At 32.9% G+C, this 128,071-nt stretch overlaps 15 protein-coding genes and 1 non-coding gene across 23 annotated transcripts in view; 8 read left to right on the forward strand and 8 right to left on the reverse strand.

The window, feature by feature from the left end:
• LOC107001838 (YTH domain-containing protein ECT1) overlaps nt 1–2,755 on the forward strand; it is a 6,621-nt gene extending 3,866 nt beyond the window's left edge. For all 5 annotated transcript variants that reach the window (XM_015199801.2, XM_015199819.2, XM_027918060.1 and 2 more), the window contains exons 5-10: nt 285–334; nt 420–821; nt 1,037–1,546; nt 1,690–1,902; nt 2,010–2,180; nt 2,335–2,755. In XM_015199801.2, the coding sequence (XP_015055287.1) occupies nt 285–334; nt 420–821; nt 1,037–1,546; nt 1,690–1,902; nt 2,010–2,180; nt 2,335–2,466 (1,478 nt within the window). In that variant the 3' untranslated portion in view covers nt 2,467–2,755. The remainder of the gene's footprint in view (nt 1–284; nt 335–419; nt 822–1,036; nt 1,547–1,689; nt 1,903–2,009; nt 2,181–2,334) is intronic.
• Nucleotides 2,756–3,321: 566 nt separating this feature from the next.
• Nucleotides 3,322–4,263, reverse strand: LOC107031774 (floral homeotic protein AGAMOUS-like). Its single transcript, XM_027913940.1, has one exon. It carries the CDS (start codon nt 4,261–4,263, stop codon nt 3,322–3,324), a length of 942 nt encoding a protein of 313 aa, XP_027769741.1.
• Nucleotides 4,264–5,428: 1,165 nt separating this feature from the next.
• Nucleotides 5,429–10,950, forward strand: LOC107008014 (tRNA pseudouridine synthase A). Its single transcript, XM_015206901.2, has 10 exons — nt 5,429–5,782; nt 5,955–6,011; nt 6,938–7,015; nt 7,351–7,404; nt 8,043–8,125; nt 8,522–8,621; nt 8,697–8,759; nt 9,320–9,598; nt 10,199–10,259; nt 10,352–10,950. The coding sequence occupies exons 1-10, from the start codon at nt 5,504–5,506 to the stop codon at nt 10,465–10,467; spliced, it is 1,170 nt and encodes a 389-aa protein (XP_015062387.1). The 5' UTR covers nt 5,429–5,503; the 3' UTR covers nt 10,468–10,950.
• A 163-nt stretch (nt 10,951–11,113) lies between these two features.
• On the reverse strand, nt 11,114–19,492 carry LOC107008013 (bromodomain-containing factor 1). 2 transcript variants are annotated; one of them, XM_015206900.2, is made up of 9 exons: nt 19,272–19,492; nt 19,089–19,171; nt 17,807–18,557; nt 17,300–17,377; nt 16,580–16,814; nt 16,284–16,386; nt 13,845–13,983; nt 11,882–12,235; nt 11,272–11,481 (listed from the first exon to the last, which is right to left on the reverse strand). In XM_015206900.2, exons 3-9 carry the CDS (start codon nt 18,422–18,424, stop codon nt 11,272–11,274), a joined length of 1,737 nt encoding a protein of 578 aa, XP_015062386.1. In that variant the 5' UTR covers nt 18,425–18,557; nt 19,089–19,171; nt 19,272–19,492. The 2 variants fall into 2 exon arrangements, with proteins under 2 accessions (XP_015062385.1, XP_015062386.1); XM_015206899.2 differs by lacking the exon at nt 19,089–19,171 and having other exon boundaries at nt 11,114–11,481.
• A 1,535-nt stretch (nt 19,493–21,027) lies between these two features.
• LOC114075774 lies at nt 21,028–21,130 on the forward strand. Its single transcript, XR_003576163.1, has one exon. It is a non-coding gene; the product is annotated as a U6 spliceosomal RNA (small nuclear RNA).
• Nucleotides 21,131–23,075: 1,945 nt separating this feature from the next.
• On the forward strand, nt 23,076–24,062 carry LOC107027665 (protein DMP3). The gene has a single exon (XM_015228768.1). The coding sequence runs from the start codon at nt 23,286–23,288 to the stop codon at nt 23,958–23,960; it is 675 nt and encodes a 224-aa protein (XP_015084254.1). The 5' UTR covers nt 23,076–23,285; the 3' UTR covers nt 23,961–24,062.
• Nucleotides 24,063–45,875: 21,813 nt separating this feature from the next.
• LOC107009920 lies at nt 45,876–47,105 on the forward strand. Its single transcript, XM_015209222.2, has 3 exons — nt 45,876–46,214; nt 46,310–46,644; nt 46,728–47,105. The coding sequence occupies exons 1-3, from the start codon at nt 45,973–45,975 to the stop codon at nt 46,823–46,825; spliced, it is 675 nt and encodes a 224-aa protein (XP_015064708.1). The 5' UTR covers nt 45,876–45,972; the 3' UTR covers nt 46,826–47,105.
• Nucleotides 47,106–53,615: 6,510 nt separating this feature from the next.
• LOC107008141 (protein TIFY 3-like) lies at nt 53,616–56,756 on the reverse strand. Its single transcript, XM_027913941.1, has 7 exons — nt 56,594–56,756; nt 55,857–55,877; nt 54,857–54,965; nt 54,616–54,727; nt 54,234–54,336; nt 54,056–54,113; nt 53,616–53,964 (listed from the first exon to the last, which is right to left on the reverse strand). Exons 1-7 carry the CDS (start codon nt 56,754–56,756, stop codon nt 53,862–53,864), a joined length of 669 nt encoding a protein of 222 aa, XP_027769742.1. The 3' UTR covers nt 53,616–53,861.
• On the reverse strand, nt 55,652–74,152 carry LOC107008140 (probable sodium/metabolite cotransporter BASS1, chloroplastic). Of its 2 annotated transcripts, XM_027918069.1 has the most exons (10): nt 73,662–74,152; nt 63,153–63,293; nt 62,316–62,471; nt 62,081–62,202; nt 61,816–61,977; nt 61,677–61,737; nt 59,859–61,216; nt 59,633–59,782; nt 56,251–59,089; nt 55,652–56,131 (listed from the first exon to the last, which is right to left on the reverse strand). In XM_027918069.1, the coding sequence occupies exons 1-7, from the start codon at nt 74,055–74,057 to the stop codon at nt 61,028–61,030; spliced, it is 1,227 nt and encodes a 408-aa protein (XP_027773870.1). In that variant the 5' UTR covers nt 74,058–74,152; the 3' UTR covers nt 55,652–56,131; nt 56,251–59,089; nt 59,633–59,782; nt 59,859–61,027. The 2 variants fall into 2 exon arrangements, with proteins under 2 accessions (XP_027773870.1, XP_015062554.1); XM_015207068.2 differs by lacking the exon at nt 59,633–59,782 and having other exon boundaries at nt 56,251–57,231.
• Nucleotides 74,153–76,621: 2,469 nt separating this feature from the next.
• Nucleotides 76,622–77,616, reverse strand: LOC107029753 (metallothiol transferase FosB-like). The gene is made up of 3 exons (XM_015231205.2): nt 77,392–77,616; nt 76,967–77,307; nt 76,622–76,858 (listed from the first exon to the last, which is right to left on the reverse strand). The coding sequence occupies exons 1-3, from the start codon at nt 77,556–77,558 to the stop codon at nt 76,764–76,766; spliced, it is 603 nt and encodes a 200-aa protein (XP_015086691.1). The 5' UTR covers nt 77,559–77,616; the 3' UTR covers nt 76,622–76,763.
• A 6,720-nt stretch (nt 77,617–84,336) lies between these two features.
• LOC107010014 (protein WHAT'S THIS FACTOR 9, mitochondrial) lies at nt 84,337–86,182 on the reverse strand. Its single transcript, XM_015209296.2, has 2 exons — nt 84,852–86,182; nt 84,337–84,752 (listed from the first exon to the last, which is right to left on the reverse strand). The coding sequence occupies exon 1, from the start codon at nt 86,065–86,067 to the stop codon at nt 84,856–84,858; it is 1,212 nt and encodes a 403-aa protein (XP_015064782.1). The 5' UTR covers nt 86,068–86,182; the 3' UTR covers nt 84,337–84,752; nt 84,852–84,855.
• Nucleotides 86,183–87,174: 992 nt separating this feature from the next.
• On the forward strand, nt 87,175–93,683 carry LOC107010005 (embryogenesis-associated protein EMB8-like). Its single transcript, XM_015209288.2, has 14 exons — nt 87,175–87,595; nt 87,698–87,787; nt 87,924–87,985; nt 88,661–88,761; nt 89,042–89,131; nt 90,087–90,209; nt 90,742–90,819; nt 91,187–91,272; nt 91,411–91,459; nt 91,917–91,973; nt 92,061–92,191; nt 92,608–92,691; nt 93,043–93,109; nt 93,244–93,683. The coding sequence occupies exons 1-14, from the start codon at nt 87,345–87,347 to the stop codon at nt 93,301–93,303; spliced, it is 1,329 nt and encodes a 442-aa protein (XP_015064774.1). The 5' UTR covers nt 87,175–87,344; the 3' UTR covers nt 93,304–93,683.
• A 6,109-nt stretch (nt 93,684–99,792) lies between these two features.
• Nucleotides 99,793–106,703, forward strand: LOC107012805 (protein ABHD1-like). The gene is made up of 14 exons (XM_015212740.2): nt 99,793–100,118; nt 100,190–100,279; nt 100,359–100,420; nt 100,651–100,751; nt 101,008–101,097; nt 102,040–102,162; nt 102,693–102,770; nt 103,127–103,212; nt 103,346–103,394; nt 104,303–104,359; nt 104,446–104,576; nt 105,459–105,542; nt 105,889–105,955; nt 106,040–106,703. The coding sequence occupies exons 1-14, from the start codon at nt 99,868–99,870 to the stop codon at nt 106,439–106,441; spliced, it is 1,671 nt and encodes a 556-aa protein (XP_015068226.1). The 5' UTR covers nt 99,793–99,867; the 3' UTR covers nt 106,442–106,703.
• Nucleotides 106,704–107,972: 1,269 nt separating this feature from the next.
• LOC107030063 (embryogenesis-associated protein EMB8-like) lies at nt 107,973–116,930 on the forward strand. Of its 2 annotated transcripts, none has more exons than XM_027918079.1 (14): nt 107,973–108,317; nt 108,961–109,050; nt 109,298–109,359; nt 110,560–110,660; nt 110,980–111,069; nt 111,453–111,575; nt 112,585–112,662; nt 113,078–113,163; nt 113,346–113,394; nt 114,358–114,414; nt 114,497–114,627; nt 115,012–115,095; nt 115,991–116,057; nt 116,252–116,930. In XM_027918079.1, the coding sequence occupies exons 1-14, from the start codon at nt 108,067–108,069 to the stop codon at nt 116,729–116,731; spliced, it is 1,749 nt and encodes a 582-aa protein (XP_027773880.1). In that variant the 5' UTR covers nt 107,973–108,066; the 3' UTR covers nt 116,732–116,930. The 2 variants fall into 2 exon arrangements, with proteins under 2 accessions (XP_027773880.1, XP_015086957.1); XM_015231471.2 differs by having other exon boundaries at nt 107,974–108,317; nt 116,258–116,930.
• Nucleotides 116,931–117,261: 331 nt separating this feature from the next.
• Nucleotides 117,262–122,455, reverse strand: LOC107030072 (uncharacterized protein At5g49945). The gene is made up of 3 exons (XM_015231477.2): nt 121,258–122,455; nt 117,930–118,133; nt 117,262–117,844 (listed from the first exon to the last, which is right to left on the reverse strand). Exons 1-3 carry the CDS (start codon nt 122,323–122,325, stop codon nt 117,614–117,616), a joined length of 1,503 nt encoding a protein of 500 aa, XP_015086963.1. The 5' UTR covers nt 122,326–122,455; the 3' UTR covers nt 117,262–117,613.
• A 627-nt stretch (nt 122,456–123,082) lies between these two features.
• Nucleotides 123,083–128,071, reverse strand: part of LOC107030054 (DExH-box ATP-dependent RNA helicase DExH7, chloroplastic) — a 28,422-nt gene continuing 23,433 nt past the window's right edge. Inside the window, exons 31-34 of the mRNA XM_015231461.2 lie at nt 126,315–126,527; nt 125,542–125,634; nt 124,514–124,636; nt 123,083–123,608 (exon numbers count right to left, since the gene is read on the reverse strand). Of these exons, the coding sequence (XP_015086947.1) occupies nt 123,531–123,608; nt 124,514–124,636; nt 125,542–125,634; nt 126,315–126,527 (507 nt within the window). The 3' untranslated portion in view covers nt 123,083–123,530. The remainder of the gene's footprint in view (nt 123,609–124,513; nt 124,637–125,541; nt 125,635–126,314; nt 126,528–128,071) is intronic.

Below are 128,071 nucleotides of genomic sequence, written 5' to 3' on the forward strand. Positions count from 1 at the left end.
GGGCTTTTGAGCTCTTTTTACTGGGTAGTGAATTAGGTAGTTCTCAATGCTACTAGGAGGGTTCGGCAGAAATATATGGAGCCATTACTGGTAGAAAGAATGCAATCCGGGACAGTAGAGGTGTGGTTTGATATAGTTTAGGATGCTTAACTATTTTATTATATCTTCAGGTCTTTTCTCCTCTCCATTGAAGTTTGATCTGTGGACTTGTATGTGTTTGCCTTTTGCAATTAAATATAATAACCCGTTGGATGATAGTGTAATTTGAATTTGCTTTTTTGCAGGATATAATGGGACTTATAATCAGTTAGATGAGCAGGCTTACTTTAATGCGGTAGGTTTTACTTCAATAAGGGTTGTGTCATCTTAATTTGCTTTGTTGTCTTATATAAGCTTAAACACAATCTGGTGATTGTCAGGGTGTTCAATCAGACAATGGTTCCCTTCTCTACTATATGCCTGGCTATAATCCTTACAGTGCTGGATTTGTGGGAGGCGATGGGAAGCAGCCCTATCCTTCGTCCGGATATCTTCAGCAACCTGTCTCATATGGTTCAGATTCCATGCCATGTTATACATGGGGCTCGCCATACTGTGCTGATATCACCAATAGTGCTGCTCCAAAACCCGGGAACGTTAAATCAACTTTTGGACGAAATGGTTCAGTCAAGTCGAATGGTTTTAATTCCACAAAAACAAATAGTTCTTTCTCAAGCAAAAACTCGACCGTACTCTTTAACCCAAAGAGTCGACCAGCTACTGCCATGTCAAATCCGCCAAAGTCTTTCCATCAAGCTCAGCCTTTTAATCCAGTGAACAAGGTCTGTTTAAATTTCCTCTGATTAACTATATAACTATATGATGGCTTTCTTTGCTAATGTTGAATGGGAAAATCTATGCTGAAATGTCTCTTTCATTCCTTTCAGAGGGAAAATGTCTCTTTAAGTTTTTATTTTCTATTGTTTTTTCTTGTGTTTGAAAGTATATGTTTTCCTCTTGTTTTCTTTTGACAAGTTTTATACCCCTGTCTTTGCAGTTTCAGTCCGATGTCCAGTCCGGAGGCCTGATGAAGGGGTTTCATCTGGTTGGAGACTACCCATCATACACCAGTCAAAATCAAGGTTTTTTCATGCCTTATGATCCCATCAACTGTCAAACAAACAGTAGAATGTGGAATGGAAACTACAGAGCTAAACCACGGGGAAATTTCACCAGAAATGGTGTGTTTGAGGCAACTAATGAGTTACCTCGTGGTCCTCGTGCCAACGGTAGAAGCGTCCCTTCAAAACCATCTGCTGAGGAGGATCAGCTTGTGCCAACTGTTCAGAGGGAGAAGTATAACAAAGAGGATTTTAAGACTCAGTATGACAATGCAAAATTTTACATTATCAAGTCATACAGTGAAGATGATATCCACAAGTGTGTCAAATATGATGTGTGGTCAAGTACTCCAAACGGAAACAAGAAATTGGACACTGCCTTTGTTGAATCTGCGGCTAAAGCAAGTGGAACTGGTTCAAGCTGTCCAGTGTTCCTATTCTTTTCTGTAAGTTATCATGTTTCTGTTTTTTTCTATTTGATGAGAATTAATTACATCTGAACGTGATTTTTTTCCATTTGTGTGCATGGACATGTCTTTGAGTGGATGGTCAGTTTAAAGATATGAGTGTTTTTCTCTTGAATTTTTAGGTAAATGGAAGTGGACAGTTTTTAGGTGTAGCTGAGATGGTTGGGCAGGTTGACTTCAACAGAAACATGGACTTTTGGCAGCTTGACAAGTGGAGCGGGTTCTTCCCACTGAAGTGGCACATAGTTAAAGATGTACCAAATACACAGTTTAGGCACATCATCCTTGAAAACAATGATAATAGACCTGTAACCTATAGCAGAGATACCCAGGAGGTATATTTCAGTTTTTGCTTCACCAGATGTTCAATTTTTAGTTCAGTCTGCATGTGTCAATTCTTAATTTTAAAATTAGAGATCTAACGAGTATTCTGTCATTCCAGATTGGATTGAAGGAAGGTTTGGAAATGCTTAACATACTTAAGAATTACTCAGAGAAGACATCTATATTGGATGATTTCAATTTCTATGAGAAGCGTGAGAAAGTGCTCAAGGCTAAAAGGAGTTCAAAACCAGTTATTCGAGCTGATGCATACGAGAAAGCTGATTCTCTTGTGAGTTCCTACTCCTTGTGCATTTATATAACCTTCAACAAGTAGTGCCGCTCTGCATTTTAGCTATAAGATACCTCACGTTTCTCTTTAAACTGTGGACACTTGTGTATGTTTGTAACACTTTGTATAAATTCATGTGTTCCCTGTGGTGCAGAAGCAATTCAAAGGAGGAGACAAGGTACTTGAGGAGGAGCTGAAGACCAACTCTGCTGATCCAACAGCACCTCTGGTTTCTCTCACCAAAAACCTATCGATTAATTCAAGGCCATTCAAAAGTAGTGTCTGAATCATAGGTTGCCTCCAAGAGGCATTTTATGACTAGGTAGACCTGAAGCTTCAAAAGGGGTCCTTGTTTCTTCTTCTTGTGTTTAATTAGCTTTATAGGCATACACTCGTCCCGCTGCCCGGGTTTTGGGATGGCATTTACTTACTAGTCTCTATTAGTTTTGCTTCATCTTTAAAGGGTTCTGTTTCTTTTCTTTTGACTTTGCAATGTTTGTTTACTTTCAAAAGATCTCTACTATTGTTTTAGATTATTGCAGTATTGATAATGTTAAAGAAAAAGTTGCCCCCCATCTCCCTGTCTAGCTCTACTTTATTTTGATGTCGTTCTAGTATTATCATATTCTAGTTTGTCACTATATTACTTTGACTGCTATTGAGGTCCATACAAGGGACTTTAGAAATTTTGCAACCAATTTTATCGAAATGTGTGTTTGGAGGTTGTTTGATGAAGTTACGTTTCCAGCAAAACCAAGAATCAAATTGTTAAAGGTTTTCTCCCAATACATTGCTTGATAAAAGCAAATTAGGTTAGTCATTAAAAATTGTACATACAGATATGAAGAAATTATTAGCTCATAATAATAATAATTGGAGGATTGAAGTTATTATTAACAAGCAATTTCTGGCACTTGAGCCGCAACTTCAGCAGCAAATGCTAATGAAAGAAGAACAAGTCAAACTTGATTTTCCATTAAAGATGGACGGATTTCTTGATGATCTGACATCACTAAATATGAAATGAAAACATACTCCCTACTCCAAAACACTAAAACAAATACTATTATCCTATATATAAAAAGAAATGGCTCCATTCTCGACTTTTAAAGTGATCAAATTCATAAAGAAACCAACAAAATTACTTGCTCATATAAGGTGAAAATTTAGCTTTGTCATCTCTGTCGTTCTCTCTCCAAGAATGCTGTTGCATTTGGGGGGGCATCATCAGGCATGGAGTTGGCTGCAGAATTGTTGGAGCTACATAGGGTGAGTATGCCAAGTGATTATTATTACTTGGCATCATAGTTTCATATTTCATCAATGCACACATCATATTATTGCTCCCATTCCCCGCGGAGGACGACGACGATGCACCATTATTATACTGCCAATCATTCTCATTCATCATCAACATCCTCATTTCTTGATGATATATTGGAGCTTGCAATTGATTATAATCTCCATATTCCATCCCCCCTCCTTGGACCATAACATTGTCATTGTAATGACTCCATTGGTTTCCTCCCAAATCAATCATTTCTCCTCCCATCAAACCACTAAAATTCCCTTTAAGCAAATGAATCCTATTCTTGACATTTTCAACTTTGTCATCCAACAAAGTTAAAAAATCCCTCAACTTAAACTCAGATAACTGATCCATAAACTCTAGCCAACATGGATATTTTTTCTCCATATTCATCTTTCTCAACTTGATATACTCTTCCTCAACCCTCTTGTTTCGATCAACGAAATAATCAGACAATCCAAAGGTTTTACTACTACCAGATTGCAAACTATTCTCCTTTTTATACTCGTCGATTAAATTATCAATCTCTTCTTGTTCTTGTAAGCTTTTACTATTTGTACTACTACTAGTTCCACTACTATTTGTCCAAATCTCAGCCCTACACTCTGATCCATTCCCTTGTTTTGGTCCATACATTATCATAAGCCCATTCACATTGCAAAGTGTAGTGAATTCATACAACTTTTTCAATAAACCTTCTTTCCTTTTCTTAAACGTTGCATTCCTTGATTTCTCCTTGCTTATTAATTCCATCTTCAATTTCGCACGACCCATCTTCTTGATCTACAATAAATTAAACAAAAAAAAATATAACGTATTGTTTCAAAAGGCAAATTCAAAATTTAAAACTACCAATTCCTACGAAAAAACTTTTGATATAGGAACAAAACTTCGAAAACAAGAACAATAATATAACCATGAAAAGCAAATCATATAAATTAACTATTATTGGAAGAGAAACAAGTACCTTTTTGAGTTTGTTTTCTCAAAAGTATGACTTCAACTTACCAAGCAAAAAAAATAAATACGTGACTTCTTTTTATAATACAAATAGGGAGAAAAGGGGTTTGTTTAAATAAATCAATTAATTCTATTAGTTTTAAAAGGAAAGAACATGTAAAACTTTAATTTAGTATCCCATTAATTGATTTTCTTAGATCCTTACTTCGTCATAAATATTTTTAGTCAAAAATATATTAAAATTACCATATTTATATATAATTTTCCTAAATAAAAAAAGGTACCAATTAATGTATAAGCAGTGTAAATAGATTTATGAATCTCCGTGGTTATTAAATGATCTATTTTTTTAAAATAATAAGTACGTAAATACTAAGAGCCATATGAGTAAAAAAAAAACTGCATAATATATTTTTTTTTGTAGTAAATCAGTTTCATTATCAATAATCAATCTCCATAAGCATCTGATTAATTGATTTTGGTTGATTATAGTTTCCTTCTAGTGGGATTAGCTAATTTTGTTTGGATTAGTTCTATCATCTTTTCACCCTCACCCCCTAACATAAAATCTTCTCATTATTTATTACTATTATGGTATAGGATATTTTGTTTTTCAAACTATGGATTACGTTTATTTATAACAATAATATATATTCAATGTAATTTAATAAGTGAGTTTGAAGAAAGTAAAGTGTGTGTAAATTTTATGTTAATTTTAAGAGGCAGAAAAATTCCTAGAAAAAGTAATTGAATGTGAAAATGTGAGTCATGATAAAGTATGTGTATGTTGATGATATGAAATGAAAATTTGATTCAATTAAATCGATAAAAAATTGAATATTGGTTTAAAGATCATTATCAAAATTGATATTGCATAGACATCGAATCGAACCAATCAGAACAAATTTGATAAAAGTTAATATATTAATTTGATTTTTTCCCTCAAAATATTTAATTTTTTTTTTTTTAAAAAAGGAGAAGTACACAGCCATAATTCCCTTAAACCCTCGTTGCATTTTTAACGCTCAGAACTACACAGCTCTACTACTCTGCAATGTCAAACGATCAATTACAGCCGTTGATCTCGGAGACTAATAAACACTCGCTCGATCAACGGCCGGAATCTCCCCAACGGCCGTCGAAATTGCCCAAGGTAAACGACGACGGCGGCAACGACGTTGTTGAAGGAGAAGAGCAGAAAGAGTCAGTTATTAGAACAATGAATCCTAATCCTAGACTACAGCGGTACCTGATAGCAATTGAGTACATAGGAACTCGCTTCGCCGGTGCTCAGCAACAACCTAATTGCAGAACTGTAGTCGGTGTTCTTCAGGTATATTTATCATTTATATGTCAATGAGTGATACTTTTGGTTGTTGGAGAAAAAGGTTTTCTTAACTGTTGATTGATCAGCTACCTGCTACACAAAGGTGTACTTAGTTCAGTGTTTGGTGTAAAAATGGCGATGACAAATTACATTTTTTTCTTTCTTTTTGATTTTGCAGGAAGCCTTCCAGAAGTTTGTTGGACAGCCAGTATCAGTATTTTGCTCGAGTCGAACTGTAAGTGTTACTTTCTAGTTGTAATGAGCTATGCTTAAAACGAGTGAGTTAATTCAATTGTCTAACCTGTTTCATGTCTAGCTTCAGAAACGTTATGTGAATTCTCTGGAGCTCAGATTTATTTATGATTTATCTTCAAAATTCAACCTTTAATGAGTTTAAATGTACTTAATATGGAAGTCCTTATCAAATTAGAAAAAGAAGAGATTATACTAAGAAAAAGAAAAAGAATCTACTTAATATGGAAGATCAATAAATATGATTTTAACACTTCCTCTATATTTCTAACAACATTATGTACCATTTACCTTTTGCCGTTTGAGGACTAGGTACACCGAAGCAGGTTCTTACACATTTCATCTATTCTCTTCCCCTCCCTCCTTCTAGATTCAGTTCCTCTCATTGTCAGGGTGAAAACATTAATATCAAGGAAAAGAAGGGGAAACCTATAAAAGAGCGTAATAAACAAAGGTCTGAAAAATGATTTTTGGAAAAGAAGGGGAAACCCAAACCCCACTTTGTGGGATTACATTGGGTATGTTGTTGTTTGCCTAAAAGATGAATTTTGGAAGTAGACAAAATAGGATATGGTAACTGCTAGTTTGCTATAATTGAGGTGGAAATCATCTTTGCTCCAATTGGTATAGTGCATCGAGTAGAGGGTAGAGGGGCGGGCCAATTATCCATCGAGTTTCAAACAGTGACCCTAACACTCCGGGATTATGCACTGCGGGAATGTGTGACTTCAAAATGGAAAAATGATTGTCACTTTCAAAGAACATCTTTCTACTAGTTGTTTTCTTTCCGTTTTTGTGGGTCTATATCATGCGAAAGCTGGTTATCTATGTCTTCTTTTTAGCTCTTTAGAAGTTACTAAAATGTTCAATATTATTAACACACTTACAGCTCACTTTGGTTTATCTTAGGATGCTGGAGTACATGCTTTATCAAATGTTTGCCATGTAGATGTTGAAAGGATAAGCAAAAGGAAACCTGGTGATGTGGTACTTTTCTGTCTGTTATGGATGTTTCACAATATCTGCACTACACAAGCATTTTCAATCTTTTGAGTAATGCAGAGAAATTTGTTATCATCCTGCTTCTGTTAGGTTGAGTTATTTCCTTCTCATTATATTCTATACTCATGATTGAGTGACCAATTTTCATCTATTCCTTGCAATTTTCTTTAATTTTCAGTATGTGAATCCCCTATAATTTTTCCATTCCATTCATGCCTACTTCTTCCAATACTAAATAATTGTCTTTTAAAGTTGTTTCTACCTCTTAACCTATTATGTCACTTCGCTAAATCCTTACCACATGTATTTTTCTCGTGCAGTTACCTCCTCATGGACCTCTGGTGGTAAAAAGAGCTGTGAACCACTTTTTACAGGTTTAGTTGTCTAACAAGTTCTGATTCATGATATTTAATTTTGTACAATCCTCCAAAGTCTTGATTCTAAACTTTGCTGATCTTCCATCTACCCATGATATTTGCTAAGGAAGTATCTTTCTGTTTCTTTTTATTTGGAATTTTTTCATCTTTTTATGTGCATACTGAGGCTCATCAAAGTTCCAATCCTTAAGTTCCGTTATTTTCTTAGAATGAGTCTTGCAGAGAATTTAAAGTGTTCTAGTAATCTCATCATTTTGAGAATTCTCCAAGGATAACATGATTAAAATGTACAGGTGTAACTGTTGACAGTTTAACAGGATAACATTGGTACCAAACAACTAGAACTCTAGAAGTAATCATTGATTCTTTAACAAAAGTAAACATGTCATTTCTCTCTCCTTTTATATTCCCCTCATGTTTCCTGCAATAAAACCCAATACCAATCAAGCTGGTATTTTTAATTTGTTAAATCACATTAAGAATGAAATTTGAAGCTGGTATTTAAGTTTGTTAAGTTACATTAAGAATGAAATTTAGGCAAAATGACATAAATAACATAATGCTTATCAAGCTGATATTTAATTTTCTATATGCGGAGGTACTGACCATTTCTATTCATTATTGTTTGATTGCAGAAGAACGCGGGTGATATAATGGTTATTGACGTTCGGTGTGTTCCAGCCGATTTTCATGCCAGATATAAAGCTCAAGAACGCACGTAGGCATCAATATCTTCTTGATCACGTAGAATAATACTAAATATGTACATGCATATGTGATCCAAGTAACATGCCATCTCTCAAAATTGATTTTTTCAATGTCTATGGGAAAGGTTAGCTGCTGGGAATAGGCTTCTGTCCGGCTAGGACGGTGTTATTTACGTGTATGTCACTGCTCCTGATTGTTCTCTAATCCATTCTGAGAGTCGATGTTTAACAGGATAGCAGTGGTTATATTTAAAGTAACTGTTTATTTGGATAAGGGGTTGACACACTCGATATTTAATTCATATATGAACTAGTATATGCTAAATTTAGGTTTTCCCGTCTTTCCGTGTGACACATGCTTATGAGATCAATGACCGAGTGCTGGTCATTGGGAATCTTCTTTTTAGGTACTTCTACCGATTGTTATCTGGACCGGAGCCAGTATCTAGCTTTGAGAGGGACCGGGCTTGGCATGTGCCTGAGAATCTGGATCTTCTTGCCATGCAGGTTGACTAGCTGCACATATATGTTTAAGCTTAGTATTATTATCCCATATAACGATCTTGTTTGTGTATTTTCCAGAAAGCATGCAACATTCTTATTGGACGTCATGATTTCAGTTCTTTCAGAGCAGCTGCTTGTCAGGTTTCCTATCCTTTGGACACACAATAAAAATCTAATTATGATTTTCAAAAAAAAAATAATCTCTAACTGATACACTATATTTCTTCTCTACTTTCAATCTGTTCACAGTTAATCTTGACTTTTTCCCTCAGGGATTTCTAGGTTATGAAAAAAAAAACTTAAACGTTTTACAATGAAATTGGAGTAATGAATAATTCAACAAGCTAGCTTGCCAGTATGCCTCTTCTTCTCCATCTTTTTATTTTTTTTATCATCAAAAGAATTTGGAGTAGAGGAGGTATACTGGAAAACTAGCCTGTTGAACTATTCATTACTATTGCGTGAAAACCAAGTGCTGACATAAGTTAAGATGAGGATGTGGTATAGTTTTATTGGATATGTAGGAAAGTTTCACTTATGCTCTAGGTTAAAGGAAGCAACTTCACGACTCTTTATTGCCATTGGTTGAGATTTTACATCTCATTACTTTACTTCATTTCCCCTCTTGCTATTTTCCTATATAGAAAATTGGATGAACTTAAAATTTAAGGTTTGTCTCTTAACACTTCAAACATTAACAGGCCAACTCACCCATCAGAACTCTGGATGAACTTAATGTTATTGAGGTCGTTTCAACTCCTTTTTTTCCGTCAATCTCAGAGAGACTAAAGAGCAGTAGTGTCATGGAGGATCCAACTGTATACTTGGGTTCAGACACCAACCACTCCCAAATCTCTTTTAACACCAATGAAGAAAAGTTGGAAGGTTCAAACGGTGAGGCTTGTCAAGAATTTGGCCTTAGAAGAAGACACTGTTGCTTCGTGGTAACCGCAAGGGCACGATCTTTTCTTTACCATCAGGTTGGTATTTGTTTCTTCCAACTGTTATTATCTTTCCTTTTAACTGTTTTTTATTGCTGCCCTCCCCCCACCCCAACCTATGAATATACTAATGAATAAGTAATACAGTGTGTCAAAATTGGACATGGGAAAAGAAGTTCTTTATCTAGTCTTATTATACCCCAAATCCAACAATGATAAACAGAGTATGGAAATTGGACATGGGAAAGGAGAACTTTCAATATCAGATTAATTAATCTTATTTTTAGGTGAAACTCTTTCTTATTCTAGATTTCTGAAATTTTTGAAATGTTTCAGAATAATAACGTCAGTAGGTCTCCTTGCCGAGTTAATCGTGTTGCATGAGATGAGTTTCAGAAATTTTTGGCTTCTGGTTCTGTTTTTTGATGTTTGTTATTAGTTTTTGAGCAGGTATATGTTTTGTTCTGAATTGAAACAATAGAAGTGGAGTAATCTTGATACAATTACAGAAAGACTTGAGACATGGGAATAATATGTCATCAAATTTGTCTCTCTTTTTTAACTGATTATCTTATCCGATTTGTCAATCTTTATACAAATAAGTTTCACATTCAACTCCTAAAAATAAGTCTCATGCAGGTTAGGCTGCTTGTTGGAGTCCTTAAGTCAGTTGGGGCTGGTGATCTGACAGATCCAGATGGTATGTTCTTATGCAAAACGTTTAATGTCTGTCAGCAGATAATAGCGGATTTTTAGTCTGGCCACTAATTGCTCTTTGATGCATCATTTCAGTAAAACGCATCCTTGAAGCAAAATCCATTGCTGCAGCACCCCCGATGGCTCCTGCTTGTGGTCTTTATCTTGGACATGTCAAATATGATTTGCCTCCCGAGAATAATCAAAGCTAATAAGTAGTATTTATTAGCAGACTTGTTTGATATTCTCTGAGCGTATTTCTTGATCGAGCGAATTGAACAGCTTCTTATTAACAACTAGCATTGTTTGCAATGAGGTGGATGCAAGTAGTTGGTATCAATTAGATATTTTGATTCGTTATGTTATGGTCAACCTTCTGGAACATCTAATGTAGGGAATTGAAACATATTGTGGATTGTAAAACTGATGATTATATTGTCATATTAAGTTTCAACTCTCCACGTGAGATGTTTCTTGAAGGTTGATACCACCATACCCTAACAAATCAAGATGCCTGTTTGTCTGTTTCCAGAAAAAAATTGATTTTGCTGTATTAGGTTGGAGAGAAAACAAAAGGCACTACTAGTCTAGGATGTAGTTGTACACCAACTTTCGTTGTTACAGTTCATGTAATCTGGTTGTACATGTATCAAACATGCTGGTTTCATTTATGCACTTATTTCCTGTTAATTTTACCTTTGCTTCCGATGTTATGCTATATTAGTTGTTATATCAATGACCTTTGGTTCTGCAAATGGCTTGGCAATTTCAAATTTGTCTCCTTGATACAAAGATAATTGCAGTAGCCATTAAGGTTACAAACGCTCAACTGAAGAGGGTTGTATCATTATTCTTGAATAGTAAATGCCAGACAATCTAGTCCTGATTCTTGTGTTTACAATCTAATGGGAGAGTTTATTACCCTCAAAATACATTATACAACTCGACCTACCGTACACCTCCACAACCGAAAAAAAAGAACTTTGGATTCACATATTCATTAGTCAATAAAAAACCTACTTCATCAGCATGGAAATAGCTGAACGAATGGAGCTCTTGCGAGTGGTGGAAGTGGAACCCCCACGCTTAACCAGTGAATGTGGTCCATTCCAGACAGATCTTTGATCATCAGCAAACAGAACTCGAGATAAATCCATAGCTGTTGTATTTTCAAGATAACGCAAGTTCTCCCACATCTTGGCCTTCTTGTACTTGTCTTGCAATTCCTGCTCAAAATTTCACCACCCAAAACAGAGTTACAACACAATGGAAGTTGAAAGATACTGAATTTGTTTACTGTAAAACCTGGTATAATAGACTGATGAAAAACATTATTTCCAGCTCAGTTTTCTCCCAAAAAACAAAAAAAAAAAAATGTTTCAGATTTCACTGGATTGGTTCAAGTGGCAGTAGCTCAGATAGTATTATGCACTTGACATGGACTTCTACTCCAGAAATTCATTCATGCAAATTTTCAATTTTAGCATATGTTTTTCTTCAGTTTGTTTCAATAGCTGTAAATTAGTGGCTGCCATTCAAGTAGGAATATGCAATTTCACGAATAATAAGGTATTGAAGAATGTATAAACAATACTTATTGCAGAGTATTTGCTTTCAATTGCTTACCTTTGGCCTCTGCAGCCCAGTTAGAGCATTTTCATTCCCATGCTGCAGATTTTCTTTTCCACTGTCATTCAGCAATTCTCGACCTGGCTCCCCATTTTGCTTCTGATCATGTGCTTTGTGCTCATCTAAAGATGTATAACCTGACTGCAAATGCTCAGAAGTGACCCCCGTTCTTTTACTTTGGATTCCCATTTCACTCCTCATCCCTTCCCCTAGCTTCTCACATAAAGCGTCCTGATTTTCAGACAACTTTCTCTCTGCTCCTTTTTCTTGCATAATGGTGTCAACATCTGTCTCTGGTGAATTCTCCACATTTGATGAGGTGTACTCTCGACTTTCTACAGGTGAAGTTTCCTTTTCAGAAAGAAAATGGAGAAACAACAGTTAGAAAGGAAATTGTATCAACACTATCAGAATGGTCACAAAAAAATTGGAAACAGAATAACATCTCTATGCTCAAGTCATTAAACAAATATGTAATGCGGAGATCCATTTAAACCAACATTCTTACATACTCCCTCCATCCCATATTAGTTGATCACTTTTCATTTGCACAGTGCTAAAGAAATCATAAATAAGAAAATAATTTTACTAATTCACCCCTTGAAAACTTCTTGGGAATTTACAAATAAATGTGATCACTTTCAAAAAAAAATTAATTGCAAGGCTAATATAGAAAAAAATTTTAATTAATGCATTCTTGATTTAGTAAAGTGGACGACTAACATGGGATAACTATTTTTAGTATAATGATCAACTAATGTGGGATGCAAGGGAGTATATCAAAGCAAGTCTTAACCAGCAAGATATCCAGAAAGCAATCATTTCAACAAAGAAGCACAAACCTATTGATACTCCAATGGATTCTAATGTTAATTGGTGGAGAGAGCCTTTGATAGACACATAACCAGCATCAGAGACTTGTAAGCAAGCTTTATTACAATCTCAGAATTACACGACTCAATATCTGATTTGATGAGTGGATACTCAGTTCCTTCAAGGTCTTTGTGAGAGTCATTAAAATGTACTAACCTGATTCCTAAGGAATATCAAGGGCTCTCTCCAAGCAAGGTTTGTTATATGAGGACAGGGGAATTCACATATTGGTGGGAATTCTGATGCAGATTGTGCAAGTTCTCCTACTGACTTATGGTTAACTAGCGGATATTGTATCTTCAATCCAAGAGATCTTATATCTTAGAAAATCAAAAAGTAAATCTGATGAGCAGTTGAGCACGTCAGGTACAGATGCAGCGTCTTGAGCCATGTACTCAGCTACTTGTGAGCTAATATGGTTAAAGCAGTTTCTTCAACAATTAAAAATTAAAGGAAAAGATGAACTGATCACTAATTTGAGAGAAGATGCACTACATAAGGCTTCAAATCCCGTATTTAATGGGAAAAACAAAGCACGCAAAGACACTGTTAGGCAAAATACTGAATTAGGACGTATTCGACGAGCTTCGTCAATTTCGACTGACTGGTTATTACTCCCTCTGTCCAATTTATGTGACACTCTTCTTTTTTAGTTAATCCCGAAAAGAATGACACATTTTTATATTCAATAATAATTTTACCTTAAACTTCTAAAAATTGTAATGGAGGGAGTAGATATTACAAAGTACTTTTAAATCCTGTATCCAAAACAATTGTAATAAATAAAGAGTATACAATATGTATGTCCCACCATGAATGGAGTGTTAACAATTTTGTAAATATTATGCATAGTCTAGGATCAGATAAGATCATTTAGGATCAATTAAGAAGATTCTTTGTCTGTAATTATGTATTCTTGCATTCTGTTCTAAAATGTGAATGTTACAATTTGAGCCCACAGTAGGTTCTCTTCTTTATCTACAGATTCTAATCGACTACCTAATCTAAACCCTCAACTATAAAATATTCCAAGCATTTTACAAAAAAATATATAAAATCAGAGGTAAAAGGAAAAGGTTTTAAGTACCTCGGGCTTCATGCCATCTGGATAATCATCACTAGCCTCGCCTTGGTCATCCAAGGACCGAGTGATCTCCTCCCGCTCCTGCCTGCGCCGTATCATCACACATATAGCACAAAGGCAGCCTTCTTTGTGCTTCTTGAGCCTGAACAAAGTCCAATAAAATCAAGGGAAAAATTTACACTTCGAGTGAGTATTAACAGTAAATTGGTACCAGAGTACCCTCTTTGTAATTTTTCCAGTTTCACCAGTTTATAGCACATACCGGAACATATCGAAAAGTCTGGGTGAGTAGGTTTTAGTACTTTTTAAAACAGAGAGAATGTAAGGCAGAGAAGTGTGATACAGTTCCTAATTGGTTGACCTAATGAGTCAAAAACCACTAAATAAGATTCTGCATCATTTACATTACCAAATATTTGTATCTCTTAATTGTTATTTTTACCAGGCCAACAAATAAAATGGTAACTCTGCCCGTATCAGCTATCTTTGGCATTAAAAATTATCAGGCAAATATATTATCAGCAAATTCCAACTTTTATGAAATAAAATTTACTTCTTTGACTGCTTTTAGAATTTTTAGATCCTTTATTTAGTTCTAAAATTAAATACTCCAAACTCTCCTAAGCTATGTAAAAGAGAATCTCAACCTTGGTTAAAGAGTCCATTGCAGTGTTCTTAATGGTGCTCGCCATTCACCAAAGGCGCTATGGCGAGGCGAGGCGACCACGCAACGCCATTTCTCAGTGAGGCGTGGCGAGATCAATCAGGCGATGAGAGGCGACGTGAGGCAACGTAAGGTCGACCTGAATGGCGGCGCCATCTGATTTACAAATTTTAAAAAGGTCTTGAATTAATAAGATAAGTCAAAATTAGGGTTTTTTCCATATTTCCAGTCAGTCGTGACTCATGTTTCTTCTCCTCAACCTCGCGATCTCTTCTTCTCCTTCAGCGACTCGCGCAAAAGGTATGGCCCCTTTTCTTTCTTCTTCTCTTCTTTTCTTCGTTTCTTCTCTTCAGTCCTCTACTTTTCTTCTTTTCTTCTGTTCAATTTCTTGTGAAGTGAATCTTAAATTCTGAAATCTGAAGTTCTGAACTGATTGCTGTCTTCACTCTTCACTGCTCTTTTTTTTCCTGTGTTTTCTTCACTGCTCTGTTTTTTTCCTCTGTTTACTTTGTTCACTGTAAAATGCTGCTGAATGCTACTGCTTTAACAGTGCTGTCTGTTATTTTTTTTAAAAAAAAATTAATTCTATAGTAATTAATATAGTATTTGATGGCGAAGCAGGCCCTAGTCGCATTTTGTCGCCTCTCGCCGTCCAAAACACTGGTCCATCGGGATATTGAAGCTAGGCTAACTACAGATATTAAGCTAAGTTCTCTTATTTTTCATTCCATTATCTGGTTCTCTCCCATTTCGTACGCCCTAGCAGTGACCTCCCATGAGTGCTTCTCTCTGAAGTGCTTCTCTCTGAAGAGTGACCTCCTTATGAGAACCTCCTTCAAGATATCTCATGCTCTGTGCATCTAGTTCACCAAGTCCTGTCCTGCCAATGCCCAATGGAGCATCACCCTTCCCTGATATCCCTTTCTCTTGCACTTATAACCAGCCATTTAACTCCCTTAGCCAGCTCACCTAATCCTTGACTTCGTCCTTCTATGAAAAACACTCCCCACTCACCTAGCCAATTCCATAAGTATCGACTCTCCACCACTGAATGGCTTACTAATTGTGTCAGCAGGAAGAATGCATTTTCCCAACAGAGGGAAAAGATATGTACCATCCAAAAAAATTTTAATAAAAGAAAGTACTTTCATTGGATATGTAAGATCCGCCTAAAACTATGGGAAGAAAAAAGAGTCAGCCAATTATGAGAGGAATACCATTTGGTAGGGATGGTAAAATGCAGCAGAATAAGAGTAGTTGTAGCACATAGTTCCTTCATAAAGGCGGACATCTCCTGAGACTTCATCACTTCACAATATAGCAATTAACATGCCTAGTTTGAAAAGGAGTATAAATGTCCATTTTCTGTTTTAGACTAAAGATATAATTATCAGTGATTTATCATCTTCCATCTCCAACCCTTATCAATAAAAATGTAGAATTAACATATAAAGATTTTCATCTCTATAAACTTTTTTTCTGGTTGTATAATTCTTAACTGATATGGTAAGCTCCCTCTCCGGGAGCCCAGCAGGGTCCTTCCCACTTAGCTCTGTTGGTGGCTAGAACACCAACCTTATGGTTCGAAGTGGAGGTGCAGGTGTCTTTACCACTAGGGTAACTCTCTTGTTCTTTTTCTGGTTAAAGAAACGTTTTTTTTCTTATCTGATAATAAGTGTCCAATTTTTCCACATTTATATCATAAAAACATATCTAGACCCCGCAAACAAGTGATGGCCAATGAGGAAAAAACATAAACAGAACATAGATCAACATACCCTTGAAGCCTTTTGTTGTGTTTGTGAGTTAAAGAACCACTTTTTGTAACTTCCTTTCCATGACTTGAAGGTGTAGTCTCCTTAATTTGACTGCTTTCAGCACCTAATAAGGTAAGAAGACGTGTATTAAATGCTGATTAACTATTTTAAGACTGAAGCAAGGTACATCTGTTAATATGCGACATTGATGAAAAAAGTCTAATTGAAAGACTTGCAGAAAAAAGAAGAAAAACATATAAGCAAATTCAGCAGAGTGATAATGATATGAAAATATATTAGGTACAAGAGAGATTTACTTTGCAGATGATCACTATATAAGCCAGCTGCTGTCCAGTACTTTGCGAAGTTCTTTTTCACCCGCTTCATGAGCTCCATAACATAATCACCTTTATTATTATACTTGTAGCAGTTTTCCCATATATACTGCACATCCTTATAGACGTCCTCGGAATTCATGTATTTGCCACCACTTTCCAGATTACTGCATATTGTCCCGAAATCCATAGGTGTAGTTATGACATCAAAATAATCCTGTTCCACACACCAGTTGAATAAGAATTTATTAATGTACTAGATGAAGGGGAAAAGGGACTAGGTAAAGCATCCAAGAGATTTTGTGACAATATTCAAAAGACCAAGACTACAATCTCTACATACTTCTGTGCATCACTATTCACTTCAGAAGGGTTTTCTTCATATTCCTAGGTAAAACCAGTTTCCTGCTATTTAGAGGTGTAATATTTTGAACTTCAGTAATGCCACAAGCAACTTGTTTCAATGAAGGTTGGAGTGATGTTGACCCAAAAAGATACGGACTTTTTCAGTCTACATGAAAACTATTTACAATAGTATTAGTCAATCAAATAAATTTTCAACGGTTCTCTGTTACTTTAACAAAACCCTCCTACATGGACATGGGATTCCTAATTGTTGAATTTAAACCTCCAAAGCCAACTCTAGATGACATTACATATTATGGAATAAAAGAAATATAAGAAAAAAAATCATTTACTTACAGGAATTCCAAGAGCAATAGGATCGACTGGAGTATTGAAGGGCTCTGCAGCATCCATTTTCATAATTTTTCTTATAACCTAATTAACAAGAAGTTACATAAATCAGTATAAAAGCGATAATGTGAAGATGTCTTTTAAGATTATGAATCCCCTTAGCATGGTAACCTATGTTTAAACTGTGTTTGGTCCATGAAAGAGATGGGAGGTGGGGAGGAGGAAAACAAAAGAGAAGTTCATTGATGTTTTCAGTATTTACTATCACTACAGTGAAGGCAAGGGTGAAAGGAAAGTAAAAGGTACATAAATTCTCATATTCGCCCAATCTTGGAGGGGCTAAAATAGTTAGTATGGAGGGGTAACTTCCCATTATACTTGTGCTCAACTTTAGCTTCCCTGCCAACTAACAGGCAACAGCTATACCAAACCACACATGGCATACGGAATATGTTTGTTTAAATGTACATCTTGTGAACATGCCAGGATAAATAGGTTCTTTGCCATGCTTACCTCCAAAGCAGTGTCTAGTTCTTGCTTATTTAATCTCAAATCACGGTGAAGTAACTCAGGCTCTTGTTTTTTTGACTTCTCTTCCTTCACTATTTCAACATTACTACAAGGGCTCATGCTTGAAGAAAAGCCCTTTGAAGACTTGATCTTTATGCCTCCAGGTTTTTTTAGCACAATTCCTGGGGTAGTTACATTAGCCTCAGGCAATGAGTTTGCACTGTCTTCCATTTTCTCATTTGAGACAACCTGTTTTTCTGGACCAGCTTGCTGGCTACTTTTATCAGTATCACTATGAGCAGCTACTTCTGAAGAATTGAGCTGAGTGTCTAGTGTTTTTTTTGTTTTGAGTTTTACTTTCATACGTCCATAAACTGCTAAACCTGGAGGTTTGTCCCTTGGCACACCAGAATAAACAATCACAGGTTTCTCCGGTTGAGCAGTTCCGGTAGAGGATGGTGTCTCAGCCTCAACGCCAGAGTTAACTCCATCATTGTCGATGTCTTCAGTACCAGAACTAGTTTCTGAATTCATGCTACCATTATTAGATGCTCCCTCACTTGTACCTGTTGTCCGAAGCTTCTTTGATTTACCTTTTTTGCTTCCACGACGGCGTTTCATCTTTCCTTAAAAACAGATACAGGTGAGCTATAGCCTTTATCAGTTGAAAATTGACACTCTTAGAACGATGAGAAAGGATCGGCTAAGTTGTATATTTTGGCACAATGCTACTGCAAGCACGGAACTGATCAGCCTACAGAAAACGCAATAAACACGGCCCAGTTAGAAAAGATTAAAGAACAACATCCACTTCAGCTGCAAACTACACAATGAAATCCATCACAAAACAAATTCAAGAGCCCTGACTTGGGCATAAAGCACCAATGTCTTAATGTGTCATATACGCTTACTTTTCAATGATCTACAAAACCTCAAAATAAGAAAATTGATTAAAATGAATAGAATTTGCAATACATTCTTTCTATGCTAGTCTTCCATAAAGAGAAGTTAACTAAAGATGCAAGTAATCTTCAAAAACACAAAACTATAATGCATCACTCCAATGTTAAATCTCTTCTCAAAAAAAACAACAATAAGAGGAAACAAAACCAAACCAAACCCTAGAATTCACCCACAACCAAGATTTATAAGAGAACATAAAAGAAATAAACCAATCTAATTTAAACCCTCAACATATCATCAAAAGAATAACTACATCGATAAACCAACATATAACCCAAGAATCAAAAAGACAATTAGCAAAAGTAAAAGAAAATTAACGAACTCAAAATCTGTCAAAGGATCAAGAATCAAGATTCAAGAAGTTCAAAGACACAGTCTTGGACAAACCAACAGAACCCCATTTACCTAAAACAAGAAAACAAAGATAAAACACCCATTAATAAAAGAAAACATAAATCACTAGAAGAACCAAACACTTTAAGGTACTTGGGGCCAAGAATCTCACCTTTTCTTCTGCAATTTAGCCTTCAGTTGGGAAAAACTTGCACTCTATTTTCTTTTGCTTCGATATTCGTTGGCGGTTGAATTCAAATATCCAAAAATATTTGAAAATTTTAAGGTTCGGAAGGAAAAACTATGTCGGAATTACAAGAAACCAAGACCCATAAAAAACCCTTTTTTTTTTTCCTTATTTTCTTTTGTTTTCACTTTTCGCCTTCCCCTTCCACGTTGGAGATAATACTATTTATAAATGTAATTTTTTAATATTGTTAAAATACTAACCCACCGTTTTTATAAATATGTCACTTTAACTCCCCTCGAATTTTGCTTTGTGCAAATTACGCTTTTAATACTCGATTTAATTTTAAAGAGGTCCTTTTGCAAGTTATATTGTTTCGCGGGTTTTTTCTTTTTGCTTTCTTGGTAACTATTCGTTATTGTTTTGAGGTGTGATTTTTTAAAATTGAATTTAAATTGTATAATGTAATAAATACTTATTATGTTTATAAACTTCAACACATCATTTACATTTCTTACTGAATCAAAAATTGATATCAACCAATTTATATAATTACTCAATCAGTTACTTGGTTGTGTAGGTATATTTATACTGTCACTGTACATATTTATTATTATTTTACTGTGTATTCAAAAAGTAATTAAACAATAAATAATAATATTTTTGATATAACTCAATAAAGTGATTTTTTCGCTCCAATCTTATTCGTTCACCGTTGCCTCAATTTATGAGGGTTTCTGTTGATCCTTAGAGAATGATATTACTTTTATCAAATATTGTCATATGTGTAATATGTACATTCACATACAATTGATCTCCCACGTAATTTGTAGTCACACATACATCTGATCCCTTCACATATGTAGTTATGTACACATACAACTAATTTATGCTTTAAAATACACACATATACATATTACGCTCAATATTCATCCTATTTGACTTGAATAAATTTTTCTCCACACGATTTTTGCTTTCGTATCACGAGTTTTCACTTAGTTCAGTTGCATTATGTCTCTATACAACTCTACCTCAATAATTAAGTTTTTCTTTAGTTGGTATGAAATGGATAAATCCTAAAATAGGAGGTCTTGTCGATATGTAACCTAGGATTGTCATCAGTTAGTTTCAGTAAGGAAAAATTACTTGGGTGAGTGTTTTTTAATGAATAATCATTAATTTTAGCGGTATTTTTTATTCATTACCATTTATAGCAATACTATGTTAAATATGCGACATTATTAGAAGTGAATTAAGTATGCAATAGATATGTGTTATAAATATTTTTAAAAATATATTATGCTTGTTTGATAAGAAGTTGATGCATTATAATATAAGTATATTAGAATGTGCGATAAATATATTATTAATCATTAAAACTTGAATTATATGTGAATAATAAATTATTTTTTGTAATATGAATTAAGAGTGTATTAAACATGTATAAAGGCGATCAATTGGTGGAAAAAATTATTACTATAAATGATAAATATTTTTAATTTATAGTATATTTATGTAAGTTTTCCTTTTAAGTAAATACCGAAGAAGTTGGGCCCAACCAAGTAAAATAAGAAGGCCGGGCCACTTCAATTAAGTCGTCACACAACTGGGCTTCATTGAAAAAAGCGCAAAACCGATTCCAGGCCCGTGTTAGCACTCAACTCAACCAGAGATTTCTCCCTCATCGCTTACAGAGAAAAGCTATGTGCTGTTTATATTGCGAAACCTAACAGTGTAGTTTGTCCCTTCGGGGACATCCGATAAAATTGGAACGATACAGAGAAGATTAGCATGGCCCCTGCGCAAGGATGACACGCACAAATCGAGAAATGGTCCAAATTTTTTTTTTTCCATTTTCAATTTTTTGGGGGTTTTCAAGTCAAGTTTTAGATGCTGAGCTTATTCATTGTTCTGCAATTTTAGATGCTGAGCTTATTCTTTGTTCTGCAATTCTGGACTTGAAAGATTAGATCAAAATGATTAGGTTTTTATCTTTTCAGATTATATAGTATCAATTTACATGTCTAATACATTTTGAAATTGGTGAAATGAATGTTTTAATATTTTTGTTTGGCATTAAGTACTAGAAGGAGATTTGTGTTAAATGGTGTGATTACATTCCGAAATGACTGTCTGGAGTTATTTTTTGGGGTTAATCTTAATCTCTTCTGGTGGACTTGTGGTGGCTTATATTGGAGGTTAAGTTTAATTAGACTATTAAGCAAAGAAAGTAAAGTTAGAAGTCTCCGAGGGCTCTTTTGGTTTGGGAGCAAATTATCATGTGATTAGTCATCCAATGATTGTTATATCCCATATAAATAACACTACAATTCCGACAATCAAATATGTGATAAGTTCATCAAAACACTAATCTCGCAATCCCTCGTAGAAATGAGCAAGGGAGAAAAATTTTCTCTGCCAAAAAGTTGAATTATGTTTACCAACAAGAAGGTTTTCTGTGGTTTTAGTTTGTGCTAACCTTTGTAAACTCATAATAGGTGTTGGATATCAAAAATTGGTTGACAATGCAATGCAACCGAGTCTAACTGGTTTATGTTCCAGAAGGAATCAAAACATAGCTGATTTGATACAATTTAGGAAGTTCTTAACCACTAGCTAAATAGTTTGTCGTTTTGACTTGACAATTCCAATTTGAAATCACAAAAATTGGTTCTTGGGGAATGAAAGCAAAACCTGTTTGTGCTTGCAATAAAAGGGAAGAACAGATACTGAATGAATGAAGATCTAGAATCTATAATTCTCTTTTTAAAAGGAACTTCTAATATTTATGTACATAAATTCTTGTAGTTAAGTTGAGTGTCTAAATGTGACATTTATAAATGTGTAATCGTTTGCAGTTTTTTGCTATTGTGGAGAAAACCAACTTTGCTTATTGGTGGTCTTCATCTTCTGCAGAACCACTTTTGCAGCATCATATGTTGTTGTTGTACAGATTTATGTATACTCGGAAAAATGCAGCTTATGATGCATGTATGGTCTTCGCGTGGATAGGGAAATTTTGCACTTGAACATTATTAAGAGCCTAAGGCAACATGTGGTTTCTTAGTTCCAGAGAAATTTGAGTTCAACGTCAGCAGCTCAATTTTGAATTCAAACTAGTCGTACACGCCATATCTACACACATAACATTTTACGTGTCACTTCTGCAAAATTGAATTCTCATGTGCCCATAATTAGGTAGAAAAAGAACGAACCGTTAGAATTTTAAAGACTAGCCTTGTCATTGATCCAGATTTTGTACCAATTGATAGATCCATAACTTTTTTGCAACAAATTTGGTCTAGATCAAATTCAAATAAATCTAAAATTGATATCCCACATTCTAATGTCAATCTCAACAATTCTTAATTGTTAAATTCAATCCATACTTTAAAATATAATAGACCACGCTATCTTCTTCCATAATCCAGCTCAACAAAGATTCAATAATAGTGTTCTTCAACTTGCTTAAAAAAATCAATCAAAACTAAGTTCTAATAAATAACTAATCTTCAATTTTCTACAACATAAGAAGGTAACAAAAAAAAAAAAAGTTGTGCCAAGTCACACCTCACCAACTTCCCTTCCACTAGTTTGTTTTGACTTCAGTCTAAAACATTGCATTATATATATTTTTTTAAAAATGAATGATTCAATTCTTAGAAGCAAACATGTATTGAAAGCTAATATTAACGTGTATTGCCAGCACATGAAGGAAGACATGAGAGTCATTTTGGACAAGCAAGAAGTTTCCTCATAGTATACTATAGGTAACTACTACTTTTTATTAGGTAAATATAATACCAAACTAAACGTATATCCCTCTTTTCCTTACACGCATAAAAGTCTCATTGTGATCAATTTCATTTATATTATCATCATACCTACCTAGCTCATCCTCATCTCCTCCTTCAATTTCATCGTAATTTTTTTTCTAGTATTCGAATTCCTGAAGTATTAACAAAGAGTCTTTATATTCGATTGTTCTAGTGCTGATAGATGGACATGTCTCTACGAGCCAGATCAACTTCCTCTAAACAAACATCCACATCACCAGATGCATCAGAAATCCCATTACTTCCAACAAACAACAACGATCATGAAGCAGAGCGTCCAGCTATACCGCGACCATCGATTTCCCAACGTGCCTTAGAAAGCACAGCACATTTAGCCAACCTACTCCCAACAGGAACTCTCTTAGCATTCCAATTACTAATCCCAATTTTCACCAACAACGGATCGTGTGACACTGCATCTCGTCCATTGACATTAATCCTCCTTGCACTACTCGCATTTTCGTGCTTTTTAGCTTGTTTCACCGATAGTTTCAAAGCACCAGACGGGCAAATTTACTATGGATTGGCTACGTTCAAAGGTTTATGGATTTTCGATTATCAGGCAGCTTCAATTTCTGGTGTGCCTGGTGAATTGAACAGGTATAGAGTTGGTTTTATTGATTTTGTTCATGCTCTTCTCTCTGTTCTTGTATTTGTTGCTGTGGCTTTGAGAGATAAAAATGTGGTGAATTGCTTTTATCCTACACCAGATCATGGAACCAAACAGGTACTTGATGTTGTTCCTATTGGAATTGGGGTAATTTGTAGTTTGTTATTTGTTGTTTTTCCAACAAGGAGACATGGAATTGGCTTCCCTGTTACACCTGATAAACGCTGAAATCGAAGCCAATTGTTGTTATTTGCTAATTCATTCATTTGCTTAATGTTTTGTAAAGTCATATTATTGTGTATATTACTAATAATAAAGTTTTTAACATAATGTTTCTATGGCTCATAAGGACAGAAATCAAATACTTTCAAGGCAAACTGATACAATAATATAAGCATTGATACATTAATTTAATGCACGAGATACATTAATTGTTAAGTAAAATATATTACATTTTATACATGATGCACTAATTTGATGCGTGAAAATGAGAGATTTTTTTTGAAAATTTATAAAACTAATAGGAGATAGGCGGAATCTCTTTCATTTTTTGAGTTAAATTTTGCCAGATTGTAGAGGAATAATATTGTCAACTAGTACTAAAGTATATACAAACATAAGAATTGAATTGCAGCAAATTAAAGCTATATTATTTTAAACATGTTTAGGACAGTTGGTGTTTTCATCATAATTTATCTTTATATTATATTCATGACAGAGTAGATAAACATTAATGATATAAATTGACATGTTCTAAAAGTTGATTATAATTTATAGGTGATGCAATGATGTTAAAATATTTACAAATATTAACTCAACTGGCAGCACATGTGAGCCTTATATTTAAAAAAGAAATAGCATTTTTTAATCGTCCGTTTTTAGCTATTAAATCACAATATGTTTTCATTTTGAATATATACAAAGTTTTTTTCTTTTGGTGCTTGGTACAAAGACATTAATTCATTTCCTAGTGATGTTAATGATTAGGAACAAGATAAAAAAATATTATAGAGATATTTGATGTTTAATCATTATATATTTAATATATAATTATCTTTTCTCGATATATAGTATTTATACAAAATTATACAGTAGTATTAATTAAGATGCTTTCGATCCAAGACTAATTTAACTACAATAAATTTTCACATTTTCAATGTAAATATAACTTTTGACCATCTATAAACAGTCGAAGTATACCCTTTGGTATATATATATATATATATATATATATAAATACTACTTGTGTGCTGGTACACATTTTATAAAGGGAAACTTACATAAATGTGCTATAATAATAAAATATTTACCATTTATAGCAATAATATTTTTTTTTCACTTGATCACTTTTAATTCATTTATAATACAATTTTAATACATATTACAAAGAACAATTTATTATTCACATATAATACAAGTTTTAATGATGGATAATACATTTATCACACATTTTAATACACTTATAATACAATGTGACCATTTTTTACCAAACAAACACAATATAATTCAAAAACAATTATATTGCATAAATAATTCACTTTTAATACATATTATAGATTTATCACAGTATTGTTATAAATGGTAATAAACAAAAAGTATCGCTAAAATCAGTAATTATTTTTTAAAATGTATCAATTTATGTAATTTTTCCTTTTATAAATTATATAACATAGATGCTTTAGGTTGGATTTCCCGTTGCTATAACTAGAGAAACTTACGTAAAATGTATAGTAAAATTCAACTTTTTATATATATCAATCCAATAGTAGAGAGGGCAACTTCACCGAATATTAATCCAAAAAAAAAAACCAATTAAATATTCATTTTGACATATGAAAGTAGGGGTATGCAAATCAAATCGTCAAGTAGTCAAATTGAAAAAAAAACTGTGACTAATTTAATGTTTACAAGAAAAATCAACCATTCTTGATATGGTTTGATACTAAAAAAAAAAAAATAAAGTTAAACATAATTTAAATAATATATATATATATATATATATATATATATATATATATATTGTATTAAAAATAGCTATACAACAAAATCTCCTCGACCATCCTTTTTCTATTAGGTCTCGTCTCAACTCCAACTGAATAATTATTGCAATATTTTTCAGAAAGTTTTTATTTGGTGTAGTTAATTATTATTGCATTACTTTTATGTATTGAATTTGTTAGTATTTGCTCTGTAATTAAATTGTTTTATTTTTGTCGGAGCTTGTACAATTTTTATTTACCGTGTAATTGTACAAAAAATGAGTAAATTGAAAGAACCGACAAAATTGAAATAAAAAAAATAACTTTATGATTTCTTTTATTATAGATTTAATAAATTAACATAATTTTGATTCCTAAAGTTCATGTATACATAGGCTTGGGCATAATATGGTTAAAATAAAAATAAAATTGACCGAATCAATTATTTTTAAATTTTGATTTCAATTTTTCGATCGGTTTCGATTTTAATTGTCAAAATTTCAGTTTTTCGATTCGATTTTCAATTTTTTAGCTCATAAAATCGGCTAATAAAAAAAAATCGAAATTAGATATATCATATATATATATCTCTTTACCTATGGCTAGCCGCTCATAGTTGAATCACTAATAGCACAGTTATTAACTTTTAGCTCAATAGCCCATGTCGAATCCAAATTCCAATTTGAAAATTTAGAAATTTTTAATATCGTCTCAAGTTTCAACTCTCGTTTGTCATCTCTCAAGTTTCAACTTTTGTCTCAAAATTTCAGTTACGCCGCTTCTTAAAGGCTCCAAGCTCGTCTTTCAACTCTAGCTCGTCGTCTATACTGTCAAAAAAGCCTGCAGCTGCTCGTGACTCCTCGCTGACGCTGAGGCTTGAGTGCTCGCAGCCCGTAAGTCACAATTATTATTTGCTCAGTGCTCGCGACTCAAAAGTCGAAGGTCAGTACTCACTGATCATTGGCCACTACTCATCACAATTTAAGCCTTAACTTAATCTAAAAAAATTTACTATGTTATATTTAATTTTAAATACAAGATGAGTATCCACTAGTCAGTATTGAGGGATGTGCACTGTATTTGGAAGTTGATCAATTTGTCATACCTTGTAAGTATGCAACAACATATATTTAATTAGTTATAAGGAAATGAAAAAGTTAATACATGTAAATTGCTTATAAATATATGAGATTATGTATTTATTGTGGTCACAAAAAGTTGTGAGTTGTGCTCGAGATGGGATTATGCACTTGTTGAGTTTCTACACATATCATAATATACAAAAGAAATATGAGAAATTAACAATGTTAAATACATGTAATGTTGAAGTCTATAGTTTTTTTAATTTTTTTCAATTCGTGCATTTCTATAGCTTTTTTTTCAACTTGCTATAATTATTCAGATGCCACATATCATTGTTATTTAAATTTGGTTAGAGTGAAAATCAAATCGAATCAAACCGAACTTATTTCAGTTTGGTTTAATTGCACATTTGGCCAAATTGAAAATTGAATAATCGAATCGAAATTTACAAAATGGAATTAAACCGATCAAATATCCAAACTTATATACATATAGTGTTAGTGTTTTTGACACAGAAAATGTGTTTTGATTTTGGTTATTTGGAGATATGATTAGACACAATTTCTTTAATAATTAGTTTTGAGCATGTACGGTGCACATATATTGATATTAATTGGTATCAAAATATTTTATACAATTTCAATTGATATATTAGAAAAAGAAACATGATAAAATATATCAAAAATGCTAGTTCACAAGGATGAGAAGATTAATATTATATTTTAATTACTTGACATTTGAGTTCAATAAGATAGTTGAAATACTATTTATAATAGTTACTTTATATTACATACGCATATATGTCACTCGATGATATTAACAATACAATATTTTTTAAATATATTTCTTTTGTAGAATATTTCCTATATTTTTTTATATTAGATTTGAGATTTATTTGTCTGTTATAATAATAATTTGCACATAAATGTTTTCGCTAAAAAAAATATTTTTGCATGTATGGTATTCTGCCTGCATAAAAAATAGATCAATAACAAAAGTAATTATAAATTGTTGTAATTGATTAAAAAAAATATACTTTCACATATATAAGAGATATTAGGCAAGATGGAGCATCAACTATCTCAATTTTTCTTTTCGAAGGCAAACAAAAACCTTTCTTTTGTAAATGTACCTTTTTCTCGTAAAGATGAATCTTAAATACGAGAAAAATAATTAATTAAATAGGAGAATTGTAATTTAAATTTTATGTAAGAGTTTTAATGGAATTTAATAACGAAAGAAAGTAAATGAGGGGGGAAAAATAATCTAAAACAGGTTTTTACATATTTCAGCTATAGCTAGATGCATAGTAGATGAATATAGTCGATTTAGTGTATTAATTATTAAGCAATTTTAAATTTTTCAAATTTTCTATTTTCAACGGGTGTTATTGTCAGTAAAAAAAAATTAGGGTTATTTTAGTAATCCATGCTTTCCATATAATGTTGTCTACATAATTTACTTAAACACTTCAATTAAGAGTATTTGGATTGACTTAAAAGTTGATCAAATTTACTTTTACGTCAGTTTTAAACTTTTGGAAGTGTTTAACAAATATAAAAATGACTTAAAATAAGTTAGAAAATATTTGATAAGATTAGAAATAATTTAAAATAAATTTAAAGCAAAAAGTAGTTATCCTCAACTTTTTATTTTTTAACTTAAAAGTTAAAAATATTTAAGTTTGACTTTTTATATATAACTTAAAAACTACTTTTAAGCTACTTTTGAATTTCAGTGGTCAAATATATTTATTTTCACTTTGAATTTAGATACAAAATCTTTAAAAATAAATTTACATATTTAAAAATTATTGAAAGGATATAAGTCGCCATTATTAACAACTATTTTAAAAAAAGATTAAGTCAAAATAAGAATTCTTTAAGCATCTATATAATAAAGTGACATGCACTATTATTGGGCAATTGCATGTTAATTCACTCTTTAGTGTTTTTGCACCCAAAGAACATTGAAGCCAAAAGTATACTTTCTCTTTTCTCTTCTTCTCTTTTTACAATTTTGATGATCTAAGCCCTCCCTTGACTGTATATTTGTTAGTTCCCCTTTTCGATTTCTCAGGCAATTTTGATTCTTGAATATCATCTATCTATTCAATAGAAAGAACAAAAGTGGAATTTTATGTTTTGTTTCTCGTTATTTTCAGTCTAACAGGAATCAAGAAACTGTTATAGGCAATTACTCTCTCACTTCTCAATTTGTTTTTACGGTGAGTTCACTACTTCCTCCGTTCAAAAAAGAATAACCTTATTTTCTTTTCAGTCTTTTTCAAAAAGAATAATGACTCTTTTTTTTACAACACTTTTGACTTTCCACAAAGACATGTTTAAGATCACAAGATTAAAGATAATTTAATTAGAGCCACAAGATTAAAAATCTTTCTTTCTTTTCTTAAACTTCATTTCAAGTCAAACTAATTTGAAACGGAGGGAGTAATTTTTTTTGGATCTTGTATTCTTTTAAGTAAAGAAAGAAAAGAGAAGTTCTTGAATATCTATTGATTATCCAATACAATAAGGGTTTTATGTTTTATCTCTCATTATATTATTTTCAGTCCAACAGAATGGAGAATCAAGAAACTGCTCAAAACAGTTACTCCCTCCGTTACAATTCAATTTGTTTGTGTGGTTTTGACTTGATCTTACAAAGGAATTACTTTAATGTTTTCCGAAGAAAGAAAGGACTTTGAATATAATTCCTGCATTATTTACATAACAGAGTTGCTCTGCTGCTAAGGATGAACATCCATATATATTACTTGTATAACCTAGATGCATAATGTCTACATGTATGTGGCTCTGTCACCCATCTTTTTGAATTCTAGTGTTGGTATGTTCAATAATTTTGCATATCCTACTTAAAATTGATTTGTGAAGGTGATGGAAGGTTTGGTAATCAACTTTGTGTTTCAGTGTCCATAGCATTTTGATTATGATGGAGACGAGAGATCCTTCACACAAACTATATACAGGGATGCGACTTTCCGAATTCCCAGACCAGTATGTTGTTGAGCCTACTGATGGATACTTGGAGATCAGTCGCATGGATGAGTCTGTGAAACGAATAGGTTGCTTCTTTTCTTTTGGACGTAAAACTATTTACTAAGCTTATGATATGTGCTTGTTCTCTTATGTTAGATGAGGTTGCAGGATGCAGTTCGGTTCGTGTTCCCAGAATTCAGAAAATAATTGGTGTTATAGGCATACTAATTAAAGCTTTCAGGAAGAACTAAAAGATCAAGTTTCTGTATTTATATTTCAATAGCTGATCAGCTCTCTGGCACACATCAATAAATATTACATTATCAGAAAATGTCAAGAGTGTACTCTTTGTTGCTCATTCTGTTAAAGATTTTGTTCCATAATACAACCACATATATATATACAAAGTATATACCGATGTCCTAGTCTTGCTCTATTGCGTATTTGACGGATGGATATCTTACATCTCAGCTATTTTCTGACTATTATCCTGATCTCAAATGAAGAATGAAAAGACATAATATGGTAGAAAGGAGTTGGAAGAGAAATATCAATTATGCATTTGATAGGTATCAATTAAAGCTTGTGCTGATCTTGCGTTCAGGTTCATATGAATATGGTGGATCTTACTTCAGGCACCTTATCTTCAAAGTTTCATTGATGAAATTTATCCTTGCGATCAGTCTCTCAAGAACTCTACTGCTGAACAGGTAGGTCTCTGATTTCCTACCCTATTTCTTTTTAATCTCATGCTGGTGTCTTCTATTTCTGTTCCTATGATATTGCATCGGCTTTTGGCAGATAAACATGGAAGCTCAGTTTTTGGCACTGCTTAATGTTGTATATAGGGCCCATGGTCTGTGCTTCTCTTATGATGTCAATATATATTTGAGGTGAATTGTCTTTTCAACATTCTGACTGCTTGTATGTTGCCTTCTTCTTTCCTTGTCTTCAAAGTTTGGTTATGACTCATGAAATACCCTTTTATACATATGTAGGTAATTGAGGGCACTGAAATGTGCTTTGCCGATTATTTTTGGTGTATTGACAAAAAGAGAGCATTGCATCTTGATGATATTATAATATCTGATCGAAAATACTGTTAGTTTTGTAGAAAGTGTTTACATTCGCATATCAAACCTGATATAGAAAGTCATGTTGTCGTATGACAGAGTCTTTTACATATTTGTGTTTGTTAGCGGAAACGTGAAACTAAAGAACAAGGAAGAACAACAATATTTAACGTGGTTCGGATCAAAATGATCCTACGTCCACCAAAGAACAACTGCACCAATATTTATTTCACTATACAAAGAATATAAGTGAAATACTACAAGAGAGAGAACACAATGCCTTAGAAGGTGAGAAGGCAAGTGAAAGGATGATTTGAAAATGAATTAAGAGCTACCTATTTATAGGAATAAATTCATCCTATTGATGTCATCCATGACATCACTATGTGTCAAAATTGTCAAGGTTAAGATAGCAAACCATTTTATGGTTTGCCTAACTTTCACCTACCAAGATACAATCTTTGACTTGTATTTTCTACTAATTATCTTCCTACCAAATATTCATATTAATTCATCTTCCATTTAGTTTGATTCCACAAGAACCAAAACCAACTCTTTCAATCTCCACCTTGGTTTGTGTTCCAAGCATGCGTATAAACAACTCCGGCCAAAACTTCTAAGCTTACTGGGCAATCCCATTGTAAGAAACAAGAAGAATCAAACCTTTGTTGAACATACCAGCTCCACCTAGCAGTTGTTCTCTTAGAGTTGCATCATACTCCCGCCAAGTCCTTGCAGTGTGCAAACTTGGCAAGCGGGACTATTTTGGTCAACATGTCTGCAGCGTTATCGTCTGTGATAACCTTCTCAACCTTGATAGCTCCCTTTTCTACGACATCTCGAATAAAATGAAATCTGACATCAATGTGTTTGGTGCGCTCATGAAATCTTTGATTTTTAATCAAATGAATAGCACTTTGACTATCACATTTTAGAATTGATTTAAGCTGAGCTGAACTCAATTCTGCCACCAAACCTTTCAACCAGATAGCTTCTTTCACTGCCTCCGTTGCTGCCATATATTCTGCCTCTGTTGTAGACAAAGCGACAATCGACTGTAAAGTCGATTTCCAACTAACGGCACTGCCAACGAGAGTAAAGATGTATCCAGTTGTGGACCTCCTTCGATCAAGATCCCCTGCATAGTCAGAATCAACATAACCGAGAATTGAAATACCTTCACTTTTCCGAAAGGTTAGGCCAACATCAGGAGCTCCTTTGAGATATCTCAATATCCACTTGACAGCTTCCCAATGCCTTTTTCCTGGATTTGCCATGTACTTGCTTACTACACTTACAGATTGGGCAATATCTGGACGTGTGCATACCATAGCATACATAATGCTACCAACTGCACTCGCATAAGGAACCTTTGACATATGCTCCACCTCATCCATAGATTGAGGCATTTGTAACTCTGAAAGCTTGAAATGAGAAGCTAAAGGTGTACTTACAGGCTTGCTCATATCCATATTGAATCTTTCAAGAACTTTTCGGATGTACCTCTTCTGAGAAAGATGTACAACACCATTTTCTCTTGAAATTTCCATTCCAAGGATTTTCTTTGCAACTCCTAGATCCTTCATGTCAAATTCCTTGCTCAACAGTTTCTTCAAAATATTTATCTCTGTGATGTTGTTAGCAGCAATAAGCATATCATCAACATACAACAAAAGATAAATCATAGAGTTACCAGACATCTTCTTGTGATACACACAACTATCAAATGCACTCCTCGAAAATCCATGTGTAGTCATGAATGCATCAAACCTCTTGTACCACTGTCTAGGGGATTGCTTCAAACCATACAAAGACTTCTTCAGTTGGCATACATGGTCTTCTTTTCCTTCAGCTAGGAAACCTTCAGGCTGATCCATATAGATTGTCTCTTCTAGATCACCATGTAAAAAAGCAGTTTTGACATCAAGCTGTTGAAGCTCTAAATCAAATTGTGCAACCAATGCTAGCAGCACGCGAATTGAGCTATGTTTCACGACTGGAGAAAAGATCTCATTGTAGTCAATTCCCTCCTTCTGACTGAAACCCTTTGCAACCAATCTCGCCTTGAACCTAGCAGCTTCCACTTCTGGAATACCTTCTTTCTTTTTGTAGACCCATTTGCATCCAACTGTCCTCATCCCCTTTGGCCTTTTAACTAAGACCCATGTCTCATTTCTGTGAAGAGACTCCATCTCTTCCATCATGGCCAACTGCCATTGTGCAGCATCTTTGCAAGAAGTTGCTTCAATATACGAAGAGGGCTCGAGATCCTTAATCTCTTCTTCTGCAGCTACGAACGCTTGTGCAATCAGATTTTCTTGCTCTATAAGACGTTCCGGTTTCCGTATCCGCCTTTTGTCCCTTCCCTTCGCAATTGTGTATGGTTCATTGGAAGCAAGTTCTTCTGCATCTTTTGACTCATCACTTTGAGTCTCTTGATCCCGTTTCTTGGTAAGCTCCACCGGTAGCTCCACCTGCTCGTTGTTCTCGTTTCTAGATAACTCCATAGAAACTTTACGAGGATCAAGTATAGAGGATTCATCAAAGGTAACATCTCTACTAACTACAAATTTGAGTAAAGACAAACACCATAGTTTGTACCCTTTTACTCCATCAACATACCCTACGAATATGGCCTTTTTAGCCCTTGGTTCAAGCTTACCTTCATTAACATGATAATAAGTTGGACACCCAAATATTCGCAAGTATGAATAGTTAGAGGGTTCACCTGACCAGACCTCATTCGGAGTCTTAAAGTCAATCGCTGATGCTGGAGACCGATTGACAATATGAGAAGCAGTATGAACTGCTTCAGCCCAAAATACTTTGGACATCTTAGCTTGTAAGAGCATACAACGAGCCTTCTCAAGAAGAGTTCTGTTCATTCTCTCGGCAACTCCATTCTGCTGTGGTGTGTGCCTGACCGTCTTATGCCTTGCGATCCCATGAACCTTGCAGAAATCATTGAACTCTTCACTGCAAAACTCCAAGCCATTGTCCGTGCGAAGATACTTGATTTTCCTCTCAATTTGATTTTCAACCAAAATCTTCCACTCTTTAAATGCTTCAAAAGCATCACCTTTTGTCTTCAGGAAACGCACCCAAACCTTTCGTGAAAAATCATCAATGAATGTGAGAAGATACCTCTTTCCTCCCTTTGATGGAAGCTTAGAGGGACCCCATAAATCTGAATGGATGTAGTCTAGCACCCCTCCCGTCTTGTGCTTGCCAGTGCTGAAGCTGACCTTTTTCTGCTTCCCTAAGACGCAGTGCTCACAAAATTCAAGTGTGCTGATCTTCTCACCATTCAAAAGGTTGCGGTTGCTCAACATCTCCAATCCTCGTGCGCTCATATGGCCTAGTCTCATGTGCCATAATTTTGCCTTGTCATCATTAGATAACTGCACTGTAGATGCATTTACAGAGCCAATAATGGTGCTTCCCGCAAGTGTGTAGAGGCCATCCTCCAGCTTGGCCTTCAACATGACTAAAGACCCTTTAGTCACTTTCATAGTTCCTCCTTCACTCATGTACTTATAGCCTTGTTTATCTAAAGTACCCAGGGAGATCAAATTCTTCTTTAGATCAGGAACATGACGGACTTCTGTAATAGTCCTCATGATTCCATCATGGCAGCGAACATGAACTGAACCAATGCCAACTATTTTACAAGTTGCATTATTGCCCATTAATACAGTTCCTCTGCTTGTTTCATAGCTGCTGAACCAATCTTTTCGGAATGTCATATGCAGAGTACAACCAGAGTCTAAGATCCATTTGTTGTCATAGACTCCATTATTGCATGATGTTGTTAGTACATAATCATCATCATTATCATGTACTTTCTCAACAATGGATGCACTCGCCTTTTCTTTGGACTTCGACATAGGGCAATCTCGTTCAAAGTGCCCCTTCTTGTGACAGCCCCAACACTCCGCATTCTTTTTGTTCACACGAGACTTTGATCTGTACTTCGATTTGCTCCTTCCCTTTTGGCTAGTACGACCTCTTACAAAGAGTCCACTAGCTTCGTCACTTTTGTCTCCTTCAAAATGCATCCGCACATCACAAGAGTTTAGTGCTTGCCGCACTTGCTCAAGTTTAATAGGTTGTTTGCTATACATCATTGAATTCTCAATATCACGATATTTTGAAGTCAATGAAAATAGTAAAGAACATGCAAGTGTCTCCTCGTCCTTTTTAATTCCAGCAGTTTGTAAGTCCATCACAAGTTTATTGAACGCATCTAGATGGTCTTGCAACAAAGTACCTGAATCCATCTTAAATGTATGAAGACGCCGTTGTAACAACATCCTTGTTGTCACTGACTGGTCCTGGTAAAGCCCTTCCAGCTTTTCCCATAACTCTTTGGCCGTCTCTTCGGTACTTGTACTCACTTCACAAAGTACGTTAGGTGCAAGGGACAGTTGGATTGCACTCAATGCATCTCCTTCAATCTTTTCTTTGTCGGAATCCGATATCTTATCGGGGTACTTTCCGTCAATAGCATGGATTGAACCTTCCCTCCGCAGTAACGCTATCATCTGGATTTTCCAGATATTGAAGTTGTTGCGCCCACTAAATCTATCAATTTCAAACTTCATGGAACTCTTTTTTTTTTTACTTGTTCTTCCTTTTCTACTACAATGTATTTGGAACTACAGAAAACCAAAGTAATCCTTTTCTGATGTGGAAGTTCAGACTGTGCTGCAACCACAGAGCATACTCAGACAGAACCTTGCTCTGATACCAATTGTTAGCGGAAACGTGAAACTAAAGAACAAGGAAGAACAACAATATTTAACGTGGTTCGGATCAAAATGATCCTACGTCCACCAAAGAACAACTGCACCAATATTTATTTCACTATACAAAGAATATAAGTGAAATACTACAAGAGAGAGAACACAATGCCTTAGAAGGTGAGAAGGCAAGTGAAAGGATGATTTGAAAATGAATTAAGAGCTACCTATTTATAGGAATAAATTCATCCTATTGATGTCATCCATGACATCGCTATGTGTCAAAATTGTCAAGGTTAAGATAGCAAACCATTTTATGGTTTGCCTAACTTTCACCTACCAAGATACAATCTTTGACTTGTATTTCCTACTAATTATCTTCCTACCAAATATTCATATTAATTCATCTTCCATTTAGTTTGATTCCACAAGAACCAAAACCAACTCTTTCAGTGTTTGTGGCTGCTCATAGTTTCTTTCCAGGTCCCGTGTTGCTTGAGGATTACCATTTGGTGGAAAAACTTGACAACTTTGACAGGGAATGTATCACCGAACGTGTTGTTCATGCCCGAGGTTCTAGTGCCAAAGGGATTTTTGAAGTTACTCATGACATTGCTCACCTTACTTGTGCTGATTTTCTTTGAGCTCCCGGTGTCCAGACTCCTGTCATTGTGAAATTCTCTACTGTTATTCATGAGAGGGGTAGTCATGAAACTCCAAGGGACCCTTGTGATTTTTATGTCAAGTGATACGCCAGAGAGGTATGCCAAACATCAATTTGACGAGTTTCAGATACTATAGTTCTGTACCTACATACTTATTTCCATATGCAGATTGGAGTATGCATGTCTTAATGATCCTGGACTGCTTCATAGACGATGTTATGTTGCAATTTAAAAATACTATATGGAGTTCATTTATTTTTTTCTGTAGTGTATCTTCATCCCATAGGGATTTATCTTTAAGTACCCTGCATATGGGTCCACGTGTTTGCGAACATTCTAACAGGTTATGAAATATGAAGCGATTGTTCATGCTGTTTAACATCCTACAAGATTCTATAAGGCCCTGTGAATTCCATGCCTTTCAGTGAAATTTGTGCTGCCTAATTTTCATGATTCTTACCTGTTTTTTCATAGTCTTTTTGAGAAGTGATCACATTGCTTTTCAAATATGCCTGTGTTATTTGTTGGTTGCATTTGAAGTTAATCTTTAATTTCTGCTCAATTTGCAATATACCATCAGGGAAACTTTTATCTGGTAGGGAACAATTTCCCCATAATACTGATGCATTATTGCAGCAAATGTGCCTTTAGCCTAGCTTGGAATTTCATACACATTGAAATAGTTCATCTGATATGTAGACTGTAGTATTATGGCTTCAGTTTATATAATGTGTTGCTTTATTTTGTTTTAATTATGCTGATACTTTATAATAGTTAATGCATGGTTAATTACAGGGGTTATACGATGGGTCGGATCGGGTTAAAATTGGTTAATTTAAGTAAATCGGGTTATTTTTGTTGATTTTGGGATTTTCCATCTAATTGAGGAGGGTACATGTGACAAGTTAGTAGACGGCTAAAAATAACTTCATTTTAATCATGAGGGCATAGTCAACCAATAAAACATTATTTTTATCACTTTTGACTACTTCCATTTCAAACTTCAGAAGGAATCAACCTATTATTCCAGACTTCCCCTTTAGCCTTGTGACAAACAAACTCTATGCAGCGTCAGTCTGTAACTTTAATTGTCCTTTGTAGAATATAAACTGTAAGAGCGTTTTTTTTAATGTTCGGCTAGGCACACAATCCATTTTCTACATACATATATATTTTCATAATTCGAAGCTTAGGACTTTAGTTGTTTGTTTTTTATGGAGGCTATTGGTACTTAGTGTATACCAGGTTACTTGTTTGAACTCCTCTATGTTGATCTTATATCATTGAACCCCTGGATGAAGCAATCTGCCCTTGGTACGGCAAAACTCAAGGAAATTTGAAATTGTGTTTCTTTACCAGATATGCTCTCGTTGGCAATTTCTGGCTTCATCTTTGGAACTGTTTTAAAGTGGTCTGTTATACCAATCCTTACTTTTAGCTGAACTAATTTCTGATCAAAATCAATTATTAGTTAGGAATAGATTCCTGAGTGTTGGCTTACAGTTAAAAGTAGGATCTTCCTAATGGACTTGAAGTTCAGTGTGTTAGCTCAAGAGCTTCTTATATCTTTCCATTGTATGGATGCATTTCCAATCTGTCATATTCGGATTTTGGTATTAGAATTAGAAATTGAATGTGATATATGTTCAGCATTGCCATTTGGACAGAAAAATATTTGTCTATGAGTAGGTCCAGAAGCATATCACAAGAGATGAGATGTTTCAGCCCACACATGTATTGAACTTTTATGTGAGTTCCGTTTAAAGAAATGTCAATTCCCTTTGCCTTTTGTAACACTAATCATGTTTTCTACTGTGTTAAGTTGTTGATTTTAGAAATTGTCAAGCATGGTTGAAGATTAAATATCTGAAGCAAATGCAAGGCAACGTAAATTTGCCATCATAGTGTTAAGCGAATTTAATCTGTCTTATAATAAAGGGTACTCTCTTCTCTGATGTGCGTTTATTTGTCACCATAGTGTTAAGTGAATGTAATCTGTCTTATAATAAAGATACTCTCTTCTCTAATGTGCGTTTTCTTATTCGAGTGATCGGGGATAAATCATGATGAATTTGTTAAGTCTGCAGGTTGTGTGTACAGACTATGAATCTAGGATATAATATTTATAAGAAAAAAACTAAATAGTTAGACTAAAATTTAATAGAAAACGTGTACTTGTAAATTTTCTTTTTCTTTTTGCAAATGAAAACAATAATATCTAAAACGTGGTTCCATTTTATTTAATTCTTTTAACTAAAATTTAATAGAAAACGTATACTTGTAAATTTTCCTTTTCTTTTTGCAAATGAAAACAATATCTATCTAAAACGTGGATCCATTTTATTTATTTCTTTTGTGATTTTCAATTTTTCTCAAGTCAAATCAACTAAAATGAAAAGAGTGAAAAATTTACGTTGTACATTATGAAATCAAATCATTAACAAAAAATTTAACTGAAGAGACATTATTTGAGATATACCATGCATGATTTCTTGAAATTAAATATTATATTTGTAGTAGTATTTCTTTTTAATTACTCATATTTTGTCATAATATAAAGATTGTGTTACAGCTTAATACAGTGTATTGTTTTTTGAGGACTATAATTATCATGTGATTCATAATCAGTTCCATGTCATGCCTACTCACAAGAAAATAAATACTTAAGATACATTTAGTAATTAAAAAAGAAAATGAAAGTGACAAAAATATTAGTTTATTCAGTTGAGTAAGATGCCCCTTCGAAGCAATCAGTTGTATTATTTTGTCATAAAATAGTTTAGGGGAATTTTTATTTTATTTTTTTAATTTTTAAAAAAGAAGTGAAAACGCCAAACACCTCCTTAACAGTGTTAATTTTACGTCAGTGTCTGTTCAACGTATATTATATATATTTATAGCGAATTTTCAAATAGGCATATCCACTTATCAACAGTAGGAAAATACAACATAGGTCATATGTGAAGTCAAAATTAAAATCGGATATAAGATTTAAATCTTATGAGTTTAAGCTTTTTAAACCATATAAATTCATATCTATTACTATTTGTTGGTGAATGTATCATATATTTGATGAATTTTAAAAAATGACTAAATAAATATTTAGGTCTTTTAAATAAAATTTAAGCATACTGTGTTATTATCTAAACCAATTCAATAGTATAAATCTTAGACTGGTTTCCTTTAGAATACAACAATCCAAAATGTATTACTTTAAACAATTCGAGATTAATTAATTGAAAAGTCTAAAACTCTCCGGCTTTGAAATTTGTGTTTTATCTTTAATAAGATGTTTTTAGTCATGTAAATATTCTAACACTTATTTAGACCAAAAAAATATTATTTTTTTAAAAAAATTCACTATTATATATACTACATAAATTAAAATGAAAATGTCCCACGAAAGCATGATTAGAGAAAATTGCACAGCGAAAAAGTCGTAATTGTGGAACATCAATTGGACCACTTCTTATTGGCTCTTTTTCCTATTTTTGTGTCCTAAAGTAATTTAACTTTTATAAATTATAATTATAATTATAGATATACTACTAGTAGGTAAAGATCAGTGGGCTATTTCCTGCTGGATTAAAGTACAAGTCAAAATCAAGGCATATGAACACGTTTGTTAATTAAGTAAACAATGTGAGAGATTAAGCTAGATGGGGTTGATTGATGCTAACACGATATATAAACAATTATTAATGTGGATCAAGATTATAAACAATTATAATTATTGCTTGGCCTACAATTGTGTAGCCACTTTTAACAAATGAAATGAGTGAGTGTACTGGCCAAGTAGGTACTAGTATATATATATAATATATAAATCTAAAAGGATCCTACTTGCTACTATAATCATCTCTATCGCATTCACAACCAAAATAATTGGGCAAATGCACTATTACACAAGTGACAAAAATGAAATTAAAGATAAAAAGTAATAACCGACAAAGGTGATAATGGAGTAATAAATTTTTTTTTCATCCTTAATTAGAAGTTTCGGGTTCCAATCTCCTTAGATACAGAGTCACCCTGTATTCGTGGAACTTTCCGACGCGAATCTAAATTTCATCAGTGTTTAGGTAGCTAAAACACTTCATACCTATTAAGAGAAAAATATTTATAAAATATCCATACTTGAACGTATACAAAAACAATAACAAACAAGACTAGAATCAGCTATGAATGTTGTTGTTAATTTATCTCTCACTAAATTGCTTATATCGAACATAAGTTTTTTAATGATAAATCATTAATTAGGATAAGCTATACAATTTGTCTTATCACTTTTTTTCTCAATAGTGGTTGTATACCTTGAGAAAGCAAGATTCACATGTTAACTTTACTTAATATTGTATATCATTTAGGTATACAAAATGTAAATTGTATGACCCAAAGTTATACATCACATACAACTATCACAATATAATAATGTTCTAAGGGGAGAATTTTATAAACGCGTACAGGCAGGTAAACAATTTGCTTCGTTTAGGTAATCATGAAAAAAGCCATCGTGTGTAAAATTATTTGGCGTTCACATTGACCCGATTAGTTTAAATTAGTATCACTTCTGGCCTATTAACGGATTAGGATTTCTCTATTCAAAACTAAAATCTCAAATTTTTTATTAAGGATGAAAGAATCTTACTTATTCCATCTTAATTATTCCCTCGGTAGTATCACTTCTCCGTTCAAATTTTTTCCGCCCTTTTAATCTAACAATAGTATAATGCAAGTTCGATATGATGAGCTAGATTGAGAAAACGTTACTAGAGAGAATCAATCTCTAGCGTCCCATTATATAATGCATGTTGTACCAATTCAGTCACCCTTAAAACTTACGAGTATAAGCTAATCTCTGCAAACTAACTCCTTTTTTTTTTTCATTTAATTGTTGTGAAAAAGTAATATAGAGTTTGTATGTTAATTGATTCCATAACTTGTTCTCAAGTTAGTGAAAAAGGAAATGAATCTTAGTATTACATTTTTAATTACTTCAATTATTTTATAAGGCAATCATGAATCAAATGCCAAATAATATTGAATCTGTAAACATCAATCATTATCAAACATTAAATATTTAGATATACTCGGAAAAAACTGTGGCATACGATTCTTAGTATCGAATCCCAGTTTAAAATTATTGCTTTGAAGAATCTTAATTAATGTTGCAAGTTTCTATTTCATCACAATGAAATCTACAGTTGTGTGTGTACATGATATATTCATATCCTACGTAATAGTTTATAAACTACACATTAAATTTTACTAAGAAAGTCTTATACGACGAGCCCAACTCCTGTCGTTGCAGGTGAAAGATTTTCAAATTTGAGACTTGAAATTCCTTATTATTAAAAAGTTCAACGAATATTCAATCATCAATGATACATGAATATATATATATATATATATATATATATATATATATTAATTCGGATCCTTAAGAAATTCTTTTTGGGTATATATATTAATTTAAAGAGTAAATAAATAGTAGTTTATTACAACTTGTAATAGGAAAACGTACAAAAGAATTATGTCACGTAGGGTGACCTGTTTATACATTAAAAAAAAAAACTATGGAGCAGGTCATCTTAATATATTTGATTTTACAATAATTAATGCAATTGACAAAGAACGTCCATTTTTAAAATATCAATTATTGATTTTTCGTGGCTTGAATTCTGGTGGATCCAGATTGTCATCCGACCCGACATGGTCTGCGTATGGATCTTTATTAAATACTTTGTATTTTATTTTTTATTTATTTTATGTGTGATGGTATGTTAATTAATGCTGTTTTTTCGCAACATCCCAAATGCACTGGTGATAAAATCAATTTATAAAAATATAGTAATATTTTTTTTATGATTGAGTAAATTATTAATACGTCTACTAAATTATTAGCTCATAAAAGAATATGATAATATGTAGCTCAATTGATTCAGATGTTACAAAAAAGAAAAGTACTAAAAATTTATAAACATACAAACAAAACAAGAAAAACTTAGTAGAAATTAGGGGTTAAGTCTATTTTAATCCAAGGAATCAATAATTCAAGTATTTATCAACTTAATCAATTTTAACATGTTTAAATTCAGTTCAACTTATCTATTTGATAATTCTACGTATAATTTGAAAATAAAGGAAGTAATTAATTTTTAGATATTTTGTAAAAATAAAAAAGAAAACAAAAAAAATAAATAAAAGGAACATGTATAAGTGTACTAAAACCTGCTGTATATAAATGATTGATGTTGAAGTAGTAAGAACGTGTTGCCGACAACAAAATGAATAAAGCACCCACCATAACAAAATAAAAATTAATAAAAAAACATTCTCAGATTTTTTTTTTTAAAAAAATACTCATTAATTCTTCGAAAAGTCTAAATTATACTCCTTATAATTAGTTTTATAGTTTAATAGATTATTCGAAATTGACTAAACACATATAAATTTTCTAATTACAAATTAGAAATAGTAAGTAATTAAGAGATTGCCAGCTATAAATTATAAATTGTGAAAGTTCCACTATAGAAATAGTCAGTAGTTTGGGTTGCCAATTATAACTTCGACCACTAATTAATTACTTAAAATAGCAATTAGCATCAAATCAATGCGCTGTGCATGTTAACATATTTTCTTATTTTTTAAAAAATCATAATTTGTCGTCAACTACTCATAATTATTCTCATCCTACTTAATTAACTTTTATGGTATTTCTTAAATATTTATATTTGAATATGCCCAAAAGGTGCTACCCTCTTCTTTAATTTTTAACTTTTTTGTAATGATTTGTTTTTTAAATTTCCGACTGACGCGGAATTAGCGTGTTGGATTTTTAAAAAAAAATTAGGTCAAATAAGTGAAAAGACTTGCTCTTTTTTTTATTATTATATTTTTTTGTTTTATGTTTTTCAATTTGGTAAAACTTTTGTTTTTTTGTTCAGACGTGACTAAGCTTGTGTTTGACAAGCTGGCATTTTAATTTTAAACTTTAACTTGCAGATCTACGACACACTTTCTTTCCCAATTCTTATAATCATATCAACGAGAACCGTGACGAAGTGATAAATATTTATTCATCGTTAATATGAGGTATTGTGTTTTCATTTTTTTGATATCAAATTGTATATATTAGGAAATATTTGACTTTTCAATGTGACATATTCTGACATGAATATGAATTTAATTGATTTCCAATGTAAGTATGAGACACCAAACGAGAAATAATAATAATAATAAATCTTATGACCTTATACTTTTTAGGGAGTACCATTTATTTTTGCCATACTTCTAATATTATATTTTGTTCACATGTGTCTTTTTTTTTTCCGAGAAATTTTTTAATTAAATAAGGAGATTTGAAGAGAAGATTAAAGAATCGAACTCGTATTTATTGTATGAGATATGAAACACTCTCGTATGTACAACTAGAATAGAATTCACAATGAGAGGTTTTGTATGTACCATTTAAGGCATTTGTAGCACGATTATGTTTTTGAATTAAATAATTCATGTAATATACATAAAGTATAATCTTTAAAACTCAATAAATTTGAAGGATTATTAAATCGACCTCTATTTTAGCTACCATATATATATAATTGGTTAGACGACTTTGTAATATTATTAGTGAATTACGTGACCATATAGTGACTATATTGATTATTCAAAAGCATGTTTAACAAGTGGGAATGAAGGTAGAAACACTAAAATAACTACTCACTACAATTTTTGCGTATCCCAAAGTCACCAAATCAAAATATACTAATAACTAAAGTCTAAACTTTTTTAAAAAAAAAATCCAAACGTATCAGACTTAAAAGTAATAATAGTTGTTAGCAGTAAGTAACAAAAACAGATTTGTTGAGATATTAGACTTTAGTGTATTTGGCACATTTTTTTTTATTAATCTTTGGAACTATCATAAGAAGAGGCAGCGTATGAAAATATTTTAATTTCTTAAAATGTTTTTTTAGGGCATCTTCTCAGATTATTATTAGTCTGAGTATTTTTGTTTTTATTGAGTATACCTGTTTTTTCACATGTATTTGTTTGTCCTAGATTCTACTGTTTTGGCCTCAATTATTTTGACTCTTTACATACATGAACAGTCTATAGATCTTAACAACAAAAAAATAATTTTAATTTTTTCTCTTTTTACAAATTTAAGTTAGTAGTTGATGTATAATTAATTAACTAATATATTATACTCTTGTTATATGATGAATATAGACTGGCCATAAATACAAATTATTTCTTTCAATAAGGCAAAATATGTTAATCCACTGACTAAAAATATTAAAATGATATTTATTCTATTCGCTTCAATAATTAATCGTAATCATGGATCACATAAATATTCAACCAGATTTAAAAGGTAACTTTCATATTTCCATTTTTTTTCTTTTAACAATTAATTGAAACACAAAAAGATTGGTCCAATTTGATTCTAATTTGATATGAGGGCCAAGGAAGAATAATAATTATAATTGAATCATAGAAATGATTAGTACTTAAATCAGTGACCACTTTTGCTACTACATCAATCATATTTTCAAAATTTTCGTTTTAACTTATTAAAGTGCATCCATCCTTTCTATCAAAAAGCTGTATAACTTTCTTCTAATTGGAGTTAAAATAAATAAATAGTGAAACCGAGTAAGGGATTATATTTATCCAAACGTACTGACAAGTCATGTGATTTATATATAGGTCTATGTTCTTTTCTCTCTCTTACCAAGTAATTAACTACTCGAGTAATTAATTATTCGAGTAAATCTAACTTAATATATATAATTATTTATTTACCTATGTTACCTTTCGCGAGGTATATGTCTCATAATCAATATTTATTTGATACTGTCCTTTGGCTCGTAGGTCCTGAAGAAGCGTTAAATTCATTTCTTATATCTAGTCATATAGTATTACATAAATTGTGCTAGATAAAATTGAAAAAAAATACCGTAAAAGTTTAAAGGTTGGGTAGGTAAGGAAGTTATAATGAGTGAATGTGGGTTCAAATAAAATCAGCAGCGTCAAGACTCAAGAATACGGACAACCAAAACGTGAAACTGCTGGGACGCATAGATAGTGATGTGTACTATTTGGTGAGACTAAGAAGTGTTTCCATTTAGTGTTTTGATATTTTATTTTTGAATTCTGATTAAATTTGAATAAGTGAATTATTTGATTTATTTGAGAGTTGTCTTCTTAAGAAAATAATTGTTGACACGATGATTTTATCTATTCATCCTGGTTAATTATGAAGTGAATGATTACAAATTCAAAATCTTCAAAAATTTTGAATCATTTATAAATAATCACTCGAGGGTATATTTAAGTAAAAATATTTTTTTATTTATTAAAATAGACTAGTAAATAAGAGCAGAAAGAATACTAAACTGTGATACTAAGAAATTAATGTAATACCTGTTTGTTGGTGGTGGATAAGATTATACGTATTGACGTGTATGTATGTAGGATTTTGATATGTACCATTCCTCCTTATCCCCCCCCCCTACCCTACCCAACCCTTATTTCAAAAAAATCCAAACACCCCCTAAGCTACTCTTTTTGGTTATAAATATCTGTGCTTTGGCAATAGAAAGTTCCACACATAAAAGAATAGTCTTACTTATTATTTTTCCATATAGATTAAGCTAATTACAAGATTATATTTTTTCAAGTGTAGTTTTAATGGGAAGAGAAATAGTGAAAGCAGAATCAGTTGAGGAAACAAACTTCAACTGGTCATCAGCATCATCAGATTCATCATCCACAACATCTTCTTATGATGAAGAAAACAGAATGCCTTTGTTAGCGTTGAATCATGTTTCTTATGTCTGCAAATCTGTTCCTAAATCTGCCCAATTTTATGAACAAGTCCTCGGTTTCGTACTAATCAAACGTCCATCCTCCTTTGATTTTGATGGTGCTTGGTAAAATCCTCACACACATATTCTAATCCCTAATTTGATAGTATTAATTTTTACATTTGACATGACAATTTTGGGTTTTATATTTTCTTTTTCAGGTTATTCAACCATGGAATTGGAATTCATTTGTTAGGAAAAGAAGATGTGCAATCAAAAAGGGGAAAAATTAACCCAAAAGATAATCACATTTCATTTCAATGTACAGATATGGATCTTATTATTCAGAGATTGAATGATATGAATGTTGAATATGTAACTGCTACTGTTAAAGAAGGTGGAGTTACAGTAGATCAACTCTTTTTTCATGACCCAGATGGCAATATGATTGAAATTTGCAATTGTCAGAATTTACCTGTTCTTCCACTTTCTTCTTGCCCACTCAAAAAAATGTCAAGTCCAACTTTCAACCAAACAATGTCAGATTCCTTTTATGGTACGTACGCACGCACAATGTTTACGTCAAATTAATAAATATATACGCGGTTTCTCGTTTGTTTACCGAATTTGTAACTGCAGGAAATGGAAAAACAAATACAAAGATGAATTGTTCAGGAGAAGTTGAATCTCTTATGATGGAAAATTTGGCTTTGGATATGATGGACATTTCTTTTTGAGTGATCCATGTGGAAGAAAAAGAAAAGTGAATTTTGCTCATCATTATTAGCTCTTTTATTTTTTTTACCAACCCAAATATAACATAAAAAATCCTTTTTTTGTAATATTGTTATTATTATGTATTAGTAGTATGTGTAGAGAGGTGTGATGAAGAGCATATATTATTATAAATATAATGTAATATTATTGTACTCCAGAATTGAGATTTATGTTAATGCATGATTGTTGCTACCCATGTCAAAAAATAAATGATACAAGGCATGTTATGTGTTCTAAAAATGTCAACTCTATTTATTAATTGCAGTGTAAATATTTTCCTTTAAATGTAGAAAGTAGAATTAGTAATATTTCAATTTTAATTAATATAGTTGTGCTTGATTGAGTAAGAATATTTTAAAAATACTGTAAAGATGTTGGATACATATAAAGTTTAAATTTATAAACATACTAAAAATAAGCTATAAGAACGGATCAGCTTAGCTGCAATCGAGCTGGCATTTAAATGGAAAAATATATATCTAAAAATAGAACAATGGGAGGATAAAAAAAGAATTTAGGCTCAGTTTTGGAATAGAAAAAAAAAAGAATTTTGGAGTTTGATGTGTGGAATAAAAATTAATAGTTTTGATAGTTATTGCTAGTTATCAAATTTCACATAATTTGTTTCTAATCAAATAATTCGTTACTTCTAAATATTTATTTTTTTAATTAATTTAACGCATTACGCATTTTAATATAATTATAGAATACTATTCTAAAATGAGCTCACATAATACATAAACATGACCCCTTAACTTAACGTCAACAAACAATTATGTTTTTTAATTTTGAATGTGCATAAGCAGACACGTAAATTATTATAAAATTGAACAAGTGGACACAAGTGTCTTATGTGACATAATACACATGATATGTCATGTAGGATATGTAGAGTGTCATGTAGGACGAATGTGTTCATTTGTTCAAAAATATTATACAAATTTAAATATCTATTTCCGTACAACCAAATTAAAAGTTATAATTATTAATTAACGTTAACTAAAGAGTCATACTTATATATTTTGTCTTTAAATTAACCAAACTTGAATGTATGTAGCAAATATGAACATGTTTCACATAACTTATAACCTTTGTGAAACATGAGTCGTGGAACATAATAAAATGGTAAGTAATTTTTTATTTTTAATTAAAAATTTGTATTTAGTTTCTCCGTATTTGATAAATAATTTTTTATTTGTAATTAAAAATTTGTATTTAATTTCTCGAATAGGGAGTTGCATTTGTGCTAAGTTAAGAAGCGCTATATCTTTATTCGAGCTTTCATATGTTCTTTTTTTAAAAAGAGTACGGAACTTGCGTTTGGAGAATGGAACGCATCAAGCACGTGATTGATTAATAATTATTTGACAGCTCACTTGTACTACAATTATTATGTCACCACAATTAATGGTGAAAACAGAAAAACAAATTCTAATTTCGAATCTTCTGGATTCAAAAATAGCGGAATTGTGTGGAACTCGAACATGCTACACAAATAAAAAAATGTAATTTTATAGTTGAAATCGAAAATATTATTGAAATTGTTCTGTTCTAAAAGCAGATAAAAAATATTTTAAAATTATTTCTATATAATTTAAGCAAACATAATGGGTTGATGTAAGAACCATAGGGATACAAAAATTTTACTCCCTCCATTTTAAAATTATTCTTTTTTAAATGAAGAAAATATTAAGAATTAAACGCAAGTATTATGTAATAGGTAAAATTTATATGATTTTTCATTTATTTTTTGACAAGTAATTAACTGGGTCCCATTTCAAAGAAAATGGCCCAAACTTTTATTTTCCTCTCTTCGTTTGACGTTTTACCCTCCTCCTCTACTTTTTATTTTTTTATTTGATTTCACTTTTAACCATTATTTTAAATTTGTATTTTTATATTTTAATAATTTAATAATTTTATTCACGATAAGTAAGGAAATATTCATAACACTAATATAAATATGTAATCGTTCTTTTAATTTATATGATACTTTTTATTCCTAAAAAAATTCAAGTCAGGTGAAAATTTAATAAATATTGTATTTATTTACTTTTCATACATGTTTCTTAGAAAATAAAATAATAATTTTATTAATTTATGCTTTAAAAGACTTTTTTTGACTTTATAAATTTTTATTTATACTTTTGATAAAAGATAATTATTAGAATTAAAGAAACTATTTATATCTTGATTTTATATATAAAAAACTAAATACAAACAACTATTTATTAAAATATGAATAAATAACAAAAAATAGAAAAAATTTAATATAGTAAAATAAAAACTTATACAATATTAAAAATCAAATCAAAATTCACTACAGATTAGAAAAAGAGAAACTAATTAGATTAGTTAAAGACATTTTAAATGAAAACAAAAATATATTGAAATAAGTGTAAAACAAAAAATAATTAAAGAAAAGCATAATCTAATTAGATTAGTTAAGAAAAAAACATTTTAAAAAATATAAAAGAATATATTGAAATAAGTGCAAAACTAAAAAAAATATAAACTAATTAGACTAGTTAAGAAAAAACGTGTTAAAAAATAAAAATAAAAAATATGTTGAAATAAGTGTAAAACAAAAAATAAAAAAAATAAACTAATTAGATTGATTAAAAGATTATTTTAAACAAATAAAACTAAAAACATATTGAAATAAGTGAAAAACAAAAAAAAATGTCAAAAAAACTTAATAGATCTCACTTGTCACTTGGTAGATGGGTCTCATCCCATTTATTAATTAAATAATGCCTCATACAAATATGATTTGACGTACCTCTTACGAAATAAAAATTTTCATACGGAATGGGTGGTTATGTAGAGATGGGGCTAGGAGAAGTTAATTTGTACTTCACTTATCAAAATTTATTTTACCTAACTCAATTAAAGATTTTTTTCCATATTATGATTTTTCTTTAAAAAAAATATTAACTAATTGAGCATGAAAATTTTAAAAAAATAGATTTTCCTTCGTACCAAACAAATCCACATATTGCATCACTATAGATACATATAAAAATAAATATGTGACTTAAACCTTATTTAAATTGATTTATTTTAGATATTTATCAATCAAAATACTTTTAAAACTCTTTATTAGTCCTTAAGTAAAATACTTTTAAAACTCTTTATCAGTACTTAAGTTAGATTTAAAAGTGCTTCTAACACTTGTTTAACGTTAAAATATAAAAATAAATAAGTTTGTAGTTTATAATTTATAACTTTTAACGTTAGAAATTATAAGTTATAAATTCATTCGAATAAACGTGCAAAAAGATAAGTGATAAAAGTGTGTGATATGTTATGAGTATTGAGTGCTAGTGGACAAAGAGTCAATGTTGTATTTATTATGGCAATAAAGATGAGTACACTATATCAGGTAAATACTTTTTCTGTCTAACAATAGATTTATATTATTGACTTAATATAATTTTTAAGAAATTATAAAATAAAAAATAATTTTATTATATTATCCTTTGAATATAATATTTTGAATATAATATTTTGTATAATATAAAAATATTCATTAATTTTATAAAATGAACAAATATTATTGAATATTTCAAATTAGTATAGTGGACGGTTGGACAGAAGGAGTATTCAATAAAAGTGAAAATAAATATCTATGCTCTTGGGTCAACAAGTCATCAATCGTATTTAAGTGATTCCATGACCTTTATGGTTATTGTTGTCTAATTAAAATTTTCTAAAATTGTTATTAAGTAGATATTGAAGTGGGTAGATAATAAGGAAATACCTAATTAGGAAGGAAAAATAGTGTTTCGATGATTTTAATTAGGAGGGAATTATTAACTTTTAGATGGATAAAGGGGTTATATTTTTGCAAATCAAACTTGATATATGTATTCTAAATATATCAAAGGACAATATTTTAGAGTATATTTATATGTAAATGTCTTTTACAGAAAAGTAATGAATTGCAAGTTGTAACAAAAAGTAAAGACAAAGGCCTAATTAATAGTGACATATTATGTATATTAAAGGCATGCCTAATTAATATATTGGGTACAAGTTATAATTGACTTTATGATATATTTTATTTTATTTATTTATATGGGAAGAACATGACGATATTAATTATATTAGGTCTGTCTTTATACATATATTGTTATGCTTGAAGAGATTAGAAGAAGCAATACATATTGGTATTGAACATTCAATTTTTTCATACTATTTTGTTGTTACAATTAAAACAAAGGCATAATACATATATTTGATTCTAAACTTAGCTATAAATTTTAATTTTGACCTCCAACTTTCATAATGCACAAACTGACACTTTAACTATCCAACTTTTAAATAAATAAACACATGAGTCCTACATGACACAATACACGTAGGACACCACCACGTAGAACAAAAAATGACATGTAGTATGACATGTAAGACATGTGTGTCTATTTGTTCAACTTTATACAAGTTTAAGTGTCTACTTGTGCACACCCAAAGTTGAATGACATAAATGTGATTCGAAGCCAAGTTAAAGGGCATGTTTATATATTATGCTTAAAACAAAATTCAACCTAAAGCATACTACTAATTTCTTATATGTAGAAGCATTCACTAATCACTTAATCTATAAATTTATTTGGCACTTTTTCTTTTAATTAAATAAGGATGATTGATACACAATAATTATATATTCATTAAAATGAACAAATTTATTGATCTCGAAAAAGATATTCATCTGTCTTAATGTATCATGATCGATATCCCTCCTTATACAAGGACCTGCTTGATCATGCTGTACACATTTTTTTAGATCTAGACTGTCGCTTTTTGCACTTTACCAAATTGTCTCTACGAATCATAATCTATCGATCAACCTATTTTAATATCATTATTAATTATAATAATTTGAAATTGTGAACTAAATAAACACAAAAATAAAAATAGTATATTGAATGTGAGAGGCCACTCAATTTGTAAGAAGAAGTAAAAAATAAAAAAAATCAATAAGCAACAATAACTTGTCATTTTCATGTACTTGGAAGTATTTGACATGAGTAAAAATATATTAGTTTTTATAAAAATACTTTTAGGAAAAATGTTATCTTTATTTTGATAAGCACAGAATGATCAATCAAATGAATAGTACTCTTACTTCTCAATTCACATAACTCATTTTTTGTGTTAAGGATTGGACCCACAAACATGTGATATTTTCTTATATATAAATATATATAACCCTACATTATTTTTACTGTCAGAAAAATAATTCAACTCTTCATCTTAATTTGGACCTTTAGTTTGTGTTTTTGTATTTTACATTATTTTATTTCTAATAGTAGTAGTAAAGTAAAGTCACAGATGGATGTCACTCTATTTTGGGATCTTCTTCAAATCTGGAGTTCAAACAAAAGATTAAAAAGATATCAAGAGAAATAAATTAGAAAGAAAAGAAAAAACCTTTACCGAAAATATATTCTTTTAGAAAAAACAAATTTCGTAAGTTGTATTTTTGTTCACACTTGTTTATTAACACCTTTACCTTCCCGTTCTCTCCTTTTATTATATTTATCTTTATTATACTATAGGAATGCTTTTACGTTAATAATTTCAACTTATTTACTGAACATAAAAAATAAGTAACACACCCACTCATGCATTTTTCAATAAATATATTCCGTGATCTTTTCTTCCCTCGTGTACACCATATTATTATAAAAATTTCGTTGATAATGTTTCATTTCCGTTTTTATTTTTATCTTTTTGTGAAGCAACAAATCAAAATTAATCGAACTTCAATACTGTGTGCTGAGAGTGGAATTAGTCTGATAATTAATTATGTGTCATATTGTTTGGATAAGCTAATGGACATTACATTTGTCAAATAAAACTTGTATTTCACTTTGGCAACACAATTTCAGTACGCAACAACGACTATGGTCTTGTTTTGTGAATTTTAATTCAAAGGTGATGCATATTAATCAAAATAATTATATTTGATCTTTTCAAATTTGTGTCACAAAATCACAATCACATAGTGATTAAACCGCACAACTTAATGTAGTATATTATATTATAATTATTCCTTCTTGTGAAAGTATAATACAAGTCTATTTCTCAATAGAAATTTACTTTGAATTTAAGTAATATCTTTTTGTTGTAAGCTAGTAAGATTTCATTTTTATCTTTTTTCTTCTCTTCATTGTCATTTTCATTAATCAGATTAAATCTGTTTTAGCTAAGATAATTACTTGACGTAATTAATGAGTGTCTTTTATTCATTGTTTAGGTAATTGATTGAAACTTTGTAAAACTTGTTAGGAATAAAACAATTCAAAGAACAACGCTATGAAAACTTATCAATTGACCAAGTACACAAAGATCTAAAAAAATATATTAAAATTGCTTGTTTTTGCCCTTCAAATGGCTATTTCATCAAAAATAATCTTTACGGCAATTAATTAACAATAATTACTTAATTATCACTAAATATATATTTTTAACGGTAATTAACATTCTTTGTAAATACCGCTAAAGCCTATGGCGATATTGGATTCAAATGTCGATGAATGTTTTAGCATTCTTTGTTAATGTGTATATTTATTACCGCTAAAAACTATTTTTGTCGTAGAGTGAGTGTTTCTTTAATTTTTGTCATTTAGCAATCGAGCTTATGCTTAGTAGGGCATAAGCAAATTCTTTAGAAATTAAAGTCATGTTTAAACATAAATTATGAAATATTATGACAAGAATATATAAAATTTATGCCCCACAATTTTATTTTAATTTATAATGAGGGGCAATATTTAAAAAACAACACAAAATAGATCCAAATGCAATGATCTGGTCTGGATTATAAAGAAAATGGACTTGAGACTTAACTTTACATGATTTTATGAAAAATGGGACTGGACTTGGATCAACACAAATTAGCCCAAACCAACTTTTCTTTTTCCTTCAAATTATAATTTCCACTCTGATCTTTTTTGTTTTTTTAAACCATTTCTCGATTTGTGCGTGTTATTTTTGCGCATGAGTTACGTTAATCTTTTTTGTATCGTTCCAATTTTCACTCTGATGATGATCACATTCGGGAGAGGCATATGGTTGTTTACTTGTAATCCTGTAAATTCAACAACTGATCAATTACTAATTAATACTAAAGAGTATTCATTGAACATGTATTTATTTTTAAAAACTAGTAATTAATTCACCTGTTATGACGTTTCTCAAAGAATCTCTTGAGAGATTTCCTTCTTGCAATTGGCAACTCTAAAGTAGAAAACAACATAATCCACCAAAAAAAAATCATATAATCAATCAACGTAAAGATGTGAGAAGTATGTCTAACACAGCGTGAATTCAAATTAGTCAAACCACGAGTGTGATCACCTGCTTGAAACTTGTAGACATGATGTGGAACTTGGGATTTCTGAGTTGGTTTAATTTCCTTTGCATTACAGTTTTCACTTGCCAGATTCATAATTGACTCTGCCTATTAAGAAAAATTGAGATAATAATTCATATAGTCACTCAAGTATGCACTCTTTTCTCAAAAAGTCACTCAACTTTGAATTTTAACTCAAAAGTCACTCGATTATGTACTCATTTCTTAGAAAGTCACTCGCTCAACTTTGAATTTTAATTCAAAAGTCACTCAAATTTCTGAGAAACGAGTGCATAGTTGAGATATTATCTCAGGAAAATTTTCAAAACTAACAAATATAAGAAAAAATAACGCACAATTTTTGCAGTTTCTTATACTTGTAGATACCTTTTGAACAGAAATATTGTCATAAACATGTACAGTTCCAGCATAGAATATAGTTAACTGTTCTGATTCAGACGTGACCCTTTGTGAAACTGGATCCTTTGTATCATCATGCCTATATTTGAGAAATACCATAGGAATTAATTAAAATGCAAACACAATTAGTAGCCGCGATCTCATCGATAATTAATTACCTTTGATTAGATATAAACTAAGTATTGATTAAGTAGATATATTGACTTACCCGAGTTGTGGTAAAATAGCCAACTCTAGATTAGACATCCTTCTTTGAACAACAATACTATTGTTGCCTTTTTGTACATATTTGTTGTATAAATCATGAGCTAATTGATCTGTAGAATTATTCATCGAAAATGAAGTTCTTAACCTTTTTTTTGGACTATTTAATCTTCAACAAATTAAATTGTTTGCGACTTTGGTGCTGCTAGAGTATTATTTTGTCCAAACAAATGAATAACTTTTGGGAATGTGATCAGTGAAAATATAACTAAACTATATAGTGTAATGGTCTGTGCATGGTGGATAGATTTAGTTAGTTAAGTATTGGTGTAAAATGAAAATAATGGATGATTGGAAATAACGTCTAAAAATGACGAATTATGGGTCTGCAGGCGTATAAATCGATGAATTCGAAATTGAAAACGTTCTTCACAAGAACCCTTTAGATAATTAAATATTTGGTATATGCTCTAATTTTTTAAAAAAATCGTCACAATGAGGTGCCAAAAGATCCGTTTCTCATCCCAAAGAAGAAAATAATATATACCTTGATCAAACAAAAGAAGTAAACTTTAAGTTTTACCCAGAAGTCCATTAAATTAAGAAAGAAAGAGGATATGATATTTTAAAACAATTTGGTGTTTTAAGTAATAATCATGCAACCACGTTGTAAGCATAACTTGTCTCTATAAATATAAATAAGAAACATTGATAAGCTGTAAATCTTGTTCTTATGTTTGGCAAATAAATAGTAATAATTTTGTTCTTTTTTGCATAATGGGTGTTATAATATCTGTGATTTTCTTTTCTTCAGGAATAATTGTTCTCCTGATATTTCATTTCTGCATAGAAGGGAGGTCTCTAATAAGACAGGCTGCTGAAAATGGTGTGATTATTCAAAGTAGTAGCAGCAATGGAGCAAGTACAAAAATGTCTGATGAAGACTTGAAGAAACTCCCCTGTTTTCTGTACAAGGTTGATGAAATAGACAGAACAGAAGATACCTCGGAATGTGCGGTGTGTTTAGAGAGATTCAAGACAGGAGAAAACTGCAGATTGCTGACAAATTGCAACCACAGTTTCCATCTCAAATGCATTGATTCATGGTTGATACAGACACCATATTGTCCAATTTGTCGAACAAGTGCCCTGAAACAGTCCTGCTAAGCATATATATGGATAAAAGATGGGGTTCTTTAGCATATGATATGAATATTTCAGGTGAAGAGAAATGGGAGGTCGTTAAAACCACACCCAAGGCGGAATTTTGCATGCTCACCTGCAAGGGGTGGTGTACAGAAATTTCAACATCATTGTATGCAATATATCATTTGGAAACAGATTTGTTGCACCAGGAATAATATTTATCGAAACTAAAATTGAGTGAATTGAACTGACCATGTTTTTATGGGCTAATTTTTTCACCCTGCTTGAAGGAAGCAAAAGCCTTTCCACCGTGTTCTTTTAACCAATTCACAATAATCTGCAAAGACAGAGAAAAATCCCTCCTTTTTTTTCCCTCCTTTTCAACAGTTACTAGCGACGAAATCAAGTATTTCTTTGGAGAAAAACTAAGCATTTCAAGGCAGCAGAATATATCATAGTGTGAGAAAGGGGGAGCCTAATGTAATCTGAGTAATTAATCTTGAGAAACATGGCTATACATTTGAGAAGCCACAAATAACTATAAAAATAGCAGTTAAAATATTTGAGTAATTTTTACACAAACGGTGAAACTTACCATCGTAGATGCCAACATGAAGGAAATCATATCCCGCCATTGAATTAACTTCCTCTTCAATTTCTCTTGCTGATTTCAAGAGATTCAAGGAGAAATAGAACTCAATTGACTCCGAGGTGCATCTATTCGCAAACTCCAGAGGGATTCTATCCAGGTGACACATCAGCTGTAACACTAGGCGACGAAGATTTGGGAAGTTATCACTGTTAGCCTCCCACCGTTTTTATGTATATGTTATCAAGTAGCAGGAACTTTAGCTGCTTGAACTGAACATCATCATTTAGTTTCCACACGTCACCATAGAATGAATTGTTCCTGAGTTTGAACACTTCGAGGGGCAGCTTCGCAATAGTTGCCAAGTCTTCCCAGGGAAGGTGACCATCAAACACGGTCAACCTCTTAAGAGATGTTAGGAAACAACAACAATTCGCCAGGGGTGACGACAGCGAACACATCCTAAAACATAGGTAAAGGGATTCAAGTTTATTTAAGCAGACAAGATTGAGTAAGCTCCAGGATGTTTTTATCTCATTGTCTTTGATATCTCTTCTGAAATCATCGATCCTCAATTTCTTCATATTGGCAAGGCGAGATAGTACCTCCCTTGTACAACTGGCAACACAGAGATTCGAAACCTCCTGTAGATGATGCAGATCAACATCAGATGAGTTATTGCCTTGAGGATTGGGTAAATGAATGTTATGCATAACACGGAGATGCCTCAACTACTTAAGATTCCAGAATTCTCTGGGCAAAGTTAGAACCTTTAATATTTTACGGGTATAAAATATAAAGGTTTGAAGGTTGTGCATATATCCGAGGAATTCCGTGAAATCATTGTCATTAGTAACTTCAAGGTATCTCAGGATAGCTGAATCTAATGTCATATGATGGTGAAAGATAAAGGAAGATTTAGGAATGGCCAGCACTCTCAAAGCTTTGAATTCCGAAGTTTTTCCTGTTGGTTCCTTGAAGAGGTACAAGGAACGTACAACTTGTGAGGATTTCATAAACTAATCCAAGGAAATAGAGGTATGCAAACTAAAGTTCGGAGCACTCTGTTCATTTGCTGCTGAAAAATTAGGAGCTTCATTATTTGTAATCACATTCAAAAGCTTTTCCTTTTCAGCTTGTCTCACACTCAAATCCCGTAATAGGTCGTGCATACTACAACTTTTGATCCGACCATCTACCTTCTTCCTTTTAACCATTATTAAATTTCTACTGACAAGATCCTCTAAACATTCCTCAGCCACTTCTTCAGGACTTCTCAACTTGTCAATCTTTAGGAATCCCTCAGCAACCCACAATCGGATCAATGTCCAAGCATCAATCTCATTACCCTCGGGAAATGTTCCGATATGGAGGAAGCAAGGTTTTAGGTGAATAGGCAAGTAGTGGTAACCCATAGCAAGTAATCCTATCCGTCCTTCCGGATCACTTGTAACAACTCTAGTAACATTTTTAGCTACTATTTCCCAGGTTTCTTTTGACATCGGAACTTAGGAGAGATGCCCTGCAACCACCAATATAGCCAACGGCAGTCCTTCACATTTTCCAACTATTGCCCTCCCTATTTCCTCCAATTCTGCAGGACAATTTTGTTCTACACCAAATAACTTATTGTGAAGTAACTTCCAACTATCATATAAACTCAATGGTATCATTTGGTAAGCATGAACTTCGGTGTTAACATGCATAGCTACACATCCATTCCTTGAAGTCAAAAAAATTCGACTACCATTTCTCTTGAAATCACATTCCAAATCTCTGTGCTCCAAACATCACCAATGACAATAAGATATCTCCAACCTTTCAGTGCTTTATATGACTTATCCATTAATTGGTCATTGCTCATATCTTGAAACTCGTTCCCTGTAATGCAACGTACAAGTTTTAGAAGCACTTCTCTAAATTGAAATTCTTGAGATATTGTAACCCAAGCGTGGATGGAAAAGCGAGATCTGACTGTAGGATCATCCTGAACTTTTTTAGGGAGTGTTGCTTTTCCACTTCCTCACAGTCCCTGTATAGTAATGACTTCCCACTCAGGAGATGATCCAAGTAGTCGATCAATGATATAGGTCGAGTCATCATCCAAATCCACTGTATCTTCTTGTAGGAGGGCAGTAGAATCACACTTTGGAGACGAAGAATTGACACGCTCCTCAACAGTGGCATTAATGGTGGAGGTGCTATTTTTTATAACCTTTTTCCTTACTGCATCAACTTGTCTATAGCTTGAGGCAATCCTGAAAGTGTAACCCCTGCTTCATCTTGAAATGTCACTTTAGACCGATAAGTCTTCCCTTTCTGTCGCTTTGTCATAATCTTGGCAATATTAGATTCAAGAAGATCTTCTGCTTGCTGCAACAACATCTCTCATCTCAACCTCCAAATCTTTGAACATTACAAATTCATTTTTCTGGTGTCTATCAGTACTTTCAAGAATATTTTGAAAATATTCAGCACTAGCACGAAGAAAGTCGATCATCTCTGCAGTTTGACCATGGATCAAAGTTGAGTAAGTACTTTGAAATAGCTCCAAAGTTTGAATTAGAGAGTTAACTGTAGGATAGGCAGTCATGATCACTCTCAATACTCAAATGGAGAAGCAATACTTTCAAGATTTACTGTTAACTATTCTTTTTCTACTGTAAACTATATAACAAAAAACTTCACTATAGAGATGAAAATTTTGTGCCGTGAAAAATTTAAAACTTGCAGTTTCTAGTTTTAGTAGTTGACTTCCATTTCCCTTTTTCTTCTAATAACTCTGTGAGTCATGACATCAACAAGGACAAAAATGGTAAGTTATATCCAAAATTTCCTCCGAAAAAATATTTTCTTCAAAATTTTGTCCTTTTGAGCTGACTTAGGAGTAAATTTCATGTTTGTGTTCATTACAAAAGTTACTTGGCTGGTTTAATCGGTATAATTTGACTTTAAGTTGAACTCATATTCATTATGAAAATCAAGAAAACCCCAGAGTAGAACAGGCAATCATAAAAAGAAAAAAAAAAGATGTGAAGTGAATACCTCAAACTAAGGGAAGAAAAATTGGGAGACTCACTGTGGTACAATAAATTTTTAAGTCTTCGTCCACTTTACCATAAAATAATAAAGAGGGGAGATATCAATCATTGAAAAAGGTAACTTGATAATAGCCAAACTCTAAGCGAAATGTATCTGTAATTGTCAATAAAAAATTGTTGTTAGGGGCTAATGGATTCAAGTTATCAACTAAAAACGTGTTTCATAGTACCTTGCAAAGATCAATGTTGTCTGGTTTATAATCACTGCTCCAAAAAGTTCTCTGTTTTCGCTTATTCTGAAACAAAGGATTGAGTGGAAGAGCAAAAGTTTCTTTGGTCCATGATGGGCATTATGTGATCTTCTTTTCGTCGGGAATAATTATTCTCCTGAAAGTTCATTTCTACATAGTAGGGAGGTCCATACTGAGGCAGCCTTCTGAAAATGGCCTGATTGTTCAAAGTAGCAGCAATGGAGGAACAAAAATGCCTGATAAAGAGAGACAGAGACAGAAGAGAAGATACCTTGGAGTGTACAGAGTTTTTAGAGAGATCCAAGACAGAAGAAAACTGCAGGTTACTGATAAATTGCAACCAAACCACAGTTTCCATGTCAAGTGCATTGATTCATGGTTTGTACAGACACCATATTGTCCAAATTGTCAAACAATTTTCCTGAAACAATCCTGCTAAGCATATATGCGGAAAGAGATTGGATTCTAGAGCATATAATCGAATATCTCAGACCAATCAATCTCATTTGCTGCTCCTCTCAACCTGCTGTCCAGAAATGCACACTCATTTTGAAATTTCTAGCATTCTTCTTCTTTGACTTAGCACGAAATTTTGATCATTGAATAAAGCTCGCTGGATATAATGTAACTAGTGGATCATAGTAAAGGTAGCTCTACCTACATCTTCACACACTGTCTCTACTCAATTGTGTAATTTTGTGCATTAGACATAACCTTCACTTCTACAAGAGACCAATCATCCACCATTTGACCATGAGGTTAGGGGTTCAAGTAATGGAAACAACCTCTTGCATAAATGCAAGGTACATACAATGGCCTCAAATATGGTGAGAATATTGTACTTCCGCTTAAACATGCTTTCACCTTCTTTCGGGTACTTTCCTTATAACCTCTCCCTCCCTGAAAAAATGATCTTCAAGGATAGGAGAAGAACAGGAATTCAGTTGCCAAAATAAAAAGCAAAGTTAGGGAGAATATGTGGATTATGGAAGTTCAAATGTGAATTCTAGGCCCTTTATGAAGGTTCTATAATTGCAGACCTTAGTTAGATGAGTCTCAAAAGTCAACCCAGAGAATGATGAAAACAAAAATTTATTGATGAGTGCACAAATGGAAAGAAAAAGAACACAATGGTTCAACATGAATATTCAAGATTTATCAGTCACTTCAAGGCTACTTTTTGGTTGAGTAGGGTTAATACATCTCCAAAAGAAACCTAAGCAACTACCCATTATGTTCATAATGATGGCTGAAGTTGCAGCAGGTAATGCAACTGCTGGTGAAGAGAAATGAGAAGTCGCTAAAACCACTCCCAGGGCAGAATTTTGCATGCCCACCTGCAAGGGAAGTACAGAAACTTTAACATCATTGGCTGCATATATCAGTGTGAAGAAGCTCCATTTGGCTGCGAGTAACAACTTAGTTCAAGATGGAATACATTTCATAAGATTTGTTGTACAAGGATTGATAATTATCAAATCCATTTTCCTGAATTCAGTTGAAATTGTACAAGGTTGTGGAGGGAAGTGGAATAGTGAGGCAAATCTTCCTTTTCATTGAGTAAAATATTTTTGTTTTCAGAAATTAGAACTAACATAAGTGGAAATCATATCCAGGAATATATTGGTTTCATCCATTAGATATATGTGCCATTGAGAAGTGATCAAAGAAAAAGTCTCAGGCTACTAAGAACAAAATAGGAACTTGTTACCAATGTGATCTTTGATTCTTTTCCATGCTTGACAATAATTTACTGAAGTAGTAAGTGTGGAAGTTTTACTCCCGTCAAGAATGTACCTCGATGGATACAGCTCGTCTTTGAGGTTCGCTAAAACCGGCCAAAGCCGCAGAAAGATACCTGATGAAGAATTCATCATATGGCATCATCACATGGATGCTGAATCTGGCCAATAGATTGAAACAAAGATAATCTTACCCAACAAAGAAACCAGCAAAATGAAGCGATGCGACAGACACCGCAAGAAGTCCAAATTCGCTAGCTAGCACATTCTGAGCACGACTGATTAGAGGCAAATCAGAAGATAATGACATGCCAATCACGGAAGATCTTAGACGACCAACATTTTCAGAGAATATACTGAGCAGAAAAAAAAAAGAAGATAGTATGAGAAAGGAATGAAAAAGGAAATGGCAGTTGAGGAAACAATTAATCTAAAATGATTTAGGATCAACAATTAAACCTGGCAGAAACAAGAGATGTAGCTAAGACTGCAAGAAGGGGAGCAAAAGGTGTAATTTTTTTTACAGCTTTCGGAAATTTGTGCTGCATATAAGAACCCAAGAGAATTGGAGCAACCACAACCTGAAAAAGAAGCAACAAAAGAAAAAATAAATTATCAACACCAGTAAACATATATAGATACGAGTCAACTCAAAATATCATTATATTTACGCATAATAGTGAAATGACAAAACCTGGAGCGTGCTGATAGAAAGCTTAACAGCATCCACGGGAACATAAGTTCCAGCCAGAATCGTTGTCAAGAAGGGAGTTAGAACCACTGCACCAACTGTAGTGCAGGCTGTCATCACTATTGATAACGGGACATCTCCTTGTGCAATTAAGGTTACCTGTAAATCAATTAGAAGCAAAAAGGAGGCTTTGCATTGAGCTTTAGCTATAAGGCCATATATATTCACAATATCAAGAAGTTGATATCCAAGTACAAGAGAGTGCATTCAATAAAAGCAGATATTTCATTCAAAACTTTTGTTCCAATCAGAAGAAAGAAACTGGCAGAGGAAAATTGCAACAGAAGTGGACTTCTAGTCGGATGTGAAGGATACACAGAATTAACCAACTTTGAATGCTTGCTAAAAGCCATGGTGAAAGTGAGAATTACACCTTTCTGTAAAGCATGGTGATTGTATGATTGACCCAAATTATTTGCATTCCTTAATAATGAAAAGGAGGACAGTCTTTATAAGGGATTGCTTTCCATACAACTATTTTATACTTGCAATACCATGCCTTTCTGTTTTATTCTCCTCTATGGGCTTGTCAATTTGAACTTGAAGTGTGACAATGAAGACCACAAATTACAAATGACATGGATCCTAGAAACACCAAAAGGAACTTCAACTAAAATTCAGTGGACAAACCACAAGAAAAGCAAACCTAGTATGGGTTCATCACATTGTTGAAATATAATGCAAGGGTTGGACATCTACAATCTAAACATGTCAATTTGGAAATTAAACCTGATTAACTAACTCCGTTAAGAAGAACAATATGGAAGAAAGTCACCTTACCACGTTAGACGCTGTACCCCCAGGGCAACACGCAAGCAATATCAGACCAACTGAAATTGAAGGAGGCAGACCCAAGATTTTGCTGAGAATCATTCCCAAGGCTGGCATAATAGTATATTGAGCAGCACAACCAAACAGAATCTAGAAAGATGAAGGAAAACCAAAGATGTTGGCCTGTATGAGTTTACCCTATATGCAAATGTATTATCTTATCAAAGTATAAGTAACAAAGTCAAAGTACTTGCTCTTTTAATCAAATCAAGAAATCAAGCAGTCACAATGTGCTATAACCAAATGTTTGGACCAAGTGGGCACATATACATTCTTTCTTTGAAAACTTAGATTGAATGTTATTGCATGTGAATATTGTATTTGTAGCTCAAATGTAAATTTATATATCTACGCTTCTTTTCTGTAGATATATCTATATTTCTTTCTTGTCAAAGCTTAGATTGAATGTTTCAAAATGCGGCTGCTACATATTTGTAGTCATAGGTTTGAAATGAGGGGGAAAAGGTAATCACATTAGCAGTGAACAACACATACGTGACCGTTCTATTAATTGAATTTCCAGAAGAGCTAATGAAGTTGGCAACGCAAGATTACGTAACATCTCCTAATGGAAATATTAGAGAACAACAATCTGTCAGCAATTAGCATCATTGAGTACATATTATAGCCTGGCCCATGAAAACATTCAGAAAGAAAAATGTACTATTTCTGGGAGTTAAACTCAGTTATATTTACAGTTGGTAAGAAAATAAAAGTCAGGGCAAGGAAATTGTGGTCATCGTTCAAGAAGTGTCATACTGCCTTCTTGTTAAAAGAAGTTGAAGAAGAGTTAGTTAGTGGCAGCAACTAACTATTCAAAAGTTAGTTAGACAAGCTTATGCTATGATTATAGAAGATGAGATTCAGCACTCAAGTTGTATGGATAATGCAGTTGAAAAACCAGGTTCTATGGTGATGAGTGTTAATAGGAATCAAGGAGCTGGAAAGGAACATTACAAAGGAAAGAAATGTGATTACTGCCACTTCCTTGGTCACACAAAGGATAATTGCTACAAGTTGATTGGTTATCCAAGTGACTGGAAACAAAGGAAGAAACCTGGTCATGGAAATGGGAATGGAAACATGAGAAATGGCACAAGTCAATTCAATGGATATGGAGGACAAAGTTCAGGAAATAATGATGGATATGGAAGAGGATATCAAGCTGCAAACAACATCTCTAATGATCAATATGATCATCCTAGTGCTGCATCAAGTAATCAGATGGAGAACAATAACATGCAGAAGGTGCCAAAGGGACAAACATTCACAGAAAAGGAGTATAAACAAATAATGGAGATGTTAAACAGAGATGTGCAAGAAACGAAACAAGTCAATATGGCAGGTATTACAACTTGTTTAATGACAAACCCTGCTATTCAGGATTGGATTGTTGATTCAGGTGCAACTCATCATATCATTGCAAATAAGCAGTTACTAACTAGGAGACATGAATTAACAAAGTCACAAATGAATCAAGTTCATCTTCCAACAGGTGACAAGGTTACAGTCAGTCATATTGGTGAAACACCTATATTTGATAATGAAGTGGCCAGAAGTGTTTTACATGTGCCAGATTTCAAGTTCAGTCTATTGTCAGTGTCAAAGATTACAAGAGAACTGAATTGTTTTGTATCTTTTTATCCTGACTTTTGTGTGTTTCAGGACCTCTGCAGTGGCAGGGTGAAGGGGATTGGTAGAGAAGAAGGAGGATTATACAGTTTCAAGGCTAATTTTTCATCTAAACAGAAGGAAAAAATAAAGTGTGCTCAAGAAATAGTAGCTGCAGGAGCTATAAGACAAGACACAGAAATATGGCACAGAAGGTTAGGACATCCATCTCAACAGATATTGAAGCTTCTCAGGATTAATTCAAGCAGTAAAGGTGATGGAATACCAGCTCATTGTCCTGTTTGTCCTTTAGCTAAGCAAACTAGACTTACTTTTCCTGTTAGTACTACTAGAGCTTCCATGATGTTTGATGTTGTTCATATGGATCTATGGGGACCTTATAAGACTCCTACTCTAGATAGAAAGCATTACTTCTTGACTATAGTAGATGACTATAGTAGATTTGTATGGGTTCATTTGTTGCAGTTAAAATCAGAAACCATTGTAGCTATAAAGAATTTCTTCTCAATGATCAATACTCAGTTCAATTCTCATGTCAAGGTTGTGAGATCAGATAATGGCACAGAATTCCTTAATTCACAGTGTAAAGATTTATTCAATCATCTGGGAATATTGCATCAGAGTAGTTGCCCTCACACACCACAACAAAATGGTGTGGTTGAAAGAAAGCACAGACACATCCTTAATATTGCAAGAGCAATCAGATTTCAAGCTCATCTACCTATTAGATTTTGGGGTTATTGCATAAGGGCTGCAGTATATTTGATGAATAGATTACCCTCATCAGCCAATTCCAACAAAAGTGCATATGAGTTACTTTATTGTAAACAACCTAGTTTGTCTCATCTAAAGGTGATAGGTTGTCTTTGCTATGCTACAACTGTACCTAAAGGGGATAAGTTTTCAGCCAGAGCTAGTGCAGCAATTCTCTTAGGGTACTCAGAGTTGCAGAAAGGATATGTGCTATTGGATATCCACTCTACTAAGGTGCATGTGAACAGAGATGTGGTATTCCATGAAGAAATATTTCCTTTTGCTAAGGAAAAGTCTCAACTTGATCCATTGGGTGATGTACATGGTTCACCTTTAGAGAAAGCAGAGAATCAAACTATTGAAGCTGAGATTGATAATAGTGAACATGCAGAGACTAGTATGGTTCATGAAGACAGTCAAGGTAATGAGACTGAGAGTTATTCAGAAAATCAGATGTCTAGACCAAGTACAACAGAGGAAGTTTCTGAAAACACTCATGCCATACCATCACATGTTGACTCTTATGTTAGAAGATCTTCAAGAAACATCAAAGAGCCAATATGGATGAAAGATTATACCATTACTAAAGGTCATAGCAGTACTAAACATCCTATGGCTAGCTATCTGAATTATGAAAAATTAAAGCCTGAATGTAGAAGTTTTCTGAGCAAACTTTCAGAGTATACAGAACCCAAGAACTTCAAGCAGGCTTCACAAAATGAAAGGTGGATACAAGCCATGAAGCAGGAAATCAAAGCTCTTGAAGAAAATAATACTTGGGAAGTAGTTGAACTACCAGAAGGTATGCATGCAGTTGGTTCCAAGTGGATATATAAAGTAAAGTATAAGGCAAATGGGGAGATAGAAAGGTTTAAAGCAAGACTTGTAGCAAAGGGATACAGTCAACAAGAAGGATTGGATTATCATGACACTTTTTCTCCAGTAGCCAAGATGGTAACAGTTAGATGTGTCATTGCATTGGCAGTATCAAAAGGCTGGACATTGTACCAAATGGATGTCTATAATGCTTTCTTACAGGGTGATTTAGATGAAGAAGTATATATGAAAATGCCTGAAGGTTTTGCAAAACCAGGTGAAAACAAAGTCTGCAAGTTGTTAAAGTCTTTGTATGGACTTAAGCAAGCCTCAAGACAGTGGAACCTGAAACTTACAAAGGTATTACAAGCCACAGGTTTTAGTCAGAGTGCTCATGACTATTCATTGTTCACACTAAAAAGGGGGGAAGATATTGTCATTGTTCTGGTTTATGTAGATGATCTACTGATCACAGGAAGTAACATGCAACTGATTGCTGAAGTTAAAGCATGTCTACACAAGCAGTTCAAACTGAAAGATCTAGGTGAACTTAAATTTTTCTTAGGCATTGAAGTATTAAGATCCTCTGGAGGGATTATTTTGAATCAAAGGAAATATATATTGGAACTTATTGCTGAAGCTGGATTAACAGGAGCTAAACCTGCAACCACACCAATGGAGTCCAATTTGAGATTAACTTCTGTAGAACATGATCAAGCAAATGGCTACAATAAAGATGATGTGCTGCATGACATTACTTCATACCAAAGGTTGATTGGTAAATTGATATATGTTACTATCACCAGGCCAGACATAAGTTATGCAGTACAAACCTTGAGCCAGTTCATGCAATCTCCCAAGAAATCACATATGGAAGCAGCTACTAGAGTGATTAGATACTTGAAAGGATCAGTTGGTCAAGGAGTTTGGTTACACTCTGAACCTACTAACATAATTACTTGTTGGTGTGATTCTGATTGGGCAGCCTGTCCTAACACAAGAAGATCCATCACAGGCTATGTCATTAAGTTTGGGGAGTCCTTAGTTTCTTGGAAGTCAAAGAAACAACAAACTGTTTCAAGAAGCTCAGCTGAAGCTGAGTACAGAAGTATGGCATCAGCAGTCTCAGAAATCACTTGGCTTCTAGGATTGTTTAAGGAATTAGGAGTGAATGTTCAACTGCCTATTACAATCTTCAGTGACAGCAAATCAGCTATACAACTAGCAGCTAATCCAGTGCTACATGAAAGGACAAAACACATTGAGATAGATTGCCATTTTATCCGGGACAAGATCAAAGCAGGGGAAGTTAACACTGCTTATGTTCACACACAGCAACAACTCGCAGACATATTGACAAAAGGGCTAAGCCAAGTTCAACATGTGCATCTTCTAGGCAAGCTTGGAGTGATCAATGTCATGCACTCATCAGCTTGAGGGGGTGTGTTAAAAGAAGTTGAAGAAGAGTTAGTTAGTGGCAGCAACTAACTATTCAAAAGTTAGTTAGAAGTTGAAGTTAGTTAGTAGTTAGTTAGGCCTATTATTGTAATTTCAAATTAGTAGTTTGTTACATCGATTAATGTGTAGAATTAGTTAGTTAGTTTTGTATTTTGTTTCAGCATCTGATTGCTATATAAGCAATACAGATACTCACGTGAAGAACATGAATTCAATACATTTTTCAGTTTCACATTACAGTCTTCTTCTCCTTCTTGCTAATGCTTCAAGCTTCTTCAATGGAGTAATGGCTTGAAGCTTACTGTTTTTGTTCATGGTATCAGAGCAGTGTAATCTGTACAATTAGTGNCAGTTTCACATTACAGTCTTCTTCTCCTTCTTGCTAATGCTTCAAGCTTCTTCAATGGAGTAACGGCTTGAAGCTTACTGTTTTTGTTCATGGTATCAGAGCAGTGTAATCTGTACAATTAGTGGAGTTCGAATCACTGTCAATTGGTGACAATCTGTAGCTTAAGATCTGCAGATATGGTGGGATTGAAGATAGATCAGAATGATCCATTGTTCATTGGAAACTCTGATAGTTCTAGTGCAGTGTTGATTCCAATCAAGCTGGTTGGATCTGAAAACTATGGAATCTGGAGTAGAGCAATGAGGATTGCGTTATTAGGGAAGAGGAAGTATGGGTTTGTAACTGGTGCTTGCACCAGAGCCCTGTACAAAGATGAATTGCATGAGCAATGGGAAACTTGCAATGCGANTCAAGCTGGTTGGATCTGAAAACTATGGAATCTGGAGTAGAGCAATGAGGATTGCGTTATTAGAGAAGAGGAAGTATGGGTTTGTAACTGGTGCTTGCACCAGAGCCCTGTACAAAGATGAATTGCATGAGCAATGGGAAACTTGCAATGCAATTGTGCTTTCTTGGCTGATGAACACAGTCAGTGAAGAACTACTTAGTGGTATTGTGTATGCCACAAACTCTTGCTCAGTATGGAATGATCTAAAGGAAAGATTCGACAAGGTGAATAGAGTAAGGATCTATCAATTACATAGAGATATCACCACTCTCTCACAAGGAACAGATTCTGTATCTCATTACTTCTCAAAGTTGAAAACACTATGGAATGAGTATGATGCTATAGTTCCAAGTCCATGCAGTACTTGTTCTCAATCGAAGGAGTATAATGATCATTTGGAGCAGATGAGATTGATTCAATTCCTAAGTGGCCTAAATGAATCATATGATCAGGCTAGGAGACAGATTCTACTTAAAGGAACTACACCATCTATGAATCAAGCTTATGCTATGATTATAGAAGATGAGATTCAGCACTCAAGTTGTATGGATAATGCAGTTGAAAAACCAGGTTCTATGGTGATGAGTGTTAATAGGAATCAAGGAGCTGGAAAGGAACATTACAAAGGAAAGAAATGTGATTACTGCCACTTCCTTGGTCACACAAAGGATAATTGCTACAAGTTGATTGGTTATCCAAGTGACTGGAAACAAAGGAAGAAACCTGGTCATGGAAATGGGAATGGAAACATGAGAAATGGCACAAGTCAATTCAATGGATATGGAGGACAAAGTTCAGGAAATAATGATGGATATGGAAGAGGATATCAAGCTGCAAACAACATCTCTAATGATCAATATGATCATCCTAGTGCTGCATCAAGTAATCAGATGGAGAACAATAACATGCAGAAGGTGCCAAAGGGACAAACATTCACAGAAAAGGAGTATAAACAAATAATGGAGATGTTAAACAGAGATGTGCAAGAAACGAAACAAGTCAATATGGCAGGTATTACAACTTGTTTAATGACAAACCCTGCTATTCAGGATTGGATTGTTGATTCAGGTGCAACTCATCATATCATTGCAAATAAGCAGTTACTAACTAGGAGACATGAATTAACAAAGTCACAAATGAATCAAGTTCATCTTCCAACAGGTGACAAGGTTACAGTCAGTCATATTGGTGAAACACCTATATTTGATAATGAAGTGGCCAGAAGTGTTTTACATGTGCCAGATTTCAAGTTCAGTCTATTGTCAGTGTCAAAGATTACAAGAGAACTGAATTGTTTTGTATCTTTTTATCCTGACTTTTGTGTGTTTCAGGACCTCTGCAGTGGCAGGGTGAAGGGGATTGGTAGAGAAGAAGGAGGATTATACAGTTTCAAGGCTAATTTTTCATCTAAACAGAAGGAAAAAATAAAGTGTGCTCAAGAAATAGTAGCTGCAGGAGCTATAAGACAAGACACAGAAATATGGCACAGAAGGTTAGGACATCCATCTCAACAGATATTGAAGCTTCTCAGGATTAATTCAAGCAGTAAAGGTGATGGAATACCAGCTCATTGTCCTGTTTGTCCTTTAGCTAAGCAAACTAGACTTACTTTTCCTGTTAGTACTACTAGAGCTTCCATGATGTTTGATGTTGTTCATATGGATCTATGGGGACCTTATAAGACTCCTACTCTAGATAGAAAGCATTACTTCTTGACTATAGTAGATGACTATAGTAGATTTGTATGGGTTCATTTGTTGCAGTTAAAATCAGAAACCATTGTAGCTATAAAGAATTTCTTCTCAATGATCAATACTCAGTTCAATTCTCATGTCAAGGTTGTGAGATCAGATAATGGCACAGAATTCCTTAATTCACAGTGTAAAGATTTATTCAATCATCTGGGAATATTGCATCAGAGTAGTTGCCCTCACACACCACAACAAAATGGTGTGGTTGAAAGAAAGCACAGACACATCCTTAATATTGCAAGAGCAATCAGATTTCAAGCTCATCTACCTATTAGATTTTGGGGTTATTGCATAAGGGCTGCAGTATATTTGATGAATAGATTACCCTCATCAGCCAATTCCAACAAAAGTGCATATGAGTTACTTTATTGTAAACAACCTAGTTTGTCTCATCTAAAGGTGATAGGTTGTCTTTGCTATGCTACAACTGTACCTAAAGGGGATAAGTTTTCAGCCAGAGCTAGTGCAGCAATTCTCTTAGGGTACTCAGAGTTGCAGAAAGGATATGTGCTATTGGATATCCACTCTACTAAGGTGCATGTGAACAGAGATGTGGTATTCCATGAAGAAATATTTCCTTTTGCTAAGGAAAAGTCTCAACTTGATCCATTGGGTGATGTACATGGTTCACCTTTAGAGAAAGCAGAGAATCAAACTATTGAAGCTGAGATTGATAATAGTGAACATGCAGAGACTAGTATGGTTCATGAAGACAGTCAAGGTAATGAGACTGAGAGTTATTCAGAAAATCAGATGTCTAGACCAAGTACAACAGAGGAAGTTTCTGAAAACACTCATGCCATACCATCACATGTTGACTCTTATGTTAGAAGATCTTCAAGAAACATCAAAGAGCCAATATGGATGAAAGATTATACCATTACTAAAGGTCATAGCAGTACTAAACATCCTATGGCTAGCTATCTGAATTATGAAAAATTAAAGCCTGAATGTAGAAGTTTTCTGAGCAAACTTTCAGAGTATACAGAACCCAAGAACTTCAAGCAGGCTTCACAAAATGAAAGGTGGATACAAGCCATGAAGCAGGAAATCAAAGCTCTTGAAGAAAATAATACTTGGGAAGTAGTTGAACTACCAGAAGGTATGCATGCAGTTGGTTCCAAGTGGATATATAAAGTAAAGTATAAGGCAAATGGTGAGATAGAAAGGTTTAAAGCAAGACTTGTAGCAAAGGGATACAGTCAACAAGAAGGATTGGATTATCATGACACTTTTTCTCCAGTAGCCAAGATGGTAACAGTTAGATGTGTCATTGCATTGGCAGTATCAAAAGGCTGGACATTGTACCAAATGGATGTCTATAATGCTTTCTTACAGGGTGATTTAGATGAAGAAGTATATATGAAAATGCCTGAAGGTTTTGCAAAACCAGGTGAAAACAAAGTCTGCAAGTTGTTAAAGTCTTTGTATGGACTTAAGCAAGCCTCAAGACAGTGGAACCTGAAACTTACAAAGGTATTGCAAGCCACAGGTTTTAGTCAGAGTGCTCATGACTATTCATTGTTCACACTAAAAAGGGGGGAAGATATTGTCATTGTTCTGGTTTATGTAGATGATCTACTGATCACAGGAAGTAACATGCAACTGATTGCTGAAGTTAAAGCATGTCTACACAAGCAGTTCAAACTGAAAGATCTAGGTGAACTTAAATTTTTCTTAGGCATTGAAGTATTAAGATCCTCTGGAGGGATTATTTTGAATCAAAGGAAATATATATTGGAACTTATTGCTGAAGCTGGATTAACAGGAGCTAAACCTGCAACCACACCAATGGAGTCCAATTTGAGATTAACTTCTGTAGAACATGATCAAGCAAATGGCTACAATAAAGATGATGTGCTGCATGACATTACTTCATACCAAAGGTTGATTGGTAAATTGATATATGTTACTATCACCAGGCCAGACATAAGTTATGCAGTACAAACCTTGAGCCAGTTCATGCAATCTCCCAAGAAATCACATATGGAAGCAGCTACTAGAGTGATTAGATACTTGAAAGGATCAGTTGGTCAAGGAGTTTGGTTACACTCTGAACCTACTAACATAATTACTTGTTGGTGTGATTCTGATTGGGCAGCCTGTCCTAACACAAGAAGATCCATCACAGGCTATGTCATTAAGTTTGGGGAGTCCTTAGTTTCTTGGAAGTCAAAGAAACAACAAACTGTTTCAAGAAGCTCAGCTGAAGCTGAGTACAGAAGTATGGCATCAGCAGTCTCAGAAATCACTTGGCTTCTAGGATTGTTTAAGGAATTAGGAGTGAATGTTCAACTGCCTATTACAATCTTCAGTGACAGCAAATCAGCTATACAACTAGCAGCTAATCCAGTGCTACATGAAAGGACAAAACACATTGAGATAGATTGCCATTTTATCCGGGACAAGATCAAAGCAGGGGAAGTTAACACTGCTTATGTTCACACACAGCAACAACTCGCAGACATATTGACAAAAGGGCTAAGCCAAGTTCAACATGTGCATCTTCTAGGCAAGCTTGGAGTGATCAATGTCATGCACTCATCAGCTTGAGGGGGTGTGTTAAAAGAAGTTGAAGAAGAGTTAGTTAGTGGCAGCAACTAACTATTCAAAAGTTAGTTAGAAGTTGAAGTTAGTTAGTAGTTAGTTAGGCCTATTATTGTAATTTCAAATTAGTAGTTTGTTACATCGATTAATGTGTAGAATTAGTTAGTTAGTTTTGTATTTTGTTTCAGCATCTGATTGCTATATAAGCAATACAGATACTCACGTGAAGAACATGAATTCAATACATTTTTCAGTTTCACATTACAGTCTTCTTCTCCTTCTTGCTAATGCTTCAAGCTTCTTCAATGGAGTAATGGCTTGAAGCTTACTGTTTTTGTTCACTTCTTTCCAATTCCCTTGTCTTACTTCCCTTTTCAATTTGTTTAAAATAGACTGCCTATTTTCTTTATGACAACTCTTCAATTCTAACTTTCAGCATGATATATTTAAAACAAGAGATTTAAAAGACACTTTGGTACACTCTACGCATCTTAGTTAAAGATCAGAAGATTCAAATATATTTCTTTATTTTCTTGAACAGTTCGTCAAGTCAAAACCAACCAAACAAATCAAGATGGTAACAATTCGCAAAATTCACTTTACCAAGTTCAAGAACCAAAAGAAAGTAAAAGGAAATCATACTCTAAAACAAATCAAACCAATGAAAAGGGGTAGATTTTTTAAAAAAATAAGAGTGTACTCACAGAAAGAGGCCTTTGCAATAACAAGTTCGTTAACTCTTTGATCTCCAATGTAAGACCCATAGCAAGCATTATAAACCAAAGAGTCAAACTATATGAAGTGGGACTACACTTGACAAACCATGAAAAAGTTGAGGGCTTTAAACAAGCAACAACCCCACCAACAGTTATATAAACAGGATAAAGACTTTCTGCAATTGACAACCAATTTGCCCATCTGGGTTTTTCTTGAATCACAGAAAGATTCTGAGAATTATCAGGAACACATTTTACTTTCTTGAAATTGGGATTTAAAATCTTTGGGGTTGTTAAAGTGGAAATGGGTTTATAAAGGGGGATTCTTGAATAGTGTTTTGGGGTTGTTGAAGTGAGGGGAGAGAAGCAAAGAGATATCGCCATAGCTGAGTTGGAAGAAGAAAAGTTTCAAGCTTTCTTGAATCAGTAGGGATCCATTCTTGATTCTTGGAATGGAACTTTACAGTAACTAAAGGGAGACTGTATTTAGGTGATCTATTTATAAAGTATACTTAATTCTTTTAATTTTAAATCTTTTGTTTAAATTTTTTTTAAAAATTTATGCTCGAATTAACATTTAAAAAATTAAATACTGCAATCTTTTGATCAATGATCATCAACTTTGAACCTTTTCATATTAAAGAAATGGACATTTACTTATTCACAATAGTAATAATAAAAATTCTTCAGTAATAAATGAAATACATATATATGAAAAAATTTATTATAATTGAGGCATACTAACTCATACTTTGTGTGAGGATATCTTTATAGTCCCATTATTTCATATTAATTAAAATTTTTAATGGTATTTTACGTTTTTTAAGAAAAATAAATTAAAATATAAATTTAACATAGAATTTCACTTTTGTCCTTATTATTATATTTATTAAAATCATCCTATCAAAAATCCAAATAAAGCCTAAAATTGAAAAAATATATTTACCTACAACATCAACCATAATTTTCATTTTTCCTCAACCATTTTTCTTTCTCTTTCCTGTTTTATTTCATTTTCTATTTTTTTAGCACTATTTTTAGACCAATTTTATATTTTTCAAATAAAAATATATACTTGTTTTTTTATATTATTTTATCACTAAATAAATGCATAAAATATTAATAGTCAAACTTGATATTTTAAAACATAGTTAATATGGTAAAATTTAATAAAATAAACCTCTAATAAAATACAAGTGAATTTATATATAAAAAAAATAGCGGAACAGATATTATTTAAATCGTATATTCAATATTTAAATATTATTGACAGAAATTCTTTTAAATAATATCATATAAATATATTTCTAAAAAAATAAATGAGATAGAGAAAATAGTTGAGAAGATATATTTATATGATATTATAAAAGTTCAAACAATTAATTAATTAAAATATTTTTAAAAATCCATATTGCAAATAATAGATAATCACTTATGTAAATCTTTCTTTTGACAATTCTCCGTAAAATTAATGCATATTTTAGTACATTTTGTATATCATTAGATTAAGTTTAATATCACAAGATTCAAAATCTCTCTTTATTTTCTTAATATGCCAAGATAAAATCAAACAAACGAATCGAAACAGAGATAAAACCGATAGCATGGGTTCAGTATAAGATTGTAAAATTCACTTCTAACTGAACAACCAAAAGAAAGTAAAAACTAAAAATCAAACAAGTGAGTAATAAAAAAATAGGGTGTATGTAGTAGACTCACAGAAATAGGCCTTTGTAATAACAAGTTAGTTAATTGTTTGATCTCCAATGTAAGACCCATAGCAAGCATTATAAACCAAAGCCAAACTATAAGAAGTAGGAGCACACTTGACAAACCATGAAAAAGTTGAGGGCTTTAAGCAGGCAATAATCCCACCAACAGTTACATAAACAGGATAAACACTTTCTGCAATGGACACCCATCTGGGTTTTTCTTCAATCACACAGAGATTCTCAGAATTTGTTTTCTTGAAATTGGGAATCAAAATCTTTGGGGTTGCTAAAGTGGTGATGGGTTTATAAAGGGGGATTCTTGAATAATGTTTTGGGGTTGTTGAAGTGAGAGGAGAGAAGTACAGAGATATCGCCATAGCTCAATTCCAACAAGAGAAGTTGACTCACAATTAGGGGGGATTGTTCATTCTTAACAAAAAGTTCATATAAATTCTTTATTTTAAATCTTTTGTTTGTTTCATTGTGGGTAGTTTAATATGATGCAAATTTTGAAAAATATATGCTCCATTAGAAAAAACACTGTTATCTTTATATATTATGAGATGTACGGAAAACACTCTTAATAATTATTTGAAAATGATAATTATTTTTCTTAACTCGCTCCATCCCCCACCCGTCATTTTCTAAAAAAATTTAAACTATTTTTAAAAAAACAAAACTTTTTATACAACACCATCGAGTACCCCTCTCCTGAATAATTGCTTCTAAGATAATCTTTTTTTAATCCCACTCCTCTTACCTCCAAAAAAAAAATTAAATTGATACTTTTTTTTTTAATGGATGGAAGAGTGAAGCTAGGGGTTAATTTTTTTTTGAAAAATTTCTATTAACATCAGTAGAACATTCTGCGTATAGATGCACATGTATTAACAGGAGTATTTTTACATTAATTTAATCAAAATAGAAAAGTGTTTTTAAGACTATTAATAGTTGAAAATTTAAAATGATAATTCACGTCAAGTTTAGGGACATTTTCAATACTTATTTCTATATTCATTAATAAAGAATAGTAAAAATTATTTATTCGATATTAGTTAATTTCAATTTATAAAAAATATCAGTTATCACTAAAAATATATATTTAACGATAATTAAGCTATAAATATCAAAGACCATTTTTAATGTAGTAAATATTCGTGTTATATACTTTATTATTTTTATTACATGTAATACAATTTGCAAAAAATAAATAGTAGTCATAAATAACCTCTCATATCCTCCAAAAAGAAAACTGGTTATACATGAATTGACCATAGTACAAATGAACCTATATGACATGAAACTTGTGTATTTCTTTTCGTGGGTGAAAAATGGAAACTCATTTTTTACAAGATGGTAATATACTTTATTTTATATTTCAAAATGAAATGTCTATGATATTCATGGCTAAGCTCTCCATCATTACATATTCCATTTCTCCTACGCAATATTTCTCCTTACTGCTACCTTTCCCTGCATTTTTTCAAACACGTAAAATATTAGAACAATATTACTAAGTTAACACGTCTAATTATAGAAAAAATTATGATTCCGTCACTGAAGAAGAAGAGAAGTGCATACCATACAAAGAATTAGGCATTGTTTTTTGGTTAAATGTTGGGAGATTAGAGAGCTTTTTGAGTGGGCAAGAGGAAAGTGGAATAATTGGTATATTCTGACAGTTGCAAATTTCAATCATATTGCCATCTGGGTCATGAAAAAAGAGTTGATCCACTGTAACTCCACCTTCTTTAACAGTAGTAGTTACATATTCAACATTCATATCATTCAATCTCTGAATAATAAGATCCATATCTGTACACTGAAATGAAATGTGATTATCTTTTGGGTTAATTTTTCCCCTTTTTGATTGCACATCTTCTTTTCCTAACAAATGAATTCCAATTCCATGGTTGAACAACCTATAATTATTAAAAACATATATATCAATTGACAGTTAAATAATTAGGAGGGAGGGAGAATATTATACATATATATATATATACCAAGCTCCTTCAAATTGGAAAGAAGAGGGCCTCTGTATAAGACTAAAGCCAAGAACTTGTTCATAAAATTTGACAGATTTGGGAACAGATTTGCAGATATAGGAAACATGATTCAATGCCAACATAGGCATGGTTGATGATTCTGATCTCATTATCTCTTTACCCATTCTTAATTTTGTTGGAATTAATAAGTATGAAATTCAATATTCCTTTTTAGTTGTGTGTATGGAGTTTTACACAAGACTTAAAGTGGGCAGACACATGTATATATATAGGCCGAGCTAGGTGAGAGTTTGTAGATTCGGATAAATTTATTAATATTTTTAAATATTTTATATTAAAAAATTAAATAAATATTTTAAATAAAATTAATTTAGAATATTTTTCCAGCTAAGAACAAACATAAACCAGGCCCCCAAACCCACCCCTCAAAAAACACATAATATCTCTCTTCACTTTTATATTTAATTACTATAAGATATTCTTTAGATCTGCACACATTCAGGGACAGTCTAGCTGTAGCCCTTGAAAGTTCAAATAGCACGTTTTTCTTATCTTTTTTTAGCTTGTCAGAAATTAAATAAATTTGTGAAAGCAATGGAGTCAAAGCTAAAATTGAGGATCAAAGTGGTCACCATATATTACTCCATCGGTCCCATGATAATACCAAAACACCTATTTTTTACAGAATAAAGAATAAACAAACGGATGGCTCGGTTGGCTGAGAGAGTGATCATCCATGCGGTCACACGGATGATCTGGAACTGATCCTTCATCAATGTTTTCTGAGTTGAGCATGTTGTATAAGATTTTACCTAGTGTGCAATTTAATTTACATCTTTTTTGTTGATTTGCATGCTATTACACAGTGAAGTTATGATGAATTTAAAAAAACTATATGTGTCATTTCGATACGAGGACATTAAAATTAAAAAATAGATACAAAATCTGAACTATATGTAAATGGCAATGTTACACGCTTCCTGTTATATTGACTTCACAGCACGAAATGTAACTTAATCAACACTTACGTAGTAAAACCAAAACATTAATCAGGAAAAGGTCAAATTTTGTGAACATATTCCTTTGATATTGAGCAATTTATGTTCCGTTAAACTTTTTGATCTAAATTATTAATTCTGTCATTAGGAAAAAACTCTTAATTTTGCCAACTTGAACATATATATAATATAAATAAATGCTAATCAAAAGTTGAAGGGTAAACTTAAAAACTTCTTTTATAAGAAAATTTAGGCATATAAAGTCGATTTATATTATCATGTTGTAATCCACTCTATTTGACAAATTGTGTGCGTAGAATATTTATGTTTATTTATTTAGTTTTATAATAATTTAATTACTTACTTATTTTACGTACACCCAAAACTGAAAAAACATAAATACGTGAAAGCACATAAATTAAAGGTCAAAGTAAAATTGACTCGACCGTGTACCCAGTTGTAGCCCTTCAAATAACACGTTTTCTTAATTCCTTTTTAGCTTGTCAGACATTAAATTAATTTGTGAAAGCGCATGAATTGAGGGTAAAAGTGGTCACTATATATTACTCTATCCATCCCATGATACAAAAATACATATTTTTTTACAAAATAAAAAATAAACAAATGGGTGACTTGGTTGGTTTACAAAGTGATCATCCATGGGGAATAATTTGGAATTGATTAATCCATTATCAACGTTTTTTGAGTTGAACATGTCGCATAAGATTTACCTACTGTATAGTGTAATTTATATCTTTTTTGTGATTTGCATTTTACACACTATTATATAGTATTGTTTTGTCCAATACGTATAAAAAAGTGCTCACTACAGAGGTCTCACCAGAAAGCAAATGCTATGTTGTGGCAAAAATTATAGCAACAGTGAGTTATTGGAATTTAAAAAAAAAAAAGTAAATGAGACGATACGTGTCATTTTAATACGAGGACATTAAAATTAAAAAAAAATAGATAGAAGTCTGAATTAAAGTCTTGCTGTTGACAATTATTAGAAGCCAATGTTACCCTCTTCCTATTAAGTAAAGTTCACAGCACGAAATGTAACTTAATTAATACTTACGTAGTAAAACCAAAACATTAACTAGGAAAAGGTCAATTTTGCAAACATATTCCTTGACAAATCAAGAAAAGATATATTTTTCTACATATTATATCATCAGTTAATTACTTTTAAAAATATAACGTTTTTTGAATACTTAAATTTTTAATTCATTAACTTCATAATTAATAGAGGTAAAATGATAAATTCAATATCTCAATCATTATTTTTAAATAAATATAGTAATTCAAAAGTGAACGAGTAATTAGGAATAGAGGAAGTATTTATTTAATAAAACGATAGAGTAGTTGAAAGTTGGTGCATATATTTTATAATGTTTGATAACTTGTTTGTCTTGTTTTTTTTGAAAAAGAAAGCTCAAGTTAAAAGCATTATTCTATTATGCATGCATGGATTAGCTAGCTAGTTAAAGTCTGTCAAGGGTTAAGTATTCAATTATATTGATTCTCACACATAAAATAACAGTATGTAATAATATACTCCCTCAGTCCAGAATTATTTGTCATGTTATACTTTTTAAAAGTTAATTTGACTAATTTTTAATGGTAAATTAAATCACATTAATTCAATACTTTAAATAAAGCAATTAGATATTTTAAAACTATATGAAAAGTACTATAAATTGCAATTTTTTATATATTAATATGAAGAAAAAATACAACTTAAAATTTAGTCAAAATTTTTATAATTTAACTCATAAAATAGAAATTATGATAAACAATACCAGACCGAGGGAATAATATATATATAGAGAGAGAGATAGATAGATGAATAATTAGTTTATCTACTAGCGTTATTTAATTCTTGAGATAGAATATACAATGGTAGGTCAAAGGGATAAGTCTTCAATCTTTGTCCACGTTTTTCTCTCAACATACATTAATGGACAACTTATGTATAAACACTATATAAAAATTATATATAAATTGAACTCGTTTTTAAAGCATTGAGTTCTATCGAATCTGTTTGTTCATAATTAAATTCAATTTTAATTTGTCTATGACTCATTCACATTTGCTACTATCAGTGGGGCTTAGCTAATAACTCCTTGATTTAAATGGGAAAAATAATCTAAGACAGATTATTGTCGTGTCCCTTACAAAAATCGAGCACTAAAATAGTTTATTTTTCAATTTCATTGAATTAATTATGATTACTGATTAGTGTTCTCTTCTTTTTCTTTTATTTAAAATAGTTACTTTAATAATTAATTTTGCGTTTGGGTCAATGCTTTCACATGTCCTTGGGAACTCTCTCTGGACCAACATGTTTGCCTTTTTATATTAAAATAAAATAAAATCAGACTATGTTGCAATGTGTCAAAACAATACTTTTTTATGTATTTTTACTTTTTCACAATATTATCCCGATTAGAAAACATTTTTAATTGTGCTGTTAAAATTTACAAATTTTCCATATCTAAATCTTAATTTTAGTATTTTAAATTAATCATGGTTGATTTTATTTTGAAATTCGAATAAAATTCTATAATTAAAGGCAATGGTCCTCAAACTTTAGCGGCCTTTATGTATGTTCAATTTGAGAAGGCTGAATAATGAAAAGTAAAAGCTGTTAAGAGTAGACACTAGAAAAGAAACCCTATATATAAATTAAAGTAATATATTTAGGAATCCAAGATCAACAGTCAACACACACACAAAAAAAACTCTTACACCACTTCAGAAATAATTTTGTATAAATACAAAGTTACAAAATTTATATGAATTTAACAAATTTCTTGTGAAGCGGGATGGTAATGGAGCCGTGCGAATTGAGCTTAACCCGCAAAATTGATAATTCGCCTCGCCCCGCATAACAATATATTTCATTTTCAATTTACCTCGCCCCGTATCAACCCGCCCACATAATTTTTTTAATATTTTTTTTTCTTCTATTATTTGATACTAAAAATAAAATTTATAAAAATTAAGCAGTACAAGCTACATTTAAATCCTAAATTCTAGTACATATTATAGAAGTTGGTGCACATAGTTGGGGAACAGAACATGGAGGTTTTACCTTTATTTTTGAAATGAGTGACATGATCTTAGCTACCAACACATATCAATATTACACTCTACACATTTGTGACTTGATTTACATAAAAGAAAATCATACAAATGCCTTCAATAATAATTCAAAATCTACTCACTTCCATAAAAATTCAATAGTCACTTGTCATTTTTCAAAATAGGTAGCTCAAGTTATTTAGTGGCATTGGTCTAATTTATTTTTAAAAAAATTCAAAGTTATTTCTTTTTTTATGATCTTAATTTAAAGATATATATAAATAATATATTAAAATATTTTTTTTAATCTTGTGATTTAAATATATTATGTGAAAGTTAAATGATAAGATTGACAAAAAGAAAGAAATATTCTTTAATAATTCGAAATAAACTAAATGAAAGACGCAATATAATTTTTTTTGTTAAAAGATACTTATAATAATTTTATTACTAGTAAAAAAAATGGTGCCTAAAACAAATGCCTTCTTTTAAAGGCATTGAGTGATAGCAAAGAATATAGGTATTTTTAACGTGCAAACTCATGAATAATTATCTCGACAATCTCTATATTCAGTTGAAAAGCTTAGGCTCAAATTAAAGTAAGAGCGAAAAAAGATCAAAATTGCCTCTGAATTATGTGATATAGATTACTTATATCCTTCGTTATATATTTTGGGATAAAAAAATGCCCCTGTTCTTATCTTAAGAGACCAAAAATACCATCAAGAGTTAACACCTCAAAATTTTTATTGACGAGGCAAGCCACGTGAAACTAATCCTTCCACCTAAGAGTTGTCAACTATGATTCATTATAATAGAACTAGACCTTTAGCAGTGACAACCGTCGCCACAAAAGCCCAACCAATTTAGGGGCAATTTTGACCGTTTTCCGAAGCAAGAATAATTGGTCTGCGCTTCTGCTGCTAAGGCAAGTTAAGTACTTCAAAACCACAAATAAAATTTGGTAATTTGGATCAATTCACGATAATGCTTTTTGAACCTATGTTTCATCGCAGGGTTACTCATGCCCCAACCAAAATTCAGAATGAAGAAATACTTACCATTCCATCACAACCAGAATAAAGAAATACTTACCTTATATATATATAAGTAAGCACATTTATACTTGTAGTGATAGATGAGCACTTGTTTGTTAACTCCCCCATCTCTTAATTGGTGAAAGAAAACAGAGATACATGTAAAATATTGTTTATATATGAATATAGAAGAATAAAGTAAAGTTTCAGTGAGCTTAATTTTCTTGAATCTTTATGACATGTCCTGTTACCAATCTAATGTATCGAAAATCAACATCATTTTGAATAGCTTAGCACAAGTAAGAAATAAATTAGCTGAATGTAATGAAATACATCAAACAGGGATCATTATTGACCAGAGGAAGATTGCAATCCTTTGAAAGTGAAGAGGCTAGGCCAAGTGAGATATAGACCTTGAGATGGCTTGTAGTTGGACAATATAATTGTTAACTTCCCAGTCTTTATGTCAAAACTGTGGATTCATTCCTTGTTCCGCCACACAAAGAACAACTTGTTAGTGTTAGAAAGATACAATAGCTTTATCACTGGCTCAACCGAGACATCTTTCAAGAATGCTAGCTTAATGATTAGTTTTCCATCAGCCCATTTCATCTGTTTCTTGTAAGACTCTAATATCAACACATGAAGCTCATCTTTTACTATTTTAACTAATGAAAGATTTCCATTCCAAAGTTTGCAATCATCCTTCGTGTAGAAGGATATAGGTAGTATGGCCAATGTAGCTATCATTCACCATATCCAGAATATCAATTCCTATATGAGAATATTCTTCTGCGTCCCATATGCTGTAAACAATTCCAAGGTTAGTGAAGACCAACTTTAATTTGTCCAGTATGCTTTTTAACTAGTTTGCACATTCTAGTTTTTCCTCGGCTGTGTTGAGGCAAGTTAATAGGTCGCCAAGAATAGTTACTTCCTTCCCTCTGAAGATCAAGAACCTCATAACTGAGCACTTGATCTTCAAGTGATTCATCATAAACAAGAGAGAGCAATTTCACTACTTTGTTATTTGGATCAACCACCATGTGCATGTTCAAGATAGGCTTTTCTGAATCCGGAATTTCAACAATTTGATCATGCAGTTCAGGAAGAGGGGAAATGACTAGGCCTAGTAGCGCACTCCAACATTAAACCTCTTGACAATACGAGCTCATATTCATCTGTTGTGCCATTATTCTCTACCGAATTCGACTTCTTATAGTTAATAAGAGGACGGACATGTTTAAAATGAAGACATATAAAGGGAAAATCTTGAGTTATGATAGATATTCCAATGCTTGGATACACATTTAAATCTTTGTACCTACTTGATAGGCAAATAACTTAACAGGTCAAATATGATGTCATTTGGAAGGAATAAAGGGGTAGTGTTGCTACTTAATGTGTTCATTATATATATTCTTATTCCCTTCCTCTCTTGAGCCCCTAAAACAAAACACAATACAAACATATTTCATGTTATATATAGATACTAATTTCAAACTAGAAACAAGGTATTCCAGTTTATCATACCTTAACAATTATATAATGAAATTATTAAAAAAACAAAGATCATATACATAGAAAAATAATAATGAGAGAATATTTTTACAAGAATATTTATAGAAAGTAATATCACACTATAAACAAGAGTATCAAAGTTTATTTTAGAATGTATTTAAATAGATAAATAGTTTTCCAACTCATTTATCTCCTCTTTCTCATTTCTGCATTGTACAAAAAAAAAAAAAAGAGTGAAAATAGTAATTTTTTTCTCAAAGAAGTGTTGCAATCCCCTCGTTTCACACTTCATAATTTCAAACCGTTGTAACTTTTCTTCTTCCCATTAGAACACAATATTTTCATATTCTTGTTAGTTGGAACGAAATTCCAGGTTGAATGTTATGTACCAAATGTTACAATGGATGTGTTGCCATACAATACTAAACAAGATCAGAAGTGATCGCATAGGAGGAGCAAGTATCACAAAGGTGTGTAAAATGATGTATAGCTAGGACCTTGCTTGATATAGACCTCCCAACGCGCATCCTTTTGGCTAGGAAGATCGCCAACACGATAATAACATGAACATTTTTGAAGGGCGCGAAAGAAAAAGCAATTTTGAAGATAGTACCCGGCATAAGGCTAAATCATCAAATGTAAAGATAGCTTCAGTAGCAGTTGCCAGCTTCTTATGCATACTAAGGTTTCCTTCCCTTGCTTTCCCCTTATATCCCTGCAAGTTTCGACCAACATTTAGTGATTCGCCGATAGACAAATCCATCAAAACACAAGACTTTATAACATAATGCATGATCATGAAGTTATCACTCACATTATCAATCTTCTTTAGGCTCTATACTTTTAACTTGTTTCATCCTCTTGCTGTTGGCTGCTTTTACAGAAGCCAGCCGCTTCCTGTGCCTAAGTGCTGCAGCATTGATTGGAATACCCCTTCTCAACACTTTGTTCATGAGACTGATATACTTATACCTCATTCTCATCAATGGATGTTTTTCGATCAATATGTTCTTGTTAAATGCCTCTCTCAAAACTATAGTATGCGTCCTGATTTTATTCGACAAGTAAAATATACCAGGATGATGCGCCAAAGCTTTTCTAAACCTTATTCCAAATCCCAGATAATCTCCCAAGCAATAAATAGTCTCCCTCTCCGTCTTCTTCGATATAAGTAAGCTCAACAGTTCATGAATCACCCCTACTGTCCATTTCTCTGCTTGATCAGTATTAGGAGCCAAATGAAATGCATCTTCATAAGGTGAAATATAAGGCAAATTCTGCCACTCCTCAGCCCAAATTTTCACCTTCTTCTGCAAATCAAATCCTCTTGGTAAATTCATCAAATACCTAATGTGCACTCTTTTCCCACCCCCAAAATCCTCCCTTTTCGCCCCTTTCTCCACTACAGAAACAGCTAAATCCTTCCTCCATTTAACCAACTCCAACCCGAAAACCTCACGACCATCAGCACCCTTAAAACCCATTTGACAAATCTGAAAATACTCAGGAAATTCAGGTAAAAAACTCAACAAATAATCATGAGGCAAACCCAAATCAAATTTAAACCTGTTGATAACAAAGAAAGGAAGTCTATTAGCTCTTGTGAGCATCAATAACTTCGCTAATCTTTGCGCTAAATCTTTTCGATAATGTGAAAGATTAAGAAAAAGGGTCTCATCATTATGTAACGATTCTGCATTTGGAGTGAGCTTTACGTGTAATGTCGATAAGGGTATTGGAGGCCTGAAGGTTTTGAAAACAAAAGGGTAATTCTGAATGAATTTGAGGGCTGTTGTGGGAAGATTCAGTTGGGGTTTCAGAGGGGAAATGGTGCGAAGAGGAGGAGCTTTTGATGGGTGAGAGATGATTAAGTTCTTGAGAGAAAGTAACGACTTGAGGTTTTTCTCCTTCTCTACTGCTGCATCCAGGTATGGATCTCGTACCCATTTTACCCTTGCGTTCACAAAAGTTCGAATTTGTCGCCGGAGATGATGGTGGATGGCGGTGGTTATGGTGGCGAAGTGAACCATGGTGGTCAATTCAGTTAACAATGTTCAATGACCCCATTTCACCATTATGCCGCCGTTGACCACCATTTGACCATAATTAAATTTTAAATTATTAAAAATATGAACTTTTTTCTCTTTTTAAATTAGTAAAATAAAAGCATAAGAAAAACTTATATTACTTTAAGAAGTGTAAAAAATAGTTTTGTTTTATATTAAAATATAATGATAATAAGTGAAAATGTTTGAAATATTGGATAAAATAATTTTTTTTTATCTCCAAACCTGTTTTATTTACTTACTTTTTAATTTTTTTTGTGGTTTCGGACTCGAATATTTGTTATGCAATTCCATGTTCATACGGAAAAGTCATGCACGTGCACATTGACTAACAATTTCTGGATTAAGTTCGCTAAGGCATAATTTAGTTTGGATCTATAAATTATATATTCACACTATGTTGGAATTATTGAAAATTACGAAAAAAATCATAGTTTGATATTATTTTTAGAAGGATATTTCAATCGATGTAATTGAGTATTTGTATTTAACAAACTCTTTTAATAAAAATTAAAAATCAGAATGGAAAATCGAGTGCAAAGAAAAAATGTGGAGAAAAAGAAAGATTATTAGGTGATTTAAGTAATATGCAAAAGTTGAAAAGCAAGAAATGAAGACTAATCAAAGCCATAAAGGCAATGAATTATCACAAAAAAAATTCTAAACTTTGGCAACAGCCATTTTTGACCAAAAAAGATAGCACATGAATGCTGCCTTATTTATGGGCTATGGCTAATAAATTTGTAATTATTTCTCTCAACCAAAATTAATTAGATAAATTTCTAAAATATATATTTTTTTAAATTTTTTTTTATATATTAATTAAAGATATTTTACCAACAGAACAATTAACAAGGTGTTTAATGTATTGTTTCCTATACATGTTCTTATAGGAGTATATATATTTATTTCAGTCTCTAGCCATCTTTCTGATGAGCAAATGATTATATAATTAATAGTTATATTGTCAGGCATTTGCCCGGTCTTATTATCATACCAAATTCAATTTTAAGAATACTATAACCACTAGTATATGTTAATATATAGGGTGATAGTGACATACAAATTTATCAATTATTACTGGAGAAGAAAACATTGGCTCAAGAGTGTTTAGTCAAGACTGACGGCTTTTTTTTTTCATAAATTTGATGTAGCTCAACTACTGTCCTTTGTATCAAATTTAGCAGCAACAATTTTCTTCTCCATCACTCTTTCTTGATTTCTTTCTTTTTGAGATTCCCATGGATTGCATTGGGTTAACCTCAGAATCTCCATATGTTATCATGCTTAAAGCTGCTTTCTTGATACCCATTTCTCATTATTTATTCGGATTTCTGTTTCTACTCATTGTATTTCTCTACAATTTTGTGGAAATGTACTTCATAAAAGAATTAATCAATGGATTTAGGGGACAACCTGTCTCTTTGACCTTTAATTCTTGCTCTAACCTGTATCAAGAAGTTGTTTCCAAGTGTAAAATTCTTCATGGCAGGTAAAAACTGAATAAGGGGATGAAGTAAAAATGAAATCTTGATATACATCTAATCAGTTAGGGAAAATGTGATGGTGATTTGTAAACTATTGCTTAATGCAGGTTTTCTTCTACTCCCTGGCTTTGCAGTCCTCATTTTCAGACTATCTTTTTGCAGTTCTTTGAAAGAGTACCTGCTTGCAATTATCAAAGGTGACAATTGTGTACGGATTCACATGTTAATTTTACTCGCTTGAAATTGTTAAAAGAGAGAATATTCTCATACTTATATATCTTTTACATAGTGAAGAATTGATTTTTGGTGCACTGATGCATTCTTTGCCTCCAGAGAGATATTTAAAACATCTGATGGTGGGACAATAGCTCTGGATTGGCTACGGAATGTGGATGGTAAAGTAACATTTATAATATGATAGATCAACCGTTTATTTTAAAGCTTATAAACCTCTAAATAAACAAATAAAGAACTGGAATATATATATCATAATAAATAGTTTTTGTAATATCTTTGCAAGATTGAAGGACTTTGGAGTTGCATGGTTGATGTGTTGTTCCGTCTTGGAGAACTTCCCAACTATGTTAGCTAACCCGTTATAAAGGGTTTAAATTTAAGAAAACTTGGCACCTAGTTCTAGTAGTTCATCACAGTGATGAAGAATTAGTTAAGCAGATTACTCAACTTGAAAGTAACACAAACAAATTGATACAAAGCGAGTAACTAAATTCTGATATAATGAGATAATATAATAAATGATTTGATTGACTAATATCTACTTGTTAGCTTGCTGAAAGTTATGTTTAAGGGTGGATTTGATATTTTTTTGTTGATTGCCTTTTGATAGAACTTGATGTTATTATGATATATATCTGCTGATTCTGGAAGCCACTAGTTGTAAAAGCATTTACTTCAACAAGTACATATCTTAAGTTACAAGCTTTTAACAGATCAAGTCAGTATTTTTGCACAACAAGATGAATGTTGTGGTTCTTGACTATCCTCTGTTGCTTTATATATGCTATTTAGAGGTGTAAATTGATGCCAACTTCTGCCTTATAATTTGATAGATAAAAAACCATCCATCAAAGGTTTTGATGGAGTTCAGAGTGATGATAAAACTCCCATCGTTGTGGTGATTCCTGGTTTAACAAGCGATTCTGGTTCTGCTGTAAGCTTTCTTTCACTCTTTTTGTACTCCTCTGAATATTGAGTTTTCTGCTAGCTTTTGTCTCTTTCTCCTGTGGAGAACTTTTTTTTGTGCTAAAATAGTTCTTTGTTTCCTTGAATTATTATTCCTCTTCCTTCTCTAGTGTAAGCATTTTTCCTCTCTTGTCGTCTCTTATCATTTTCACTGAACACTGGCATTGGTTGAGCTCTATTATATGATTACTTGATAATATGTGCTTTCGGTGTCAAGTATTTGCTTTAACTCTGCTTTAATTTAACAGTACGTCAAGCATCTTGCTCTCAAGATGGTTAAATCTGGATGGAATGTTGTTGTGAGCAATCATCGGGGTCTCGGGGGAGTGGCAATAACTGTGAGTACTCCTTCCTTGAGCAAGGATTTAATCTCTTCCAGTTTTGTTGCTTTTGATAAGAGAAGATAAGATCTATATTTTCTTCAGTTGAACTGCCTGCGAGAGGAGCAATGCTGTGAACTTTCTAATTTTGTATTGCTGCTGCGTCGGCTTGCTTTTGATCTGAAACTGCCTTATTACTATTTCACAAGCACAAAACCATAAGATTAGGTGCATAGCTGCACAACATTTTAGAATTATTTTTCCAGCTTCATGCACCATGTATATCTTATATGTGCTCAACTGCATGTTAGCAACCTTGAGATACAGATATTCTGTGCATTAATACATTTGTAGATCCTGCTGAAGTAATTGGTCATAAGGAATAAATTAACCGATACATACTTAAAATCTCATATCTTGGGTTAAATATAATATCACAACAGTAATTGTGTATTCAGATGGGATCATCAGTAATAAGTATTGTACTTGCTCCCTTGATCAAAGTGACACTTATGAATGAAGTTTCCTCTAGGTGGATTTTATACTTTGCTCAAGGAAGATGCTTAATTTTTAGTTGAGTCATCTCTTAGGAAATACAGTGGTCCTCTATAGTCCCCTGGAGAGTCGACATTCTTGAAAGATTCAGTCTTTTTGTTTTTCCATTCTTTACGATTCTGTTAGTAGATTGCATTTTTTGAATTTAGCCTAGAAGCCTACCCCTTAGGAAATTGAGAATTATTGATGTATGTGGTGCCTCTCATCTCTGCAGTTTCTTATTTCTCCTCTTGAAATCTATGCCAGTATTATTTCTCAATGTAATATGAATAAGACTTGCGAAAGTCTAGTATTGTTTTTTATGCAGTAGTCTAAGGTGCATAACTTTGCTAGTAATATGTTTACTGTGTTAACAATATACAGTATGTATAATATTGACCAATGAAAAAGTTAAATATTCATGATATCTTGATGGCAGTCTGATCGCCTCTACAATGCCGGATGCACGGAGGACATCCGCAAAGTCATTGATCATCTCCACGCCCAATACCCTCAAGCTCCTTTATATGCTGTTGGCACTAGCATTGGTTCTAATGTTCTGGTACATAATTACTTACTTTGTTATTGAATATTTTGTTGGCTTTCCTAATATGATCACAAAATTGTGCATCACTGCTGTGCTAAATAATCTTCTTTATGGTTACCTGGAAACTGAAGCTAAATTTGAAAGATAAGGGAAGAGAATTATAGTAGGTTCTAACCTTAAATATTTTCACAGAAGTTGCTGTTGTCAGTATGGTTCATATACACAAGCATATGATAACTGTCTATAAGTTTATGATAATGCTTTAGTTGTCAGTTTTTCAAAGTTATATAGTAATTCCCCAGTGTATATTGTCCAAATTTTGACCATTAGAAAAAATAATAAAAAGTAGCAAAGTTCCATCTAAACAAGATTATTCTCAGCTTACTAGTTGGTCCATTTGCTTAAGTTTGATATCTTACAAACCATAAGCATGAATTGATATTCTGATAATTCGATTTCAAAGGCTTTAAATAAATGTATATGCAATATGGAAACTGTTCTGGACGAAGCCAAGAATTATTTTGTTGACAATATTAATGATTTCCAGGTAAAATATCTTGGTGAGGAAGGAGTTAATACTGCGCTTGTTGGGGCGGCTTCAATCTGTTCTCCTTGGGACCTTTTGGTTAGTAACTGAAACTAATACGCATACTTTGACTTTTTTATGGTTTGGTGGATTGCCAACTCTTTGGTTTCATACATGTCATTCTTTATCCGGTATATCTCCCGCTAAGTTGGATTCAGATACATTTTGTTTATTTCTTTAGTTAAGGGTTGCTTTGGATGGTACGATCTGTTGGATTATCATGATCCGGGAAGAGTTTATTTAGTCTGAAATAATTCAGTGGAAGTGCTAGATGAAGATAGTGATGGCAGCAACATATTTTAATAAAGTCAAACTAGTCATATCTTAAGTTGATTCTGTACCACGAATACCTATGCTCATTTTTTGTGACAAGGTTTATCTGTCTTGGCTTCTTTGTTTTCTCCAGATTGGTGACAGGTTTATTAAGCGCAGGCTTGTGCAGAGATCCTATGACCGAATTTTAGGAATTGGATTAAAAGATTACGCCGAGCTGTAAGTAATGGCTTCGTTGTTGTCTGTGATGACATTAATCCTAAACTAATTCTGTGTCAAAACTACTGTACTTTCTTTTTGTGTTGGCCTAATTCAGGTGTCCTAATTCTTTTGTGTGGTGAAATCTGATTTCTGCAGGCATCGGAGTGTTTTGCCGAGTCTGACAGATTGGGACAGCATTTCTAAGGTCATCTATTTCTCTTACTGATCTCTGTCAGAGCTTTAACTTCTCTGTCAATCACTCAAATCAATCAACCAACCAACTAAGCCTCAATTCCAAACTAGTTTTATTTATATGAATATTCTATATACATTTGGCGCTCACGCTGGTTCCGCTCATGCAACCCTTTCCATTTAAATCTAAACCCTGGTGCAGATATAACAGGTGCCCAAGGGGAGCACGTCATAGCAAATCAAATGTTAGGAGGATTTATAATATTTTGACTGTTTGACTGATAAAAAAAATGATATTAGGTCTATTCATATGCTGCGGCCAGCTATTTAGAACTCGCATATGAGTTCCCTATAAAACATATGGTGTTCTTATTATTGTGGGTGTCCCTCTAAGGCAATTTATGGAGACTCTAGGAGTTCTTTCGTGTATCGCTTATTCTGATGCTTTTTTTTTTATGTTTCTCTTGCAGATAAGCTGTATCAGAGATTATGACAAACATGTTGTTTGTGTTCTTGGTAATTTTGAGGTAACATAACCTAACCACCTTTTTTCAATACGTCTGTCCAATGCCTAATTAAATAATCAGCATTTCTTTCTGTCCCCTCTCCCCAAGACTGTTGATACGTATTACAGGACAGTTAGCTGTAGCAGTTATATAAGAAAAGTGGGGGTTCCCCTTCTCTGCATTAGTGCCTTGGATGATCCAGTCTGTACAAAGGAAACAATTCCATGGGATGAATGTCGGTATGTCATCCTTGCATTGCAAAGTCTCTCCTTTTAGCTTCATTTCGAATTTCTTAATAGAATAAAAGGTTGGTACCAATGTGAAGCAGTACAGTTTAAAGATTATATGGAAAAAGATGTAACTGTATGGTTACTAACTAGGCTTACTACATATTTTATCCCCTGACCTAGTAGCCAAATCTCTTTTACATACTCCAGTTTTCCAGTAACCTTTTACACACCAAATTATTATATGAAAACACATTATCACCTAACGGAAGTTGAGGTTGCTTATATTGTGAAGTCTCTTTTATTAGTTCAAAATCATCACTGTATGCTCTGAGGCCTGAGAACCATAACCTTTTTTGCTTTAAATACATATCTGTGTGTTCTGCTACTGTAAATATATATAGCATGACAACATGATTCTCTTTCAGGGCAAACAAAAATGTCGTACTAGCTACTACACAACACGGGGGACACTTGGGATATCTTGAAGGGATGACCGCGAAAAGCCTCTGGTAATATATGTTCCCCTCATTACAGATACGGTTTTTGCCTTGGCATTCTAATTTGTTTTACATCTTATTAGAACTAATTATCACCTGCATCTCGCTATTATTCAGTCATCTCAATTCTTTTAGCATGCAAAAATGGCCTAAAACCAAGGATCCATAAAAGAAATGAGTTCTCTGTGAGATACACTTTGTGACTGTAGGGACCCGAATTAGAGAACTGAATAATCTCTGTGTCGTAAGCATTCAGATGTATGGCTCGTACCCCTTCAAGTTTTGTATTGAAGTGTCTGGCGGCTGATATAGTAGTATGATATCCATGATGAGAACCAGTAATCATGTCTTCCTTATGTGCAGGTGGGTTAGGGCTGTTGATGAATTCCTTTGTGCTTTGAACTCCAGCTCATTGAACCATAGAGCAAAGGTATGCTGTGTTGCACACTCACTCACCTTTAACTGGCTCATGATTTTAAAGACAAGCTTACCTAGCTATAGTTAATTGGCTATATTGATTGATAGCTCTACTCTTCTCTTAAGTTATGTCATTGTATTATGCAGATACAAAACAATAGAGTTCTGGAGAGTCCCCTGAACTCATCGAAAGAGAAGGCGGTTTAGTGACTGCAGTTAGTAAGAGGCATCAGGTGAAGTAGGAGTCGAAGATGACAAGGCTGGAGATAGTATTAGTGTTGACAATGGCAAGGTGCAACAAGAACCAAATGCATTGGAACTAGCTAGTGACCAGTATAAAAATTTAAAACTCAACAAGAACCAACAAGTTTGAACTTTTATTTTGTTCTTAATAAAAAAGATTTAGCTAAATTGATTGTGACATGTGAAGTGCAAAAGATTAAACTCAATGTAGAAGTGTGAAAGACACAACTTGTCATGTGAAGTGCAAAAGATTGTTATGTCAGTGTGTTTAAGAGACAATTTTGCCAAATAAAAGAATCTATATGGTCACTATTATGTCCAACTTACAAATGGTGTCAAGTTTAAGAAGTTATTTAGCATTTTGAGAATTTGTTGCTAATTATTTTAGACTTGAGTTTTTTAATTATAAATTAATATAGATCTAAAGATTATTTATATGCACATTAAGGGGAGACCTGTTATTTGTCTGTTGTATATGTTTAGTAAATTGTTTACCAAATGATTGGTTTTTATACATGAGTAAAAGGCATTTATATAATTTTCTTTGATATAAAATATTATTTTTGCAAATTATATTTTATTTTAAATTCCTAAATAACATAAATTGGAAGCAAAAATTATATAATATACAAATTAATGGACAAGTCAAATAAAAGTGAAATCATTAATGAAATATAATTACATAAATATTCAACTTTCAAGATTATTACGTTGTTTCCATAAATGTGTTACGGAATACATAATGAACATTTTTGTCCTTAATTTTTTTATCTAGCTAAAAATTGTTCAAATCAAATATTTTCATTTACTATCATGTTTGTCGTTGCCATTGGAGCATCTACGACATCTTTAATTGGTGCTTTAAGATCACGTTCATCCTCAATTATCATGTTGTGTAATATAATACGTCCTTTCTCCAAAAATGTGATTGTCCTACAATAATTGTAAAACATGATTGCAAAGCTCCGAATGTACGTTCAACATCTCTTAGGAACGATTCTTGTTTCATCGCGAAATATTTCTTCTTTTGAGAACGTGAATTACGAATAATTTGAACAATTGTAAACCATTTAAAATTGTGTATTTTTTATTGTGAAAAATAATAATAAAATTAAATTATAGTAGTGCGACAATTTTTTCAAAAATAATAAAATATTATTAATTCAAAATGAAAGTATTATATATATTAAATAATATATATATATATATATATATATTTAAAATATTATATTACATTAAAAAGAATTACGAATATTAGAGAAATTCAATTCATGACCTTATATGAAAATTTTTTAAAAATTAAAATAACAAACAAAAAATAGAAAAGGTAAATAGTAATTGTCCAAATTTAAAATATTATTATTCAACTTTCTATATATAAAAAACAAATAATGAAATGACGAGTAATTGAAAAACCTTTTTTCTATTTTACTTTTCAAATATAAAAATTCGAGAGCACTATAGAGTGAGGTTGGAGACCCCCCTTTGTTTTTCTCACAAGCACTCCATTTCCTCACATGTATGCTGTCGTGCTGTATAATATATTCAATTATATACCAGTTTTACTATGCTATATTACTTCTTCATTTTTAAAAAAATGATTTTATTTTTTTAGTCCGTTTAAAAAAATAATCTTTTTTTTTATAAAATTTTAACTTTAACTTTTCATGTGACATGTTTAAGACCACAAGATTAAAAAGCATTTTGATATATTTGACATAACTTTGATTTAGAACCACAAGATTAAAAAATCATCTTTTTTTTTAAACTCCGTTCCAAGTCAAACTAGGTCATCCTTTTGAAACGGAGGAAGTAATTATATACCGAGTGAGTCCAGATTTTTTGAATGAGAATTGAATCTTTAGATCCTAAAAAAAACTAAAATGATTTTTAAGTCAAAAAATAAAAATTAAAGGGAGGTTTATTTTTTATTTTTTGACTTATTTTAAGTCATTTCAATTTATTTTTATATTATTTTTTACCTTATAAAATATGTGCTAAATTCATTTTAAGTTATTTTTAATATTTGTCAAATATTGTCAGAAGTCAAAAATTGATTTAAAAATAAACTTGCCCAACTTTTGAGCCAATTCAGACGTCATTTTAGTCTTTTAGATAAATAACTCAGTGTATAATTAAATATATTGTATTCACAAGATATGTAAAAATTAATTTCTCCTTTATTTTTCAAGTTATATGTAGAGTTGTCAAATAGATAAGTTGTAATGAATTTGAGCATGTTAAATTTGATTCAGTTGATAAATAGTTGGATTATTGATCCCATTTAAAAGTTGCGGCTTCACCCCTCCATTTCGGTTAAAACTTACCCACACAAGGTGTTTACACCAAATCAATACATGTATGTCATGTGTTGAAACTTATTGTTCATTATACTTCATTAAATTACATAATAATGAAAATTACATTGACTTGATGTAAACACCCGATGCGAATAAGTTTTTTCCCTTAATTTCTACTAAATTTTTATTTGATTTTTTATAACTTTTTAGTACTTAATAAACTACTTTTCTTTTGTTACTTATGAATCAATTGAGCTACATATTATCACAATTTTTTATGAGCTAAGTAGACGGATAAATAATTTACTCCATCATTAAAAAAAATAAAAAATTATAAGCTAATTAATTTTATCACCTTTAATATATGACATGAAGCACCAATACATTTGGGATGTTGCGGAAAAACAACATTAATTAACATACCATGACACATAAAACAAATAAAAATATTACTCAATGTCATTGACTCATTTTGGTCTAAATAGTAAAAATTGAACAGATCAATAAATCACAATTAAGAAAATAAAATACACAGAATTTAATAAGGATCCATATTGCAGGCATTTCGGGTCGGATGACAATCTGGATCCACCAGAATTCAAGCCACAATAAATCAATATTTGATATTTTTAAAAGACGTCATTCTAATCAAATTCTGGCCAAATTTTTTAACGAGAAAAATTCTTCTTTTTTAAAAATGTAATTTCTTTGTCGATTGCATTAATTAGAATTTAGATGTATTAAGATGGCCTGTTCCTTAGTTTTTTTTAAATGTATAAACAGGTCACCCTAGGTGACATAATTCTTTGGTTTTCCTACTACAAATTGCAATAAGCTACTATTTATTTACTCTTTAAATTAATAATATATACCCAAAATGAATTTCTTAAAGATAGGAATTAACATATATTTCATGTAGTGGTTGAAATGTATAATTGAATGTTCATTCAAGTATTTAATGATAAGAAACAAACTTTAGGTCTCAAATTTAAAATCTCTTGCATGTTAGACAACATGAGTTAAGCTATTTGCATGAGATTTGTTTAGTAAAATTTAATCTGTAATTTGTAACATTAATTTAGAAGAAATAATTTTAAACTAAAATTCAATCCTTAGTATCGTGTGCCACAGTTTATCTTTGAGTATATCTAAATATTATTTGGCATTTGGTTAATGATTGCCTAATAAGATTATTTAAGCGTTTAAAAATGTAATACCAACATTCATTTCCTTTTTCTCTAATTTTTGAGAACAAGTTTTGGAATTAATTAAAATATAAAGTCTTTATTATAATTTTACAACAGTTAACTGGAAAAAAAAAAGAGTAAATTTGCATAGATAGTTGTAAGAGTGACTGAACTGGTGCATCATGCATTATATAAGGGAGAGGCTAGAGATTGATTCTCCCTACAAACATTTTCTCAATCTAGCTCATCGCACCTAATACTTTTGTTAGACTAAAGAGTGAAAATAAAAAGAAAATTGAACAGAGATTGAGGTGCTACTACGAGGCAGTGTTGTTGGATAAGTAGGATCCTTTCATCTTTAATTCAAAATCTGAAATTTCAATGTTAAAATAGAGAAATCCTGATCCATTAATAGGCCATAAGTGATACTAATTTAAACTAATCGGGTAAACGTGAATGCCAAATAATTATACACAAATATTTTTTCATGATTAACTAAGCGAAGCAAATTATTTGCCTGCCTAAACGCGTTTATAAAATTCTCCCTTAGAGCATTATTATATTGCGATAGACGATAGTTGTGTGTGATGTATAACTTTGGGTTATACAATTTACATTTTGTATACCTAAATGATATACAATATTAAAACCAGTTGATATGTAATGTGAATCTTTCTCAAGGTATACAACTACTATTGAAAAAAAGTGATGGACAAATTTTATAGCTTATCCTAATTAATAATTTATTATTAAAAAAATTGTTGTTCAATACAAGCAATTTAGTGACAGATAAATTAGCAACAAAATTTATAGTTGATTCTAGTTTGTTTGTTATTTTTTTTTATATGTGCATGTATGTTTGGACATTTTGTAAATATTTTCTCTTAATAGGAAGAGCATATATACTATTATAAATGTAATGTAACATTATTGTACTTTAGAAGAGATTATGACTATGTCTGATAGGAACTAGAAAATATTTTTATGGAAAATAAGTATATCTTTGATTTTATTTTTTCATATTAGGTTGGTGAGTGAGCAGTGTGGTTGTAAACAATAAAATACTCCATCTGTCTATAATTATTTGTCATGGTAAGGTCTGCACTCTTCTCAAGAAAAATTTAATATAAGATATGATTTTACTAATATAAATCTACTATAGCAAGAATATAAAAATTCTACATAATTTTTCAATTAAACCAAATGGAGTAATTATTAAGGGTAGAATTGAAAAAAAATAACTAAACATTTCTTAATTATTTAAATTGACAATTAACTTTAGACATCTATTTTTAGTTTACTCGCCAAACATTTGTAATTGGAGGGTGTAATAAATATTGTGTTATTTGAGATTTAAACCTAGAAGGAACCTTATTCATTTGAATAGACACCCATTATCACAACATAAAAAGGTAATATTTTTGTTAAGAATGTCCAACTTTAAATATATACAATATATTTTAATACAAATTTGATATTTATATATATACAACATAATTTTTATATATATATTTTTTCCATTAAGGTGGTGGAACGTGGATTGCTATAGTCCAAATTTTTGTTAACAACCTGCTCTATCTTAGATCTAACTAACTTTTTTTTTTATAAAAAAAAGTAATTTAAGTTGAGAATCAATCGAAGCACGTGTTGTTATTTTTCTTTTAGATCATGAAAATTTATATAAATATGTTATATTACAAAAGAAATTACCATTTATAATAACTTATACTATAATTTTATTACATACACTAATCTATAAAAACACATATTCATACATTATATATTTACCACATACTTTAACACAATTATAATATATAATGTCAATTTTAAACATAATATCAATATTTTAAAACACTTATAATTTAATAATATGTATATCATATTTATGATAGTATCGCATGGAAATTTTATGGTGTTTGAGGTACAACCAATAATAGTTATATGAGGGCACCATTTCTTTTTGACAAGTGTTTTGTGGGTCCCTTCTCTTGTTGTCACACTTTTTCTTTCATGCTTTCATTTTCTCAAATTTGAGTCATTTCTTTAATGCATCTTTTTCTATTTAAAAATCCATTTTTTATATCATTTTTGCATCTTCTAAAGCTTTTTTTTTTTTAGTTCTACCTCTAAGTGAAAAAAAATATATTAATGCATCCATTTCTATCAGAGAATCCATTTTTTATTTTATCTTGCATCTTCTAAAGCTTTTTTTTTAGTTCTACCTCTAAGTGAAAAAAATAATAATTCATGCTACTATTATTTTGTGTTTTCACAAATTTGTTTGATTAATTCTTTTTTATATTAATTCTCATAACCCACAATAAAAAGATATTTATAAAAGTTTCGTTTCACATTTTAAGACACTCTACATAAAGAATTTAACAAATATAGAAGAAAAAAAAAGATAATTGAGTGCTTGATATCATTAAGACATTATTATTAATACTAAACATTTAAAACATAAAATGATTATAGAATAACTAAAAATAAAAATATATTTGACAACTAAGAATTGAGTAATTAAAATTGAATTCTAAAAAAAATATAATTTAAATAGCTAAATAATTGAGTGAATTTTTAATTCTTTGATGAAAGTTCAATTTATTTTTTAATTTGACTATATTCAGTATCTTTGAATTCATCCAAGAAAATTAAATTTATATTTTTATAACATATTACTTTAATTTCCCTCAAATATATATAAATCTTGAGGATGAATTTTAAAGTTTTTTTTTATTAAAATAAAATTACAATAAGCAAAATAAAAAGTACAACTAAAAAAGAAAAAACTAAAATTGGTAAAGAAAAAAATGAGGAAATGAACAAGTACAACTGGCCCACGTACAAATGGCAAGCCAAAAAGGCATCGCACAATTGACACTATGTGTGCGAGGCACAAAATAAAATTTTTCGTATTGCATGTATGGCTATAGATGACAGTTCGGCATACTATATAATATGGTCGGTTGTTACATTTAATTGATTCCCAAATTAACCAATTTTCACCATTCTTGATTCTTGATTTCTTTCTTCTTCTTTCCATGGATTGCATTGCGTTAAGCTCAGAATCCCCATATCTTCTTATGCTTAAAGCTGCTTTCTTGATACCCATTTCTCATTACTTATTGGGATTTCTGTTTCTACTCTTTCTATTTCTTTATAATTTCATGGAGATGTACTTCATTCAAGAATTATTCACTGGATTTAGGGGAAAACCTGTCTATTTGACCTTTAATTCTTGCTCTGACCTTTATCAACAAGTTGTTTCCAAGTGTAGAATTCTTCATGGAAGGTAAAAAAAATGAAATCTTGAAAAAACACACACACATGTGATGGTGATTTGTAATGTATTGCTTAATGCAGGTTTTCTTCTACTCCATGGCTTTGCAGTCCTCATCTTCAGACTATTTTTTTGCAGTTATTTGAAAGAGTACCTGCTTGCAATTATCAAAGGTGATAATTGTGTATGCATTCCCCTGTTAATTTTTCTTGAAAATGTTAACCTTTTACATAGTGCATATTTTGCCTCCAGACAGATATTAAAAACATCTGATGGTGGGACAATAGCTCTGGATTGGCTACGGAATGTGAATGGTAAAGTACATTTATATGATACAATAACTTTTCATTTTAAACCCCTAAATAAAAAGCTGGAATGTATATCAAAATATAGTTTTGCTAATAACTTTACAAGGTTGAAGGACTTTATGGAGTCACATGGTAGTTAGTTGTGTTGCTTCGTCATGGGGAACTTCCCAAATATGTTGGCTAACCAGTTCTAAAGGGTTTAACTTACTAACCAGTTTTGCTTTTAAATTTGTTAGTTAAAATACCATCTGTCGAAGGTTTTGATGGAGTTCAGAGTGATGATAAAACTCCCATCATTCTGGTGATTCCTGGTTTAACAAGCGACTCTAATTCTGCTGTAAGCTTTCTTCCACTCCTTTTGTATTCCTCTTGAATATTGAGTTTTCGGCTAGCTTTTGTCTCTCTCGTGGAGAATTTATTTTTTGTGCTTAAATAGTTCTTTGTTTCCTTGAGTTATCATTATTCCTCTTCATTCTCTCGTGTAAGCATGTTTCTTCTCTTTTTATCTCTAACCATTCCACTGTATACTGATATTAGTTGAGCTATGTGCTTTAGGTGTCAATTTTTGCTTTAACTCTGCTTTAATTTAACAGTACATCAAGCATCTTGCTTTCAAAATGGCTAAATCTGGATGGAATGTCGTTGTGAGCAATCATCGAGGTCTCGGGGGAGTGACAATCACTGTGAGTACTCCTTCCTTAAGCAAGGATTTAATCTCTTCCAGTTTTGTTGCTTTTGATAAGAGAAGATCTGGTCTAGATTTTCTTCAGTTGAACTGCCTTCGAGAGGAGCAATGCTGTGAACTTTCTAACTTTGTGTTGCTGTTCCCTCAGCTTGTTTTTTAATCTGAAACTGCCTTATTATTAGTTCACTAGCACAAAAACATATTATTAGGTGCGTAGCTGCACAGCATTGAAGAATTATTTTTCCAGCTTCGTGCACCAATTCAATCTTATATGTGCTTGACTTCATGTTAGTAACCTAGAGATACAGATATTCTGTGCATAAATACATTTGCAGAATCCTGCAAAAGTAATAGGTCATAAGGAATAAATTAAGCGATACATACTTGGCTTAGTATCTCATATCCTGGTTAAATAGAATACCACAGCAGTAATTGTGTATTCAGATGGGATCATCACTAATAAGTATTGTACTTGCTCCCCTGGTCTAAGTGACACTTATGAATGAAGTTTCCTGTAGGTGGATTTTATACTTTGCTCAAGGAAGATGCTTACTTTTTAGTTGATTCGTCTCTAATGGAATACTATTAGTCCTCTATATGCCCCAGAAGAGTGGTCATTCTTCATGATTCTGTTACTAAATTGCATTTTTTGCTGCATGGCAGAAGCTGTCCCTGAGGAAATTTAAGTAATTGAGAATTCATTGATGTATATGGTGTCTCTCATCTCTTTAGTTTCTTATTGCTCCTCTTGAAATCTATGTCTTCATTTTTTTTCTCAATGTAATATTTATAAAAATTGTGAAAGTTTAGTATTGATTTTAATGCAGTAGTCTAAGGTGCATAACTTTGCTAGTAATGTGTTTATTGTGTTGAAATATACAGTATAGTATGTACATAAATGGCCAATGAAAGTTAATGATTCATGATAGCTTGATGGCAGTCTGATTGCCTCTATAATGCCGGATGGACAGAGGATGCCCGCAAAGTCATTGACCATCTCCACTCTCAATACCCTCAAGCTCCTTTATTTGCTGTTGGCACTAGCATTGGTGCTAATGTTCTGGTACAGAATTACTTACTTTGTTATGAAATATTTTGTTAGCTTTCCTAATATGAGCACAAAATTGTGCATCACTACTGTGCTAAATGATATGCTTACCTGAAAACTGAAACTAAATAAGGGAAGAGAGTTATCATAGGCTCGTACAGTAAATATCTTATTGTAGTAGGATGGTGCATATACACAAGCATATGATAACTGTCTATATGGCTATCATAATACTTTAGTTGTCAGTTTCGAAATTATGTAGTAATTCCTTAGTCTATAGCAACATTTTGACCGTTACAAAATAAGTTCCTAATTTAGTATCAAGTTGCATTGACACAAGATTATTCTCAGTTTACTGGTTGGTCCATCTTCTTTAGTTTGATTTGTTACAAACCTTAATCGTGAATGGATGTGCTGAAGATTTAAATGCTTTAAGTAAATGCTTCTAAAATTTGAGCATCCATTCAGTTCAAGTATATGCAATAGAGCAACTGTTCAGGATGAAGCCGAGAGCTATATTATTGACAATTATTAATAATTTCCAGGTAAAATATCTTGGTGAGGAAGGAGTTAATACTGCGATTGTTGGGGCAGTTGCAATCTGTTCTCCCTGGGACCTTTTGGTTAGTAACTGAACTATAACTAATATGCATGCTTGACTCTTTGTGAAGCATTGGTGCATTGTTAACTTCTTTGGTTTCATACATTTTATTCTATACCTGGTATCTACCGGCTAAGTTGCTTTCTTTCTTGGGTTAAGGGTTGTTTTGGATGGTATGATCTTCTGGATTATAATGATCCAGAAAGAGTATGTCTAGTCTAAAATAATTCATTGAAGGTGCTAGATGAAGATTGTGATGGCGACAACATAGTTTAATTAAAGTCAAAGTAGTCATTTCTTACTTTGATTCTGTACCACAAGAACCTATGCTCATTTTTCATGACAAGGTTTATCTGTCTTTACTTCTTCCTTTTTCAGATTGGTGACAGGTTTATTAAGCGCAGGTTTGCGCAGAGATGCTATGACAAAGCTTTAGGAATTGGATTAAAACTTTATGCCCAGCTGTAAGTAATGGCTTTGTTGTTGTCTGTGATGACATTACTCCTTAACTCACTATGTCAAAACTAGTTTTCTATTTGAGTTGACCTTAATTCGGGTGTCCTAATTCTTTTGTATGGTGAAATCTGAGTTTTGCAGGCATCGGAGTATTTTGCCTCGTCTGACAGATTGGGACAGCATTTCTAAGGTCATTCATTTTCTTATTGACCTATTTTCAATGCTTTAACTTCTCTGTCAATTACTTAAATCAATCAACCAACTTAACCTCAATCCCAAACTAGTTTTGGTTACATGTATCTTCTATATCCATTCGACACTTGCGCTGGTTCCACTCATAGGAGCACGTCTTAGCAAATCGATGTTAGGAGGATTTACAATATTATGACTATTTGACTGATGCAGAGAAATGATATTAGGATTACTCATATGCTGCAATCAGCTGGTTTTCACCCAAACTATAGGTGTCCCTGTAAAGCAACTTATGGAGACTCTAGTAGATAAAGAAGCATACTGCTGACTTAACATAGAATGGTGTCCGGTTGGTCAGTTGAGCAAATACTAACAAGTGGAAAGACGTGGAATAATATGCTATAGAAGTGAATATGTCAAAAGTAAATATGAAATCTAACTTCTGGTGGACAAAATGATTATTTAGTGCCAAAGAAGTATGATAAAGATCAAATATAAAGTCCGATGGGCGTACTTTTATGCATGTGGACACCTATCCATTTTAATTTAGTTCTGGGTGATCCTCTTGAGCCGAGACACTCATTACATAGAATACATGAAAGAAAAATATTAGTAGGGTAAAAGTAACCTTTGATGCTCTTTGAACTTTTAGAACCATTGGAGTATCAAGAAGCTAACTTAACACAGGCGCTCTCTGATAAACAATTAGATATTCCTAATCCTAGGTAACTTCAAGGATGTGGAAAAGTCCTCTTTTTCAATGTGTATATTACTACCAACACATTCTCCAAGTTCCTTGTATTAGAGTTACTAATTTAGTTTATAATTTATGCAACTAATAAATAGATGCCCTATCTTTTGTTTATTGCTTATTCTGATGGCATATTGTTTTTGTTTCTCGTGTAGATATGTTGTATCAGAGATTATGACCAACATGTCACTTGTGTTCTTAATGATTTTGAGGTAACACAACTTACCGCCTTTTTCAATAATGTCTGTCCAACGCCTAACTAAATAATCAGCATTTCTTCCGTCCCCTCTCCCCCAAGACTGTTGATACATATTACAGGAAAGTTAGCTGTAGCAGCTATGTAGGAAATGTGAGGGTTCCCCTCCTTTGCATTAGTGCCTTGGATGATCCAGTTTGTTCAAGGGAAACAATTCCATGGGATGAATGTCGGTATGTCATCCTTTGTGTTGCAAAGTCTCTCCTTTTAGCTTCATTTTAAAATTTCTAGATGTGAACCAGTGCAATTGAAAGATTATATGGTTGTATGGAAAAGATGTTACTGTATGGTTACTAACTAGGCTTACTACATAGTTCACCCCCTCACCTTGTAGCAAAATCTCGTTTACGCACCAGTTTAACAGTAACCTTTTACTCACCAAAAGTTTCTCCGATTGTGTTTAGTACACCACTTCTATTTTAGAGCTTTTTTTTCTTCTCTTTTTTCACTTCAGTCACTGTTTATAGCTAGTTATAATGGGAGGAATAAGCATAATTGAGAATTAATTACAGGGGAAAATTTCACTTCAATCACCATGACGCCATCAATGGCAGCTTCAGATTCTTGATCTTTCCCTAGCAAAGAGAACTCAAGCTCCAAGATGATGAGGGGAGAGGAGGGGATTCAAAAGACCTAGTTGGAGAAAGGAGGAGGCGAGAAGTGGTGGGGAGAAGGCGTTTATGGCTTCTGGAGGTGAAAAGGAGTAGAAGAAGGTGCATTTTTTACTTTTTGGAGCAAAGTGGATGTTAGGGAAAGAATTCACTTGCCTCTTTTGTTTGTAAAACATGTGAGTGCCACATAGTAAGTGTGGTTTGTTTAAGACACACTCGGTGAAATTTTGGGTGTGTACAAAGTTCTTCGTGAAACTGGGGTGTGTAAAAGGGTTTGGCTACTTGCTAGGGAGTGTAATCCACCTAAACCTACTTTAAAGTCATCCTCATATCATCTCTGTATGCTCCTGAGGCCTGAGAATCATGATCATTTTGCTTTAAACACATATCTCTGTGTTCTGCTACTGTAAATATAGATAGCATGACAACATGATTCTCTTTCAGGGCAAACAAAAATGTCGTACTAGCTACCACACAGCATGGTGGACACTTGGGACATCTTGAAGGGTTGACCGGTAAAAGCCTCTGGTAATATATGTTCCTCTCATCACAGATATGGTTTTTGGCATTAAATTTATTCTTCTTTTTATTTTTGTTCAATCTAATTATCACTGCATCTCGCTATTATTCAGTCATCTCAATTCTTTTAGCATGCGAAAATGCTCTAAAACCAAGGATCCAGAAAAGATGAGTTCTGTGTGAGATACATTTTGTGATTGTAGGAGACCTGAATTAGAGAATTGAGTAATATGTGTGTCATAAGTATTCAGATGTATGGCTCGTACCCCTTCAAGTTTTGTATTGAAGTGTCTGATTACTAATTTAGTAGTATGATATCCTTGACGAGAGCAAGTTATCATTTCCTCCTTCGCAGGTGGGTTAGGGCCGTTGATGAATTCTTTTGTGCTTTTAACTCCAGCTCATTGATCCGTAGAGAAAAGGTATGCGGATTTGCACACTCAGTATATTGATTGGTAGCTCTAGTCGTAAGTTATCGTTTTGTCTTATGGCATTGTATTAAACAGATACAAAATATCACAGTGGATAGTCCTCCACTGAAATCAATTGATGAAGCACCATATGTGAATATAAGAGAAGACGGTTTAGTGACTGCATTTGGCCACGAACCATCAAGTGAATTAGGAAATGAGCAACTGGTCGAAGATGACAAGGTTGGAGATAACAATGGCACAGTGCAACAAGAACCAAATGCAACGACTCGATTTGATCCTGTCTGTTGCCCAAATATTAATGCAATGATGGTTCCTGTTAAAAATTGTCTAAATCAGCTCTCTCGACGAAGTAAGATTTCAATGTGGGTACTTGCATGTGTTGCAATCACAACCACATGGCCAATTCTGGGTTCACTCTTGTTCAAGAAAAAGCTGCGCAAAAAACATTTCTCTTCATCCTCAATGAAAAGATGACGACGCCGTGCCTGCGGCCATGCCGATGTTATATTCATTGTTGTTGTTGTTGATGCCATACAATCCCTGGGCAAGAGCTAAGAGCAAAGTCGGATTCAGAATTTTAAATATCAGACTACTTTATTACTCTTAGTACTTTTAAGAGGATCATAATTCATAGGTAAGAAATAAGAGCTATTTGTTTGCCTGCTTTACTATGTATCAAAGATATGTATATACATTGAAATATGTTATTTATATACAATATTTGTATCTTCCTCAACGAGTTGATTTACTTCAGGTAATGTGAAATTATCGAGCAATATGCAGGTTGTATAGTCTCTAGCTCATTAACTTTTTCGAATTTGTTTTTGATAATTTTACTCAATCCATTTTTAGACAAAACAACAATTTATCAAATCTGAAATTAAAAATTGTATTGTTTAGGAAAGCCCAAATAAAACAAACTGCAATGAATTTTACCTAAAATGAGGTTTTATCTTTTTGACTTTAATTTTTACTGCTTATGCTAGTGTATAACTAGTAATAAATATCTCTTAAATAATTCCAATTAAAAACAAAATAGGCTTCAAGTCAAATTGTGGAGAATGTACAGAACATTGAAATTTCAAAGATTTATGAATAAGATATTAATGAAGTTATACTGTTTTCAAAATAAGATAGCTTTTCAAATAATTTCGAAAACGAAAGCAAAGAATTTCATGACAACTCAATTATAAGAAATTATTTTTCAAAATATATTTTTAAATTTTTTCATGTTTGATTTTTTTTCTAGTGAAATTTTGTCTTTACGAAAACAAATTTCTTAATAATAAGATGAAAACAAATCAAACTGTTAAGACCAAAATCGATAAATCGAAAATTAAATTGTTAAGATCAAAATCGATAAATTGAAAATCAAACTGTTAAGACCAAAATCGATAAATCAAAAATCAAACTGTTAAGATTAAAACCAATAAACCAAAAATCAAACTATTTTGATCAAAACCTATAAATGGAAAATCACTGTTAAAACCAAAACCAATAAACTAAAATAAAAAAAACTCTTATTAATTTAACATATTTAAAAATCAAAATCAATAAACCGAAGGAATAATACATAAAACAGAATCCGCCTATGCAAACCCCACTTTATCGTCAGTTTGTCCCTTTTTTCTTTTTGGGTAAACTATCTATTGTCAATTTATCACTCGAATTTCCTTATTGGCTGCTGGCTTGAGGTCCACAGCCAATCATTCCATCTGATGCATGAAATAATATGAAATATTATATAATTAAATCTGAAATAAAATATATATTAAATTAATTAATAATAAAAAATTATATGACTCATTATGAAATTATAAATTACATTTTTTTCATATAAATTTAGTGAAAAGTTACATATCATTAATCAAAACTCATATTTATTCGACTCTTAAAATATTTATAAAAAAAAAAAAGGGAGGGAGTATAAATTATATATTAAATGTCTGTATTAATTTATGTTAGACTTAATAATGATATGCATCTTATAATAAAACAAATTAATATAATTTCAGCATAATTTAGTCCGCTTGTTCAAGTAGTCTCTCTTCTCATCAATCTTTTTTTTTTCTTTTCAAGAAACCCCTTTTGAGATTGCCATGGATTCTTTTGAGTTAAGCTCAGAATCCCCATATGAGCTTCTGCTTAAAGTTCTTTTCTTGATACCCATTTCTCATTATTTGTTGGGGTTTCTGTTTTTACTATCTGTTTTTCTCTATAATTTCATAGAGATGTACTTCATACAAGAATTTTTTACTGGATTTAGGGGAAAGCCTGTTTCTTTGACCTATAATTCTTGCTGTGACCTCTATCAAGAAGTGGTTTCCAAATGTAAAACTCTTAATGGCAGGTAAAAAAACTGAATAAAAATATCATCTTGGTACATTTGAATGCTTTTTGGTTCTTGATCATATGTGGAACTTTGGAATAATGTTGATGATGATTTAGGAACATTCAAAAAACCCATTTTATCACGTGGATTGTTAGTTTAAATCATGTGTTAATATATGTTTTTGAGCAATTGTTGCTGTAATCAATTAATTACTCCCTTTTCCAGAGTTCATCAAGTTTTTCTTTGATTGTATTTTTTTATGTCTTTTAAATTATTAATTATTGTGATTGTATTCCATTAATATGATAGCTATCTAGTGTGATTTTCTTAACTTTGAGCAGTTTGGTATTTATAGTACTTTTACATGGGCTTTGAATATATGAAAATAATTTTAAAAAACTTAAAGCTTCTGTCTTTGAATTTATGGTCAAAGTGTAGAAGATTGAATCTCAAAAATTCCAATTGTGCCACGTAAATTGGGACAGAAGGAGTATATCTTATAAGTAACAAAAAAGTGATAATTCTAGAGAACATACTTCACTGTGTCTTTCAAGTGATAGGATGGTCGGAATCCTGAGTTTTGTACTGAAGGTTGTATGTCATGAGTATACATGGGTTTTTGTTCTTTATTTATTGGAACTTTTCCCATCATTCATTGCAGGGTTTCGTCTACTCCGTGGCTTTGCAGTCCTCATCTACAGACAGCCTTTTTGCAGTTTTTTGGAAGGGCACCTGCTTGCAAATACCGAAGGTGACAAAAACAGTTAACAGACTTACTTAGTTTCACCGCTTTCTTATTTTTTTTACTGCTCATACTATGATACTATCATTTTCGGTCTCCCTTGTATGTTGGGTAAATATTGGCAGGTATTTAGCTCACTTCACTTATTGTCTGCAAGGCAGTTATCTTTGAGATTGTAAAAAGATCATATTTCACATACCATACTTTTTACGGATGAATTGATACATTTTGGTCACTAATGCATTCTTGTCTCCAGACAGATATTTCAATTGTCTGATGGCGGGATAATAGCTTTGGATTGGCTAAGAAACATCGATGGTAAAGTAAATTCTAGTCACCGTCATTTTAAGATGGATTGTTTCAACTCATAATTTGATTGAATAAGCTTATATTTTAGAAATTAATTTACTTCAAAATAAAGAATAAGAATCTGGAATATGTCAATGTACGTAGTTAATTTCTCTACAAGACTGGTGTCTAGTCTTTATGGAGTTCCAGTAGTGTGAGTATTTTCTAGTCATAGAGAACTTCTCCCAAGTATGTTGATTAACCAATTCTAAAGGTTTTATGTTCTAGACAACTTAGATCTCACAAATGGATGCTTTGGACAATTTGAAAGGCGGTCCTCAGTAAATATCAAAGAGGAATTATTGAAGCAACTTAAAAAAGTGTAAACAAATTGAGTAAAGGAAGAACGAATTATATTTTCTTTTTGTTGTTAGAGGAGAAAGTTCAGGGAAAGAAAGAAGATGATATTATGTTTTGTGTCGCATTTAATTTGTGTAAGAATAGTCAATGAAGGGTGATAAAAGTACCATAAAGTAGAATAAAAAGGCTATGGAAGAACCTCTTCCAACTCCATATGTTAGGATGTGGAGAAGCCCTTTTTGATTTCTAGAATGAACCAATAAAAGATTGAATTTATATTTTTTGGGTACGTGATGGAAAGCGGGTGTTTGAAGCTTTATTCTCCCCTTTATATGAAAATGTGATTGTTATGCTTAGATAACTTGCGATTTTAGTGTGTTTTTCTCAATCATCATTGTGCCTGCTTTTGAGGTGGCTTATTCAAGCAGTTTATCAGTCTATATCATAAATTACTTTGTTGAAGATACAATTAAGTAAATAGAAGTGTGTTCTATCTAACAACTTAAACTTTTAGATGAGTTGGTCAAACGCTTTAACAGACTTCATTGTATGAACGAAATTCTGATTTTTTTCCTTCAAAAAGAATCATTAATGACTTCCGCTGACTAATGGTTATTTTTGCTTATTGAAACACCTATGTTTAAAGGTGGGCTTGGAGTATCTAATTGGTTGCATTTTGATAGCACTTGATAACGGTTATGAATCCTCCCTGCTAAATATGCAAAGCTACTCTCTCTAATCGTTTGCTTTAACAAGTACTTGTCTTAAGTTCAAAATCTCACCAGATCAGTCAATTATTGATTCCCAATGCTTTTATATGCTACTTCATGGAGTAAATTTCACAAATCCTGTTTCTTTTTTATTTATTAGTTGAAAAGCCATCCATTGAGCATTTTGATGGAGTTCAGAGTGATGATAAAAGTCCCATCATGCTAGTGATTCCTGGTTTAACAAGTGACTCTGATTCTGCTGTAAGCTTTCTTCCACTCTTCTTCTGTTGCCTTCAAAATTATGATTTTCTTGCTTGTTTAATTCTCTTTCTTTTGGTCAATCAGTTTTGGGGCAAAAATTATTTCTTCTTCAATCGAGTTTTTATTGTCTTCTGTTTATAAACATTTTTCTTCTTTTCCTCTCAATAGACATTATCAGGCCTTGTAGCTTTGACAAAATTGTAGTATTTCAACTTTATACTAGAGTTGATTAAGCTCTATCATATGATTCTTTGAGATTATGTGCTGTTCACAGCAAATATTTGTTTTATTCTTTCTTAATTATGCTTTAACTTAACAGTACATTAAGCATCTTACTCTCAAGATGGCCAAACGTGGATGGAATGTCGTTGTGAGCAATCATCGGGGTCTCGGTGGAGTGTCAGTAACTGTGAGTACTCCATCCCTGACCAGAAACTTTATCTTTTCCAGTTTAGTTCCTTTTGATAAGAGAAAATGTGATCAATATTTCCGTCAGTTGCTAGATCACATTTTTCATAACATAGCTAGAAGCTATGTCTGAGAAAATATAGGAAACTGAAAATTTTCTTAGTTTCTTATTTGTCCTCTTGAACTCTGTGCTTGTAAATTGTCTCTCTAAACATTAATAAATAAAACCAGAAAATAGCAGAAGTTAAATAAGTGAAATTAATGCAGTAGTCTAAGCCTCTAAGGTGCAGAACTCTGTTAGTAACATGTTTATTGTGCTGTAGTTACATAGTTTGTAGACTATTGAACAATGAAAGCTCAAGATTCATGATATCTTGCTGGCAGTCTGATTGCTTTTATAATGCTGGATGGACGGAAGATTCCCGAAGAGTCATTGACCATCTCCACACCCAATACCCTCAGGCTCCTTTATTTGCTGTTGGCCTTAGCATTGGTGCTAATGTTCTGGTACGGCATTACATATTTTGTAATTGAATATTCTATTAGTTTCCCTATATGACCACAAAATTCTGCAATACTTAAGTTCTAAACAATCTTCTTTATGGTTACCTGAAAGCTGAACCTAAATTCAAAGATAATGAAAGCAAATTATCATAGCTTTTTGCAGTAAATAGTTTCAGAGGTTATAATAGCAGGATTCATGCTATTATTTGGATTTGTATAGTCAAACTTCAATGGTGTTATGTCTGGGAAATCAGTAGTGTAAATTTCACCAAAATTGTAGAAATGCCTCCAACATTGAAATCTTGTCTGGAAACTGGAAAGATGCATTGTTCATACTAGCCAAAAATTGTTGTCCATTTGGGCCTCCACATGTTGCATTTCTTGATTTTCCACAAGCAGTTAATCCCAGGCCACCCTAGTGTCATATGGGGAGAGGTTGGACAACCTCACAGATAGAGAAGAGACTAGGGAGAAGAGTGAGGGTAGCTTAGCTCAGTTGAGTATTGTGCGGGGTGGTATTGCTAAGTTGCATGTTAATGTGGACCAGCTAAGTTTCACTGATATTTCTATATTGTGGGGCGAGGTTCGATTTCCAAATATGCCCGAGTCTGTGTCAGAAAGGATCATATACATGAACACACAACAGGTACACAAGCATATGCCAACTGTCTCGATGGATTTCATAACATGTCATTTGTCAGTTCCTCATCCTTATATACCAAATCCTCGTATAGAAACATTATTACTGATATAAAAATTTCTGCCGTAGTACAGAAATTCACATCTAAATAATATATTCTCCATTTACTAGTTGGTCCATCTGATTTAGTTTTATATGTTACAAACCTTAAGCATGAATCAATGTGCAAATGATTCAATTTCCAATGTTTTTAAGTAAATGGGCATTCTTCTTCTAAATTATGAGAATTCAGTGAGATCAGGCATATGCGATATGGCAGATGTTCTTGACGAAGCCAATAACTCTTTTATTGACAATATTAGTAATTTCCAGGTAAAATATCTCGGTGAGGAAGGAGTTAATACTGTAATTGTTGGGGCAGCTGCTATTTGTTCTCCTTGGGACCTTTTGGTTAGTATCTAGACCAACTAATCTGCATTATCTGAATTTTTTTAAAGTATCAATGAATATCTAATTTCTTTGTTTCATACATGTCATTCTTTATCTGGTATATCTTCTCACTGAATTGGATTCTACTACGTAATGTTTGTATGTTGGGTCGAGGGTTATTCTGGATTGTACGATCTGTTGGATTATCATGATCTGGAAAGATTGTCTAGCCTGAAATAATTCTATGAAGATGCTAGATGAAGATAGTGATGGTGGAAGCCTAGTTCAACAAAACTCGAATTAGTCATTTCTTAAGTTTATTCTGTACCAGAAGGACCTGATTTTGTTATTCTGTCCTTTGCTTATGTTGCTCAAGAATTCATCCCTGCTTCTTTCTATATATCTGAGTCAAATCCACTTTTCTCTTTCTTTTCAGATTTGTGACAGGTATATTAATCGCAGGCTTGTGCAGAGAGTCTATGACAGAGCTCTGGCAATTGGATTAAAAGGTTATGCCAAGATGTAAGTCCCTGCAGTCTCCTTTATCAGTCTGATATTGTACTTCGTTTAATGGCTTTCCTAGCTGTGATGATGGCACTACTCCTAAGTTAATTCTATCTTCTTTAATACTCTTGGTAGTTTTTGTCAAATTGACCATCATCAGATGTCCTAATTCTTTTGTGTGGCAAAATCTGAGTTTGCAGGCATCAGACAGTAATGTCTCGGTTGGCAGATTGGGAAGGCATTGTTAAGGTCATCTATTTCTCTTAGTCGTCTCTTGTCAGTGCTCTATCTTCTACGACTATCACTTAAATTAATCAATCAACTGAGCAGCAGTCCAATGCTAGTTGGACTGGTTATATAAATCCCTCTATACCCATTTTCTCTCGGGTTGGTATCATCATGGAACCCTTGACCATTTAGCACTAAACCCTGGTGCAGATGCAGCACGTGCTTTGTATTCGATTTTAATCTTTAAATGATTTTCGATTTTTTATTATGCTAGGACCTGCTAAGAAAGACCAACATATGTGGTGTTTCATTACTTGAAACTTATTGATTCGTTGTAATCACCAAGGTTCAAGGTTTCTAGCATGCATGATGCGACCAAACTATAAGTTTTCCAAAAAGGAGCATAGTGCTGACTTTATCCAAAATGGTGTGTGTTTTAGTTGGGAATACAACATGTGCGAATGCATCTGGAACAGTATACTATAAGAAGTCTATATGTCGAAAGATAGTAAATGCTATATCTAACGTCTGATAGAAAATTTAATTATCTTAGTGCGAAGGAAGGACGAAATATAATTATGTAAGCCCCAGGGTAGTTGTACCTTCTCATATATTGATGTCTATCCCTTTTAGTTTAGTTTCAGGTTTTCCTCCTGAGATGAGACATCTACTACAGAGAAAACAGGAAATAAAACTAGTATAGAGGACAAAAAACCTTTGATTCTCTTTCAACTCTTAGCACCATTGCTGTATCAAGAAGCTTGTGAAACACAGGTGCCCTCAGATAAACAGTTATATATAATATCCTTATCCTAAATTTAACTTCAAGGATGTGGTCAAGTCCACCTCCTCGACACCTACTTGGCACATCTGATTCATTTTTATTGAGTTATTGATAATATGGGCAACTAACTAACAAGCAGATGATCTATCTTTTTCTGTATTGCTTATCCTGATTGCATTTTTACTTTGTTTCTCTTGCAGGCACGTTCTGTCAGAGATTTTGACCACAGTTCTACTCGTGTTCTTGCTGATCTTGAGGTAACACAAATCTGCCTCCTTTTTCGGTAAATCTGTTCGATTGCTAATTAATCAGCATTTGTTTCCATCCCCTCTCCCCAAGACTGTTGATACATATTACAGGAAAGCTAGCTGTACCAGTTATATAGGAAATGTGATGGTTCCCCTCCTTTGCGTTAGTGCCTTGGATGATCCAGTTTGTACAAGGGAAGCAATTCCATGGGATGAATGTCGGTATGTAATCCTGTTTGTTGCACGGTCTCTCCTTTTAGCTTTAGTTCGAATTGCCAGATAGGATAGAACGCTACTATGCGAATTAATAGAGTTCCAAGATTATATATATGCTTGTTTGGAGAAAGGATATAACTGTATAGTTATCAAGTACTACATGAAATAATAATTAATTTTTCAGCCTGGTGCCAAACATTTGTGCAAGAAACCTTACCTTATCTATTGCTGGTTGAGGCTTTGCTTATATTGAACTGTTGTTAGTTCAAAGTCATTCGCATGCCATCTTTGTATGCCCCTGATAATTGTTTTCTTTTCGTTTTTGATTTTTTCTTATGTGTGTGTTGTTGTGCCTTTAATTATAGTATGATTAACATGATTCTCTTCCAGGGCAAACAAAAACATTGTTCTAGCTACCACACACCATGGAGGACACTTGGGATATTTTGAAGGGATGACTGCAAAAAGCCTCTGGTAATTTGCCTTACGTTCATCAGATATGGTTTTTGGCATTGTAATTTTACTTTTGTTTTTATTAAATTTGATTAGTGATGCATCTTCTCATTATTCAACCATCTAGTTCTATCAGCATGAGAAAATGCTCCAAAACATAAGGATTAAAAAAAAAACTGAGTTCTCTGCGAGTATAGACTTTGGGGTTGTAGGAGATCTAAATTATTGAATTCAATAATACGTATAAGTAATCAGATGTATTACTTGTCCTTTCTAGTTCTCTATTTATGTGTAATGCCTACTTAGTAGCATGAGCTATGGTAACAGTACTTAATGAGAACAAGTTTATAATGAAAAACCTGAGTTCTCCAATTCGTAAGTGCAGACATTGGGGTTGTAGGAGAGCTCAATTAGAGAATTCAGTCATCCTTTGAAGCTAAACACTTTTCATCTTTTGTAGGAAAATCCCCTTCTCTAGTCTTGGGAAATTGAGCGACGCATCCACATAAGCACAAGAATTTTGTTCTTTTGAACAAGCCTTCTAAATCCAAATTTTTTGTCCTTTTATTTGAGTTCATAATAATAATAACTGTCGGGTTTCATTAATGAAAAGAAAAGCGGAGGCCCGCCATCTGCTAGCATCCCGCCATCTGCTAGCATTGTGGTTTTTCATCGATTCTTTATCAATGGCCCACCCTTTCTTTGAACCTTGTCAATGATCGAACTTAAAGATATGAATTGAGTGCCATTTGATGAGTAACTGAGAACAAAGGAGAGGGATAACGTATAAGTATTCAGATGTATTGCTTTCCCTTTCGAGTTTTCTATTTAAGTGTGATGAGTAGTTAGTGACATGAGTTATGTTAACAATACGTAATGAGAACAAGTTTACGATGTGCTTGCTCCATATGTGTAGGTGGGTTAGGGCTGTTGATGAATTTCTTTGTGGTTTGAACTCCAGCTCATTGATCCATAGCAAAAAGGTATGCACATTTGTACACTCGCCTTGAAACTGCTCATACTTTATAAAGATCAGCTCACATACTTAGTTAATTAGCTGATTGATAGCTCTATTTGTTAGTTATTACGAAACCCCTGGACAAACAATGGTGAATTCTTGTGTATCAGAATGAGATTTGATGCTAAGAGTGATTATGAGTCTTTATGTCATTGTATTATGCAGATTACCAAAGTGCATAGTCCCCTGGAAACATCCATTGATCAGGCACCATATGTGAATATTAGAGAAGATGGATTGGTGACTGCATTTAGCAATGAGCCATCAGGTGAAGTAGGAAGTCAACAGAATGAGCAGCTGGTCGAAGATGACAAGGTTGGAGATAGGATAAGAGGTGTCAATGATGCAATGCAGCTAGAAACAAATGCATCAACTCAGTTTGATCTGAGAAGTGAGAGCACCAGGTTGGAAGATGCTGGTTCGAGAGGACCTGGAAAAATGCTAGTGACTCCTGAACCAGAATTGGATGCAGTGATTGTTCCTGTCAAAAGATGTTTAAATCAGCTTTCTCAGCATAGTAAGATTTCAATGTGGGTACTTGCATATATTGCTATCATAACCACTTGGCCGATTCTTGGTTCAGCTTCACCAATGTTCTTCAAGAAAAAGCTGCGGATCATCTTCTCCCTGAAAAGATGACGATGTTATGCATGTAGCAGTGGTTAAGCTCTATCCATTAGTACTATTTCAGATACAATTATCAAACAATTGCTGGGGAAGAGGGAAATAGTTAAACCCCAAAGTTGAATTCGGGAATGGCTGTACTGTTTCTTATAACTTCAAAATGATCATATAATAACAGCCACTTGTTAAAAAGATTTTCATTGTTGCCTGATTATTTTGTGTCTGTTCTTTACCTTCCAAGGTAAAGTTGGTAAGGTCCGCATATAATCTACCCTCTCCAAACCTCATCATTTGAGAGATTATGTTCGATATGTTGTTGCTGAACAAAAGATCCATAACTTTCTTGGAAAAAGATTTGGCCAAATGGTCGAATCATGCATTTGGAAATTATATTGCTGCAGGTTATTTTACTCCACCAATTTCCCAATGCACGCGGTATTGGATCTCCTGCGGGTTAAATGATGATTGGGATAAAAGAACACAAGTAAAATTTATAAAAAGAAAAAAGGTCTAACAATGAGGTGATTGCTTCATCAGCTATGTAGTAGCAAGATAAACTACATTAACTTTGTAGCAAGCAATTCTAGTCACATAGACCATCAATATTCAAGCCTAAGATTTTCTACTCTAGTGTAATTAGAAACTGTTCTCAGTTCTAACAAAATATTATTTTAACTGAGTGCACCCATTACTTCACAATAGGCACCACACTAATGCAAAATCCACAACCTGTGGTCAAAATAAGGAAGACCTCTAGACTACTTAACTAAGATACAGAACCAACTGAGAGACATCCCCTGTCTATCTAATACAAGTAGCAAACTCAGTGACAGCTGGGACACACAACGACCATTGACAAGATCTAGAGAAGATTGAGATGGGCATATAAACTCAAATCTACCCAGTACGGGTCATCTTCATTTTTGGCATTGCCTTCTTCATCTGCCGAGCACGCTCTTTAGCCTCTTTTTTGCGAAGTGCCTCTGCACTAAGCTTAGCCTCAGCTTCCTCTCCCTTCTTTCTCTGTTCAGCCTTCTTCCTCTGCAGTGCTTCTTGCCTGGCATTCTGAAGTTCTTTGTAAATTTCTTGGGCAACCTTCATTCTTGCTCCGTCAGTTTTAGTGCGGGCCTGAACAATATAAAAGAAAAGTTACAAAAAATATGAATGAGTTCAAATTTAACATACAGTAAAAGCTTCATCCATAATTACACACATGCGAGCTCAGCTTGTATCGTCCAATTAAGTCGATGTAATAAGGAACAAGAGCCACAAGCCGGGTCATGTCAGCCATGTTTTTGGCATCAGGGAGAGCAAACTTGAACACCAGCATCTTCTTGTGTGACCCCAAATGTTGATCAGAGAAATGCATCGAGATGAAACCTTTACCAAATTTCTCATATGCTTTGTCACCAAAAACCTGCAGGTATCAACATAAAACTATATTACATATTACTCACTTAGCCTGCTATTCAGAGAGACTGTGAACCAAAGAATCAAATAGTCCCACAGAAAGGAGAGAGCAAATGAAAAGAACTCTCTGGTCGAGGTATAGAGGACTAGCCATGGACAAATAAGCATAATAAATGGGGTAGGTTACAATCACAGTAATGAAAAGTAGTTGCTAAAACTGGATAAATATGTCCATGGAGCAGAAGAGAGAGGCGTTGACACACGTGAACAGCTGTGATTTCACATGTAATCAAATTCCTTTTCCATAGAGAAGTCTTCCCTTGCAACATTTGTAGTAGAATTACCACTCCTCTCGGCACAAATATTATTAGCCTTCAAGTCACACAGTCCAATACTCTTGCACTATTGACTAGGATTGTCCTATGTACCAAAAATAATACTTTTAAACGTACTCCACGAGCATCGATTCAAGGGAAAAGATAGAATGCTTCAACTCACAACAGTTTCACCAAGAAAACTAGAAATAATAAGAATGGTAAATAGCTGGTTTGCTTTTTTTTTTTTAATCAGGTAAAGTTTTCCATTAATAATAACAAGGCCGCCATGGCTGTATGTAAGTGTTAAACCAAAAAAGGACCTACAAAATATGGTTCTCTCCGAAAGACACCCAATCTTCTATACAAACAGCCACAGGAACTACATGGGAGCACCAAGAGAAAATAACGAACCGGCAAATGAGTAAAGGTGCTCTCCACACCTTCGAAGGCTCTCCTAATTCCTCTCTTTCCAAATGACCCCACATTAAAGCAAGAGGAGTAAAATCCCAAGCCTTGTGGCTTCTTCTCCTACCTCCATTCTTCCGACTGAACATCAACTCTACTAGATTACAACATATTTATATTTAAGAAAAGCTACTCTTCAAAATTACGAATTTCACTAAACCAGTCAATCCCAAATTCAAAGGGGAGCCTTGGAGCACCGGTTAAGTTGTTTCTGCGCAACCTATAGTTCACGGGTTCTAACCGTGAAAGCAGCCACTAATGCTTGCATCAGGATAAGACTATCTACGTCACCTCCTTGGGGTACAGCCCTTCCCCTAGAATCTGTTAACACGGGATGTCTTGCACACCGGGCTGCCTTTAATCAATCCCAAATTCAACAATTAGAAATTTCTCTATCTCATCAATCCTAAACAAAAAATGACGCCTACTTTTTCCTTGTAAACCAATCTAAAATTTGTATCAAGTACTTCAACGCTACCCCAATTTGCTTGACCAACTCTCTACTTAGCATGCTCCAGAAAAAAGAGTATTATATTTCTCCATTGAAATTGATGATGACACTACTTTACACTGTTTGCTTGGGAGAAAAGAGGAAGAGCAGAAGTAAGTGGAGCGTAAGGATTCATTTCAATTTAAAAGGGGAGCGCAGAGAAGCAAATGAGTTGGGTACCCACTCCACCCTCCAATTAACTTCTATACTGAAATTGGAAAAAAAGAATAAATTAAGTATCTTCATTCTTTTTAATCGGTGAAAGGGAAGTATCTTCATTTAGTTTTTGGATTCGATGTATTGATGATTTATATTCCTGACATTAAAAAACCAGTTCGCCTCTTTATTCCTTTTGGAGGTAGCTAGCATACCCTTAATGCTGAAGAATTCAACCTTACCAGTTTCAAAAAAAAGGAACCACATATAGTGCCATATCAATAACGACTTAGGGGCGACATTATCATACTACTCTCTTCTCTTCTAGCTATTTTTACATCAGTTTATTTTCCAAAATACCCAGAAAAGGAAGTACTTTACCATCTCTCTCTCTCTAAGAAACTCTACTACACATTGCACGCTCTCTTTACGATTCAATAGGCGTAATTTACTTTGAGCTTTCATCATAACACTTTTGACTAATAGCTTCATAGTAAAAACAAAAAAAAAAAATCCTATAACCATAATTCTCCACATCCTGAAAAGTAGTAACATCAAGCAGAAGCGTAGCAATGCTCCACCAACTATCTCTATTAGAAACATTGGCTGCCCAATAAGGGCGACCAAAAACTTACAACAGACCAGAATGACAATTGAGTTAGATTAGCTAGTTTCACAAACATTCCAGTAAAAGAAAAAAAAATTAATCTAGCACAAATCAATAACGCAATCAAACTGATATTCATATCATGGCAAAATGGCCTGGTGGACCTTTGTACTCGTATTTGTTTGTACTTTGGACCCTTCTACTTACCCTTTTGTCATCTAAACCCCTAAACTCATCCAAACACATTATTTTAAACACAATTTTTGATGTGGCATCCTACGTGGAAAGACTCCACATGGAGCGTGCGATACACACAAAACTAGAGTGTGAAACACCTTAAAAATCAGATTTTTACCTTTAAAGACCATCTTTTCTTCTTTATTTTCACTCAACACCACGGTTGGACAAATTTGATCTTTTCTCTCGTCTTTTTCTCGATTTATTTTTGTTGGTCTTCACGATGATAGGCTCGATGTAGTCAATCTAATCTCAACAAAAGTATTTAGCTAACAATTTCGGCTTGTAAATCTCAATTCCAACAATTTCCTTCACTAAATCCTTAAGCCCACAACTCCAAAGATTCTCATTCTCAAGTTCCTCCATCACCCACTCCCTCAAATCAATCGTATTCGACACTCCAATTGGTGTTAAGAAGAAGAACAAGGAAAATGGTGGGTGAATTTTGTTGGGGTGGAGGCAGCGATTGGAGTGGAGGGGGGGCAGCAATGGGTTTGAAGAAGATGACACCCCCCCCACACACTTTTTTTTTTGTTCTTTTCATTTATTTTATCTTTTAAATTTTAATGTTCTTTTAATATCATACATGTATTATTTTTTTTCTTTTTGGCCAACGTGTACGTGTTTGTGCAACACGCACCATACCACAACAAAAAGTGTTTATAATTTTGAGTTTGGATGAGTTCAGGGGTCCAGATGACAAAAGAGTAAGTAAGAGTGTCCAAAATACAATCCTATACAAGTACAAGGGTTAACCAGACCATTCCGCCTCATATTATTTCTAACAATATAATATCTGAGAATACTATGTACTATGAAAGCATGACTGAAATAGCACTAAAGCTAGACAGAGCCAAACCTGATCAAGCACAGTTTCATTGAGCATATCCCCTGCCACCTCCTTTGACTCAGCTACAACAGCTAACTCCTCAGCAATCCACTTCTTACCACTAGGTGGACTCACCAATGATGCAAATCTCTGCAGATCTGTAGTCTCCTTTTGCATTGTCTTGGCCAATTTCTTCTTAGCCACAGCAACAACCACATGATCCATTGCATCATCATTCATATACACCTCAAAGGTTATCTCATCTTTGCAAGGCACAACCATATTGTACAACCTGGAAATCAAATCGTGCCTACTTTTAAGCTCCATGGTAGCCAGCAAACCCTGGCAAAATCTCCTCCCACTTGCATAAAACTTGAACACATTTTGTCCTTCTTTTAACAACAACGGTGAATCATCAGTTTCCCCAACACCCAACAAACTGAAATTCTTATCAAATATGGAGTCCTTCGTTGCAAATTTACTAGCCCAAGCTAAGGCTAATTTCTCATTCTCTTTTTTCCCAGTAAAATAGTTTATAACAAACATAATCAAAAAGGAAACACAAACTATCTCAACAGTATAAGAGGATATGGATTTCGGACTTTCAGGCTCAGACTCTGGTTCAAGTTTCAAACTGGGATCAGATTCAGCAGAAGCAGCAGTGTCAGATTCCGTAATTAAAGGTGAATCAGAGGGTGGAGATTGAGGGATACCTTCGAACTCATCCTCATCCCAGACCTCAAAGGATGTGGAGGCGGGTTTCGGATCGGACGGCTGAGATGTAACTTGAGAGGTGGGATCAGCTGAAGGAGGAGGAGGACCATGGTGAGATTCAATAGGGTCGGACACTGAGAGGGTAGTGGTAGGGGGAGGAGGAGGGATGTGTTTAGCGGCGGATATTGGTTCGTCGGAGTCCCCAAAGTCGTCGATTTCATCGGCGTCGAAACCCTCGAAGTGGCGGCTCTCGGCGGAGACAGGGGAGAGATGGTGGATGAGAAGGGATAGGATGGAGAAAAGGGCAATAAGGTAAAAGAGAGTGTCGCCTCTAGGGAGGATGAAGGAAGAGAGAGGAGAGAGAGAAAAGGAGTGCTTCGCCATGACAGAGTTTCGATTTGCTCTCTCTCAGCTTCGCTGCTGATAAGCACATATAAGTGGAAGCAAATAATCTAAGGCGTACAATTTTTTTATGTGTTCTTTGCACTATATGTACATGATTAATAATCTCTTAGCCTAATGATTAGATCCAACATAGATTTTGATTATTTACACCCACATCAATGTAACTTCAATATTTACACGCAAATAGTTAACTAATCTAATGAAATAAAATTGTACGTTATTTTCTTATACATGTTATATATCTATTGATTTGATATGAACAATCAATTATACATGAATTTAAAATGTTCAAATACATTTTAATTCTTAACCAACTATCATGGAATCAAGTCACCCTTGCTCAGATATAAAGTCACCTTGCCCACAATACGTAGATTTTATGTTAAATAATAATAAATATATTTTCAATATTGAAATATAGTACTAGTTGTTAATATAAGTTTATTTGCAGTTTCTTAACAAAGAACTGTACATTAATGCCAATTGATTATTGACTTACCGCAATTACTGCATACTACTTATGTGTCGTCGCAAGTTACTTTCTTCTATGTGATTTGCGAGTCCGTGCACTTCCAAAAAATGCAACGGCAGAAATCTTGTCTTCAAAAAAATTACTGCATTCATTAGTTCTTGTTTTATTATTTTGGCTTACTAAGACTTGGATTCTTTTATTATGTAAAAGAAAAAAGAGTAATCGGCTTGGTAACTGTTTGATGATGCAACCGTCACAACCCAATTCGTTCAAACTTGGACAATTGGGTGAATTACATTTGTATGAACTGGACTTTGACAGTCGTAAAAGATTAATTGAATGTTTTTGATACATTTATTTTTCAAATTTTTCAATCTCCAATCAAAGCATGTCTTGTTTCTTTCCAGCCAAACATAGTTCTCCATTAGCTTTTTGGGATAATATACATATCAAACTTTAGTGACTGTCAATTGCTGAATGATTAATTTTGTGGGATGATTCATGATCAATTAACCGAAGAACAAATTTTGTCCTACTCCTGAGATCACCAAACAGATAGTCCATCACCTCACCCACGAGATATCAGCAACCAGATAGTCCATCAATAGCAGCAAGTTACCTTTTTTGCAATCGTACAAAAGGTTGAACTCTCCTACGTGTTTCTGCTAGCTATGTCTGGGCGCGAATGATCACCTGATCCAAGGTTTTGTGGTTATTTTCTTTGTTTATCTTCTTCTAACAGCAGCTGGATTATAGATCTGAGAACTTCATTATCAGTCACCTTGGAAGCCTGAAAAATCAGGTGTCATGAGAACTCATCAATCCAAAACAAAGGTGTAAAGGGCTGAACATTTGAATGGAAACAAAATATGATCGCAAACCTTAAAAAGCATTCAACAGCAGCTATATGGTAATGTCTACCTAAAGAAAAGAAATTTAATGACACAAACAAAAAAAACAAAAAACAAAAAGGAAAAATGATACGCAAACAATTGCCAAAAGCTCAAACAATGAAAAGATTCCCTGTGCCTCATTGATTAGGATCTTGAATATATGGTTATCATAGTGGTGAGAAATATTGCGCCAGGGAGACCTTTCGGTCATAGAGGAAGGGGTTTGTGTGCAGAACCTTAAATTTGTTGGAACAGAAAAGACGTGTGCTCATATTACGTTCAACAGGGAATAGCGAAAGAAAGTGAATGTCAGTAGCACATTACACGAGAGAACATTGTATAGGAACACTGAAGGATCTTTTATCACAAATAGCGAAAACATATGGAGTCTCCTAGCAAACATCAATGCAATGTGAAGAGAAACATAGACAAGACATCATTTTTTGTAGGAACAGCCCAAAAGGAGCAGATCAAGTGCCAGAATGGGAGCACACCATTCCCTCAACAGGGCAGCAATTATCCTTTGTCTCCTTGGTTATGGTGGAAAAATGCAATGTACATCAGCTAAAATTTCTTCAGATTTCTTAAAGTGATCTTGGTTACTGCATCGAAAAATTAGCACTAAGGGGATAAAGCATCAATTTCTTATCTTTTTATAAAGGCACTCCAATAAGTATGAAGGTTTCAAGGTTGTGACCCTGACTTATTCATCTATAATTAGGTGATTGCTGCCAGAAAGAAACAGTAAATGCTAGTACTGAAACAAGTTGTACTATCTGTAAGTATAAAATAAAACATCTACCTGTGGATTACGAATAAGCTCCTTGAGAATATCATGAAGAGTCAGCCGGAGTTCCTTAAATAGCACAGCTGTTTGTGCCGGCGCGGCAACTTCTAGCCATCCATCTATGGTAACTGTTCCAGTCTGGAAAAGAACAATTACAAACTATTTAGAAGAAGAGATAAATATCAGCAAAATACTACAAAAAAACGGTGAAAGACAGGAATAGGAACCAACAAGAAGAAAATATTCCTCAAAAAGGACAAATAATTACAAGTATATAGCAAACAATTAATGTTGAAATTTATGTGAATGGGTTCTAGCCTTTTTTTCCTGCATAAAACTGCAATAATTAGGAATTAAATTGGTAAGATCTTGCTAACATTTGAGGCCAATCTGGACCCAAGGTTAAAGATTGACTTGATTTTCCACAGAATCATGCCTCTGAAATTGGAAAGGCCAAAAGGAAAGCTCTTTAGAGAAAGTATGTTACTTCCACAATTTTATCAGATTTCCCATGAAGGACGTCAGGGGAAGTATGCTACTTTTATACTAGTACTTGATACCAGTTTTTAGAGTAAGAAACTGCCGCCAATTCTCCTAAACAGTAGTAGTAAAAACAAATTATATTGGTTGTTTTGGAAGTGATGCACCTGTTGTACTTTTTCCGCGTTTATTTTCCTCTTTTTGAGAGGGTACAGGGATTAAACGAAGAAATACCCTACTTCTGCATTTGAAAATCATGGAAGCAAAATCAATGGAAAGGAGGGTGTACTGAAGAACACAATAGAGCATTTTTATTTTAGCATTTCATAGCACAAATGCTCAATCTTCCTTGATAAACAAACAACAAAGCAAATCATTGTTTTTGTAAGATAAAGGTAACTCTGTATTCATAGTTCTCAAGATGGACAACGTTTCAAAGTTTTGAGAAAATTTGGAAAATGAAATAGACACCTACTACACATTGAGAAATAAGAAACAAGAACTTATCAAGTTATGGAAAAGAAAAAGTAGGGTATGCAAGCATGGCCATAAACAAAAGATACCTGGTGCTGAACGTTTATTGGGCCACCAAAAAGCAGTATAGTATAAGGAGAGACAACAGTAGTGTCTCGCAAAAATACCTTGTTAGTTTCTACCTGAAATAATAGCATAAATAAGAATTACATCTTAGAAATGGTGCAACAAAATATATAACTAGAGATAAAATTTGACTATGTTATAAACATTTTGAAATACAGAACTTGAGTCAAATAGTTAAGGTGAACAATTTGAATGCGTTTGTTATGAATTCACAAAGAGAAAAAGAACACATCTTTACCCGATTTGAACTCTTAGATACCCTTTCAACAGGGACTCAAAGCCCAAAATTCCAAAACAAACTAATATATAGAGAAAAAAAAACAAAAAAAACTAGGAATTACCAACCCCATCCTTCAAATTAGAGTACCTAAAGTAGTACTTATTTGTCAAAGTGGAATTTCATAGGAACTTATTATAAACTATAATTTAGTAATGTGTGACCATCTCATCTAAAAGCGCACTTTTATTTACTTATGTTTTTTCTCCACACGCTTCTCCATGTGCGAGCTTGATTCTTCTTTCATGGGCCAAGCACGTGAAAATGCCTGGCTTTTCTTTGTTTATCCCAAACAAAAGGGAGAAAGGTGTTTAGTGAAAACAACGAATTTCATAAAGAAAAGACACCTACAAATTCCTATCACTTTAAACGACAGAAAGAAGCAACACTTAATGAAAGTATAAGGTCAGAGAAACCAAATGTTAGATTTTCAGAGCAAAAGATCACGAAAATGCTAACCTTTTCAAGAAAGACGAGAAATGGGTACTGAAACGCTTTTAAGTCAGAGTTGATTGAGGAAGGGTGAATATGAACTTCTCGTTTTCCATCATACCACGCAGGGTTACTCTTTGCTGAAGCATTTGCACTCTGTTTTAGGTTCCCAAGAGCAGTTGTAGCAATGCCTTCTTCTCTCGCAGATACATTGGGATACAGACCTGCACACAATATGGCCTAGACAGATTTATAGAGGATTAGTATCCAAACAAGTCAAAGAGGTAAGTAAACCGAAAGAATAACTAGAGTGAAATAATCTCCCTCACTCTTATCTCTTGCCCCCTCCAAAATCCTCTATATCATATTTGCTATGTGAACACACATGCAATTAGCTTGCATATGCCCCTTAAGGATCGTGTGGTAGGATGAACAAGAAAAGTGTTCAACAAGGTGTGTTATAATGCTGGATAAATAACGCAAGGATTAGTTATGCTGTCGTTATTTCTTATTTTTGGTTTGATGTATTAAAAATAACATGGATTGCATAATTCGAAAAGAAATGTTTATTTACAAAAATATCATCCACATTCTTTAGCTCTGTACACTTCCAGGGACAATTGAGTCTTTAGCCGTGCTAATACATGCATTAATAACCTTGATTCGCTAATTGGTTACACATAGCATAATACCAAATAGGACGTATCACCAATACTTGCATTAGCAATACATAGGTTGAAAAAGTGTACAAAACATGGGATTTGTAATACCAAAACTAATGCATGCACTATTTTCTCGAATACCTTCTACCAAACGACCCCTTAGGGTAATAGTTAATGCCATTATAGGCTTTACAGAAGACCTGCCTTAGTGACAACTAAAATATTAAGAAGCAAAATATCTTCCTGGAAAGAAGTGTTAATGCCTTCTTCTCAAACAGAGATCTGCAAAATTCAGTAGACACCGGGCTTGGAACATCTCACCAGGTGCATGCTAAAACGGTGATCTTGAAACTGTAAATTCTGAGTAGGATATTTCTCTTCTGCTAAGTGGTAGTGATCATGTAAACAGAATCCAGAGGGTGTAAGAACCAAGAAGTTCCATTATAACTCTATGAATGTAGAGTTACCTTAGCACTATTCCAGAACAGAAGTGATTCATTCACACAAATTTACATTGAATTCGATATACTGGGCTATGATCCTTGGTGTCATCGATTACACTGCATCTGAACTAAATCGATAGTCTATTGGAGCAAATTGTGCTATTATCTCATTGTTTTTATGAAAGGCGACACATGAGATAATTTTTAATTATTATTTTTTGGACAGGTGACACATGTGGTTAGTCTTGGAATTAGCCATCTATACAGCAAATCAACAAACAAATTAGTATGGTGGAACAAATTCTTCTAACGCGACGACATTAACAAAATACTTGCTTTATTCTCTACTAAAATTTATTACAGGTACTCACAGTTGCAGAAACTAGCTCCAATACCATGAAACTTATCTTGCGGATTTGTTTAGTTTAGCTGATAATGCTGGTGTCTTTGGTTTTTTTTTTCTATATCAGTTCTTTTTCATGTATTTAGTAGTGACTCCTTAGGCATGTTAGAAGTGAGTCCTGCTTAGAAAGTTTTTTGTTCCTGTGAGAGACACCTGGTCAGCTAGTGTCTAGGTCTGTAAATATTCACTTTTGGTAATAAAATCTTTATTTACCAGAAAAAATAAAAAAATTATTACAGATCTGAGTTCAATATATCAAGAGAACTGTGACTCAGT

Source organism: Solanum pennellii, chromosome 1 (genome assembly GCF_001406875.1).
Source record: "Solanum pennellii chromosome 1, SPENNV200".
Classification (NCBI taxonomy): domain Eukaryota; kingdom Viridiplantae; phylum Streptophyta; class Magnoliopsida; order Solanales; family Solanaceae; genus Solanum; species Solanum pennellii.

Coding starts and splice junctions, on each gene's coding strand:
- LOC107008014 (XM_015206901.2), top strand. CDS start 5,504: ATGTCAAACGATCAATTACAGCCGTTGATCTCGGAGACTAATAAACAC. Junction 8,622..8,696: donor TGGATCTTCTTGCCATGCAG/GTTGACTAGCTG, acceptor TGTATTTTCCAG/AAAGCATGCAACATTCTTAT. Junction 9,599..10,198: donor GATCTTTTCTTTACCATCAG/GTTGGTATTTGT, acceptor AGTCTCATGCAG/GTTAGGCTGCTTGTTGGAGT.
- LOC107008140 (XM_015207068.2), bottom strand. CDS start 74,057: ATGGCGATATCTCTTTGCTTCTCTCCCCTCACTTCAACAACCCCAAAA. Junction 63,294..73,661: donor TATTGCAAAGGCCTCTTTCT/GTGAGTACACTC, acceptor TCATCTTTCTAG/ATTCTGTTTGGTTGTGCTGC. Junction 62,203..62,315: donor TTTCTATCAGCACGCTCCAG/GTTTTGTCATTT, acceptor CTTCTTTTTCAG/GTTGTGGTTGCTCCAATTCT.
- LOC107008013 (XM_015206899.2), bottom strand. CDS start 18,424: ATGAAACGCCGTCGTGGAAGCAAAAAAGGTAAATCAAAGAAGCTTCGG. Junction 13,984..16,283: donor CACAACAAAAGGCTTCAAGG/GTATGTTGATCT, acceptor GACTTTGTTCAG/GCTCAAGAAGCACAAAGAAG. Junction 11,482..11,881: donor CTGGGCTGCAGAGGCCAAAG/GTAAGCAATTGA, acceptor AATTTTGAGCAG/GAATTGCAAGACAAGTACAA.
- LOC107031774 (XM_027913940.1), bottom strand. CDS start 4,263: ATGGGTCGTGCGAAATTGAAGATGGAATTAATAAGCAAGGAGAAATCA.
- LOC107012805 (XM_015212740.2), top strand. CDS start 99,868: ATGGATTGCATTGCGTTAAGCTCAGAATCCCCATATCTTCTTATGCTT. Junction 100,752..101,007: donor CAAGCGACTCTAATTCTGCT/GTAAGCTTTCTT, acceptor TTAATTTAACAG/TACATCAAGCATCTTGCTTT. Junction 102,163..102,692: donor GCATTGGTGCTAATGTTCTG/GTACAGAATTAC, acceptor AATAATTTCCAG/GTAAAATATCTTGGTGAGGA.
- LOC107010014 (XM_015209296.2), bottom strand. CDS start 86,067: ATGGTTCACTTCGCCACCATAACCACCGCCATCCACCATCATCTCCGG.
- LOC107030072 (XM_015231477.2), bottom strand. CDS start 122,325: ATGGCGAAGCACTCCTTTTCTCTCTCTCCTCTCTCTTCCTTCATCCTC. Junction 118,134..121,257: donor ATGAAACTGTGCTTGATCAG/GTTTGGCTCTGT, acceptor TGATACCTGCAG/GTTTTTGGTGACAAAGCATA. Junction 117,845..117,929: donor GATACAAGCTGAGCTCGCAT/GTGTGTAATTAT, acceptor TATATTGTTCAG/GCCCGCACTAAAACTGACGG.
- LOC107010005 (XM_015209288.2), top strand. CDS start 87,345: ATGGATTGCATTGGGTTAACCTCAGAATCTCCATATGTTATCATGCTT. Junction 87,788..87,923: donor CCTGCTTGCAATTATCAAAG/GTGACAATTGTG, acceptor CTTTGCCTCCAG/AGAGATATTTAAAACATCTG. Junction 87,986..88,660: donor TTGGCTACGGAATGTGGATG/GTAAAGTAACAT, acceptor ATAATTTGATAG/ATAAAAAACCATCCATCAAA.
- LOC107029753 (XM_015231205.2), bottom strand. CDS start 77,558: ATGGGTAAAGAGATAATGAGATCAGAATCATCAACCATGCCTATGTTG. Junction 77,308..77,391: donor TTCCAATTTGAAGGAGCTTG/GTATATATATAT, acceptor TAATAATTATAG/GTTGTTCAACCATGGAATTG. Junction 76,859..76,966: donor AATGCCTAATTCTTTGTATG/GTATGCACTTCT, acceptor GAAAAAATGCAG/GGAAAGGTAGCAGTAAGGAG.
- LOC107030063 (XM_027918079.1), top strand. CDS start 108,067: ATGGATTCTTTTGAGTTAAGCTCAGAATCCCCATATGAGCTTCTGCTT. Junction 109,051..109,297: donor CCTGCTTGCAAATACCGAAG/GTGACAAAAACA, acceptor TCTTGTCTCCAG/ACAGATATTTCAATTGTCTG. Junction 111,576..112,584: donor GCATTGGTGCTAATGTTCTG/GTACGGCATTAC, acceptor AGTAATTTCCAG/GTAAAATATCTCGGTGAGGA.
- LOC107009920 (XM_015209222.2), top strand. CDS start 45,973: ATGGGAAGAGAAATAGTGAAAGCAGAATCAGTTGAGGAAACAAACTTC. Junction 46,215..46,309: donor TTTGATTTTGATGGTGCTTG/GTAAAATCCTCA, acceptor TTTCTTTTTCAG/GTTATTCAACCATGGAATTG. Junction 46,645..46,727: donor AATGTCAGATTCCTTTTATG/GTACGTACGCAC, acceptor TTGTAACTGCAG/GAAATGGAAAAACAAATACA.
- LOC107008141 (XM_027913941.1), bottom strand. CDS start 56,756: ATGTGTCACCTGGATAGAATCCCTCTGGAGTTTGCGAATAGATGCACC. Junction 54,966..55,856: donor AACACACCGCACATTCCGAG/GTATCTTCTGTT, acceptor ATAATTCTACAG/ATCAATTAGCTCATGATTTA. Junction 54,337..54,615: donor ACAATATTTCTGTTCAAAAG/GTATCTACAAGT, acceptor TTTTCTTAATAG/GCAGAGTCAATTATGAATCT.
- LOC107027665 (XM_015228768.1), top strand. CDS start 23,286: ATGGACATGTCTCTACGAGCCAGATCAACTTCCTCTAAACAAACATCC.